The following is a 125,000-nucleotide window of genomic DNA, read 5'->3' on the forward strand; positions in this document are numbered from 1 at the left end:
CTACCCCTAGTTGACTACCCCTAGTTGACTACCCCTAGTTGACTACCCCTAGTTGACTACCCCTAGTTGACTACCCCTAGTTGACTACCCCTAGTTGACTACCCCTAGTTGACTACCCCTAGTTGACTACCCCTAGTTGACTACCCCTAGTTGACTACCCCTAGTTGACTACCCCTAGTTGACTACCCCTAGTTGACTACCCCTAGTTGACTACCCCTAGTTGACTACCCCTAGTTGACTACCCCTAGTTGACTACCCCTAGTTGACTACCCCTAGTTGACTACCCCTAGTTGACTACCCCTAGTTGACTACCCCTAGTTGACTACCCCTAGTTGACTACCCCTAGTTGACTACCCCTAGTTGACTACCCCTAGTTGACTACCCCTAGTTGACTACCCCTAGTTGACTACCCCTAGTTGACTACCCCTAGTTGACTACCCCTAGTTGACTACCCCTAGTTGACTACCCCTAGTTGACTACCCCTAGTTGACTACCCCTAGTTGACTACCCCTAGTTGACTACCCCTAGTTGACTACCCCTAGTTGACTACCCCTAGTTGACTACCCCTAGTTGACTACCCCTAGTTGACTACCCCTAGTTGACTACCCCTAGTTGACTACCCCTAGTTGACTACCCCTAGTTGACTACCCCTAGTTGACTACCCCTAGTTGACTACCCCTAGTTGACTACCCCTAGTTGACTACCCCTAGTTGACTACCCCTAGTTGACTACCCCTAGTTGACTACCCCTAGTTGACTACCCCTAGTTGACTACCCCTAGTTGACTACCCCTAGTTGACTACCCCTAGTTGACTACCCCTAGTTGACTACCCCTAGTTGACTACCCCTAGTTGACTACCCCTAGTTGACTACCCCTAGTTGACTACCCCTAGTTGACTACCCCTAGTTGACTACCCCTAGTTGACTACCCCTAGTTGACTACCCCTAGTTGACTACCCCTAGTTGACTACCCCTAGTTGACTACCCCTAGTTGACTACCCCTAGTTGACTACCCCTAGTTGACTACCCCTAGTTGACTACCCCTAGTTGACTACCCCTAGTTGACTACCCCTAGTTGACTACCCCTAGTTGACTACCCCTAGTTGACTACCCCTAGTTGACTACCCCTAGTTGACTACCCCTAGTTGACTACCCCTAGTTGACTACCCCTAGTTGACTACCCCTAGTTGACTACCCCTAGTTGACTACCCCTAGTTGACTACCCCTAGTTGACTACCCCTAGTTGACTACCCCTAGTTGACTACCCCTAGTTGACTACCCCTAGTTGACTACCCCTAGTTGACTACCCCTAGTTGACTACCCCTAGTTGACTACCCCTAGTTGACTACCCCTAGTTGACTACCCCTAGTTGACTACCCCTAGTTGACTACCCCTAGTTGACTACCCCTAGTTGACTACCCCTAGTTGACTACCCCTAGTTGACTACCCCTAGTTGACTACCCCTAGTTGACTACCCCTAGTTGACTACCCCTAGTTGACTACCCCTAGTTGACTACCCCTAGTTGACTACCCCTAGTTGACTACCCCTAGTTGACTACCCCTAGTTGACTACCCCTAGTTGACTACCCCTAGTTGACTACCCCTAGTTGACTACCCCTAGTTGACTACCCCTAGTTGACTACCCCTAGTTGACTACCCCTAGTTGACTACCCCTAGTTGACTACCCCTAGTTGACTACCCCTAGTTGACTACCCCTAGTTGACTACCCCTAGTTGACTACCCCTAGTTGACTACCCCTAGTTGACTACCCCTAGTTGACTACCCCTAGTTGACTACCCCTAGTTGACTACCCCTAGTTGACTACCCCTAGTTGACTACCCCTAGTTGACTACCCCTAGTTGACTACCCCTAGTTGACTACCCCTAGTTGACTACCCCTAGTTGACTACCCCTAGTTGACTACCCCTAGTTGACTACCCCTAGTTGACTACCCCTAGTTGACTACCCCTAGTTGACTACCCCTAGTTGACTACCCCTAGTTGACTACCCCTAGTTGACTACCCCTAGTTGACTACCCCTAGTTGACTACCCCTAGTTGACTACCCCTAGTTGACTACCAGAATATATTTTTATATTAATAAATAACTACTAATTCAGTAAATTAGGGGTACAGTTCAGTAGGGGTTATATTCTCAACTTAAGAACTGACCAGATTTTGTTTAGGGTTGTGTGTTAAAATTGTTTATGTTCTTCAGTTACAAATTATCTGGTTTTAAGGTTAAGTTTGAGGGAAGGTTGTTGTTTACAATTATGTTTGACTTAAGGGTAGACACGGTTTAGTCAATTTTGCTTCAATGCTTTAAGAAATGATTTGTTGCTCTGAGAAGTTAGTTTAGGATTGGTTAAGAAACCCCTTGTGGTTAGTGTTAGGTGTAAGAACGTGGTATATTCTGGTCTACAAAAAAAAGTAGATGAAGATTCAAAATGCTGGTTAAGACCATGCAAGAAAGAACTGAACATTGAACAATCTTGGTTAAAGATCCATGATTGGTGTGTGGATGGGAATAAATGATGATTCAAGTGACATAGTATCCAAGTAGATGATGTCGATCCAAGATAAAGGCTAGTGTTCGAAGAGAAAAAAAAAAGGATTGTTCAACTGATTAGTTTTCAAAGATTGCACTAAAAAATCCAGATGACCAAGATGTAGATTTAAAAAAAGAAACCATGATGCATATGAAAGATCCAATAGATGATCTGACATTAAAATGATCCGAATAAGCAAACTCTTTGGTTGGGTTAGCAGATTCTATTTATAAAAAGTATGAACATGATCCAAATGCATGCCAAGCTTCTTTCTGTTGTTTAGGGGCGGGGGTTGGTTGGGGCTGTTTCATTCGCATTAAATTTAGTTACTGCTGATGTTAGGCCATATTTGCTGCTATATATTTTTCTACTTGACAGTTCAGAAAGAGGAACCCAAGGATGTTAGACCTTTTTAGGCCATGCACTCCAGCCTTTCTGGGCTTCATGTTCCCACACACCAGTCTTTAGTTCATCCCCAGTCCATATGGGACAGGACACAGAGGTGAGCAAAGAGTTAGTTAATTTTAGGTTAAGATTAAATTGCCATTTCATTCTCCCCTTTCTATAGATCCAAGCTTTATCTAAACTCATTTAAAAGCAAAGCAAAAAAAAAAAAAACTTGTGGTTGCGTGTAGGGGTCAGGGCAATATTCCAGTCCAGAAAAAGTAGATACAGTATTCAAAATGCTGGGTAATAGATGATCAAAGTTTAGTTTGATTGTTTAATTCATCCTTACTTTTAGAATTAGTTCCTAAAATTTACAATAGCAGTCACCAAGCCTCTTTAAAAAATAATAAAAACTGCTTACTGCTAAATTAGAAAAAGCAGGTTTAGTCTAATTTTCTATCAAATATACTATAAAAATGTCATCTGCTCAACTTTAACAAAGAAATGACCACTTTCCCACTATCGTGCCAAACTTTAAGAACCCTTCGGTACAGTTAGTTGTTTCTCCACTGAGCCTGGAACCATGTAGCACGATTATAAACTGTTCTCAGCCAGGAATTCCAAGCACAGTTAAGAGTGCTGAACTGAACTGTGCAGATAGATTGTGTTTTGATGTCAGGGCTGTTACCAAGCTACCACAGCTGGCTCAGAAGCATGCTAGCCAGACATCCACAAGTAAACCTCATTGAATAAAAGAAAATTATACAGGTCAAACAATAGTTTAAGGGTTTAAACCATAGAGCAGTCTCTTGAAGAAAACTGAATAACTAATTTCATTGACTTATTTTATAAATTCTTCATTTTCTAACCAGTCATCTAAAATAATGAAATAAACTAATATTTTATTAATGGCTAGTTTAATAATTTGATTGACATCCTAAGCAATTGAGACCATTAATTCGCCTGACTGATGCAAGATTTGCACACAGCACTGTATTTGGTAGCACAAATCTTGCTCTGATCCAGGAGAGAATTAAACCAATGACTACATGCAGACTTTCCTGCTTTGCATCGAATAAAGCAAATAAATGCTCAAAGCCTATGGTAGAAAGTCAACTTTCAATTATTTTTGGACTTTGCTCTAAAGTTTTACAGAGTGGCACTGCTGTCCAAGGTACTGTTGTATGATTTCTTAGTCTAAATAGCCTATTTTATTAATGGCTAGAGCTTAATTTGATTGACATCCTAAGCAATTGAGACCTTTAATTCACCTGACTGACGCAAGTTTATTGAACGCAGCACTGTATTTGGTAGCACAAATGTCACTCTGATCCAGGAGAGAATTAAACCAATGATTACATGCAGACTTTTTCTGCTGCGCATCAAATAAAGCAAATAAGAAATGCTCAAAGCCTATGGTAGAAAGTCAACTTTCAATAATTTTTTGGACTTTGCTCTAAAGCTTTAGAGTGGCACTGCTGTCCAAGGTACTGTTGTATGACTTCTTAGTCTATATATGTTCTAATAATTTAGTCACATGAACTAATTTAATAAACTAATTGGTATTGCTCTCAAAATAATCACAAGGTTTTGACATGTTAGAGCAATTTTCAGCATTTCAGCTCTAGGCTATTATGTGATTCAGTTATACTCGAGTTTGACATTTATGGGGCTGTGTAACACTTGTGTTGTTTTGTTCCCTGATCTTTAATATACTGGGAAGCTATGCAAATATTTTCTAAAAAAAAAAATGTCAAGCTGATAAATAGTGCTTCATATTCTGATGCATTTGCTGCGTTCATTTAATGTTTAATACTTAACAGCCATTGTTTAAAATGGGTGTCAAACTAAGTTCCAAAAGGGCTGCAGCTCTGCAGTTTAATTCCAACCCTATTTAAACACACCTGATAAAACCAATGGAGTCCTTCAGGCTTGTTTGAAACCTACAGGTAAGTGCGTTGGAGCAGGGTTGAAACTAAACTGTGCAGGGCTTCAGCCCTCCAGGAAGGTGCTGTAACATGTACCTATATGCAGCACCCCAATATGATAGAGCAGCATAGCAGTGTTCAGTCACTTGGTTGCTTTTGTTTTTATTAACTTGAAAGTTTCAGCTATTGAGTTTAATTGAACAAAGGGAGCAGTTTACATTGCATTAAAGGCAACTACTAATGGGTTGTGTAATGTTTCAAAGAACTGTTGCAGCATGAGTGGAAAATAAAAGCGTATTAGTGCTGCCTGGCCCAGTTTGGCACAAAATGGAGCAGTTCCATTTAGAGAACGATTCAGCATGAGTGGAAAGCAGCTAAAAAGTTTATGAAAATTAACCTGAATGTAGAGAATATCACAGCACAGAAACAGCACTCCTAAATGGGTATTTATACTTCTGCATCAAGCACACAAGTATGCTTCAGCACAGCCTGTGCATGGTCACATTTACATTAAGTCATTTAGCAGACGCTTTTATCCAAAGCGACTTACAAATGAGGACAAGGAAGCTGCCCTTGCTGTGGCAGTCACAAACTGACGCACACCTAAACAGTGCAGGCTTTGATTGGTCCGCTTTCTAGAACTGACATGTGCCCCAACCTAGTCCTGATCTTCAGTCTGTAATTTGGGGGTTGTTTCTGATAGCAACCCGTTTAAGCAACTGTAAAACTCCAGTTCGTCATCTTAATGTTGCCAAACTTCAACATGTCATCAATAACAGATGCAGAAAAGCTTATTCATGAACTTTGGGTTAGACTATTGTAATACGTTACTAAGCGGTTGCCCTGCTGGCCTATTTAAACATTGGCTGGTTCAAAATGCAGCTGCTAGTGCTTTCTAGAACAAAGAAATCATATTCAGTTCTTTCCATCAGTGCATTGGCTCCCTATAAAATATAGTATAAATTAACAATTTGACTACCTACAAAGGCCTGAACTGCATAGCTCCCCAGTATTTGAGAGAGCCCCTAGTGTATTAGAGAACTACTGACTTCCTGCAAGACCCTAGTGACGAGTCTTGGCATTGATCCTAAAGGGCCAGCCGGTGACCTGTCCCATCTGTAGTTTCTCCACAATGGATGACCACTATTCACCAGCCTCCAGTGCCTAAACTGCAGCTCTGTACAGGAGAGCTGGTCATGCCCAACTGAGCCTGGTTTCTTGGTCATTTTTCCTCTTCACTTTGGCCAGTTGGTAAACTGGCTCACTTGGTTTGGTGCTTGTGGAGGTGCACATGGATGGATTTGCTCTGAGTTTGGAATTCCAGCAGTGAAAAATTAAACCACTCAACTGAACTAAAACTTAATCTCTGAAAACTGGACTGATTTAAACCTCTCATAACTGATCTGAAAACATTACTCCTGTTCTTTCAGTGCATTGACTCCCTATTAAATATTTAATTTAAAAATGTTAGTTTATCTACAAAGCCCTCAATGCCTTAGCTGCCCAGTATTTGAGGGAGCTCCTGGTGTATTAGAGCATGAGATTGATTCCTTTAAGACCCTATAGTGACCCACGAGTCTACGTATTGATCCCGAAGGGTCAGTCTGTACACCAGCCAGTGACCTCTCCCATCTGCAGCTTCTCCACAATGGATGTCTCCGGTGCCTGGACTGTAGCTCTGTACAGCAAGTTTGGCCAGAGAAAACATGGTCATGCCCAACTGAGCCTGGTTTGAGGTTATTTTTCCCCTTTACTTTGGTCAGTTGGTAAACTGGCTAGCTTGGTTTGGGGCTTGTGTAGTTGAGCATGGATGGATATTTGCTTCATTGTTTGGACTTTCAGCAGTGAAAATTAAACACTGAAATTAATCTCTGAAAAGTGAGCGTATTTAAACCTCATACCTGATGTGAAAAGCTTGCACATCCTCAAAGATCCTTAGCACAAACAGTTATAATAGATAGTTTATATGAATGTTCAAGAAACTGAGGCAGATAAGGGAGATTCCACAGAAGGATGAATTCATTTATGCAATGAGTGAATAGATAAGTTGAGAGATTTCCAAGGTAACCCATATGCCCGGAGCACTGAGCTGCCCAAAGAGCCGATTTAAATGTGAATAAACCACAAAGCAGCAGCAGTTTAAGGTTCTTAAACCAGTCATCAGAAATATCTCCCAAAGGGTTAACTTTATCATGAGACCACTGCAAATGTCATGGAGTACTGTCTGACAATTTTTGGAAATAGGTGTACTGTCTATGCCATTGTGTAGTTGTGAACGTCTACAATCACACTATAAAGAGAAAAAAAAAAATTCACAATAGAACCAAACTGCGATTTTCATTGTTTAAGTGAGAGCCTTAAAGTGCAGGCTTCTGTTTTTGAAAGGATTCACTACCAAAAGGAATTCTTGATACTTGAGATGTTTTCATTTAAATTTGAGATTTTTAAAAGGAAACTGGAACCGGATAAGTTGAAATTTATAGGTGAAGAGGTTCCAATATTCCCATGAAATTGAGATATTGCAAGAGTGAAGTGTGGTTACTTTCACTGAGAAGTTCTGGGGTTAGATGTTCTAGGAGTTACAGAAGATCTTATTTTTGAAACCAGCCATGCACACTACAGATGTTCTGGAGAAGGTATGTAGGTTTTTTTCTGAAAAGTTCTGGATTACTAGTTATAGAAGAATAGATATTTTAAGTCTTCCCATGGAAATTATGGATCCTAAAAAAAGGGAAAATCTGGTCATTCTGAAAAGTTGTAAGGTTTTAATTTGAGATTTGGTGTTTTAAAGTGTCCTTATGGAAGTACTAATCTTACTCCTCAACCTTAATCCTAGTAAACTCTGGGGTTACAAATCTTCAATAGATCTGTTTGAATTGATGATTTTTTAAAAGGTCTGGAATGACTGGTGTAGGTGGTGTTGATGCACAATGTGCTGTTGTGTGGAGGTGCTAATCACCAGTAGAAGACTGGGCTTCAATTAAGGCCTGTTTGCCCCCGGCCACCTTCCCTGCGTGCTGTCCAAGTGGACCCAGGGAGGCTGAATACTTACCACTCCCCCAAGTGACCTTTTGTTAACACCGCAAGGTTGCCCAGGCCACCCGAGAAGAGTCTGAAGATGTTTCTCTATGGGACCTACTCTGGCTAATCCAGAGACCAGGCTCCCCAGGACCCCAGATATCTCCAGGGAAGAGGAGAGCCCTGGCCCAAATCAGCTGAATCCAACAGGTAGATTCAGGAGGAAAAGTTGGCCATGAACTGGTCATTGCCTTCCCCTCACTCCCTGCTGATTTTCTCCAGAACACCTCCAGTCAACATCCAAGGAGTTCCATAAATCCAATATGATCAAAATCTCACCCAAATGTGACTGGAAGTATTCAAAGAGATAATCCTGACCTCCCACTAATTAATAGAAGTGAAAAATTTAAGAGGTCAGGTCGAGGTTCAGTCTGGCGGATATATCTCTGTAGATATATCATTCTTCTACCAAACGTCTCCCCTAAGGCAATGCAAGAACCAAGCAGACATCATCCTTATCAGGGATAACCGTTGGGAGCATTACCCTGAAGAACAGGAGACCCTGGCCTATTGACCAGGTGTTGAGACGCAGCATTTCGGCAATGGTGATGACCATTTGTTTGTTTGTGTTTTTCTTTGTTCTTGTTTGTATATTTTTATTCAGAATTTGATTATCTGATGTCTAAGTTGTTTTTCCATACTTTGATTATCATATTTAAGCTTATGAAGCCCTTTAAAATCGTGTTTTATTAGAGAATAGACCATATGCAAATGACTCATTAGTATTCGTGTTTTTAGACCAATCCTGTGTGTCCTCAGCTGAGTGTGCTTTCGGTCAGGTTTAATCCTTTATATCTCGGCCGTTTTTTAATGTTTTGGTTTAATTTTTTCTGCATTTTAGTCAGTTTGTTGTGTAGAATAAGTGTTGAGCAAATAAACTGTCATTACTGATCAAAAATATTTCTTTGGGGTTACCGTTTATGAGAAGTACAGCTGATTTAGTGTGGTACTTTACAATCTGTGTATACAGACTGTCTCCATTCAAGCAATCTGTTACATGCAGATTATTGGAGATGATAGTGATGAAGTGGTCATGTCAATGATATTAATAACACACATACACATCTCAGTTGTGTGTTTTGATTAGCATGATTCAACAATGAACAAACAGTGCACTTAATAAAATAGGGAAGCAGTAAAATACGGAAACTAACTAGCAGCAAAAACTGAAGATCAGCTTGGCAAGGTGTGAACACAATGGTTGGGAGTAAAGAAGATAGAGGGGAAATGAAATCATCTTAAATGGTGTTAGTTCTGTGAGAGAGTTTGCTGAGGAATTAAATACATTTTACTTGAGGTTTGATGAGGGGGATTTTAAGTCAGAAAAAGACATTTTAAAACACCTGTCATGTAGTAAATCCGTAAACATTATTAGGACTCAGATCAAAGAACTCTTTCAGAGAATTAATAATAAAAAAAGCCCGGGCCCAGATAATATTGGTGGTAGGGTGCTACATACATGTGCTGAACAACTTTCTGAAATATTTCATTGCATTTCTTCAGTCTCTTACATTGCAAAGAGTTCCTGAAATCTGGAAGAAATTTGCTTCTAAAACCAAAACTAAGTTTTTGCAGGAGTTACATGATTTTAGACCTGTTGCCCTTACTTCATTAGTTATGAAGTGTTTCGAGAGAATTATTAAAGGTAAGATCTTATTGTATTCAAAGGATAAATTTGATCGTTTGCAGTTTGCATTTAGACAGAGCAGGGGAGTTGAAGATGCTAATGTTCCACTGTTAAATTACCTGTTTAATCACCTGCAAAAGCCCAAGACCCATGCCAGATTGTTGTTTTCCTAAACTGGAAAATAAAGTTGAGTCTGAGTCATCTTGTCAACATTCTGACCACTGCACGTACACACACACAAGCACACAAACACACACACAGCAGATCATCAGCTCTACATTCATTATATCAGGAGTGATTTTACTCCTGCCAGTCATTGTGCTTGAACATGCTGAGTTGCTGTACACAAGGCTACATTAATCATAAATAATCATAAATAAATGAACTACATTCAATATAACACTGACATCATATAGAGAAGATCAGCAGCTCCTCGTGAACATCAGCAGAGTCAGAACACAGAATACAGCACGGCGTGAAGAACAGAAGAACACTACAGAAGAACACATGAGGAGAACGCAGCGACCGGGCCATCCTGCTGCTGCTGCGTGTGTGCGTGCAGGCGTGAGTGAGTGTGTGTGTGTCTTTGTGTCTGTGTGTGTCGTGCCTGCATGCATGTGTGTGTTACAGACACAGACAGAGAGTAAAGCAGAACATCAGAGGCAGAACAGGGGAAGGTCTGAGATTTTTTTTATTAGTGGGGGTGTCTTGAGGGCAGAGCCAGTCGTTGGGGCGGGGTCTCCCATGTGGGCGGAGTGGCTTATCCACAGGAATATTTCTGGGTGGAGAGAATGAAGTGTATCCTGGCCAATCATCACTGAACCGCTTGCTAGCTCCACCCCCTGAGCCACTGCTGGGCTCCAGCTCACCTGCGTGCACACACAGACACACACACACACACACACACACACAAAGGTGATGGTTGGGTATTGCTCATTTCTTTGAATCTCTTTCATTTTCTTAACCATCCCCCAGATCTCCTCTATCGGTAGGGATGGCTGTTGTGAAACTGATGTTTTGACATGGTGTTGAGATCCCAAAGCACTTTTCAAAACACTGCACTGAAGCATGATCCAAAACACCCATATGATATGACTAAAGCGATTCAAAGCATCAGTCATTTCAGAGGTGTTTGGAGTCCTGGCGAATCTGTGTCTCACCGACAGGGCCAGGAAGCCCCTCTCTGTCATGTAGCCCAGTGGACTGTGCGTGTGCACAGAGAAATGTGCTGCGATTGACATGAGTTCAAAACCCCACTTGTACAAATACACTGAAAATGTGATTTGATGTATTTTATTAAGGTTAAATTGTTATGACAAAAACAAAACTAAATATTCACAAATGTTCATTGGGATGTCAGACCAATGTTAAAACAAAGCACTTTACAAAAACAGAGTAGAATAGCTGCATCACCCTGGATTTAAACCCATTATCTCTGCATGAGGAAATCTCACCACTCCACTAAATCCCTCTATACCTTTACAGCGTGCTGCTTAATACTTCAATTTGCTTAATTATTTCCTTGCTAAAGCTGTTCTAGAGCAATACATAAAACTGACCACCAGAAGTCACTGTAGAGACCTGCATTTTGATTTAAGACACAGCCAGATGCATTTATTGCATGTGCTTTAAGACATATGGAGCACCGGCTGCTGCTGGTTTATGATGAAACAACACACCACGCTCAATAACACTTGCAGATTTAGTACATTTTCCACAAACTTACAAATAGATGAACACACTTTACCAAACATGCCTTGAATAAGAAGCATTTACTTCAATTCACAATTGTTTATACTCTTGTGAAGCAGAAAACAAGCAGTTTCAGTATAACCATGGCTGAACTCTGACTGTTGCAGTAGAGAGATTTTAAATATAAAGAATAACCTTTACAGCATTTGTGTAAAACCATAGTGTTTACAAGGATTTCAAAACACAAACACTCATGGTTGCTGCAGTTTTACTAGAGTAAAAACACAAATAACTTGTGTGTGTACATTTCACAATGCTTATTTATCTAATAGTTTTAAAGGAAATTCCTGTTGTCCGCGATTACTCTCTTAAAATGTCTTTTAATTGGCAATCACAGACGACTAGCACAGGATTAATCTTGTTTTTGGCTTTAAGATTATTTTTCTCACCCCATTGCAGAATTTTTTAAAACTCACTTTATTTCTGAAAACAAATCAATATTTTTTATTTGTCTAGAAAATGTTCCTCGATTAAAGAATGTTTAGATATTTGGTCTAGAAAGTGTGAGTATAAGAAACTCATCTTTTGGCAGAATAAACACCGGTGTTAACCTTGACTACAGACTGCTGCAACTTTAATGAAGGAATCAGCTCTGTATAGCCTCAGTCCTACAGGGGCTAATTCAGAAATAAATACAGTGTTTCCTTCATAATCTACTAAAAAACCATTTCAGAGCACATCAGAATACATTCAAACACCACAATGTATTAACCAAATAAAACAAATGTTTGTATTTTCAATTCATCAAACTCTCATAAAATGTGTCAAATTGAGTTCACCTTTTCTAATTTATTTTAATTATGTTCTTGATTTTTGTTTCTTGCTAAATTAACATATTTTGATGTCACGTTTTTTTTTACTTGCATGTATATTTTCATTGTCTCGTGTGGTTAAAAATAGTACGCGGCTCCTTTAAGAGCGGCTTTCACTTCCGGTTGCGTTCCTCCTTCAGTTCGCGGCAAACTTCAATGTAGAGAGGTGAGTTACACTGAAGCTGCGTCTAAAAAGTGTCATGAAACTAGTGTTTACTGCGATAACACATCATTTTAGTTCTGAAATTCACTCTGCTCCAGTTTAAACATGTTAGAACTGTGCGTTTACCTGCCTGCTCTGCCTATTGGTTGACCATATTATGACTGTCTTCAATAAGGACTGTTAAAGTCATGTAAAGAACGACAGCTTGTACACACACACACACACACACACAGCATTGTTGGTTTACAAAAACATCCCACAGACATAATGCTGTTGCACTAGCCAGGTTATAATAGTTTATAGGTTTTAAGATTATTTTAGGATTTTGATTAGTTTTAGTTTTTATTTGGTTTTGACTTTTTGTTTTCAGATTAAGTCAATTTTAATCGGTTTCAGAGGCAGATTTACTTGTGTTTATTAGTTTTAGTTAAAGTTTTATTGCTGTCAGTATTAGGGTTGGGTTTTTTCTTTAAGGATTTTTTAGGATTATTTTAGATGAAAGTTTAATACATATTTTTGTACTCAACATAACATAACCTTGTTTAATTTACATAAGAACTTCTTCCCTTCTTGTTTGGCCGGGAAACCCCCTGCATTTGAAAGAAGAATATGAAGACTCAAGGTAAGACTCTTGTATTAAAGCTAGTTATAGATTCATAAACATTTGTTTTAAAACAGTTTTGACATTGTACAGAAACAAAGACTGCTGTAAACTGTAAGAAGAGCTGTGCTTTATATGGATTTACTAACATAAACGGTTATATGTGAACAGTAGCCTGTCCCTGTGACGTCAGATCCAGAAAGGTCTTTTTTCAGCCCTCCTCTATAATGTTTATTTTGTGACCATTGATGAGGTTTGACTGAGGGGGCATGATGCAGTCTCAATATTATTAGCATTTTAAAGTATAAACGTAAACAATTGTATATTTAGCGTGACAGAATCAATATTTACCGGTGGCAGGATGTAAAGGGGCAGGATATAAAACAAGATGGTTATACATCCATGAAGAGAGCGATTGCTCCGTTATATTTTACATTTCTGTACAGAACGGTTATCTTTGATCTGCTGTTGGTCTCGCGCAATCATCTATTGTGATTTTTAGCAGGTCTGAGTTTACCAAGCTTGAACCTTATTGATGCAGTGACTAACAAAACTCCAAATGAAAGGGAGTCTACAGAGCAAACAGGAGTGCAGTGTGACCGCAAATTTAGACAAATGTGTGAACAATATTAGAGAGAAACAGGATACCTATCTGAAAAATTGTGTCTTACTCTTTAGAAATTGTTTGCTAAATGAATAAAACTCCACCAAAACAGTCTTTCATGTATTTCAGGGCTGATGGAGGGATCCGTTTGCGTTGTTTGTGGAGAGAGGTTGACAAGAAAGGCTAGTCTAGATATTCACATGAGTGTGGGAACAGTTATAGACAGCCATCACACCTTAAAGCACACATGACTGAATGAATTCACACCATACCAGATCCCAGAAACATCACGAGAGGAGCTGCAGATAGTTCAATCAAAAATCTCAATCAGCGAATTATGAGGATTGTTTACTGTTTATTATTATTATTAAACCAATTCAGCCTTTTTGAGTATAAGAAACTTTAAACACATGAACAAATATTGCAGTGCCTTTTGAATGGTGAACATCAGAGGTTTTATTTATGATCTTTATTTTTAATTCATGCATTTAGCCATATGTAATATCCCAAATTAAAATCTGTCACTAGTCACTAATAATCTATTCTAAACTGAATAATCATGAGCTGATTCTGGATGCTGTTCTGGGTGTTAAAGGCAGAATTCTGCCATCTGCTGGTCGGAGGAAAAGTAATAAGGCTTTGAGTTGTAGGAAGTGATTTGAGCGTACATATATGTTTATCCAGTAGAGGGCGACAGATCCACTCATGCAGCCCCCTGCAAAGAATTTACACATCACTAAACAAATGAACTTTTTAATTCAGGATAGAAGGTTCCAGTTGTTTTGTTCTTATTTGAGGGGTTTTGTATGTAAACACTTGACATGTTACTAACACTGTTTTATATTAGAGAAAGCACTTCCTATTGTGTCGATTGTTTTCATAAAACTGATGTGCAGAAGCAAAATGTACAATAATTAATAACGTCATTTATTTCTTGATTAGGCAGAGACCGTGCACATTGATTAGCACCAGCAGTGCAAAAAGTCCACAATGAAGCAAGCATATCTAAGAAGCACTAAACTGGCATAGTTCAACCCTAATAACAATGTCAAGTGAACTAATACACCCACAATATGTCAAGGAGTCAAGAGCAGTTAAAACCTATTTAGACAACACACACTTAGGATGGCAGGCACAAGTGCTAACATGATTAGGGCTAGCTAGATGCTATTAAGAGTGACGACAGTGTCTGATGTGCTATAAGCCAGTCCTTTAGATGTTGTTTGAACAGGTTCTCAGACATTGCGGCGCAGCTGTACCTGTAATATTCAGCCAGACCCAATGCACTTTTCCAGAGTGAAGCTCAGTCGTGTTGCTCTGTGTGTGCTGTTCCTCATGTTTGTGAACTGTCAGAGAGGTGGAGATAACAGACCATCAACCATTTTATCATTCATTCCTTTTCCTTTGGCTTAGTCCCTTATTCATCAAGGGTAGCCACAGCAGAATGAACCGCCAACTAATCCAGCATATGTTTTACACAGCAGATGTCCTTCCAGCTGCAACCCATCACTGGGAAACACCCAAACACACTCATTCTCACACACTCATACACTAGTGCCAGTGTAGTTGATCAGTTCCCCTATAGCGCATGTGTTTGGACTGTGGGGGAAACCGGAGCACCCGGAGGAAACCCACACCAAAACCGGGAGAACATGCAAACTCCACACAGAAATACCAGGTGACCTAGCAGAGACTCAAACCAGAGATCTTCTTGCTGTGAGGCCACAGTGCTAACCAATGAACCACAATGCCATGACAGAATGATTTTATATGTCAGACAAATGTTTGATTTTGCAGCTGAACAGTTAATGTTTTGGGAAAGTGGTACAGTGATGGTCTCTTAATGGATCTTTTTATCTAGAATTTAAATTTGGACCGGATACTAGGCATATACATTTTGAGAGTTTTTTGATGGTACTTCTGAGTCAATTAGGAGCCCAGGATATTTACATTCTGGTTCAGCTGGTACTGATTTTGTCTGCTGCTGCATTAACATCTGCCTGATTGTTTGGCAATGTTTGCAACGGTTTTGCTTACGTGGAGATTTAAACAGGACAGGGTTTACCATACTGTCACATGAGCCTTGTGTTGTGTAAGTTCATCTGCATCTTGTGTTTTTACCATGTGTTTAAATCATCTGCATTCATCTGAACAAGGATACTTGAACAGACTGTAGGTGATTTATGCAGAGAGGAAATAACAACGGCATCAAAATGAAACCTTGAGGTACACCGTAGACACAGAGGGTGATGATCACTGATTCTGACGGACTGTGATTATTTGATAGATATGATTTAATCCAATGAGTCTCAATAAATGTTACGTTTAATTAGTTTGTTCGATGATATTTTATGTTTTACAGCTCGAAACGCAACACCATTATCCAGTAATAGTGTATGAAAAAACAGTTAGTGGTCTCTGTGGAGTGTTGAGCTCTGAAACTGAATGGCATTGGATGAAGAGAAAAGGAAGCAGCATTCAGATCTGTAATTAATTGTTTGGCCGTGAGTTTCTCTGCAACTGTAGGAATGACACTGATTGGACTGTGATTGGACCGTGACAGAGGATCTCCGTTTGTATAGATTGGAACGACAGCTGATGACTTCCACACAGCTGTAGAGATTCCCTCAGGAACAGAGAGGTTATTGGAGATGAATGTGGAACTGAATTCTTTCGACAGGAGAGCATCTCGGCCAGATATGTCTTTAGTTCTAGAGGCTTTAAGAGTTCTTTTTGCATGTCAGGCTTCAGATTCTGTGACGTTCTCAATTGTTTAAAGCTCCACGGTGCAGTCCATCAGTAGCCAGCAGTATCTGATGTCAGTCCATCTGCTGTACAGCATTTTTAATCCTCCTTTTCAGCATGTTGGGATGCTGATATATTGATGTTCTCTGGCAGACAGACGATAGATGCATACATGTATTTCAGCACATTAAATCAGAATATATTCTGTTATTTTCCATCATATTGATTAGACAAACACAGATTGAAAACTGTAAATGGTCTGTTTTCATTTTTATATATTCATAATTACAACAAAGCATCTTGTTTGTGTGAGACAGGAAGTGCTTTCTCTTTCTGACTCTTCTGTCGACATGGCTGGCAGACACATCAGAAAAAAACTGCGGAATCTCCCCAAATATTTTCCTCATGTACATGAGATGAGTTGGGTTGCTCATGCTGCATAAAGCCTGAAATGTGAACCTCCAAATGAGACAAATCCTCTAGAAAACAAATGTTGCTTTGCTTAGAATTCAGCCGGCAGAGGTAATTACCATCATTACCCGCTAAACCGCTCCGCCTCCACCGTTCAAACACAAATCCTGACGACATCTGCCTAAACTCATGAACGGCCACACACAAACAGCGGCGCCGGATCTTTTGACTTATTTTGGGTTTCAAAGTTTAAGAAATCCTTCAGTACAGTTTTTGAGATTGTAACAGGTGTGTGTGTGTGTGTGTGTGTGTGTGTGTGTGTGTGTGTGTGTGTGTGTGTGTGTGTGTTGAGCATCAGTTAAGACAGAGTTAGCACCCGAAAGCTTTAATTGTAGGGAAAACTGGATAATTCTGAGCTTTTGTCGTCTAACTCTTGGTTTAAAATCGTTATTGGGGCAAGATTAAAATCGGTGACGTATTGCTTATCTGCTAGGGGAATGATGATGCGTCAGTTTCTCATTATTATTCATAGACTGAGTTTTCTTATCGTATGGAAAGACCCTACTAATTAATTATTCATAAGAGCATGTGCTTTCTGATTTTGTTGAATGTTTTTCCCTGTGATGCTGTCAGGGACGATACAGCACGGCTGTTTGTGTGCAGCAAGCATTTTTGTCAGGAAAGCTGTACGAGAATTAAAGAACTTTCTTTCATCAGTTAAGTTCATTTCCATTCAGACACATCACCTTCATCCGTGCTGTTCATCACGTCTTTAAAATCTCCAGCTAACCCTCAGGGCTAAGGGTTAGAATAGACAGGGAAAGAGACCTGCTGCTCTGCACTGTGTCTGCATTCAGCCTGGGATTGAAGAGAGAAGTCCTCCTCTGATTTTGTAAGCCCACTGATAGCTGTTCTCTCTCTCCTCTTTCTCTCCTGCTCTGCCGGCCTGACCCACTCCTCCATCTGCTCCAGAGCTCCACGCCCATCATGGAGCGTTTCTTGAAAACATTCTGAGGTAGACTTGAACTGAAGGAGGGGGTTTGCTTTGTTTGCTTTCCCAGGAATAAGTTAGTTTATGGGTGACGCAGTGGAGCAGCAGGTAGTGCTGTCGCCTCACAGCAAGAAAGTCGCTGGTTCGAGTCTCTGCAGGGTCAGCTGGTATTTCTGTGTGGAGTTTGCATGTTCTCCCCGTGTTGTAGTGGGATTCCTCCAGGTGCTCTGGTTTCCCCCACAGTCCAAAGACACGTGGTACAGGTGAATTGAGTAGGCTAAATTGTCCGTGGTGTCTGAGTGAGAATGAAAGTGTATGGATGTTCCCCAGAGATAGGTTGGAGTTGAAAGGGCATCTGCTGCGTAAAACATGTGCTGGATGAGTTGGTGGTTCCTTCCGCTGTGGCGACCCCGGATTAATAAAGGACCTAAGCTGAAAAGAAAATGAATGAAGTTAGTAAATGACCCATTTGGCCTCACGAGACCAGTGATCAGATACTGTCTTAACCTGAAAATCAGGCCGGTTGTTTATTTATTTTAGCGTTGTCATCCAGAAATGATTATTAAATGCTGGATTCATGCACAAGATACAGTTTCTATTCCGACAGTATTGCAAACACGTTTATACCATCTAAAGTATATAATTTTATCCAAGAAAGAAACTTTAAACCGATAATAATAAGCTAATTGAAGTAACAAAAATGTATGTTATTTCTATTTTATCCAAGTCTTTATCATAGTAATATATTTATTTCTGTTTAACAATAAGCACTTTAACTGCACTCGTAAGTTAATCCTAAGTTATTTTGTGTGATCGCTGTACTCTCAGTAAACTCAAAACAGAACAGTTTTAAACTTATGTTGTCCCCCGCATTCACATGCTCCATTATACAGCTCAGGTCTTCTCAGTTATGAATCACTGCATTAGTAATGATAGTTCACACCTCCTCACATAGGAGTCTTTTATACAGCTTTTCAGTGTCTTAGAACATTTAAATCAATATATTGTTTTCTTTAAGCAAGTAAACAAGAAATGTCATTCTGAAGCGGAAGCTCTGGACTACAAGATCCAGTTCTCAAAAGTCTTGATCAAATATTCTGTACTTTTTATTCTCAATAACACTATCTTGTGCATCAATGTTGCTGATGTATTATTGTGGCCCGGTTTGTGCTGTTCACAGTGGTATACTTTAGCCGTGTATGTTTATAAGCATCTGAAAACGCAGAAATGTCAGAGCACATCAGAACTCCTCCAGGCCTCCAGAACACCCTCAGACCCCAGAGGTTAAATATGAGTGCAGACAATAAGATGGTCTACAAATAGATTATTGTTACATTGCAGGAGGATTTTTTTCAATCTATGCTGTTCTCTCTCTCTCTCTCTCTCTCTCTCTCTCTCTCTCTCTCTCTCCAGGTCAATAGTTGCTTTATTGACATGACAAATGTTACAAATATATTGCCAAAGCATTTATAAAGTTTACATTAAGAATAAAAGAACATGCATAAATAGTAAAAAATAAAATAGTAAACACGGTAAATAGTATTCGCATTAATCTATATATAATAATCGATCAGAATAAGCTGTACATTTAACAATCAACATTTTAAAATAAATTAGTAATAAAAACAATAATAATCAGTATATTCACAATAATTCATTTATAATCATCTAAATGTTTGTGTGTGTGTGTGTGTGTGTGTGTGTGTGTGTGTGTGTGTGTGTGTGCGTGTGTGTGTGTGTGTGTGTGTGTGTGTGTGTGTGTGTGTCTGTCTTTCTCTCACCTGTCGCTATACCAGGTGTGGAGGAGAGGAGGTTGATTGAGTGCACCTGCTGTCTTGCTTCCAGAGCTTTGCATCTCTCCTGCTTTGTGCCAGTGTGATGTTGCTGGTAACTCGTTGATGTTTCAATCTTTTGTAAAGCCACGTGAAACCACTTCCCTTCTCTGTGTGTTTGAGGGCCGTAGGGAGGTAGGTGTCATTCTATTTGTAATGGCTTATTCACTTGTTTACGTTTGGTTGGAGCGTTGGTGTACACTCCTATTGTTAACTTCCTTTTAAAAAGAGGAGTGTTTGTAATAGGCCCTACGCTGAAACTGGCTGCTCCATATCTGACTACCTTTGGGCTGAAACAACCCAGATTTATTTAGGAGTGCAGGCATTAAATGTACTTTTCCATTTTACACATTACATTCAAATTATTTGTAAATTATTTCAGAATAGTGGCTGCAGATTCTCCTCTAACAGAAGCCTTTTCCTTTACATATAAATCACGGCAGAGGAGAAAACACACGCTGACCTCTGCTGTCTTCCTTCTGACTGAAAAGCACTACAATATGCTCTTCTGATGGAGAATATTCCAGAGTCCAGTGCTCATAAAGCCTACGGTCCTCATCTTGGAGATATTTTATTTATATTTATTAGGGATGCTCTGATCAGGATTTTTGCAGTCGACTCGTTGTCATGGTGATTACAGAGTGATACAGAGGACTGACTATGAAGCTTCAAGCTTTATAATGCATTAAGCACTTTCTCCCGCTAAGTATGATGCATGGAGATCTCCCCTTACCCAAGAGAATAAATGAAAGATGTTGCATATTACCCCTTAAATACATCTCTTTTTGTATTTAACATTTACAAGTGTGTGGCAGCAGCTGAACACTGAAGTTCTAGTGAACTGAAGCTGTGTCAGTCCAGTGTTCAGAGCTGAAGATCAGTTCAGTGTGGTTTAATCTTCACTGCCAAGCATCCAAACACTGAAGAGCAAATCCATCCATGAACAGAAACACAAGACCCAAACCAAGCAGGACAGTGGAGGAACAGACTTCACCAATTGACCTTGAGAAACCTATCATGGCCAGAAGCATCTTTACAGAAAATAATATAACACATAATATTTGATAGGAAATATTACAATCAATCGCTCCGCTCGCACCACAGCAGATCAAAACCCTGGAAATACAATGGCTGCACTTGCAAGAAAGAGACCATCACTCACGCGAGTCTACTGTTGCCACGATTCTGGAATTTATACCAGTATACCGGAAAGGCTCCAGTGTCCCTGTATCTGTGGTTACATGCAGTAAACAGTGGTGAGTTCGGTAAACTGATGACCTTAATGGCCAATCGCAGTCATTTCTGTTGAGCACCTGAACACAATGGCCAATCAGTGCTGTCTAAGAATACGCTCAACAGCGCTCGAATGGATGCTTTTAAAATTTCTGTACCGACTTTTCCAAATTTCAGTATCGTGACAACCCTACGTGAGTCACACCAATAGTCTATATAAACAGAGGTCGTGCCGCATCTGTATATTTTTTAGCTGCCATGACGCGAGCGCATCGATCGTTCTCGCCTCCACACACCTTCACCTTCTCCTGTGTTGTGGCTGCTGTAGGCTATGCCCAATATACAGGAGCACAAGTGACTTCCTCTGCTTGTAAACTCCTAAACAAACACCTGTGATCAGTTCATGAGATCAGCCTTATGAAGAGTCATTAACTGTGATTATAGGCTGATCAATCGGAGTATCCCTAAATATTATTATTCAGATTTCTGTTTTCAACCAAATAACCGTTCAATGTCTATTGAAGATTCTTTGTACAGCACCTTTCACAACCAATACTGTTCCACAGCAGCGGCACTAAAGGCCCACATCATTACATGACAGTCAGGGTAGTGTAGAAGCATCATTAGCCTGCAGTTACACCGTGTGTATACTGTCCTTTCCTAAGGAATAATATGATGTCAGTTTACTGGCTCTGTATGTATCAGTTCAGGCCCCATTTAGGCATCGACACACGTCTATACTTCTACAGCTCTTTATCAGTGTAGATTGTGTCAAAGCAGCTCAACATACATGCAGAGCAGAAACTATAGGCCATATCAATATTTCAGACTGCAGCCCATATTCAGTATATCAGGCAGTTTAACACGAATGAAGAGGCAGTGTGAAAAGTACCAAAAATACCCCCGCCCCGTATTATCTCCATGATGCAGTAAAGACCTCTGGTGGACAGGAGGCGCTCCTGTGGTCCGCACTGTATTTCTGTGCAGACGGACCTCTCAGGAATTTCCCTGGACGTGAGCTGAGAAAACAATCTCTCAGCCATCGCCATCAAACACAAACGACCACAACCTTCATCTATTTTTATAAGTCTCCTAGCCTCGAGCCTGCAGACAGCTGTCAAGGATGATGCTGCGAGTGAGACATTTTCCAGAGCTTATAAGGTCTGCTGGGATCTTCAGGAAGATTCTGTCCTGCCGAAAACAGACCCGGTGACCTGTAGGAATACAAACAGATGAAACGTTACTGCCATTATCAAGGCCATGATCGTTTAACCCATAGCTGAAGGACAAAGCCCGTCACATTCTTCTGTCACAGAGCTGCTGTGGCCTTTCAGACTGCGCACACCTTTCAGGTGTCAGAGACGGGCTCTAGTTAAATGAAGAGAGTATTTGCCAACTCAATGAATTAACATGTTGAATATTCTCTTAGTGTTTGTGTGTGGGTGTTTGTGTATGCATGTTCATTTATACTTTATTTTTATACCCTGCCTGCTGCAACAGAAATATCTCCACTGTGTGATGAAAGAAGAGATCAATCAATCAATCAATCAATCAATATTGATTTACAGCCACCAGTGTTCCCACAACCAAATAGCAAATTCCATGACTAAAACACTTACATTACACTACTTACATCACATTACATGTATGAATGGGGAAAGCATGTCATTGTTGAGTATCTTCTATAATAGTAAAAATATTACATTATTAAGTTTTGTTGTTGTTGTTGTTGTTGTTTTAATCATGTGTCAGGATTTTATTTGGCCTCTGAGTGTTGCAGCTTGTGAAGGCTTTCCTCTCAGACCTGTGACCTTCTCTATGTGAGGTGAAACTGCTGATGATTTTTTGTGTTTGTTTCTGTCCCCCAGGAGTACAATAAAAACATTTGACTTTATTTATTATTTTATACATTACTCAATGACATAGTGTTAAGGACAGTATTATGTCTATGGGTTGCTGCTGGACACACACACAGTAGATGGAAGCATTTACGGACAATAAAATGATTGAAAAACTGAGATGAACATGTGCTATGAAGAGAGAGAAAATCTCATCAGACCTGTGCGTTTACCAGTTAAAGCTGCTGGTTCTGTCAACAGACTCTTGTGATGAAAGAAGAACAGCAATGCCTTCTTTGATGAGGCGTATTAATAAAAATGCTTGAGCAGCAGAAGTGCTGCAACCGTACACCAGAAGCTCGCAGACGCTCCCCCACAGCTGAGCCGTGGCCAACACACAAGCTGCTCATCCATACACAGCCATATAGGGAACGCCTGCTCATTTACAACTCTGTGTGTAGCTTTTCATCCACTGAGCTTGCACTAATGTCTCGATGTTCCTGAGGGCTTCACTGTAAACAAAAATCATCTGAAACCCACTCGGCCTCTTACATTATCAGCTATTTCAGCTAAAAACCAGTGATGAGAACATTAATGGTCAAGGCTGTATATTTAGATTGCATTCCTCCCCACACCACAAACCCTCTTCATTAATATGACTTGAGCCTATTTATAAACATGCTTGACTTAGAGATGCACTGAAATTGTATACCAGAGCCACCTGACAGCTCCTCCACGGCCGTGCCCACATTGGTGAAGTGCCAGGGAGATTATCTGAGGCCGCAAAGGCACACTGAAGTCATGAGCATCTAAATGCCATTTCCATAGAGCCAAATGTCTGGGGTGTTCAGTCCTGCCAATACAAATCTGATAATAAAGACTTGACTAGAAGTATTAATTGGGGTAGCAGAACTATCTTCATCTTAAATGCTTCATCTAGTGCCTTTGGGCCAGACAAAATCAACAAGGTTGTTTGCCCATTCACCACTACAGGACATTTGCCTGTTTTTAACCTCTTCTTTTCTGGCTTACTCTCTATGGTTTAACCAGTGAAAACATGATGTCCTTTGCATGTCTTCTTCTGTTCAAGTAAAAATCCGATATTGAGCACACAAAAATACTTTCATCTTTTGTGAAAACTCAGTAGAGTATCTGCTGCAGACAATGTGAAGTCACGTGCACATACAACTATCACAATAGAAAGAATTGATCCTTTTAGACCACTATGTGTATCAAGTGATCAATATACAAATACAGAGAATTAAATTAATCCTAAATTCAGAGCCACTTCACTGACATCTTATCAATCAGTCCATAGGGTGTGTAACTGTATCCTAGGATAAAAATAACAGAACAGTTCAACACAATCATATATATAGACATTAAAACCCAACCCATTACAACCAAAAACAGTGCGCCTCGACTGCCGAGACAATGTCTTGAGAGTATAAAAGGAAACATCTTACATCTGAAGGACTGTCAGCCACTGGGGAGGTAAGAGAACAAAACATGACATTATTAATAACTGCATTTGATTGCTGTTTGTATACTTCAGAAAATTGTTTAATATTGGAAAATATATCAGAACAAACAAAACATGCTAAACATTACTTTATTATTATTATTAGTAGTAGTAGTATTAAATACTATCCTCATATGCATTTCACAGAACCCAGCAGAAACCCTTCAACTCTTGAAAACAAGAAGGTGAGCAGCTTGGATGTACATGTCGTCATATCCTGCATCGTTCTGAATAGTACTGTGAAATGCAAGATACTGGAAAACATTTCTTCAGATCTAAGCAAAGATAGACAATTAACCTCTTAACCTCTTAACATTTTATAAGAAAAGTACAACCATGGGGGATGGAGAAATGGAGTGTTTTGGCCCGGCGGCCATTTACCTCCGGAAGCCAGAGAGAGAGAGAATAGAGGCCCAGAACACTCCCTTTGATGCCAAATCGGCGTACTTTGTGATCGATGCAGACGAGATGTACCTGAAGGGTACTCTTACAAGTAGAGAGGGTGGCAAAGCTACTGTCAAAACTCACAGTGGGAAAGTAAGCATCACACAGAAAATATAAGCCTTTAAGTTACTGTGTTTGATTCTGTGTAAGTTCAGATATTGTCCAACAGTGAAAACAGAAAGTCTCAATGTTCATTTCAGACCGTCACGGTAAAAGAAGATGAGGTTTTCCCCATGAATCCTCCCAAGTTTGACAAAATTGAGGACATGGCCATGATGACCCACCTCAACGAGCCATCTGTGCTGTATAACCTCAAAGAGCGTTACGCAGCATGGATGATCTATGTGAGTCTCTGTGAATCTTATTTTACTCCTGCACTGTAAAAAAATGACTCAACTTAAAATTTTAGGGCAACAAACTTCAGGACATTTTTGAGTTGACTCAACTTTCAACCCAATTACTGCATGTGACTCAATTTAGTTGAGAAAACCTTAAAAACCTCCTGAAGTTTGTTGCCTTAATTTTAAGTTGTCAACTTTTTTTATTTGCTAAGTGGTGGACGGGGTAGCAGCACTGTAAAACTGGACTGTCAATCTCTGTTTCAGACCTACTCTGGCTTGTTCTGCGTCACTGTCAATCCATACAAATGGCTCCCAGTGTACGACGCAGTTGTTGTGGCTGGATACAGAGGCAAGAAGAGGATTGAAGCCCCACCTCACATCTTCTCCATCTCTGACAACGCCTACCAGTTCATGCTCACTGGTAAGTGCTTACCAACTATGTAGAAAACCACACATAGCTGCAATTTTTCTGCTAAACAGAAGATTGAAAATAAATAAATTTTGTAAGTTAATAAACATTACCTCACAGTACTGCTTATTCTCATCTAAACCGTTTGCATAAGCAGATATCATATTCATTACTAACAATACATGAACAAAAAAGCAAAGAATCCCTGAGTGCACTCTATGCTTGATTTTTAGATCGTGAAAATCAGTCTGTTCTGATTACGTGAGTAAACACAAATTAAATTAAGCATTTTCAATGGAAAAGGGTGCTCTTAGGAGTGTCTTTAAGTCCTTATGTAACACCTAACTATACTAATAATCAGTGTTATCACTTACTCAATCCGCAATTTGTACAGTAGATAGCCACAACCTAGCACTGAACCTAATAAACCTCCAGTGCTGGGAAACACCAATACAATCTCTCATTCAACAGTACAGCCTATTGAGTTATTTAGGTGTCACCTGTTTTGAAAACATTGCTAAGATTCCATTAACAACAATTCTACCTTTAATTTTAAAATAATTTTCAGATCGTGAAAACCAGTCTGTCCTGATCACGTGAGTAAATATTTTCCAACAACAAAAAAAATTAATATGATAATGTGAACCATATATTTTCTAAACAAATGATAATCTTGTGTAAATCTCTATAGTGGAGAATCTGGTGCAGGAAAGACTGTGAACACGAAACGTGTCATTCAGTACTTTGCAACTGTTGGTGCCATGTCTGGAGCAAAGAAACAAGAGCCTGTTGCTGGAAAAATGCAGGTCAGTGAACACCTATTCATGTGGTGAATTACAGAATTTAAACTTCACCTAATACCTGTCCACTGTACTAAAATACCATCCAGGGGTCACTGGAGGACCAGATCATTGCTGCAAACCCTCTGCTGGAGGCTTATGGTAATGCCAAGACTGTGAGGAATGACAACTCCTCTCGTTTTGTAAGTTAAATATATAACTTTACATTTAAAAAAAAAATGACACATTTTAAACCTTCTAAATGGTTAAGCTTAAGTAAATAAATCTGTAGGGAAAATTCATCAGGATTCATTTTGGGTCCACTGGAAAACTGGCCTCAGCTGACATTGAAACCTGTGAGTTGAAAATATTTTAAAGCAAAGATTAACAAGCATGCAAAATGTACATAAATCAGCTTTTTTGTTGTTTTTGTTGTTCCAAAGATCTGCTGGAAAAGTCAAGAGTAACATTCCAGCTGTCTGCTGAGAGGAGTTACCACATCTTCTACCAGCTCATGACTGGACACAAGCCAGAGCTGCTGGGTGAGAAACCTACAGGACTGTCTGTTTCAGGTCTTCTTAAAAACCCTGTTAACATATACTGTATATCAATTCTTCACAGAGGCCCTGCTCATCACCACCAACCCTTATGACTATCCAATGATCAGCCAGGGTGAAATCACTGTCAAGAGCATCAATGATGTGGAGGAGTTCATTGCCACAGATGTATGTGGACAAAAAATAATATCAGTGTTGTCTTCATGAAATATATAGACATAGATAGAAAATAACCCTCAATACTGCATTACATGTGTTATAAGATACCATCTCTTTTTGGCTTTCGAGTTATATGTTTAATTGGTTTGTGTAAAACAGACTGCCATTGACATTCTGGGCTTCACTGCTGATGAGAAAATCGCCATCTACAAGCTGACCGGTGCTGTGATGCATCATGGGAGCATGAAGTTCAAACAGAAGCAGAGAGAGGAGCAGGCTGAACCTGATGGCACTGAGGGTAAGACATGGCAGAAGCACATATTAGCATGCCAACATTGGCTTCATCAGTGACAATAATGTGTAAATCTGTTCTTCCTCAGTGGCTGATAAAATCGCCTACCTCATGGGCCTCAACTCTGCTGACATGCTGAAAGCTCTGTGTTACCCCAGAGTGAAGGTCGGAAACGAGATGGTGACCAAAGGCCAGACAGTCCCGCAGGTGATCACTTACCTGCTTGATAGATGAATGCATCTAGAAATTTCTAAAAGACCTGAACAGCAGAAAATAAAGCCTAATATCAACTAAACCGACTCTTGAATTTCTCAGGTGAACAACGCAGTGTCAGCTCTCTGCAAGTCTGTCTATGAGAAAATGTTCTTGTGGATGGTCATCCGTATCAATGAGATGTTGGACACAAAGCAGCCCAGACAGTTCTTCATTGGTGTGCTGGACATTGCTGGATTTGAGATCTTTGATGTAAGCATCAGCCTTTTATATCCATAGTAAAACATAGAACATAGTAAGAACTTGCCTCTGCTCTATTACCAGTTCAACAGCTTGGAGCAGCTTTGCATCAACTTCACAAATGAGAAACTGCAACAGTTCTTCAACCACCACATGTTTGTTCTGGAGCAAGAGGAGTACAAGAAAGAAGGCATCGAATGGGAGTTCATTGACTTCGGTATGGACTTGGCTGCCTGCATTGAGCTCATTGAGAAGGTAAGAAGACATTCAGCAACTTAAATGCCTATTCACATCATGCCTGTACTTAATAATGAGTGTGAATATTTCTTCGACAGCCAATGGGCATCTTCTCCATCCTTGAAGAGGAGTGCATGTTCCCCAAGGCCACAGACACAAGCTTTAAAAACAAACTACATGACCAGCATCTGGGCAAATGTTCAGCTTTCCAGAAGCCCAAGCCTGCCAAAGGTAAGGCAGAGGCTCACTTCTCTCTAGTGCACTACGCCGGCACTGTGGACTACAACATTGTTGGCTGGCTGGATAAGAACAAGGATCCACTGAACGACTCTGTTGTGCAACTCTACCAAAAGTCTTCGCTCAAAGTGCTGGCCTTCCTGTATGCCTCTCATGCCGCTGCTGAAGGTACAACTATCTGCATTTACTGAATTCTGATTTTACGAGTATCTGAAACATCTGTCATTATAAAAAAAATATTGAATGAATAATGTAAATAACAAAACATTGACATTTTTTTTGTCATTAAACAGCTGAGGGTGGTGGAGGAAAGAAAGGAGGCAAGAAGAAGGGTGGTTCCTTCCAGACTGTGTCTGCACTGTTTAGGGTAACCAGATTCTCTCTTCTGATGAAGGATGTGAAATTCATTGTGCATTAAAGATTAGACTAATGCAAACACTTCCACAGGAGAACTTGGGTAAGCTGATGACTAACCTGAGGAGCACTCACCCTCACTTTGTGCGCTGCTTGATTCCTAATGAGTCCAAGACTCCAGGTATACATGATCTCTAATAGCTTCAATGCGTCACAGTTCTGAAAATATTTCTGGAACCAATAAAATATCTTTCATTCAGGTCTGATGGAGAACTTCCTGGTTATCCACCAGCTCAGGTGTAACGGTGTGCTGGAGGGTATCAGAATCTGCAGGAAGGGTTTCCCCAGCAGAATCCTCTACGGTGACTTCAAGCAGCGGTAATGATACTCTCACTACCTCTAACTTAAACATGATGCACTAAATATACTTCAACATCTGATAATTCTGATTTTGAAGTTTTACAACATGACTCTCACTGAATATTCTCCAGGTACAAAGTATTGAATGCTAGTGTCATTCCTGAGGGACAGTTCATCGACAACAAAAAGGCTTCAGAGAAACTCTTGGGCTCTATTGATGTTGATCACACCCAATACAAGTTTGGACACACCAAGGTGAGCTACTCTGTAAAACGTGCAGAACAGTTTAACACAAAATATAGTTGAATTCTGTCATGCATCATTAAACTTGAAACATATTTTATAACTCTGGGACAAGATCAAAAACAGAGAAAGATAAAAAATAATCCATCTTAACCTTAAAATACGACAATATTTTGGGTAAAACAATAAGTGTATGGCAAATATGGTAACCTATACTTAAATTGTTGGCTGCATTTATTCAGAGTTAGTGCACACAAACTAGAAACATTTACGTTTCGGGATAGCTGCTATGTTTAAGAATCCAACCGGCAATATTTTTCTATAAAAGACACATTTTTCTATTAAACTTTTGACTCCAAAAACAGTAATATATTAAAAACGTCATACTGTGTGCTTCAGGCCACACACATTTGAAGTGGACTGCTTGACTTCAACATGACACCACTAATGCCTGCCAAATGTTCATTTAGGTGTTCTTCAAAGCTGGTCTGCTGGGTACTCTTGAGGAGATGAGAGACGAAAAACTTGCAACGTTGGTTACCATGACTCAAGCTTTGTGCCGTGGATTCGTCATGAGAAAGGAGTTTGTCAAAATGATGGAGAGGAGGTACAATTGACTTATACCAGTAAAACTGTTTGAGGGAAAAAAGCAATTTGTTACCAACAACTGGTTAAGGCTTATTTACTTATTACATTTTTTACAGAGAAGCAATTTATTCCATCCAATACAACATCCGCTCATTCATGAATGTCAAACATTGGCCATGGATGAAGCTCTACTTCAAGATCAAGCCTCTTCTGAAGAGTGCAGAGACTGAGAAAGAAATGGCAGCCATGAAGGAGAACTTTGAGAAAATGAAAGAAGATCTAACGAAGGCATTGGCTAAAAAGAAGGAGCTGGAGGAGAAAATGGTGTCACTTCTTCAGGAGAAAAATGACCTTCAACTACAAGTAGCATCTGTGAGTATTTAATTTATTTTATTTTATTTTATATGGAAGCAACAACTATGAACATAAGTCAATAACTGTATCCATCTGAATGATCAGGAAAGTGAAAACCTCTCAGATGCTGAGGAGAGATGTGAAGGTCTCATCAAAAGCAAGATCCAGCTCGAGGCTAAACTCAAAGAGACAACCGAGAGGCTGGAAGATGAGGAGGAAATCAATGCTGAACTGACGGCCAAGAAGAGGAAGCTGGAGGACGAATGCTCCGAGCTGAAGAAAGACATTGATGACCTGGAGCTCACTTTAGCCAAAGTGGAGAAGGAGAAACATGCAACAGAAAATAAGGTTTACATTATCTTCACATCTTTACACTGTGCTGTTCAGTTTCTTGAGAATACAATCAAAGAGCAATGTTTCCGTTTAGGTGAAAAACCTGACAGAGGAGATGGCCTCTCAGGATGAGAGCATTGCCAAGCTGACCAAAGAGAAGAAAGCCCTCCAAGAGGCGCATCAGCAGACCCTTGATGACCTTCAGGCAGAGGAAGACAAAGTCAACACTCTGACTAAATCTAAGAGCAAGCTTGAGCAGCAAGTGGATGATGTAAGATGTTTAACGTAACTTTAATTACTTCTGTAAACAACACCAAATTTTAATGTTCTGGTTTCTGTAACAACAGCTTGAGGGCTCCCTGGAGCAAGAGAAGAAGCTCCGTATGGATCTTGAGAGAGCCAAGAGGAAGCTTGAGGGTGACCTGAAACTGGCCCAAGAGTCCATAATGGACCTGGAGAACGACAAGCAGCAATCCGAGGAGAAGATCAAGAAGTGAGTGGACTGCAGCCTGCACACAATTATACTATTTAATATATATATATATATTAAAATTTATTTAAAAATATTTTAACAACAGGAAAGACTTTGAGATAAGCCAGCTCCTCAGCAAGATTGAGGATGAACAGTCTTTGGGAGCACAGCTTCAGAAGAAGATCAAAGAACTTCAGGTAACACTATTTGACACTAAATATTTTTTATAAATGAAATATATATATATTTTTTGTGTGGAGTTTCCATGTTTTCCCCCACAGTCCAAAGACATGCACTATATCTAAATTGGGTAAACAAAATTGGACATAGTGTATATGCGTTCTGTGAATGAACGTCGCCTCGTGGTTCCATCCCAAAGAGGGAAGAAATCACTTTCGCGAACGCTCACGCTCAATCTGCCCAGTTGGTGGAATGAACTCCCTAACTGCATCAGAACAGCAGAGTCACTCGCTACTTTCAAGAAACGACTAAAAACTCAACTATTTAGTCTCCACTTCACTTCCTAATCTGCAATTGCCTCTCTAAATATCACACTAACTGTACCCCCAAAAAAAAAAATACTAATACTACTAATACTTTCCTTCTTAGACTTTACAGACCTGAAACTTGCCTATATCACTTATTCATTGTTGTTCTTCTAGTTGTGTAAATTGCTTCCTTGTCCTCATTTGTAAGTCGCTTTGGATAAAAGCGTCTGCTAAATGACTAAAAATGTATAAGTGCATGTGTGAAGTCTGTAGGTGTGTGCAGTACTATGTTGCAGCTGGAAGGGCATCCACTGCGTAAAACATGGTGGTTCATTCCACTGTGGCAACCTCTGAAAAAACAAGGGACTAAGCTAAAGAAAAATTAAAAAATGAATAAATCTTTATTACAAATGGCACAAAATTATCACTTTTTTTTGTTTAGGCCCGTATTGAGGAGCTGGAGGAGGAAATCGAGGCTGAACGAGCTGCTCGTGCTAAAGTGGAGAAGCAGAGAGCCGATCTCTCCAGGGAACTTGAAGAGATCAGTGAGAGGCTTGAGGAAGCTGGAGGTGCCACTGCTGCCCAGATTGAGATGAACAAGAAGCGTGAAGCAGAATTCCAGAAGCTGCGTCGTGATCTGGAAGAGTCCACCTTGCAGCATGAAGCTACGGCTGCAGCTCTCCGAAAGAAGCAGGCAGACAGTGTGGCTGAGCTCGGAGAACAGATCGACAACCTCCAGCGGGTCAAGCAGAAGCTGGAGAAGGAAAAGAGTGAATACAAGATGGAGATTGATGACTTGTCAAGCAACATGGAGGCTGTGGCTAAAGCAAAGGTAATGTCGTAATTAAATCATAACAAATATATAAAACCCTATTTGCAGACACCTGTACATAACTCTAAATGTCTTTAGGCTAATTTAGAGAAGATGTGCCGCACTCTTGAAGATCAGCTGAGTGAAATCAAGACCAAAAGTGATGAAAATATTCGCCAGTTGAATGACATGAATGCACAACGGGCAAGACTTCAGACTGAAAATGGTAAGACATGGCAGGTAAAAAAACTAAAAGAATTTATTAAAAGTTCAGGTAAAAAAAGCTCTATTCATGATAATACCCATTATCTTGTGTAAAGGTGAATTTAGCCGACAACTGGAAGAGAAAGAAGCACTTGTTTCACAGTTAACTAGAGGAAAACAGGCCTATACACAGCAAATTGAGGAGCTCAAGAGACATGTTGAGGAAGAAGTCAAAGTAAGTCTATACAAAATACAATTTCTGTTTTCTGATAACTTAAACAATTGGAAAGATAAGTAGACTCTTTAAAATACTGTTTCCTTTAAGGCCAAGAACGCTTTGGCCCATGCAGTTCAGTCTGCCCGCCATGACTGTGATCTGCTCAGAGAGCAGTTTGAGGAAGAGCAAGAGGCCAAAGCTGAACTCCAGCGTGGAATGTCTAAGGCCAACAGTGAGGTGGCACAATGGAGAACCAAATATGAGACTGACGCCATCCAGCGTACAGAGGAGCTTGAGGAATCCAAGTAAACAACGCAAAGAAAAGTCTTCACTGTTTCCAATTTATTTATGACATATTAGGGTTCAATGTATTTTATGTTTTAAAGGAAAAAGCTGGCTCAGCGTCTGCAGGATGCTGAAGAATCCATTGAGGCAGTGAACTCCAAGTGTGCATCGCTGGAGAAGACAAAACAGAGACTGCAGGGTGAAGTAGAGGACCTCATGATTGATGTGGAGAGAGCAAATGCATTGGCTGCTAACCTTGACAAGAAGCAGAGAAACTTTGACAAGGTAAGAAAGAAGTGGAACATCTAGATTCCTAAACCCTGAACTGCAGACCATGCTAATAAACAATGCCCACATTATCAGGTCCTCGCAGAGTGGAAGCAGAAGTATGAGGAAGGCCAGGCTGAACTAGAAGGGGCTCAGAAAGAAGCTCGCTCTCTCAGCACTGAGATTTTCAAAATGAAGAACTCTTATGAAGAAGCCCTGGACCAGCTTGAGACCCTGAAGAGGGAGAACAAGAATCTGCAACGTAAACGCCACTTTTATTTACAGAAAGAATTTAATAAGCAACAGTTTTAGAAGAACTAATAAATACAGTTTTTTAAACCCATTTAGAGGAGATTTCTGACCTCACTGAGCAGCTTGGAGAGACTGGAAAGAGCATTCATGAGTTAGAGAAAGCCAAGAAGACTGTGGAGTCTGAGAAAGTAGAGATCCAGACTGCACTTGAAGAAGCCGAGGTACTATTTCTTTATCACTTAAAATTATAGAACTGTTTTGAACAACAATAACAGGAGTTTAACACTGTCATATAATCCATCTTAATAGTGCTTCAATACAAATCAGGAAAATGAAATTAGATTGTGTCTGTTTCTCCTGTAGGGCACCCTAGAGCATGAGGAGTCCAAGATTCTGCGTGTGCAGCTGGAGCTGAACCAGGTGAAGAGTGAGATTGACAGGAAGCTTGCTGAGAAGGATGAAGAGATAGAACAGATCAAGAGGAACAGCCAAAGAGTGATGGATTCCATGCAGAGCACTCTGGACTCTGAGATCAGGAGCAGAAATGATGCCCTGAGAGTCAAAAAGAAGATGGAGGGAGATCTGAATGAGATGGAGATCCAGCTGAGTCATGCCAATCGCCAGGCTGCTGAGGCCCAGAAACAGCTCAGGAACGTCCAAGGCCAACTCAAGGTATCTTTGCAAAGAATAAGAAACATTTGACATTTTAAATGAATGTAAGATAATTAACAACGAAAAAACATTATCACAGGATGCCCAACTGCACCTTGATGAAGCCATCAGAGGACAAGAGGACATGAAGGAGCAGGTGGCCATGGTGGAGCGGAGGAATAACCTGATGCAAGCAGAGATTGAGGAGCTGAGAGCCGCACTGGAGCAAACAGAGAGAGGCCGCAAAGTGGCAGAGCAGGAGCTGGTGGATGCCAGTGAGCGTGTGGGACTGCTGCACTCACAAGTACAGAAACTCATCACGAATGCATTTAAAAACACATGCAAGGCTGCTTGAAAACAGGCAGACACTAAAACTATCTATAACTTGCAGAATACAAGTCTTATTAACACCAAGAAGAAGCTTGAGGCTGATCTGGTTCAAATTCAAGGTGAGGTGGATGATGCAGTTCAGGAGGCCAGAAACGCAGAGGAGAAGGCCAAGAAGGCCATCACTGATGTGAGTGTTTACATTCTGTTGCTCTATTCTCTCGTAAACTCTTTTACTGAGCTGCCTGTGGTTACAAAGGAAAGCTTCATGGAAGGTTCTTCTACAAACTCTGATCATTCAAACTTTATTGGCTGATATTTCAGGCTGCCATGATGGCTGAGGAGCTGAAGAAGGAGCAGGACACCAGTGCTCACCTGGAGAGGATGAAGAAGAACCTGGAGGTGACTGTCAAAGACCTGCAGCACCGTCTGGATGAGGCAGAGAATCTGGCCATGAAGGGTGGAAAGAAACAGCTCCAGAAACTGGAGTCCAGGGTAAGGTTGTGCGGCTACATACAATTAACACTTAGATTTAAAGGCTAGAGCTGATTTTCTTACTAACTTTACTGAAGGTTCGTGAGTTGGAGAGTGAAGTTGAAGCTGAACAGAGACGCGGTGCAGATGCTGTTAAAGGAGTGCGTAAATATGAAAGGAGGGTGAAGGAGCTCACCTACCAGGTAAAGCAGCACAGGAATTTGAAATGTTACACTGCAGTTTGTAATATACATAGTTTAAGGCTACTAACAATATTTACACCGACAGACCGAGGAAGACAAGAAGAACGTGACTCGCCTGCAGGATCTGGTGGACAAGCTGCAGCTGAAAGTGAAGGCCTACAAGCGCCAGGCTGAAGAAGCTGTAAGTCTAATATCCAATGCCTCCTGCAGTGTGACGCTTTGATAAAATGACAGATAAAAGTGGATGGATATCTTGTGTAATCCCAACAGGAGGAGCAGGCCAACACTCACCTGTCCAGGTACAGGAAGGTGCAGCATGAGATGGAGGAGGCTCAGGAGCGTGCTGACATCGCCGAGTCCCAGGTCAACAAGCTGAGAGCCAAGAGCCGCGATGTAGGAAAGGTACCAATAAATGATGATAAAGTAAAGAAAATGTATACTTCACATGCAACAGAATCGTAATGTTTGTTATTTTGCTTTTTTAAGAGCAAAGATGAAGAATGAAGATGAGACACTTCTCCTAAAAGCAGACATTTAATATGACACAGCAAGCATAAAATATGATTTGTTCGTGCTGAGTTTTACTACGTCCATTAAAATTGTGAATTATGATTCTGTTCTTTATCACTTTTTCCAGTTTCACACTTCATCACATACTCCTGTTTTTTAACAGGAGACATCGATTCATGGATTCAGTACTCCTCACCTTGATGACTAGAATTCTCTTTTCTACAGTTCACTCCCAAATACAACAATACATCAGCTAAAATATGTACATAAATGAGAAACACTGAACTCACAAAAAAATGTAAACCTATCTTGATAGGACAAAAGTGTAGTCAAGTCACCTTTACCTGTATAAAGCTTAATGCAATACAGATGGTGTGAAAGCAGTTTTGCAGAGATTACCACGAGCACAGCCGAGTACATTTCTCAACAAGTTTAGATTAGTAAAGTGTCTATTTAGCTGTGAGATCATACTGATAAAATTCAATTCAATGCCAGTGTGAATGTCGTAGTATTAAGTTCAGCTCAACAAAAGATGATGCTGTAAAGGTATTTGGTAAATGCATGAAGGTAAAGGGGCATTTTTAGTTTAATGCATAAAGTTCAATGCCAAGTCAGAGCAGAACATTCTGCAGAGAAGACAAACCCCTATTTTCACACTGTACAAGAATAGCACTAGATAATAAGATGATGAAATATTAAAATAGAAAATAAGGAAAATAAAAAAACTTTAACACAACAAAACTACTCGATAAAAGCACAAATCATTTTAGCTTCTTTAAAAATTTTAAATAACATAAAACTTAGATTAACTTTTATTTTGCTCAACCTCAGGATATCCAAAATGGTGATGTTTGGTAATTCATAAAAATGCAAGCTAATGGCAAAAACACAAACGGGCAACTCGAATGTAATATCCATGGCTCCTCTAGAAATGTAATATCCAAGGCTCCTCTAGACGTCCCATAAAGCCAAACAATAAGTCTGGGATTCATTTCACATGACATGACAGGATATTTATATGTGTATTTACTTCAACAACATATAAGTGTATTATTAAACAATTTAAATAATAATGAGCCTTTAATTGCCTACACAGCCTAATAAATGCTCAAGTGCGAATGGCCAAATGGTTCTGTTTGCTTTACTGTTTTGGGCCAGTCAGGATACGGAACGGTTTAATTTCCCACTCTGGGGCTGATAACAGAACTTTTGGAATGTGATACAAATGCATCAGTTGTTGCCTTGGTAACGTGAGTGTAATGTAAACGGAGATATTTCTGTCTTTGGGACTCTTTTTTTTTCTGATGTTTACTTCGTTGAATAACAAAATCTAAATAAATAAATAAATAAATAATATGCTTCTGACTAGCCAGCTATGGAGAAACTAGCAGCCAAGCAACAGAGTGGCGACATCATGTGTGCAAGCATTCTACCACTCCAACATGGTTCAACAGAGTTGTCCAACCATGCATACAGTTATGGAAAGAGAGCGGCTTGTATTCGTGCAGCGTTGTTCCAGGCTCATATGGAAACACGACAGGACTGTACCTGAGTGCACCTGGTGGAAAAGCAGCTTATATCTGGGAAGATTTGTTTTCTATTTGAATGTAGACATTGTGCTCTCTATAAATATATGCATAGATGTTATGCTTGTAAAGCAAGATATAGCTTCACTATCGTTTTATAGCTACAGGGTTAATTCATAATGTGATGCATTGATTCATTACACCATATCCTGTGAGTTTAAAAACTCTGAGTAATACAATTTTAGTTGATCAAGCCTCTTATCATCAACTAACTGTTACAATATCAAAACCCATAAATTCTACAAGGACAATAGTCTCCAGCCTCCGTCGCCTGGACTGCAGCTCTGCTCAAGACGTTTGGCCAGAAGAGAAATGGTCGTGTCTGGTTTCTCAGACACATGTATCTGCAGACACATATTTAACTAGACTAGACATTTAAATTTTACTACCTTCAAGTGTTAGATAAAACTTTGACTTTGTTCTTCAACAGCTGTAGCTCAGACATCTCAGACAGCCCGGGAAAAAAAACTAAATTTGAAGCATCAATCAATCAGAACTGATGCAGAATACTTACTGTTGGTTGCCCTGTTGTCTTCACATCCGCTTGTATGGATAAGTGACCTAATCCTCGTAATACAAACAGCAGCCCATGCTGTGCTATATTTATGATTTCCCTATATAAGCACAAGAGACACAAAATTACCACGAGACCCTTTCATTTTATGCCATAACAACTGATATTTCACTGGTAAATAAATAAAAGCCAGACATATTAGTTTTCATTAGTGGGATAAACTGCTACAGCCCATCTCTGGAAATAAATATTTGAGGTTTTTTTAAGATTTTAGTTGCATCTCCTGCTGGCAAAGGATGCAGACTTTTCAGAAAAGCAGCTAAGCTGTCCTCTCTGCTCCCCACATGTGATCTCTAACGTTTATATCAAAACCTTACCAGCATTGAAATGAACAACAGGAACCAACAAACCTGCTTAAGTTTCACACCTGAATGCCAAATGTCAACTCAAACTTCAACTAAGGCTTCAAGGCATTTTAGAAAACTCAGTGCACTGTGGTGTGCTATCTATCTATCTATCTATCTATCTATCTATCTATCTATCTATCTATCTATCTATCTATCTATCTATCTATCTATCTATCTATCTATCTCTATGTGTGTGTGTGTATGTGTGTGTGTGTGTGTGTGTGTGTATTTACTTATTTTTATTATTATTATTATTTTATTTATTTTTTCCTGAGTTTGGGTGCTCTTACAGATCAAAGATTACTTTTTGTAATCGACAAATTCTGAGTTCAATGTTTTGAACTGTCCTTGAAACAGTATACCAGTGACATTTGACTGCTTTTTTAGATCTTGAAGTTTGTGTGTGCCAAGTTCCAATAATTTTAAAGACGTTAAACTGAAAAAGGACCTCATCAGCATCAAATTAAACTTATAAAACTGGTAAGGCATTTGTCTAAAATAAACAATATATGCAAAAATAAATACCCACAAAATCATATTCTGTGAATACAGACATGCCATATTCACAAACTCAACCTTATCTGCAGAACAATATTTGTCATATTAGATGAATGACAACATCTGCCTATTTCTCTCGGGCACAGAGAAACATCACACCGAGTAAAATAACATGACCAAATGCGGATGGCCTGTTTTGCTGAGTGCTCAGTAATGACTCTATATAAAAGGCAGCTCCTGACCCCTGCAGACTCATAGTGACCAGCCACAGGTGAGGGAACTGCCCATTTTAACACAAGAATTCATGTAAAAAGGCTGAGTGTGTGAAATTAAATTATGAGTACTAATCCAAACTCCTGTTTTTTCAGAATCCATAACTCGACATCTGCTACTTTCATCTCTGAGCATCAAAAAAGGTAAACCATACCACTGACAAATAAATATTGTGATGTTAGTGAAAGAATAACACATTCTTAATGTGGATACTTGAGCAAAGTCAAGAGATAGACACCAAGCTGTAATAAGATGTATATATAACTCCACAGTAAACCGCAACCATGGGGGATGGAGAAATGGAGTGTTTCGGCCCGGCGGCCATTTACCTCCGGAAAACAGAAAGAGAGAGAATAGAGGCCCAGAACACTCCCTTTGATGCCAAAACAGCGTACTTTGTGGTGGATGCAGACGAGATGTACCTGAAGGGTACTCTTCAGAGTAAAGAGGGTGGCAAAGCTACTGTCAAAACTCACAGTGGGAAAGTAAGTATGACAGAGAAAATACCAAGTTCTGAAAAGTACTTTGCAGCGGTGTGTACAGAAAGTCTCAATGTTCATTTCAGACCGTCACGGTAAAAGAAGATGAAATCTTCCCCATGAATCCTCCCAAGTTTGACAAAATTGAGGACATGGCCATGATGACCCACCTCAATGAGCCTTGTGTGCTGTATAACCTCAAAGAGCGTTACGCAGCATGGATGATCTATGTGAGTCTCTGTGAATCTTATTTTACTCCTGGGATGGAGTAGCAGCACTGTAAAACTGGACTGTCAATCTCTGTTTCAGACCTACTCTGGCTTGTTCTGCGTCACTGTCAATCCATACAAATGGCTCCCAGTGTACGACGCAATCGTTGTGGCTGGATACAGAGGCAAGAAGAGGATTGAAGCCCCACCTCACATCTTCTCCATCTCTGACAACGCCTACCAGTTCATGCTCACTGGTGAGTGGATTATTTGATGTGAATTGTGTGTATTTCAGTAAGCTACTGATTAAATATTAAAGTAAATTAAGTTTCCAAAAACTGAGGTCTTGCTTACTGGACCAAAAAGCCTCTTGTGCAGAAACAGAAAAATTTAAATTTAACTCCATATTTGTTTTTAGCCTACCATGATCACTACAATACATTTATAATTATTGTTTATAAAGTTTTAGCCATAGTGCAATCACACACACGTGACTGCTTACTTTCATTATTTATTAGAATAAAAAGTACTAATATTATACTAGTAAATGTTCTGTAGTGTTGTGCTTCAGCTGCAAAAGATGCTAAACTTCCATAGCATAGCATTTATCTACTGTTTACTTTCAGATCGTGAGAACCAGTCTGTCTTGATCACGTGAGTAACTTTTATTATTACTAAATAAATAAAAATGTTTTCCAATAATAGCACAAGTTCATATCATTTATTGGACTAAATGATAATCTTGTGTAAATCTCTTTAGTGGAGAATCTGGTGCAGGAAAGACTGTGAACACGAAACGTGTCATTCAGTACTTTGCAACTGTTGGTGCCATGTCTGGAGCAAAGAAACAAGAGCCTGTTGCTGGAAAAATGCAGGTCAGAGAACACCTATTTTAGACACCTATTTTTGTTATTAATTACAGCATTTGTAGTTATAACTATGCTCTGTCTTGCAACTACATTTAGGGGTCACTGGAGGACCAGATTGTGGCAGCAAACCCTCTGCTGGAGGCTTATGGTAATGCCAAGACTGTGAGGAATGACAACTCCTCTCGTTTTGTAAGTTGCAAGTGAGAATTATTATAAAATGTAATAATTTAAAAATGTTTTCAAAGCTTCCATACAGTTTTACTTTAAGAACAAAAATTATTTAAATCTTTATAGGGTAAATTCATCAGGATTCATTTTGGGACCACTGGAAAACTGGCCTCAGCTGACATTGAAACCTGTGAGCGAACATTGTTTTAATTATTAATGAATTCATGTTATGATTAAAAGTTTATTCCACAGTCTACATCAGAAGGGTATAATTGTGAGCCATATTTGCAGACATGTTAATCAAGACTAGTCCATGTCTTACTATGTTTTTTTCTTTGAAAGACCTGCTGGAAAAGTCAAGAGTAACATTCCAGCTGTCTGCTGAGAGGAGTTACCACATCTTCTACCAGCTCATGACTGGACACAAGCCAGAGCTGCTGGGTGAGAAACCTACAGGATCATATTTAAATATGGATTTTATGATTCACGATGTGATGCGATTCATTATACTAATCTCATGAGTCATGATTTAGTCACATTTTTTCTAAAAATATTTTAGATTAATTTAAGGTGAACAAGAGTCCTTTCATTTTCCTCAAATGCTGCACAATTTCTTCATTCATTCATTTTCTTTTCGGCTTAAGCCTGGTTTATACTTCTGCGTCAAGTGACTGGCGTAACCCACAGCGCATGCAACGCGCATAGGTGTGCATTTATACTTCTGCGCGCTGTCTCTGATGGTCTGCATTTACACTTTCGAAACGCTAGTTGGCAGTGAGGTGTTAATGTTCCTCTGTTTTGCTTTTCCTGAACACTTCCGGGATGTACAAGTGGCTCAAACTCGCTCATTTTGAGGCAGGAACCGGCGGACGTGCAACAACTTTAACTATGAGGTAAACACAAAACAAAACTTTCCATCCGGAGCTCCTTCATGGGACTCCACACTTGTAAACAATCGCTCCATCAGGCTCGCGCCATTCGCGCAGCTCTCGGTCCCGCCCAGACTAGTCAGCGCTACCAAGCTGACCAATCACAGAGCTTGCGCTACGCGTCGTTGCGACGTGTAGTTACATTTTTTGAGAGGTGAACGTCAGCGACGCCAACGGCCACGGCGAAGGGCTATGCGTCAGTGCATTAGCAGCGCCGTCAGCGCCGGCGTTTGACGCAGAAGTATAAATCAGCCTTTAGTCCCTTTATTAATCAGCGGTGAGCCAAAGCGGAATCAACTGCCAACTTATTCAGCCTATATTTTACACAGCAGATGCCCTTCCAGCTGCAGCCCAAAACTAGGAAACACCCTTTTGCATCCACACTCATACACTACAGCCAGTGTAGTTGATCAGTTCCCCTATAGCGCATGTGTTTGGACTGTGGGGGAACCGGAGCACCCGGAGGAAACCCACGCCAACACCAGGAGAACATGCAAACTCCACACAGAAACACCAACTGACTCAGCTTGGGCTCAAACCAGGGACCTCCTTGCTGTGAGGGGATTGTGCTACCCACTGTGCCACTGTGTTGCCCATATTTTTTTAACAAATACTTCAAACTAAAGAAGACTTTGACTGTGCAGCTAAATTACAAATTTACAACAACTTCCAAATCAAAACTGAACAGTACAAACTGAAGAAAGCTCTTTAAAGGTGCTGTCTGTCTGTTTTGACGCTTCTAAAGCATAAAAATGCCATAATATGTTTGCAGTTATTTAAGAAACATGCTCAGTGAACATTCCTAATTATCTGAGAAACAATGCTTAAGTCAGATATTCTGCTGTGAATGTGTGTTACATGCTGAAACGTCTGTCTTTGTTTTGGTCATTTAACTCGCCCAATGCCAGTTTAGCCAATCATATTGCAGCACCCTGTGTTGCCTTGGTGGAATCCAGCTTATTTTGTTGTCCAGATCTGAGCTGAACTCTCTGCTGCTGCTTTCAGTAAAATGGCAATAAATGTCATGTCAAACAGCATTCAGACTCACATTATCAGCATTTAACACTGAATAAAGCACATTAGCTGTACCTGAGCTGATCATTGTCAAAGTTTTCTGTTGTTCAGCAGCAAAAAATAGAAGCTGTTTCTATTACATATCAGTATCCGAGGTGTTGGTTAGGACAAAAACTCCTCTTAATATGGAGAATATTCCTTCTATCATGTGTCGTTGCTTTTATTTTGAACACTACGCACATCAGCCTTTAGGCTCGCTCTTGTTGGTCCTCAATCTGGCAACCTGAGCTTACATTGGTTTTGATCCAGGAATGCAACAGTTTAACCACTGGGTGTCAAATTTACATACTGCAGCTTTAATACAAATCAACTAAACCTGTGACTGTGCTGGGATTTAGCATTTTATAAAGAAATATCACAATATCTATCTTTTGTGGTAAGCTGAAATCTTTGCACATTTACAATGTTATGAAAAAACTCTGTCTTGTGTGGAGAAAAAACCCTTTCCTGAACCAGAGAACAGAGCATATACTGTCATTTTAGCATAGCATTTTAGTCTGCTGCTCCACCTCTTGCTCGCCGCTGATTTGCAGGTTAAAAAAGTTTGTGCCTGTAAACAGCGCCACCTCTGTTAAAAACATGTATCATGATTCATTCAACATTCGGTTTGAATTGTCACATGTTTGAATCGAATTTAACTAGCTCATAATTAATCGTTACATCCCTATATTTAACCTATTTTTTTAGAAAAAACTGGTTACATATACTGTACATCAATTCTTCACAGAGGCCCTGCTCATCACCACCAACCCTTATGACTATCCAATGATCAGCCAGGGTGAAATCACTGTCAAGAGCATCAATGATGTGGAGGAGTTCATTGCCACAGATGTATGTACACAAATGATTTATTAGCAGTGTTATATGAATTTATGCAACACATCTAAGCAAACAGGACAAACACAAAGATCACCTAAATACTGCATTGAATCTGTTTAAGATACCTGTCTCTTTTTGGCTTAATAATGAAAACTGTTTTAATTGGTTTGTGTAAAACAGACTGCCATTGACATTCTGGGCTTCACTGCTGATGAGAAAATCGCCATCTACAAGCTGACCGGTGCTGTGATGCATCATGGGAGCATGAAGTTCAAACAGAAGCAGAGAGAGGAGCAGGCTGAACCTGATGGCACTGAGGGTAAGACATGGCAGAAGCACATATTAGCATGCCAACATTGGCTTCATCAGTGACAATAATGTGTAAATCTGTTCTTCCTCAGTGGCTGATAAAATCGCCTACCTCATGGGCCTCAACTCTGCTGACATGCTGAAAGCTCTGTGTTACCCCAGAGTGAAGGTCGGAAACGAGATGGTGACTAAAGGCCAGACAGTCCCGCAGGTGATCACTTACCTGCTTGATAGATGAATGCATCTAGAAATTTCTAAAAGACCTAAACAGTAGAAAATAAAGCCTAATATCAACTAAACCGACTCTTGAATTTCTCAGGTGAACAACGCAGTGTCAGCTCTCTGCAAGTCTGTCTATGAGAAAATGTTCTTGTGGATGGTCATCCGTATCAATGAGATGTTGGACACAAAGCAGCCCAGACAGTTCTTCATTGGTGTGCTGGACATTGCTGGATTTGAGATCTTTGATGTAAGAATCAGCCTTTTATATCCATAGTAAAACATAGAACATAGTAAGAACTTGCCTCTGCTCTATTACCAGTTCAACAGCTTGGAGCAGCTTTGCATCAACTTCACAAATGAGAAACTGCAACAGTTCTTCAACCACCACATGTTTGTTCTGGAGCAAGAGGAGTACAAGAAAGAAGGCATCGAATGGGAGTTCATTGACTTCGGTATGGACTTGGCTGCCTGCATTGAGCTCATTGAGAAGGTAAGAGGACATTCAGCAGCTTAAATGCCTATTTACATCATGCCTGTACTTAATAATGAGTGTGAATATTTCTTCGACAGCCAATGGGCATCTTCTCCATCCTTGAAGAGGAGTGCATGTTCCCCAAGGCCACAGACACAAGCTTTAAAAACAAACTACATGACCAGCATCTGGGCAAATGTTCAGCTTTCCAGAAGCCCAAGCCTGCCAAAGGTAAGGCAGAGGCTCACTTCTCTCTAGTGCACTACGCCGGCACTGTGGACTACAACATTGTTGGCTGGCTGGATAAGAACAAGGATCCACTGAATGACTCTGTTGTGCAACTCTACCAAAAGTCTTCGCTCAAAGTGCTGGCCTTCCTGTATGCCTCTCATGGAGGTGAAGGTACGACCATCTGCATTTACAGACTTCTTATGTTTTAAGTTTGTGCAATTCAAACTAAGAGAGACCTGGTGGCATGCTGGATAATTAGTCAGCACAGTTGCCTCACAGCAAGGTCACTGGTTTGTGTCCCAGGTGGACCATGAGGCCTTTCTGTGTGGACATTGCATGTTCTCCCCATGTCTGCATTGGTTTCCTCCTAATACCCCATTCTCAAAGATATGTGGTAAATATGAACTGGATAAACTAAACTGGCTATAGTGTGCGAATGTGAAAGTATGTGGGTCTTCATTCCACTGAGTGAATGTAATATGTCATCACATGACACTCCAGTTTCATAAGATTAACTTTATACAAGAAAATGACACAGCAGTTAATAATGTGATCACCAATCAACAATTCATTGAATGAGTTAATGAAAAGCAACAAAAAGTAAACAACAACTTTTTGTCACAAAACAGCTGAGGGTGGCGGCGGCAAGAAAGGAGGCAAGAAGAAGGGTGGTTCCTTCCAGACTGTGTCTGCACTGTTTAGGGTAACCAGATTCTCTCTTCTGATGAAGGATGTGAAATTCATTGTGCATTAAAGATTAGACTAATGCAAACACTTCCACAGGAGAACTTGGGTAAGCTGATGACTAACCTGAGGAGCACTCACCCTCACTTTGTGCGCTGCTTGATTCCTAATGAGTCCAAGACTCCAGGTATACATGATCTCTAATAGCTTCAATGCGTCACAGTTCTGAAGATATTTCTGGAACCAATAGAATATCTTTCATTCAGGTCTGATGGAGAACTTCCTGGTTATCCACCAGCTCAGGTGTAACGGTGTGCTGGAGGGTATCAGAATCTGCAGGAAGGGTTTCCCCAGCAGAATCCTCTACGGTGACTTCAAGCAGCGGTAATGATACTCTCACTACCTCTAACTTAAACATGATGCACTAAATATACTTCAACATCTGATAATTCTGATTTTGAAGTTTTACAACATGACTCTCACTGAATATTCTCCAGGTACAAAGTATTGAATGCTAGTGTCATTCCTGAGGGACAGTTCATCGACAACAAAAAGGCTTCAGAGAAGCTCTTGGGCTCTATTGATGTTGATCACACCCAATACAAGTTTGGACACACCAAGGTGAGCTACTCTGCATCCATACCACACGGCATGGCAAAAAAGCATGTGGACAGCCACATTGGAAACTAATTGTAGCATGTCATCCTATTATTTTAAAATAGACCTGTTTTCTCATCCATATTAAATTATGCTATTTGCGTTCTTCAACATGACACCACTAATACCTGCCAAATGTTCATTTAGGTGTTCTTCAAAGCTGGTCTGCTGGGTACTCTTGAGGAGATGAGAGACGAAAAACTTGCCTCACTGGTTACCATGACTCAAGCTTTGTGCCGTGGATATGTCATGAGAAAGGAGTTTGTCAAAATGATGGAGAGGAGGTACAATAAACTTACTAAACTGTTTGATATGACAGAGTAATATAAACTGATGCAATGATAATGTTTCACACAGAGAAGCAATTTATTCCATCCAATACAACATCCGCTCATTCATGAATGTCAAACATTGGCCATGGATGAAGCTCTACTTCAAGATCAAGCCTCTTCTGAAGAGTGCAGAGACTGAGAAAGAAATGGCAGCCATGAAGGAGAATTATGAGAAAATGAAAGAAGATCTTACGAAGGCATTGGCTAAAAAGAAGGAGCTGGAGGAGAAAATGGTGTCACTTCTTCAGGAGAAAAATGACCTTCAACTACAAGTAGCATCTGTGAGTATTTCTTTTTTTTACTGAGTCTATACAGGACCAACAACTATGAACATGAATTAATAACTGCATCAATCTCAATGAACAGGAAGGTGAAAACCTCTCAGATGCTGAGGAGAGATGTGAAGGTCTCATCAAAAGCAAGATCCAGCTTGAGGCTAAACTCAAAGAGACAACCGAGAGGCTGGAAGATGAGGAGGAAATCAATGCTGAACTGACGGCCAAGAAGAGGAAGCTGGAGGACGAATGCTCTGAGCTGAAGAAAGACATTGATGACCTGGAGCTCACTTTAGCCAAAGTGGAGAAGGAGAAACATGCAACAGAAAATAAGGTTCACATTATTTTCACATCTTTACACTGTGCTGTTCAGTTTCTTGAGAATACAATCAAAGAGCAATGTTTCCATTTTAGGTGAAAAACCTGACAGAGGAGATGGCCTCTCAGGATGAGAGCATTGCCAAGCTGACCAAAGAGAAGAAAGCCCTCCAAGAGGCGCATCAGCAGACCCTTGATGACCTTCAGGCAGAGGAAGACAAAGTCAACACTCTGACTAAATCTAAGAGCAAGCTTGAGCAGCAAGTGGATGATGTAAGATGTTTAACGTAACTTTAATTACTTCTGTAAACAACACCAAATTTTAATGTTCTGGTTTCTGTAACAACAGCTTGAGGGCTCCCTGGAGCAAGAGAAGAAGCTCCGTATGGATCTTGAGAGAGCCAAGAGGAAGCTTGAGGGTGACCTGAAACTGGCCCAAGAGTCCATAATGGACCTGGAGAACGACAAGCAGCAATCCGAGGAGAAGATCAAGAAGTGAGTGGACTGCAAGACACAAATTGTTCAGAGTAGAAAAAGTAAATATTTAACAAATTCTTATAGAAAAAATACTTTAACAGGAAAGACTTTGAGATAAGCCAGTTCCTCAGCAAGATTGAGGATGAACAGTCTTTGGGAGCACAGCTTCAGAAGAAGATCAAAGAACTTCAGGTAATACTAACTCTATTGCTGTGAAACTTTGTAATAGATATATATGGTGGAAAAAACCTGTATCACAAATAGCACATGATAATTCCTTTATTCTATTTTTAGGCCCGTATTGAGGAGCTGGAGGAGGAAATCGAGGCTGAACGAGCTGCTCGTGCTAAAGTGGAGAAGCAGAGAGCCGATCTCTCCAGGGAACTTGAAGAGATCAGTGAGAGGCTTGAGGAAGCTGGAGGTGCCACTGCTGCCCAGATTGAGATGAACAAGAAGCGTGAAGCAGAATTCCAGAAGCTGCGTCGTGATCTGGAAGAGTCCACCTTGCAGCATGAAGCTACGGCTGCAGCTCTCCGAAAGAAGCAGGCAGACAGTGTGGCTGAGCTCGGAGAACAGATCGACAACCTCCAGCGGGTCAAGCAGAAGCTGGAGAAGGAAAAGAGTGAATACAAGATGGAGATTGATGACTTGTCAAGCAACATGGAGGCTGTGGCTAAAGCAAAGGTAATGTCGTAATTAAATCATAACAAATATATAAAACACTATTTGCAGACACCTGTACATAACTCTAAATGTCTTTAGGCTAATTTAGAGAAGATGTGCCGCACTCTTGAAGATCAGCTGAGTGAAATCAAGACCAAAAGTGATGAAAATATTCGCCAGTTGAATGACATGAATGCACAACGGGCAAGACTTCAGACTGAAAATGGTAAGACATGGCAGGTAAAAAAACTAAAAGAATTTATTAAAAGTTCAGGTAAAAAAAGCTCTATTCATGATAATACCCATTATCTTGTGTAAAGGTGAATTTAGCCGACAACTGGAAGAGAAAGAAGCACTTGTTTCACAGTTAACTAGAGGAAAACAGGCCTATACACAGCAAATTGAGGAGCTCAAGAGACATGTTGAGGAAGAAGTCAAAGTAAGTTTATACAAAATACAACTTCTGTTTTCTGATAACTTAAACAATTGGAAAGATAAGTAGACTCTTTAAAATACTGTTTCCTTTAAGGCCAAGAACGCTTTGGCCCATGCGGTTCAGTCTGCCCGCCATGACTGTGATCTGCTCAGAGAGCAGTTTGAGGAAGAGCAAGAGGCCAAAGCTGAACTCCAGCGTGGAATGTCTAAGGCCAACAGTGAGGTGGCACAATGGAGAACCAAATATGAGACTGACGCCATCCAGCGTACAGAGGAGCTTGAGGAATCCAAGTAAACAACGCAAAGAAAAGTCTTCACTGTTTCCAATTTAATATGACATATTAGGGTTCAATGTATTTTATGTTTTAAAGGAAAAAGCTGGCTCAGCGTCTGCAGGATGCTGAAGAATCCATTGAGGCAGTGAACTCCAAGTGTGCATCGCTGGAGAAAACAAAACAGAGACTGCAGGGTGAAGTAGAGGACCTCATGATTGATGTGGAGAGAGCAAATGCATTGGCTGCTAACCTTGACAAGAAGCAGAGAAACTTTGACAAGGTAAGAAAGAAGTGGAACATCTAGATTCCTAAACCCTGAACTGCAGACCATGCTAATAAACAATGCCCACATTATCAGGTCCTCGCAGAGTGGAAGCAGAAGTATGAGGAAGGCCAGGCTGAACTAGAAGGGGCTCAGAAAGAAGCTCGCTCTCTCAGCACTGAAATTTTCAAAATGAAGAACTCTTATGAAGAAGCCCTGGACCAGCTTGAGACCCTGAAGAGGGAGAACAAGAATCTGCAACGTAAACGCCACTTTTATTTACAGAAAGAATTTAATAAGCAACAGTTTTAGAAGAACTAATAAATACAGTTTTTTAAACCCATTTAGAGGAGATTTCTGACCTCACTGAGCAGCTTGGAGAGACTGGAAAGAGCATTCATGAGTTAGAGAAAGCCAAGAAGACTGTGGAGTCTGAGAAAGTAGAGATCCAGACTGCACTTGAAGAAGCCGAGGTACTATTTCTTTACTACTTCGTAAAAGTATGATTTGAAACATTGTTTTGGATATAATTCAAAACTTTGATAAATTACAAATATTTCATACTCGTATAAATGTACAGATTTGAGATAGCATTAACAAAAACTTAAAAATTCATTTTGCTTTATTTTCTCCTGTAGGGCACCCTGGAGCATGAGGAGTCCAAGATTCTGCGTGTGCAGCTGGAGCTGAACCAGGTGAAGAGTGAGATTGACAGGAAGCTTGCTGAGAAGGATGAAGAGATAGAACAGATCAAGAGGAACAGCCAAAGAGTGCTTGATGCCATGCAGAGCACTCTGGACTCTGAGGTCAGGAGCAGAAATGATGCCCTGAGAGTCAAAAAGAAGATGGAGGGAGATCTGAATGAGATGGAGATCCAGCTGAGTCATGCCAACCGACAGGCCGCTGAAGCCCAGAAACAGCTCAGGAACGTTCAAGGCCAACTCAAGGTGTTTATTATTATTATTATTATTATTATTATTATTATTATTATTGTTGTTGTTATTGTCTTTATTTTACCAGAAAAACGCACATTGAAATTAAAAATCTTTTTTACAAGAGTATCCTGGCCAAAATGAAGCTGTATACAGTTGCATGTAGGTTTAACAAAAAACAGACGAAATCATTCATCCATCAAAACATGCATACAAGACAATTAAATCTACAGGTCAATGTTTCACAATCCAAATCATTTAAAATCTTTTCAAAAGTAGTGAAACCAACTCTTTAAACTGCAACTCTGTTTGCATGTAATTCTATGCAAAAGGTGCTGCGTATTTAAAAGCCACTTTCCCATTTCAGTCCGCACCACTGGTACAAACAATAAATACAATTCCTGAGAGCAAAGGCTATAGCTAGAGACAGGTCTTTTTTACAGATTTGAAGGAAGTAAATCCAGAATAGATTTATACACAATGACATACCACTGCTTTAACCTACAATTGGACAGAGCATACCATCCTACCCAACACCCAGAGAGGGGTTTAAGATTTGTTATAAACCTCTGTGCACCATGGTAAACAGTGTCTAAAGCATGCATGTTCTGAGAAGATATAAATACCATATCCTTTTTCCAATACAGACATAAAAGTTGCAGCAACAAACATATTTTAATAGCAAAAGCGAAACACGATTGAATTATAAAACCCAAGCCTAAAATCACCTTTAATTTTTTAGCCGAACCAATTGCTGAACATGAGAGCCAGACAAAAGGGTGTCATCAATTAAGATTCCATGGTACCAAAAATCCCTGAACCTTCAAGTAGTAATAAGACAGAGACATTGATGCATTTGTTTTGACTTAGAAAATAACTCAAGTTTAGTTTTGTAAGCATTTAAAGCTAAGAAGTTATGTTGAACTACATTAAAAGCAATCTGTAATGGAGAAAGAGCCAGATTGGGTGTAGATGCAGAGGTGTATATAACTGTATCATCCATATAGTACTGTTTTTATAACATTCTGATCAATGTCATTTAAATATAGTTAAAAGAGGAGGACTCTTTTACTCGCTACATTCACTGATCTCAAAAGTTTTTGCTTTTAACAAAGGGGGAATTTAACCAGGTTACAATATTAAAAGTAAAGACAAATTCAATGAGTGGTTTATGTAAAAAAAAGTCAAAATGTCCTTCTCAATATCATGACATCTGTTTTTTCAACAAACCTAGTCTTTTTTGAACATTCTCTCATTGTTCTCAAAAGAAATTTGAAAGTCAATTTCTTTAGTCTTACTGATATTAGGCTGCAAGGAACTCTCTGATAAAATGTAAATAATTATCCAATAACTGAGTATCCTTTACTTATCCCATCAATGCCATATCATCAGCATATTTGATGTGTCGGATTTCGATCTGAAAGATTTAAAATAGTTAAATTAAGCAACAGCGTGTTCAGATAATAACAGGGTTTGCTCAACAGTATGTATGTTTTTGAGTGTAAACAGATTCATCGTAGTTATTCAGTATTGTAGTAAAGCTGTAGTAATTGTGCTGTGTTGCTTTCTAATGCCTAATTGATTTAGATATAATAATGTTAACTCCAGGTAACTTTGATTGATTGTTGACAAACGTTTCAAGGACTGGCTAGACATCTCGTTGTCTGACTGAACAACTGAAGCATTTACCTGGGTACTATTTATTGAATCAAACAAAAATCCAGAAGCTACAGATGTTCATTTAAACAATTAAGCATTTGTACTTTATCAATGATTACATGACCACATTTCACAATGCAAGATGGAAGTTCTGTATGATTAGACTTTTCAATTAAGGATTTAACAAAATGTTGATAAAATCTTTAGATTATTTTACATTATATAAAGTAGGTGAAAACAGATGTGAAATAAAAATCCACTGAGCTTGACATCCAGTCCAGTTTTTTTCCAGCTTGATCCGATGGTAAAGAATAAGAAACGTTTGACATTTTAAATGAATGTAAGATAATTAACAAAGAAAGAACATTATCACAGGATGCCCAACTGCACCTTGATGAAGCCGTCAGAGGACAAGAGGACATGAAGGAGCAGGTGGCCATGGTGGAGCGGAGGAATAACCTGATGCAAGCAGAGATTGAGGAGCTGAGAGCCGCACTGGAGCAAACAGAGAGAGGCCGCAAAGTAGCAGAGCAGGAGCTGGTGGATGCCAGTGAGCGTGTGGGACTGCTGCACTCACAAGTACAGAAACTCATCACGAATGCATTTAAAAACACATGCAAGGCTGCTTGAAAACAGGCAGACACTAAAACTATCTATAACTTGCAGAATACAAGTCTTATTAACACCAAGAAGAAGCTTGAGGCTGATCTGGTCCAAATTCAAGGTGAGGTGGATGATGCAGTTCAGGAGGCCAGAAACGCAGAGGAGAAGGCCAAGAAGGCCATCACTGATGTGAGTGTTTACATTCTGTTGCTCTATTCTCTCGTAAACTCTTTTACTGAGCTGCCTGTGGTTACAAAGGAAAGCTTCATGGATGGTTCTTCTACAAACTCTGATCATTCAAACTTTATTGGCTGATATTTCAGGCTGCCATGATGGCTGAGGAGCTGAAGAAGGAGCAGGACACCAGTGCTCACCTGGAGAGGATGAAGAAGAACCTGGAGGTGACTGTCAAAGACCTGCAGCACCGTCTGGATGAGGCAGAGAATCTGGCCATGAAGGGTGGAAAGAAACAGCTCCAGAAACTGGAGTCCAGGGTAAGGTTGTGCGGCTAAGAACAATTAACACTTAGATTTAAAGGCTAGAGCTGATTTTCTTACTAACTTTACTGAAGGTTCGTGAGTTGGAGAGTGAAGTTGAAGCTGAACAGAGACGCGGTGCAGATGCTGTTAAAGGAGTGCGTAAATATGAAAGGAGGGTGAAGGAGCTCACCTACCAGGTAAAGCAGCACAGGAATTTGAAATGTTACACTGCAGTTTGTAATATACATAGTTTAAGGCTACTAACAATATTTACACCGACAGACCGAGGAAGACAAGAAGAACGTGACTCGCCTGCAGGATCTGGTGGACAAGCTGCAGCTGAAAGTGAAGGCCTACAAGCGCCAGGCTGAAGAAGCTGTAAGTCTAATATCCAATGCCTCCTGCAGTGTGACGCTTTGATAAAATGACAGATAAAAGTGGATGGATATCTTGTGTAATCCCAACAGGAGGAGCAGGCCAACACTCACCTGTCCAGGTACAGGAAGGTGCAGCATGAGATGGAGGAGGCTCAGGAGCGTGCTGACATCGCCGAGTCCCAGGTCAACAAGCTGAGAGCCAAGAGCCGCGATGCAGGAAAGGTACCAATAAATGATGTACAGAAAAGTGAATATATATGGTATTTATGTAAAAATTTTGAGAAAAACTAATTATTTTATTTTGCATTTTCAAGAGTAAAGATGAAGAATGAAGACAATAAAACATCCTTAAGCAAGCATATAATATGACCTTTGCTCAGTTTTCCTACACCCAATAAAAAATGGCAAATTGTGACTTTGATTTTCATATTTTCTTTACCCTTCACACACGTTCACATAATCCTCTATTTAAAGACAATTTAGGGGAGGCGAGGCAGTGGCACTGTAGGTAGTGCTGTCGCCTCACAGCAAGAAGGTCGCTGGTTCGAACCTCGGCTCAGTTGGTGTTTCTGTGTGGAGTTTGCATGTTCTCCTTGTCTTCGCATTGGTTTCCTCCGGGTGCTCCGGTTTCCCCCACAGTCCAAACACCTGCGGTACAGGTGAACTGGGTAGGCTAAATTTTCCGTAGTGTATGAGTGTGTGTGTGAATGTGTGTGGATGTTTCCAGAGATGGGTTGCGGCTGGAAGGGAATCCGTTGTGTAAAAAACTTGCTGGATAAGTTAGCGGTTCATTCCGCTGTGGCGACCCCGGATTAATAAAGGAACTAAGCCGACAAGAAAATGAATGAATGAATAATAAAGACAATTTACACAACATGAGGAAGAATTAAAAATCAAAACAACACAAAGACATAAAGCATGAGGAAAAAAGGAGGACAGTAAACAGACTTAACTGCATAAAACAAAAAAAGCCGGTTTATTGTTTATAAAATTTTGGACAAAAATGTGATGTCCACTTATTAAACGATTGTCATACAAGACATATATAACCAAAGCAGCTTCACATAGATTAACAGAAACAACGCAGAATCTGTTTGCCAACAACAGTGTGACAGCCATTTCCTCTATAGCACTGAGTGGGGTTGGGACCTTAATGGGAGACCTGGGAAAACTAGGATTCTGCTGGAAGAGGGTAGTGGGAACAGCAGGGGGAGCTATCCGTCCAATCTGAGTGGAACTTAAGGACCATTCCAACAGCCCCACACAGCTGGGTGTGGAGTTTAAGTCAATATAAATATGTGTAGCAATGCTTGAAAACTTGTGAGTAACAGCATGTGGCCCTCACAAAAAAGTATACGACTTGAATACCTTTTGGGACTAAATTGGGCCAATGTTTGTATATAAACTTATTCTTTTAAGTGTTACAGTAGTTTTAAGTGCACGTTTAGTCTACAATGACATTTTTCATTCGTACTGCAAGTGAACTTGTGGTTATATTAAAAGTATACTTTTACACTATATGTGGTAAATAGTGTGTGAACTTTGCCACATGCTCAGTATTTGAAAATTGCATTTAATCCACACTGCAACAATTCCTGGTGGTGTCAGGGCTCAAACCTCCAACCTTTGGATTCTAAGTCTGACCCTTTATTAGGCCACAAGTGAGTTTACCATCACTAAACCCTTAGCAGTTTTATCCTGCAATCATCCTTCATGACAACATTACATACCCTTAGTGAAGTGGTTTTCCCGTGTTATACTGGACTGTTATTGAAGACAGTAGACTATTTTGAATACATTTTTAAACAGAAGGTGTATATTTATGAGATATAAATGCACTAAAATAAGAGTAGTGAGCATAGTTAACTAATCATTAACACATCAGAAGTAGGCCTATACTGACTAATATAGGTCTGTTAGTCTGGCATATTGTTTTTTATTGGGTATGACTTAATTAACAGATGAACAAATTACTGCTGTGCATCTTCAGACAAAACAACAGGGATGTATTTTTAGATCAGTCACTGCAAATTGTTTTCAATTTAGAACACTCAAGCGTGCCGTACAAACATGACTAGGCCACTCAATCAAGGGAGTAAAACTACTACAAACCAAGTATACTTGGAATATATAACTATACTTTAAAGTAAGTCAATAAACAAATTCAAATATACTACAACTTTTCAGTTTAAGTATACTTAAATATACTTAATTTTGTACTTAAACTGAAATTAGACTATCCACAAACAAACCTGTTTTCATAAATATTGCCAGCTGAGAGAGGAGTGGAACTGTTCATTGCATGTGCACGCATTATTTACTCACACTTGTGTCCCACTTCCCTTGCTATAGTATGCCACTGTAACATTGGGCATATGTGGAAAATGATGTCAGAAAAATCTGCATCTGCATTGTGATGCATTGAAGAAAGAATTCATGTTTTAAACCCCTTCAAAGCAAGGGGTTTGGCAGAGGAATCGCACTGATCCAAACACAATCGAACACCTTTGGGACAAATTAGAGTGAAGACTATGAGCCAGGCCTTCTCACATGTACATTTAGTCATTTAGCAGACGCTTTTGCCAAGGCAATACACACAAGGCGAGACACACAAGACATGCTAATTATACAAAGGAACTGTTAGTGCTCAGAGAATTAAGAGCTAGAGTAAGAAGAGAAGGAGTGTTCTCGTCTAACATCTAAACTTAACCCGGGCTAATAAGGCCCCATCTGCTGAATATCTCGCTCATTATTTCATCTACACCTGGCTTGTGTTGAGTGCACTGCTGTGAATGCAGCACACTGGTGGTGATTAAGGAGAGATCCCCTGAGGTGACTGTAAAGTGCTCTATGGTGGATAGCAGTGAAGCGCAGCAGGGTTCTACATAAATGCCTCGTTTATCCTTTCGATATTTATAAAACTGGCATTAGATTAAAAAATGAAAACAGACAAGAAACTAAATTAAAAAGTGTGAACAAACTAAAAAAACAAGACTACAACAAATGTTTACACAGAGCACAAATAATGCATCACAAATATGTGAGTACTAGTCTCTAACCTGCTTTGGATGAGGGATTTCTTAATTTATATAAAAAGTATTGAAAGGCAAATAAAGTGTTCTTACATACAGAAGCTTTACATGCAACTCTTTTCATCATTTTATGATGTAACAAGCCTTTAATGTTTGCCTAAATAATCCTAAAAATTAAAATATGCTTTAAGTAAACTCCCCCTAAAGCCATTTCTATCTTGAGTAGAGCTAAAATAGATTTTTAGCTTCAAATGTGTCCATAAAATGTGAGTTAGAAGCTCCCCTTATTCTGAAAGTTAAAAACTTGAGTATATCTGTGGCTCCTGGTGATGAAATGAAGTCAGTTAAAAATGATTGTTTGGTGTGTTGTATTGCTTTGCTTTTCAATATCAAAGTCCAGCTTGTCCTGAATTCTGCAAGCTATAAATTACTCTATAAGAATTGCAACAGCTTCACTTTACATATATGAAAGCAACGACCAATATTAAAACTATTTGGGAGAATGTGCCATGGTTACACAAATTTTGGATTTAGGAAAATCATTGCCCTTTCAAATCAGCAGAGAGTATTTGCTACACAGGTAATGCTTTCTAGGAAACATGGGTAAATATTTCACCTTGGGTAAATGTAGAACCATTACAGTATTAAAACAAACAAGACAAACTTTTATAAAAGACTCTTTGTTGGGTCTATTGCTGGTTATAGCCCTTTGCATTGATATAACCACAGCTCTGCAGGTTCATCTTTTCCTGTAATTTCTGGTCTAACTTATTACAGCAGTCCACAATCATTTTAATGTAAGCTGCAGGCAAGCACGTGGCAAGGCAAAGCAAAAGAATAATATTTATCTAAAAACACATACTTTCAAAATACTACAACAAATGCTGGTTAAAACATTTACAGTATGCTCATTTTAAACAAAAGCTAGAGTCTCTTTCTTGTCAGAATGCCTCTCAAAATGAATAATTGCCAAGTGAAATGTCAAACACACTAAAATAATACACTTGAAGCATGAAATGAAAATATAAAACATTCAACTAAGCTCAGTTTCTTTAAAGTGAATCAAAACTGATGCAGAATACTTACTGTCAGTTGCCATCGAGTCTTCACATCCGCTTGTATGGATAAGTGACCTAAACCTCGTAATACAAACAGCAGCCCATGCTGTGCTATATTTAAGATTTCTCCATATAAGCACAAGCTGCTTATAACTTTGAGTCACAAAATTACTATGAGACCCTTTCATTTTATGCCATGACAACTGATATTTAACTGCCCAATAAATAAATTAAAAAAAGCCAGAGATATTATTTTTCACAGGGAGGATGAACTGCTACAGCCCATCTCTGGTAATAAATCTTTGAGGTTTTTAAGATTTGAATTTTATCTCCTGCTGGCAATAGATGGAAGAATTTTTGGAAAATCAGCCAAGATGTCCTCTCTGCTCTCTGCTAGAGTGATCTTTAACATTTATATCAAACCTGCATGAAAATGAAAAACAGGAACCGACAATCCTGGTGTACAGTTCACATAAACCCCATAACACACCTTCATCCCCTAGACAGCTGAATGCCAAATGTCAACTCAAACTTCAACAGAGGTTTAAAGACATTTTAGAAAACTCTCCAATACTACAGTTAGTATTGTGAAAGAGGTTGCTGAGCTCTTCAAGATCCAAGAAAGATTTTAGCTTACATATATTTCAGGTTCCATGTCTTGCTGTCACTTGGAACAGAATCCTAGTGACATGTGACTGCTTTTTCTTCTTAGAGCATTTCTTCCATTGATTTAAAATGTTAAACTAAAATAGGAACACAGTGGCATCAAATGAAACTCATAAACATGCTGTGTTTTCCTAAAAAATAATATTGATTTGAAAACTGCAACCTACAAAATAACATTCTGTGACATTGCTGCATCTGTTCACCTAAAATTACTACATGCATACACCAATATGACAGTAGTGTTCATATTAGATGAATGACAACATCTGCCTATTTCTCTCGGGCACAGAGAAACATCACACCGAGTAAAATAACATGACCAAATGCGGATGGCCTGTTTTGCTGAGTGCTCAGTAATGACTCTATATAAAAGGCAGCTCCTGACCCCTGCAGACTCACAGTGACCAGCCACAGGTGAGGGAACTGCCCATTTTACCACAAGAATTCATGTAGAAGGGCTGAGTGTCTGAAATTAAATTATGAGTACTAATCCAAACTCCTGTTTTTTCAGAATCCATAACTCGACATCTGCTACTTTCATCTCTGAGCATCAAAAAAGGTAAACCATACCACTAGCAAATAAATATTGTGATGTTAGTGAAAGAATAACACATTCTTAATGTGGAGCAAAGTCAAGAGATAGACACTAAGCTGTAATAAGATGTATATATAACTCCACAGTAAACCGCAACCATGGGGGATGGAGAAATGGAGTGTTTCGGCCCGGCGGCCATTTACCTCCGGAAAACAGAAAGAGAGAGAATAGAGGCCCAGAACACTCCCTTTGATGCCAAAACAGCGTACTTTGTGGTGGATGCAGACGAGATGTACCTGAAGGGTACTCTTCAGAGTAAAGAGGGTGGCAAAGCTACTGTCAAAACTCACAGTGGGAAAGTAAGTATGACAGAGAAAATACCAAGTTCTGAAAAGTACTTTGCAGCGGTGTGTACAGAAAGTCTCAATGTTCATTTCAGACCGTCACGGTAAAAGAAGATGAAATCTTCCCCATGAATCCTCCCAAGTTTGACAAAATTGAGGACATGGCCATGATGACCCACCTCAATGAGCCTTGTGTGCTGTATAACCTCAAAGAGCGTTACGCAGCATGGATGATCTATGTGAGTCTCTGTGAATCTTATTTTACTCCTGGGATGGAGTAGCAGCACTGTAAAACTGGACTGTCAATCTCTGTTTCAGACCTACTCTGGCTTGTTCTGCGTCACTGTCAATCCATACAAATGGCTCCCAGTGTACGACGCAGTTGTTGTGGCTGGATACAGAGGCAAGAAGAGGATTGAAGCCCCACCTCACATCTTCTCCATCTCTGACAATGCCTACCAGTTCATGCTTACTGGTGAGTGGATTCAAGTGAGAGTTAACTCAAACTTTTACACAAAGAAAAAGAAAAACGACATTTCTAAACTGAAATGAACAGTGAACTGAACACCAAACTTAGCTTTTGGCAGAACTGCAGCTAAACTGCATTACTGATGAGATGAACAAACACTGAGTAATATGATAACTTAATTAAAATAATGACTTTATTGTTATTCAGAGATTTAGATGAAAAACCTAAATCATCTACTGACTTTGCAGTTTAACAATCTTTACTGAATAAAGTGCACCAGAATTAATGGTAACATTACTTGACCTGATGTTTAAACTAAATTATGTAACTTTTACTTGCTCAAAAAAAGCAAAATGTAATAAGTAGTTAAAATAAATTCAAATTTAACTCATTAGACAGGTTTAGCGGAAGACACTATATTTTGTTATTTGTATAATGCAAATAAATGCAAATCTTAAAAAGGGGAATGAAGATCAGCTTCTAGTAAATTGTGCTTAACAAGCTAGAGAGTCACTTACATTGTGACAAACTTAATTTAGCTAACGAGATATAGTATCAATTTGATTTAAATTAAGCATTTTCAATGGAAAAGGGTGCTCTTAAGAGTGTCTTTAAGTCGTTATGTAACACCCAGAGGTGGGACCAAGTCATTGTTTGGCAAGTCACAAGTAAGTCTCAATTCATTGCCCTCAAGTCCCGAGTCAAGTCCCGAGTCAAGACAGGCAAGTCCCGAGTCAAGTCCCGAGTCAAAGGCAACAAGTCTCAAGTCAAGTCCAAAGTCCTGCAGTTTGATTTTCGAGTCTTTTCGAGTCTTTTTAACAGAAAAATAAAATATATACAGATTAGGTATGGTTGTAAGATCTGTATTAATTAAACAAACCTTTTTTATGAAAGAACATCGCTCAGATATATAAAAATACAAATGCAATTTTCTGAAAAAGTACTGAACAGTGCTGCGTCTCGTCTCCACAGCATAACGCACAAGAACGAGTTCCACCAAAAAAAGACTCCATTTTGCCTCACATCACACAGAAATTGCAGGTCTGCTGGTGTCTAATTCATTAAGTTTAGTTGTGCTATGTTATGTCTTCGGTGATCAACTTGTGATTAACCAAAATTACATAACCTCAATGTGGTAGCAGTAGACCAACTCCTGAATATGCTGCAAAGTTAAATTGAGTGAAATTGGAATTTTGTCAATTGAATCTCGTGTGTGCTAAAGAGATGGAGTTGCAAATCCGTCTAGCAGCAATGTAAAATGGTAGCACATATTGTTAATGAAGTAGGCTACTTCATACAAACAATAACGTTGTTTTCTTCACATAACGTTGAAGAGTTTTGCTCTCTACCTTGTGTGATGCTCGTGCACGGATTTCCTCTGTTTGTGGACAAAACTGATTGCGAGTTCTCAAATATACGCTGCTCACGCGCAAATTTTCTCTCGCTCTCAAATATGCACTGCTCACACACAAATTTTCTTGAGCGCTCTCAGAGATTATATGCAGACTCACAATTTGTGTCGTGTTCCCTCTTCCTTTCATGCTATTTGATATGATTCATATTGCTGCACTGTTTAATAACAATAACCAAAATACTAAAATAGACTTACATATTAAATGTTTAATCTAATAAACCATAACATTTTTGGTTGTTTTATATGATGAGATATTTTCAGTTTCAAACACTTAAAGACAGAGAATAGACCAGTGGTGCCCCCCTGAAAATTTGCTTAGGGGTGGCCAGAAGAGGCCAGCTACGTCAGTGGCACCAATCAATCCACAATAATTTAGTGGCTGCTATTTATTTATTGAAATATTGCATTGTATTGCATTTATGTAAGTAGATTTAAATAAATAATGTCAACAGCAAAATCATATCGGGGTGGCTAGAGTTTACACAGGGGTAACACCCCTTGTAAAGGGGTTTACACCACTATAAGGCACCCCTGGAATAGATGTTGGATGTAAAGAATACATTTTATTTTAAAAGAATTTAAACAAAAACTAATGCAAGCGGAAATGTAACTGTGATAAAATAAGGAAACACTTGATAAGGTATTATAGCCTACTGTACTATTCACTCTTCAAATAAATCTCACTATCAATCTCATTTTATCATGGCAGATAAAATAAAGTAAACTAGTGTCTGCTGGCTTCCACTTTGCTGATGAGATTGTGGAGGACATTTTCCATGTCATCCTCTTCATTTTGAGGAAAGCTGTGCCACAGGGCCCCTGAACACGTATATTGGCATGTACTGTGTTTTGAACAGTAGCCTACTACAGTAAAGAACTTCAATTGATCAGTTGTGGTAATACTATAGTTGCTATGGTAACACAAGTGTAATATAAACAAATTACCCAGTGCTGTAGTATTTTACAATATAGGGTATTTTATACTACAAATCACTACACTTTACTGTAGTAAAACTAAAGTATTTTATCTGTTCACTATTGTTAATACTACTATAATAAGTATAATACAAGTATACAACAAGTATAATACTCAAAAACACTAGAATTTATTAAAGAATTTACCTTAACCTTTTAGTTTTTTGTGTATTGTAAATAAATAGTAAAGCAAGAAAGAAACCATATCAACATTCTTGGAATAACCCTTCGCTAAGCCTCGCCCTCCTTGGTTACTGTTGCTACGCCTGTCAAGCGTTCATGCCTGGCACATCTATTACAGTGTGTATGCGCTGGTGTCAGACATTCCCAAGGATTTAATTAGTCATTTTTGACAAACAGGTGAGATATCTGAGAAAGCCAGACAAAAGAGGACTGCAGTATACATTACAGGGGTATATTCACAACATAATAGCAACTGATTAGAGAATAATTTTATCAAAATTGAAGCAAGGTTAGCCTAGCAACCTCATACGCTGAACATTCAACAGCATAGTTCATGCACAGCAGGAGAGGTGAAATTATAAAATAATCTAATAACCTAAGAAACTGATAGATTTGTGCCGAATATTACCCATAACAGTGTACAGTACCTATTACTGTCAGCATGTTTGTGTGCTCTTTATCCAGTTTTTATTCAAATTTGCAGTTAAGTGGAAGAAAAAAAAATTGAAATGCAAATCAAAGTATAAATAACAGAAGTGAACAAATAGATATTTCCTACCAGCAAATATTAGTGTATGTATTTATATGCGTTACAATGGCGAGGGTTTAAACTAAGCAGTGCTCATAATATCGAGTGGAAAAAAAGAAAAAGACCGCTGGTAAACATAACCTGCTTTTTTTTATAAGAACACAGTTTAGATCTGTTAAGGATAAGAGGAGTGTGAGTTATTGCCACCTATCACTGAATGTGAATATCGAAAACAAAATCAACTTAGCTGTTAACTCCTTTACCGCCCCTCACACAGCTTGATCCACGCTGGCATTTCTCCTCTTGGGCTTTAGGTTTTGAAAAGGGAAAAATCCCACCACCCAGTCCAAACTTTTAGGATAGCGGGTGTCAGATTTGCACAATCCAATAATTGCGCAACGATTTGGCTTGTTTCCCTCGCTCGAAAGCTTGACAGAGCCCCTGTCCGTAGCCACGATTGGTAAGCCGCGATTGATGGGTGGCGGTTTTTGGGCATGGCTTAGCGAAGGGTCAGTTTAAAAGGAGGATCCCGTGAGAGCAAAAGCACTAAAGGTATGAGACGCAATCGTAAACAAAAGTCAAGCGAACGCAAAGAGACTGAATGCACGAGCGAGCGAGAGAGAGAGAGAGAGAGAGAGAGAGAGAGAGAGGTGTATGTTGTATGTGAGAGAGAGAGAGAGACAGAGTATTGGCACGCGAGTATTGGCTCGATCTCAAATTCAAATTCTCTCTGCGTTCGCTTGACTTTTGTCCACTCCGGCGCCTCATAGTAGTCACGTTGGATACTGACGAATCAAAACAATCTACCGTGCTTTGATTGGATGTCATGCCGAAAGCGCGCATGCTCACACACACACGCGCGCATGCTGTCACACACACACGCACGCATGCTGTCACACACACACACACATAAACAGGGAGAGAGAGAGAGCGGTCCATGTCAACATACTTTTTTATCTTTGGGCTTTTCATGGGAAGCAGCAAGTCTTTACAAGTCAATGGGGGCAAGTCCTAGTCAAAGTCCGAGTCATTTATGTTCAAGTCCAAGTCGAGTTGCAAGTCTTTTTATATTTTGTCAAGTCGAGTCTAAAGTCATCAAATTCATGACTCGAGTCTGACTCGAGTCCAAGTCACATGACTCGAGTCCACACCTCTGGTAACACCTAACTATACTAATAATCAGTGTTATCACTTACTCAATCCGCAATTTGTACAGTAGATAGCCACAACCTAGCACTGAACCTAATGAACCTCCAGTGCTGGGAAACACCAATACAATCTCTCATTCAACAGTACAGCCTATTGAGTTATTTAGGTGTCACCTGTTTTGAAAACATTGCTAAGATTCCATTAACAACAATTCTACCTTTAATTTTAAAATAATTTTCAGATCGTGAAAACCAGTCTGTCCTGATCACGTGAGTAAATATTTTCCTACAACAAAAAAAATTAATATGATAATGTGAACCATATATTTTCTAAACAAATGATAATCTTGTGTAAATCTCTATAGTGGAGAATCTGGTGCAGGAAAGACTGTGAACACGAAACGTGTCATTCAGTACTTTGCAACTGTTGGTGCCATGTCTGGAGCAAAGAAACAAGAGCCTGTTGCTGGAAAAATGCAGGTCAGTGAACACCTATTCATGTGGTGAATTACAGAATTTAAACTTCACCTAATACCTGTCCACTGTACTAAAATACCATCCAGGGGTCACTGGAGGACCAGATCATTGCTGCAAACCCTCTGCTGGAGGCTTATGGTAATGCCAAGACTGTGAGGAACGACAACTCCTCTCGTTTTGTAAGTTACAAATGTACACAATTAAACAATTGCACATTTGAATAGATTTTAAACTGGTAAACCATTGTAAATTATTTTAATCTTTATAGGGCAAATTCATCAGGATTCATTTTGGGACCACTGGAAAACTGGCCTCAGCTGACATTGAAACATGTTAGTCAAGTATTCAAATTTAAAGGCATGTCAATTATTCAAGACTAGTCCATGTCTTACTATGTTTTTTTCTTTGAAAGACCTGCTGGAAAAGTCAAGAGTAACATTCCAGCTGTCTGCTGAGAGGAGTTACCACATCTTCTACCAGCTCATGACTGGACACAAGCCAGAGCTGCTGGGTGAGAAACCTACAGGACTGTCTGTTTCAGGTCTTCTTGAAAACCCTGTTAACATATACTGTATATCAATTCTTCACAGAGGCCCTGCTCATCACCACCAACCCTTATGACTATCCAATGATCAGCCAGGGTGAAATCACTGTCAAGAGCATCAATGATGTGGAGGAGTTCATTGCCACAGATGTATGTGGACAAAAAATAATATCAGTGTTGTCTTAATGAAATATATAGACATAGATAGAAAATAACCCTCAATACTGCATTACATGTGTTATAAGATATCTGTCTCTTTTTGGCTTTCGAGTTATATGTTTAATTGGTTTGTGTAAAACAGACTGCCATTGACATTCTGGGCTTCACTGCTGATGAGAAAATCGCCATCTACAAGCTGACCGGTGCTGTGATGCATCATGGGAGCATGAAGTTCAAACAGAAGCAGAGAGAGGAGCAGGCTGAACCTGATGGCACTGAGGGTAAGACATGGCAGAAGCACATATTAGCATGCCAACATTGGCTTCATCAGTGACAATAATGTGTAAATCTGTTCTTCCTCAGTGGCTGATAAAATCGCCTACCTCATGGGCCTCAACTCTGCTGACATGCTGAAAGCTCTGTGTTACCCCAGAGTGAAGGTCGGAAACGAGATGGTGACCAAAGGCCAGACAGTTCCGCAGGTGATCACTTACCTGCTTGATAGATGAATGCATCTAGAAATTTCTAATAGACCTGAACAGTAGAAGGTAAAGCCTAATATCAACTAAACCGACTCTTGAATTTCTCAGGTGAACAACGCAGTGTCAGCTCTCTGCAAGTCTGTCTATGAGAAAATGTTCTTGTGGATGGTCATCCGTATCAATGAGATGTTGGACACAAAGCAGCCCAGACAGTTCTTCATTGGTGTGCTGGACATTGCTGGATTTGAGATCTTTGATGTAAGCATCAGCCTTTTATATCCATAGTAAAACATAGAACATAGTAAGAACTTGCCTCTGCTCTATTACCAGTTCAACAGCTTGGAGCAGCTTTGCATCAACTTCACAAATGAGAAACTGCAACAGTTCTTCAACCACCACATGTTTGTTCTGGAGCAAGAGGAGTACAAGAAAGAAGGCATCGAATGGGAGTTTATTGACTTCGGTATGGACTTGGCTGCCTGCATTGAGCTCATTGAGAAGGTAAGAAGACATTCAGCAGCTTAAATGCCTATTCACATCATGCCTGTACTGATAATGAGTGTGAATATTTCTTTAACAGCCAATGGGCATCTTCTCCATCCTTGAAGAGGAGTGCATGTTCCCCAAGGCCACAGACACAAGCTTTAAAAACAAACTACATGACCAGCATCTGGGCAAAACTGCAGCCTTCCAGAAGCCCAAGCCTGCCAAAGGTAAGGCAGAGGCTCACTTCTCTCTAGTGCACTACGCCGGCACTGTGGACTACAACATTGTTGGCTGGCTGGATAAGAACAAGGATCCACTGAACGACTCTGTTGTGCAACTCTACCAAAAGTCTTCACTCAAAGTGCTGGCCTTCCTGTATGCCTCTCATGGAGGTGAAGGTACGACCATCTGCATTTACAGACTTCTTATGTTTTAAGTTTGTGCAATTCAAACTAAGAGAGACCTGGTGGCATGCTGGATAATTAGTCAGCACAGTTGCCTCACAGCAAGATCACTGGTTCGAGTCCCAGGTGGACCATGAGGCCTATCTTTAATGTAATATCTTATGTCATCACATATTCCAAAGTTTCATAAGATTAACTTTATACAAGAAAATGACACAGCAGTTAATAATGTGATCACCAATCAACAATTCATTGAATGAGTTAATGAAAAGCAGCAAAAAGTAAACAACAACTTTTTGTCACAAAACAGCTGAGGGTGGCGGCGGCAAGAAAGGAGGCAAGAAGAAGGGTGGTTCCTTCCAGACTGTGTCTGCACTGTTTAGGGTAACCAGATTCTCTCTTCTGATGAAGGATGTGAAATTCATTGTGCATTAAAGATTAGACTAATGCAAACACTTCCACAGGAGAACTTGGGTAAGCTGATGACTAACCTGAGGAGCACTCACCCTCACTTTGTGCGCTGCTTGATTCCTAATGAGTCCAAGACTCCAGGTATACAAGATCTCTAATAGCTTCAATGCGTCACAGTTCTGAAAATATTTCTGGAACCAATACAATATCTTTCATTCAGGTCTGATGGAGAACTTCCTGGTTATCCACCAGCTCAGGTGTAACGGTGTGCTGGAGGGTATCAGAATCTGCAGGAAGGGTTTCCCCAGCAGAATCCTCTACGGTGACTTCAAGCAGCGGTAATGATACTCTCACTACCTCTAACTTAAACATGATGCACTAAATATACTTCAACATCTGATAATTCTGATTTTGAAGTTTTACAACATGACTCTCACTGAATATTCTCCAGGTACAAAGTATTGAATGCTAGTGTCATTCCTGAGGGACAGTTCATCGACAACAAAAAGGCTTCAGAGAAACTCTTGGGCTCTATTGATGTTGATCACACCCAATACAAGTTTGGACACACCAAGGTGAGCTACTCTGCATCCATACCACACGGCATGGCAAAAAAGCATGTGGACAGCCACATTGGAAATTAATTGTAGCATGTCATCCTATTATTTTAAAATAGACCTGTTTTCTCATCCATATTAAATTATGCTATTTGCCTTCTTCAACATGACACCACTAATACCTGCCAAATGTTCATTTAGGTGTTCTTCAAAGCTGGTCTGCTGGGTACTCTTGAGGAGATGAGAGACGAAAAACTTGCCTCACTGGTTACCATGACTCAAGCTTTGTGCCGTGGATATGTCATGAGAAAAGTGTTTGTTAAAATGATGGAAAGGAGGTATAATTATAATTCAAGACATTTTAAACAAGTGTTTGTTACTAAGAAAAGGTAAATACTGACTTATTGGTTACATTTTAAACAGAGAATCAATTTATTCCATCCAATACAACATCCGCTCATTCATGAATGTCAAACATTGGCCATGGATGAAGCTCTACTTCAAGATCAAGCCTCTTCTGAAGAGTGCAGAGACTGAGAAAGAAATGGCAGCCATGAAGGAGAACTTTGAGAAAATGAAAGAAGATCTTACGAAGGCATTGGCTAAAAAGAAGGAGCTGGAGGAGAAAATGGTGTCACTTCTTCAGGAGAAAAATGACCTTCAACTACAAGTAGCATCTGTGAGTATTTCTTTTTTTTAGTGAGTCTATACAGGACCAACAACTATGAACATGAATTAATAACTGCATCAATCTCAATGAACAGGAAGGTGAAAACCTCTCAGATGCTGAGGAGAGATGTGAAGGTCTCATCAAAAGCAAGATCCAGCTCGAGGCTAAACTCAAAGAGACAACCGAGAGGCTGGAAGATGAGGAGGAAATCAATGCTGAACTGACGGCCAAGAAGAGGAAGCTGGAGGACGAATGCTCCGAGCTGAAGAAAGACATTGATGACCTGGAGCTCACTTTAGCCAAAGTGGAGAAGGAGAAACATGCAACAGAAAATAAGGTTCACATTATTTTCACATCTTCACACTGTGCTGTTCAGTTTCTTGAGAATACAATCAAAGAGCAATGTTTCCATTTTAGGTGAAAAACCTGACAGAGGAGATGGCCTCTCAGGATGAGAGCATTGCCAAGCTGACCAAAGAGAAGAAAGCCCTCCAAGAGGCGCATCAGCAGACCCTTGATGACCTTCAGGCAGAGGAAGACAAAGTCAACACTCTGACTAAATCTAAGAGCAAGCTTGAGCAGCAAGTGGATGATGTAAGATGTTTAACGTAACTTTAATTACTTCTGTAAACAACACCAAATTTTAATGTTCTGGTTTCTGTAACAACAGCTTGAGGGCTCCCTGGAGCAAGAGAAGAAGCTCCGTATGGATCTTGAGAGAGCCAAGAGGAAGCTTGAGGGTGACCTGAAACTGGCCCAAGAGTCCATAATGGACCTGGAGAACGACAAGCAGCAATCCGAGGAGAAGATCAAGAAGTGAGTGGACTGCAAGACACAAATTATACACAGTAGAAAAAGTAAATATTTTACAAATTCTTACAGAAAAAATACTTTAACAGGAAAGACTTTGAGATAAGCCAGTTCCTCAGCAAGATTGAGGATGAACAGTCTTTGGGAGCACAGCTTCAGAAGAAGATCAAAGAACTTCAGGTAATACTAACTCTATTGCTGTGAAACTTTGTAATAGATATATATGGTGGAAAAAACCTGTATCACAAATAGCACATGATAATTCCTTTATTCTATTTTTAGGCCCGTATTGAGGAGCTGGAGGAGGAAATCGAGGCTGAACGAGCTGCTCGTGCTAAAGTGGAGAAGCAGAGAGCCGATCTCTCCAGGGAACTTGAAGAGATCAGTGAGAGGCTTGAGGAAGCTGGAGGTGCCACTGCTGCCCAGATTGAGATGAACAAGAAGCGTGAAGCAGAATTCCAGAAGCTGCGTCGTGATCTGGAAGAGTCCACCTTGCAGCATGAAGCTACGGCTGCAGCTCTCCGAAAGAAGCAGGCAGACAGTGTGGCTGAGCTCGGAGAACAGATCGACAACCTCCAGCGGGTCAAGCAGAAGCTGGAGAAGGAAAAGAGTGAATACAAGATGGAGATTGATGACTTGTCAAGCAACATGGAGGCTGTGGCTAAAGCAAAGGTAATGTCGTAATTAAATCATAACAAATATATAAAACCCTATTTGCAGACACCTGTACATAACTCTAAATGTCTTTAGGCTAATTTAGAGAAGATGTGCCGCACTCTTGAAGATCAGCTGAGTGAAATCAAGACCAAAAGTGATGAAAATATTCGCCAGTTGAATGACATGAATGCACAACGGGCAAGACTTCAGACTGAAAATGGTAAGACATGGCAGGTGAAACTAAAAGAATTTATTAAAAGTTCAGGTAAAAAAAGCTCTATTCATGATAATACCCATTATCTTGTGTAAAGGTGAATTTAGCCGACAACTGGAAGAGAAAGAAGCACTTGTTTCACAGTTAACTAGAGGAAAACAGGCCTATACACAGCAAATTGAGGAGCTCAAGAGACATGTTGAGGAAGAAGTCAAAGTAAGTTTATACAAAATACAACTTCTGTTTTCTGATAACTTAAACAATTGGAAAGATAAGTAGACTCTTTAAAATACTGTTTCCTTTAAGGCCAAGAATGCTTTGGCCCATGCGGTTCAGTCTGCCCGCCATGACTGTGATCTGCTCAGAGAGCAGTTTGAGGAAGAGCAAGAGGCCAAAGCTGAACTCCAGCGTGGAATGTCTAAGGCCAACAGTGAGGTGGCACAATGGAGAACCAAATATGAGACTGACGCCATCCAGCGTACAGAGGAGCTTGAGGAATCCAAGTAAACAAGCAAAGAAAAGTCTTCACTGTTTCCAATTTATTTATGACATATTAGGGTTCAATGTATTTTATGTTTTAAAGGAAAAAGCTGGCTCAGCGTCTGCAGGATGCTGAAGAATCCATTGAGGCAGTGAACTCCAAGTGTGCATCGCTGGAGAAAACAAAACAGAGACTGCAGGGTGAAGTAGAGGACCTCATGATTGATGTGGAGAGAGCAAATGCATTGGCTGCTAACCTTGACAAGAAGCAGAGAAACTTTGACAAGGTAAGAAAGAAGTGGAACATCTAGATTCCTAAACCCTGAACTGCAGACCATGCTAATAAACAATGCCCACATTATCAGGTCCTCGCAGAGTGGAAGCAGAAGTATGAGGAAGGCCAGGCTGAACTAGAAGGGGCTCAGAAAGAAGCTCGCTCTCTCAGCACTGAGATTTTCAAAATGAAGAACTCTTATGAAGAAGCCCTGGACCAGCTTGAGACCCTGAAGAGGGAGAACAAGAATCTGCAACGTAAACGCCACTTTTATTTACAGAAAGATTTTAATAAGAAACAACAACAAATAAATACAGTTTTTTTTAAACCCATTTAGAGGAGATTTCTGACCTCACTGAGCAGCTTGGAGAGACTGGAAAGAGCATTCATGAGTTAGAGAAAGCCAAGAAGACTGTGGAGTCTGAGAAAGTAGAGATCCAGACTGCACTTGAAGAAGCTGAGGTACTATTTCTTTATCACTTAAAATTATAGAACTGTTTTGAACAACAATAACAGGAGTTTAACACTGTCATATAATCCATCTTAATAGTGCTTCAATACAAATCAGGAAAATGAAATTAGATTGTGTCTGTTTCTCCTGTAGGGCACCCTAGAGCATGAGGAGTCCAAGATTCTGCGTGTGCAGCTGGAGCTGAACCAGGTGAAGAGTGAGATTGACAGGAAGCTTGCTGAGAAGGATGAAGAGATAGAACAGATCAAGAGGAACAGCCAAAGAGTGATGGATTCCATGCAGAGCACTCTGGACTCTGAGATCAGGAGCAGAAATGATGCCCTGAGAGTCAAAAAGAAGATGGAGGGAGATCTGAATGAGATGGAGATCCAGCTGAGTCATGCCAATCGCCAGGCTGCTGAGGCCCAGAAACAGCTCAGGAATGTCCAAGGCCAACTCAAGGTATCTTTGTGAATGAAAAGAAACGTTTGACATTTTAAATGAATGTAAGATAATTAACAAAGAAAGAACATTATCACAGGATGCCCAACTGCACCTTGATGAAGCCATCAGAGGACAAGAAGACATGAAGGAGCAGGTGGCCATGGTGGAGCGCAGGAATAACCTGATGCAAGCAGAGATTGAGGAGCTGAGAGCCGCACTGGAGCAAACAGAGAGAGGCCGCAAAGTGGCAGAGCAGGAGCTGGTGGATGCCAGTGAGCGTGTGGGACTGCTGCACTCACAAGTACAGAAACTCATCACGAATGCATTTAAAAACACATGCAAGGCTATTTGAAAACAGGCAGACACTAAAACTATCTATAACTTGCAGAATACAAGTCTTATTAATACCAAGAAGAAGCTTGAGGCTGATCTGGTCCAAATTCAAGGTGAGGTGGAAGATTCAGTTCAGGAGGCCAGAAACGCAGAGGAGAAGGCCAAGAAGGCCATCACTGATGTGAGTGTTTACATTCTGTTGCTCTATTCTCTCGTAAACTCTTTTACTGAGCAGCCTGTGGTTACAAAGGAAAGCTTCATGGAAGGTTCTTCTACAAACTCTGATCGTTTAAACTTTATTGGCTGATATTTCAGGCTGCCATGATGGCTGAGGAGCTGAAGAAGGAGCAGGACACCAGTGCTCACCTGGAGAGGATGAAGAAGAACCTGGAGGTGACTGTCAAAGACCTGCAGCACCGTCTGGATGAGGCAGAGAATCTGGCCATGAAGGGTGGAAAGAAACAGCTCCAGAAACTGGAGTCCAGGGTAAGGTTGTGCGGCTAAAAACAATTGGTTCTTAGATTTAAAGGCTAGACCAGTTTTGTCAATTACTCTCTACTTTCTCAAAGGTTCGTGAGTTGGAGAGTGAAGTTGAAGCTGAACAGAGACGCGGTGCAGATGCTGTTAAAGGAGTGCGTAAATATGAAAGGAGGGTGAAGGAGCTCACCTACCAGGTAAAGCAGCACAGGAATTTGAAATGTTACACTGCAGTTTGTAATATACATAGTTTAAGGCTACTAACAATATTTACACCGACAGACCGAGGAAGACAAGAAGAACGTGACTCGCCTCCAGGATCTGGTGGACAAGCTGCAGCTGAAAGTGAAGGCCTACAAGCGCCAGGCTGAAGAAGCTGTAAGGCTAATATCCAATGCCTCCTGCAGTGTGACGCTTTGATAAAATGACAGATAAAAGTGGATGGATATCTTGTGTAATCCCAACAGGAGGAGCAGGCCAACACTCACCTGTCCAGGTACAGGAAGGTGCAGCATGAGATGGAGGAGGCTCAGGAGCGCGCTGACATCGCCGAGTCCCAGGTCAACAAGCTGAGAGCCAAGAGCCGCGATGTAGGAAAGGTATTGCAATGTTCTTTATAAATGGTGTTCAGGGGTTGGTTATTTTACAGCATAATAAACACAAATTTTGTCAAGAGGTATTATATTAAAAAAACATTTACCTAATACATATACATCTTTTCTGTCTACTAAAGAGCAAGGATGAAGAATGAAGACAAGACATCTTACCACATCTACAAGAAATATAATATAATATTATATAATGTACTGTGTGTGGTTGTGTAATGTCTCACATGTGCATTAAATGCTCTGTCAAAGCACTGCTTGTTTGTTTTTGTAGCTCTGCTGGTAGTGTATTGAATCTACAATGAGTCAAATGTCATAATAATCAATTCCATATTAACTGAAGTTTTATCTTCAGAGTCAGGTTTATGCCGATGGGCTATATGCAATGCAAGTCCTTTCAGTTGCCAATTAACTTTCGTTGAAAGGTAACTGACTATTTTCAATTTCAATATATTAATTATTCAATATATAAATAATTGAAATGAACATGACTGAATTAAATATACTGCTCAAAAATAAAGGGAACACTAAAATAACAATATAGATCTGAATTATTGAAATATTCTTATTACACAATTTGCATGGCTGAATGTGCTGACAACAAATTCACACAAAAATTATCAATGGAAATCAAATGTATTGTTCCGTTGAGGTCTGGATTTGGAGTCACGTTCAAAATTGAAGTGGAAAAACACTACAGGCTGATTCAACTTTTTTGTAATGTTGTTAAAACAGTCAGAAGTCTAGTAGCATCAATGCCTTCGTCTTGCATGAACTGCTGACACACTCCAGCCACATGAGGTCTAGTACTCTCTTGCAGTGAGAGGAACCCCACTGGCAAAGTTGGGGGGGGTTGTAGACTCTGCCTCGTGCTACCACTAAAGTGAATGCATTCAAAAGTGACCAAAACATCAGCCAGAAAGCACAGGATCTGAGGAGTGGTCTGTGCTCATCACCTCCAGAACCGCTCCTTTATTGGGGTATCTTGCCAATTTCCTGTAATCCCCACCTGTTGCAACAGCACTTGAAATTGATCGTCGATCAGTGTTGTTTCCTACGTGGGCAGTTTGCTTTCTCAGAAGTGTGACTGAAATGGAGTTATGTTTTGTTGTTGAAGTGTTCCCTTTATTTTCTCAGACATACGCACTTGGCAGCTGGTGCATGTGTGTCCATTTAACCCTCTGGGTCTCCTTGGTCACTTCTCACCAAATAATTTTTGCTTTTAAAGCTTCATCGGAATTGTATGAAACTTGACAACTTTTTCTGATTTTGCAATGTATACATAAACAATTGGGGTCAAGATTCGAGCATAAAAAGTTTGGCAGCTAACCTATGTATCTATGATAAATATTACTTCATCAACATGTATTAATAAAACTAAAGTCTGGCTGTGCCCAAATTAGACAACATGTGATTAAAATAGCCAGGCTTTATTAGCCAACTCCATTCGTACTTCAAAATGAGCGTCACATGCTGTTATCCCAGAACACAAACCATATGAGTGCTGTTAGAATGCAGAGAACAGAGTTGCATTCTTGTGGACAGCACTCCTGACAAATCATTGTGAAAATAGAGATGGCCATGACATGCATTGTTCAAAGGGGAGTCTGCAAATTCGTGCAAGTCTGTCAGATAAAAAATGCTTTAAACTTTTCCATATTTTAGAAAAAGTAAGTTTGTTAATGTTTGAATAATTAATGATTTGCTTTATCCACCATTGACCCAACTGCAATTAAACAAAGTTTTCCATAACCTGACCCACCCGTATATTAAACCTCAGCTCCCTGGATATAACTGACATCTCCACATCCCTGCACAATGGGCTTTGTCAAGAGAGTGACATGATAAGGAAACATAAATCACACAGACTTGATTATCTAAACTTGTGTATGTCATGTTCACCAGCGAACAACCACCAGATGTTGCTGGTAAACATTCACACATAAACATTCACACTCCTTGAACTACATATCTGCCATGTTATAGACTACAACCCAGTCATGCCACACACACACAACCGGTTCCAGATCCACACTGATTGCTCTCTCACAGCTGAAGCCACTCACACAATGATTCTTTGGACTATTTAAACCCCTCTTTTCCACACACATGTTGCCGAGTCTTGTTTACTGTTAGTGACATTACAACGCGTTTCCCTTGTCTACCTTTGCCGTGTTTTGATCCTTGACTTGTTTATTTATTTAATTCTGTTTGCTGCCTGCCTCTGACCATCAGCCTGTTGTTTTGACTTCGACTCTGGATTGCCCTCATACATCTGTTTGCCGGTATTGACCACTGCTTGCCTGACAATTCTAATAAACCTGCACGTGGATCCAAACTTCTGTTGTTAGTGTCACTCCCCGTCGTTACAGTGTAAACCATATAGTACATTCTTATCCTTTAATGGTGTGCTTAATCTGCCATCAATAAGGTGTAACGATTTAAAGTGTTATTGATGATTAATCAAGTTGACAATAATACATAATGCACCAGATTTAAACTTTCATACAAACTACAACAGATTTATAGAGTTCTACACTGTAAATGAGAATAGTATTCCTTACTATCAAAATTCTAGTGTGTTTACTTAATTTTAAGCTAATTGTTGAGTTTACTAGAAATGCATTAGTGTTGCTGACATAGTAAGGTATAAAGTTCCCATAACTAATGTAATATGAGTAAAATTGCTTATAAGGGCTAAGCCATGCTGTTACGCATGCGTACTGGGTGGTGATTTCCCATCCCCCATCCCGAGTCACAACCAACCGCCACCCAGCACCGCCATTGTAGGACAGGATTTCCTATTGAGAAGATGTACTGCTGTAAATCAAGGTAAACTTTTCGTTTTAATTACTACTTTGATTTTATTTGTATAGTATCAGTAATCTGTTTATTTCCTGCACTTTGTGAAATTGTTTGCTGTTTTGTGAACTAATTAATAGCCCATGATGTTGTGACTAAACGTTTTGACCACTGCACGTTATTTGCAATACTGTCTACTTTACTAGATAAGCTATTTTTAGCTGCTTAGTCCTTTTTAATAACTATTAATAATTTGTAAAGTTAGTAGTAATTTGTAAAGTGGGCGTTATGCTCTAAAAGAGCGGGCCGCGCCATTTTAAATGATGCACTGAGAGAGCAAGAGCGCGTGCAATGATCCGTTCAAATAGATGTAAAGTTAACATATAACGTTAGCTGTAGGTCTACATTTTTAAAAAAGAAAACGAAACCTATTTATCCGCATTACAAATACAGTAACGTTAGTTATCGCTGAACTTTAGTGGCGCTTTTTGTGACGAAAATATGCGTGTTTTTTTTTTTAAGATTTACTTTTATGAGATCACCTGCAGGAAGCAGGTGAGGAGATCAGCTGTGATTCGGTCCGGCGTCAGCGAGCGGCTCATGACCAGACCAGTCGTTTTTTTCTCCATGATCGCCGGGGCAGCAGCAGTTTTAACCCGCCGAGGCTTTTAGAACATTATAAAGCAGTTTCAGCTCAAAATGGACCCGTGAGTGTCGTAGGTAATTTAGGATTTCGATGCGATTACGATTCGTGTCACTGTATGAGGCAGATACATATTTACACATGATGCTAAAGTGTGCTTATGCTAACAATCCCTATGAAACTTAAAGTTAAACTTATGAAAATGCGAGAGATATTTAATTAACTCATTTATTTGTTTTATATGCTATTTGTCTTTTCTTTATGCCGTTTTGAAGGTTTATTCCAGTGTTGCCGTTACGTTATTGAGTGTTTTGTATTGCTGTAATGACAAATAAATCTGACCAGACGCGACTGAATATGTGTGATGGATAACGTTAATGATGAAGTAATATAACTCGTACAACCAAGCACAGAAACATCCCATGTTTGCTCAATATCACACAAAGGCATCAACAAGCCTTTGTTATAAGCAAACTTTCTGTAAAGAAACAGGCTTTGCCAAACCTGTTAGTTTGCATTTTTAAAGAAGGTTTCACTAATTTTTAACAATTTAGGGCAAATAAATTTGAACAATTACAAGGTTGTTTAAAATGTAGCACACCATTAGAGTATTGTGAGTGGCATATTTGGTTTGTAATATCATTATACCCTTTATTTATTTTTTATTTCAGACTACCAGTTTGTGAGCTGATATGCAGTGGAAATGTAAGTTTTGCACTTACACATCAAAGAAAACTTTTTGAACAATACCGCACAAGCCATAGAACATATTCATGAATTGTTCTATTAACGTTACCTTGTCTCCATACTGAGTGTCAGGGTAATTTTAAATTGTTTAATGCATTAAAAGTACATTTAACAAAATTCTCAGCAAAGAACTGCATGATCAAGAATAGTCCGAATATTTTGTCCATTTGAATAATCATCTGAGGACTAGTTAGAAATAGGGTTGTTGTGTTGTGATACCATTAATTTATGTTACAATACTATACCAGCTGAAGTATGGTGATACCAAGTAGTATTGCAATACTGTAATTCATAACTTAAATCCATGAAATAAAGAAAAATGTCAGAAATAATATATTGTATATGTTATTACAGGCCTACTTGAATTTAAATAATTCCCTTATTGTTGAAAAAAGTATTTGCACATCTCTTCACCTAAAATGTATTCATTCCAGCAAAAAAAAATACATTAAAATAAAGATACATAAAGAAAAGAGCATTTTTCGAACAAACCTAGGCTATATGAAGTGGTCAAAAATTGTTTCCTGTTGCTATTTTGGGTTTTTCATCTATCATACTTTTTTCACACTAATTATCGGATAAGAATCCAAAGTAATTCAAAATTTCACTTTATGAGTCATTCTTTTTAATAGATTGTCACGGTTGTTGTAGCTATTATATCATATTGACAGGAACAGAAATAAACGAATTCCGATTCAAAATGAACCATCACAAAATATGCAATAGGCTACTATAAAAGGCGCAAATTCTACAGTTTTACAACCTTAGAAGGCTCCATAGACTATTAAAATACAATGATCTGTTGTTGCTGAATCGTGTAAGTATTTTAGTGACTTTTTCACATGCAGCATTATGTATTGTAGGCAGACTGTTAATGACAATACTACCGTTTACAAACTATAGTGGCACCGCCAGTATCTTGGAGCCATAGTATCACGATACTACCATAGTACCAGTAAACCGTGCAACCCTAGTCAGAAAGTTCAGTGTCCTTTTAAAGACATCAATTGAGACAAATATTTATTCCACTTTTAATGCGCATAAAAGTAAGGCACACCAGCAACAATGCCATGATTATATTTAATCGGGGGTTGTGTTTATTACTGTTTGGTGACAAGTATAGCTCATGCTTTTGATGACAGGCGCCGGGAGTATTTGGCAGCTTTTATTATTCAAGAACATTTAACTATGTCATGTTAAAGTGTAACATCTGCTGCTAAATGGCATTGCATTGTATCATTGCATGTGTTTCTGATTTCTGTTTTTTGTTTTAGAATTTCGCTTAGCCATGTCAATAACACTTCACGTTTTTGTGCACAACAGTGACATCCAGAAGGAAGTCATAGAGGAAACACCAGCTGATGCAAGTGCTGCAGAAGGTTTGTTTTCTTTTCATAACTTTGTGTGATTTTGTGAATTTGTGTTTTTGAATGTTATTAATGACTAATAATGTTTTGATTGGATCTTTGCAGAATTCAATCGAATATCAGGAAGAAATGTGAGATCCAAGTTCTACGCTGCATTGGACACACACTGCTCGTTTGATTGAAATAAAAAAAAAACAGGAGAAAATTGCAGAAGAAAACTAGAAGAAATTTTCAACATGTTAATTCAAAGGTATTTTTGTGACATCATCTTTGAATCATAATTTGCATTTGATTGCAATAAATTGCATTTGATGTTTTCATTGGGCTATAATGCATGTATACCTGTCTTTACTTTTTCAAGGTCATCTGGCAGCAGTTCTCCGGGGTCTTTCAGTACTTTAGAGGGATGAGTCTAAAGAAATTTTCAGGATGTGTTTTGTAAGTAGTATTATTGTTTCTGCTTTCTTAGACTGGAAATGAAGCAGTCATTCCAGTTTACTTCACTTATTAATAAAAATTTTCAATTTTATAAAAATAAAACAAATGCATTTAATGTAAGTATTTGAAAGTAAGAAGGATGTTATATAATGGCCTTTGGAGCAAGAGCATTGCTATGTTGCAAATACAGCAGCTTGTGCCGTCACAGGGTCAGTTAGCTTCATAGGCCAGTGAAGTAATGAATGCATTTCTTTAATTTTTAAACACACTTGTTTTGAAAAGGAGGAAGATTAGCTTGAAAAAAAAATCTTAATAAGTGTAATACCTATGTAATATGTTGAGAGAAATATAATTTCAGTTGAAAGAACCTGCTGGACTAAGATGTAAAAAGATAGTGTTTAAAGCCACAAAGTCAAAGTCAAAGACGCTCCGTATTATAACCAACCCTGTGAAGTCACCTGCTGTGGGATTGTAGATGGCTACACCCTTGTTCTAAAAGCCATACTAAAACATCAATTTTCTTATTAAAAAATAGTTATTAATACATTTTTAAAAAGTGTGCTAAATAATGCAAACTTGACTCACTGCTTTAATCTAGCAAAACCAAATGCATTCATGAATCGGTTCCCAATTTATTAAGTTTTCCCTACAAAATATTTATATTGATTATGTAGCACCAATTGGTCTCTCACACATTTGCATTTAATTTCTTGAAAATGTTTTAAAAGTACTTTTACTGCAGTTTGTTTTATTACATTACAGTGTTTCTTTAATTAAAAAAATTATTGTTCCTTTAGAATAGTATCATGTTCAAGATACTGGAATTTAGTACCAATCTCTGCTGCAATTTTAAGCAGCAAATTTCCTGCTAACATTTTAAGCACTTTTGAGCACATTTTTAAACAGCACTGTTTTGCCATTCTGTTCACATGCTTAACAGAAATGACACTCAACAATGCTCAAATGTTAGCAGGAAATGGATGTTTTTAAAATTACTATATGGATTGGTAATAAATTCCACTATCATGACAAGCCTAGTAGAAGCAGTACAGGCAAATCCATCGTGTTGGTCTACATTGAAGAAGGAGCACCATAGCAAGGCCTTCTTATAAGAAGCATTTGAATGTAAAATGTACTATAAACACAAATAGTCATGCTAATAAGCAACTAGTTAATAGGATAATTGGTTCCTACTAAAGTGTTACTAAATTAAGCACAAGGAATTGTATTTTTTTCACCTCTGCTTTTGGTCTCCTGGCCACTACAGGCTTTATTAGTGCCATTTAGAATATCAAACTTTACTTATTTTTCTTTCTCTATTCATAGGATGTAATTGTAGAGTCGGACTTCAGTGCAGAAGATGTTGGCCTGCTGACTGTCGTGTGTGAAGATGTCTAAAGAACCTCATTATGGATGCAATGTGGGCCTTTATACTGGAAGGAAAAGTGGTTATGGACTTTGCCACATGCAGTATGTCTCTTTTTTTGCTTTGATTTACACACTGAATTCGGACTACCCAAAGACTTTGAGCAATGCATTTGAATTTGTTCAACGTGTGTTGCTATTGCTGGGAGGGAAGCGTAATGTGTTTTATTCGGCGAGTGCCTATATACTGCTGTGCTTTATGTTTAAAGGTTCAGGTATAATGGCATGTTTAATTACAAAGTGTTGCTTTTTAACATGTTGCTGTTTGCAGTGTTACATTTAGGACTGCAGCATTTTGGTGTTTAAAACACTTTTTTTTTTTTTTTTTTACCAAAAAAGTGTATTGTGATTTATAGGGTTGTCAAAAGTATTGAGTTTGGTACCAATCGGTACTGAAATAAATAAAAAAAAAGTCCATCCATTTCCCACTAACATTGCAAGAACTGATTGGCCATTGTGTTCACATGCTCAGTAGATATGACTGATTGGCTTTGAAGGTCATTATTTTTACCACACTTCACTACTGTTCACCAGGTGCAAAGATACAAAGACACTGGATAACTTCAAAGCACTGTCGATCAGTCGATTCATCACCAGATAGCTTATATGTTAGCTTCTAAACAAATCAGCTATCGACATGGCTTTGAAACACTTCAGTGTCTGTGTAACTTTGTTTGGACTCAGTGAAAAATGGTAAACCTATGACAGTCACAGCCAATCACAGTCATTTCTGTTGAGCATGTGAACACAGTGGCCAATCAATGGTGTTTAAGAACGAGCTCAGTAGCACTCAAATGCTGGTGGAAAATGGATATTTTTAATATTTCAGTATTGATTGATACCAAACTCAATACTTTTGACCACACTAATGTGATATTTTCTGTAGGAAAATCTAAACTACACAGTCTAACAAATTAGCTTTAAAGCTTAATATCTGTTCCTCTGTGAGTGTCTATATGCTGCCATGTTTAAGGTGCTGGTGCAATGGCATGTTTAATTACACTAATTCAAGTATCTTTTTTCCAAGTGTCAAGTATTTAAAGTTTTTTTGATAGATTTTCAAACCTTTTCGAAAACTTGTGTTTTAGGGTTGAACATGTTTATTATATTTTTTGTCTGTATTGCTGTTTACAGTATATTACAGCACTTTACAACAGGTTTTTACAAAACTGTATTGTGTACAAGTGTATTGTGATACTAAAATATCACAAGTGTATTGTGAAATTCTGCTAATTTTGTCAAATAAAATGTTTAAATTTAAGACCTGTATAATGTCATTACTTGTAGGTTGAACTACATATTTTATGTTCAGTTTAATTGAAGAAAATGTGGAAAACGATTGCACATAGTTTCTTTAGTTGACATTACTTAAAATGGTGGATTAAAACAATGTTGAGACTACTAGCATTCAAGATGTTAACTGAACATGGTAGAACAGTATTAGTTAAATAGAGTTATTAAAGTAATCTTACTATAAAACCCTAAGTAAGATTACTAAATAATGACAAGTATGTTAACTAGAATTTTCTATTAAACTTACTTAATTTTTAACAGTTAGTTTACTTTATAAGTTTTAGTTTTCTTACTTCAAGGCAATAATTAAACTTAACTTAAGATTTCCTTGTAAGTTTATATTGCAAAAATAAGGCAATCGGTTTCCAAACTTTTTTAAGTAAACTGAACATGTTAGAATTTACAGTGTAGCTTCACGGTTTAAATTGTCAAATTACACTGACCTCAACTAACAATGTGTGTGTGAATTCAAAACTGTCAGATTGGAGTCACTTACAGTAGATGTGCACAGCAGGTAATCACAGAACTGCAAAACTCAGCAACACAGGGCTCTATCATACAATATATGGCATGTAGGACGTGGTTTGTTGCTATTTTCTTATGGCCACAGATTTCATTTGTTTACAGTTGCTATTTTGAAGAACCTAAATAGACCCGTCATTGACCAACTAAAGCTGCTCTAAAGTAAATTGCGCAGAGTTTTAATATTTAAAGAGCACAAAGAAATGCACCTATGCAGGTCAAAAACGTAAAAACACATTGCTCAGTACACACCGGATGTACAGCAATACACAAATATCTTTACAGATAAAAACATTTGAAACAAACTTTTATCTTTTGATTGGCTCCTATCATGCATTCTTCACCTGGTGTGGCTTTGAAATCCAGCTCTGTTGTAGTCAGTTTATTCATGACAATTTCCATGTGTATAATGTTATTAGTAGTAGTATTTATTATATGCAATTTTATCTTTGCTTTAATAAAAACAAGCTTTGTATTTGTCTACCTGCATCACCATATTAGGCAAGTGGACATGTGTTTGGATATAACTCTTCATTTTTACTGCTCACTTATTTATTTGCTGGAGATTACAACTGAATTTAGAAATAGTTTTGAAAGCAATCTTTGCGATTAACAAAAGAAAATTAAATATGTGGGCTAATGGATGTGTTCAGTGGAGTAAGTTTAAACCATTTCCACTTAATTCACTTAAGGAGTAAAGAGTAAAAGTAAAGAGGCTGAATGAAGGAGACTCGTTCTTTATCCTCGCGCTGCAGATGCTCTGTTTAATGTTCAGCTTTTCCACTTACAAAGTCTGCCATGTAAATAGCAAATGTGCCATTGTTAAAGGTGTCACAATCCTCCAAATCCTCGATTCGATTACATTTTCGATTCTAAAGTCACGATTCGATTCGATTTAAAAAAGAAAAATGAAAGCACAAGCTATGCCATTTTAAGACTTTTATGCAATAAATATCTGACCTTTGTGCGCTGTGACAGTCATACTAAATATTTAGGCTACTAAATGTGCACTGCTAAGACCATTAATTACTTTTTCCTTCACAATATTGTACATGCATCACCATAGCTGTGAGATGCGTTCTACTTGGGATTTCGTAGCGCGGTTCTAGCATGCTAATTAAATGCCCAAAACTGGAGTATTCTACCACTGAATAAGGTCGCATGTCCACGGCTATAAGTACTCCTACCCCGCTTGTAATTGCCTTTGCACATGTTGAGTTACCTGAAAGTTTTATTCCAAATGAAGATGGGAGAGTAGTTTGTGTTACACTTGTCGGTGTAACAGATGAATCTTTGTTTTTGTGCTGCCTGCGGAGATGCCCTGCCATGTTAGTCATGCTGCCGGTGGAATAATGATGTCAACGTTTTAGGGTTGGGCGATGTCGACCAATTTGGCATCATACAATGTCTAATATGAAACATCGCGATGGGCGATGGCACCATCGTCATAGGCGGTGGTGAATTAATTATCAATAATTAATTAAGTCATAACAAATTAATTATTTGTAGCCTACTGTTTAAACTACCTGACCTGCATGGTCTTTGTTTTACCCATAAACAAATAATACTGTAAATGAATAAAGATAAGTTACACACATAATTACCACCTGTCAATCACTTTTTCGCGGGACTCATGAATAGATGTGGCATCGGTAAAAAGGTGCTGATCAGAAATGCAAAACGGCAGTGTGGATGTGGATCGTCATCATTCTAAAATGCCATTTAAAAACTAAGACCTATTAGTGTAAACGGGGCCTGAGCGTGTATTTTTCGCGAGGGCAAGGCGGAGGATCTCGATGCCGGCATTGTCTATCGCCCCAAACCTAATACATACATAGCAGAGCTTGCAAACAGGCTTTTTTGTCAACAACAAAAACATAATCCACATAACTCACTGGAAATCCAAAATACTTTCACACCGGCGACTTCATTGAAAGAGGAGAGGGTTTGAGTTCTGTCGACAAGTCTCCTGTGTCTGCAGTTCAACAAGCACTTCAACAAGATTGTTTTTTTTTCTCAAAGCCAAGCCAAGCTGACGTGACATTGGGGCGTGGCAGCATCAACAATTATTTTTTAAATTTGATTATCGAAATTGAGCATAAATTTCGATCGATTTTGATTTAAAATCGAAATCGTGACACCCTTAGCCATTGTGCGACGCAACTGACTCTTCAAGGGAATGAGAGCTAAGACTGTGATCGGGTTAATGCACGCTAGGCTCAAAACACACCCAGAACTCATCAAGAGAATAAGCACAACACTTTTAGACTATTTGCCAGGCACAGACTATATTTTTCATCCTTAAAATAGTAGATTCTAACATGCCCTGAATGCTTTTGTGCCATGCGCTTTAGACTTTGAGCTTAGATCATTAAAATAGAGCCCCTTGTGTTACTTATGTTCATATGTTAGCTAAAATTAATCAGAAATACAGTTTAACAGTGTTCATTTGTCTTGTGTCAAAACAGTTTTACAGAGAAAATCAGAAATTAAGTTTCATCAGGGAGAAACAAGCTCTGTTCACAGAGCACATTCAGTTCCACAACATGCTGACTTTGTTCTGGTTAGTTCAATGATGGTTCAGTTCAGTTTAGTATATCATTGTCAGAGGACAGAATTCACTGAAGAGCAGCTCTGTCACTAATATACTGATAATTTTGTAATAATAAATGTCGAAAATAACTAGAATTTCTTAGGTGAAATATTTAAAATTTACACTTTTACTTGATTTAATAAATGAAATGAGTGAAACGAGTTAATATTAAAACTAATTTATTTGTGATATTCAAATATTAAGTACATTTTAATAATGAATAAATTGTAACTGATGTGTAGTTCCCAGCATGCTTTGCACAGGAAGTTTAGGTGTTTAAAAATTGAGAAAAAAACAATAAAATGGGTTTTGAGTAAGTTTTTTTTGTTTGATTTAAGGTTACCACCTTCCAGAAGAGTAGCACTAGCTCAGGCTTTGGGTCTTGGCATTTTTAATGATCAGCATTATTGTCAGATGCTTCACTCAGAGAGCCAATTCAGCCAATTTGAGGGTAAATTTGCTCTTCGGTTCAATTGTTGAACACATTTCAAAAAACTCAAAATTAAAGACAATCAATTAACTTTTACTTGATTTATTTAGGAGTGTTAGGTTAAACATTAAGTAAATTTGACAAGATATTGACAAGTTAATTGTAAGTAACATAAAATATAATATTAGTTCTAATATAGTAATATTAATATAGTTATTATAGTTTTTATTTAGTTACTTAATAAACTCAATAGAAATGTTTAAGAGCTCTTGACTGGGTCGTGTTAATTACTGTATTTAATTTATTTAAAAAAGAAACCAGCAGTAAAAGTATCTACAACAAAAGAAATCTAAACGATTAGATATTTTGTTATTCAACTAATCTTCAAAAGTCATTTACAATATACAGATTACTAGCCAATATATAACCTGGCACCAACAAGATGCATGATCTTTTTTTCTTGACATCATAACAACGTTAAATAATCTTTGTGTAAAAATATTTTTTTAAATCTTAGTTTTTGGAAATGCTAAAGTTAGAGTTAGGGTTTATGAGGATGATTCCTGGTTGCAGCTAAAAAAGTCTTTGGGTGGAAATTTATGAAGTGAAATAAAACTGCACTCTGGCAATCATCAATTTTAAAATAGATATGTAATATAGTTCAATGTTGTTAAATCCAATGTAATTATGCAAGAACACATTACATTGTCTATTACCCTGCTGTTTTTGTATCATTATTATTATTATTACTATTTAATTTAATTTAATTTAATTTAACAATGACTGTTTTTGTAATGTACTGTCTGTTCATTTTCTTGGTATCGTATAGTATGCAGTTTTGTACAGCTACAGCTACAAAAGTGTATTCTTATGATAAATTTTACATTATTGTAATTGTTGTCTCCTATAAAAATATTAGATACATTTTGATTACATGAATTAGAGACCAACCTGGACTTGATCTCCAGAAATTCTCTCTAATGATTTAACTCTCACTTGCGTCCAAGGCATCCAAAGGGCCTGAAAATGTTCAGACTATCAAATGCAAATGCAAATAATTGTACATTTTTCAAAGAAACTTTACCTGGACGGTTCAGATGTGTCCTAATGTTGAATCTCAACAACAGCCAAGACAAAACCATCAATGCAAGAACAGCCCACCTGCACACCCATTGCTGAATGAAAGAGCCTGCTAAATGATAGAGTCGTCTGTTGCATCAACCAAGCAAATAAACACACAACAGTTGAAGAACAAAAGAATCAACACTTTCCTGCAGTATTCTTGTAGATATGGGTGTCTGAGACGGTCATGATTAAAGCAAATGACTGTCTGATATCAAAGCTTTCAACTTGACACCACAATAACACACATGACCTTTCCTGACAAATAGCAAAGCCCTGATGGCATAGCTGACCGACCAGCTATATTTGTGTAAAGTCCTAATATGCCCATCCTTAGGGCAAAGATGCCTCAGAATTTTATTGACCACATGTTTCCATCTTATAGGTGCCAAGGCCCTAGCATTCCACAGCCTTCTGCCATCAGTGCAAATGTATTAGTAAAGCCTGTTGGACTCGCTGCATTGTCCTTGCAAGACTAAGCAAATAGACAGGGGCACGGTCCAAGGTCAGTCACATGGCTGAAATCAGAGGGACCGTTCGCCCAGCCTTCGTGCATTTGTGCTTTCATTACTGCTCAGAACAATCGCAGGGATTTAATTAAATCACTTGCATTTAATCATTCAATAATCACACACTGATCCCTCTCCGACTGAGAACAAAATGACTTGCATTCAAATCTGTTAATAAGAAAAAACAAGTTTAAATTCCAGATGCCTTCAAACCCTCGGACGTAGAGACTGAAGCATGGCCACAAAACACTACACATATCAGGTAGATCTAAAGAGCATCACCTGTGACAGTGATGCACACCAACCAGCACGATGGTAAAGACCTGAGGCATTATAGATATAAAGTATAAAGATGCATTAACACCATGTAAACGTTGAAGAGCACTAAACAAATAAAAAAAATTCTGCCTATAGTATGACTATGACTGACTGAGACTGACAACATCACAGATTAACAGACACCTAAAGCCCAGTAGACAAGCACAGCCATTAGTAGTGAGTAAATCTGAAACACATATGTGTTAATATATATATATATAAAACACAGCTGGCATTTACTCTAAAGTACTCAATCACATTATTGAGCTTAATTCAAAATGATGCCATAACACTGAATTCATCTGACCAGGATGTCTAAAAGGACTACTACAGATATTAATTGACGTAAAAGGTACTTAAGAGCTGAGATAAACCTTGACTTGAACCGTTTTTGATCCAACTTTGAATTACTGGTCCTGACAATAGTGTTCTGATGATTTTTTGAAAGTGCTTGAAAAGCAAACCTGAGTCATTTCATCCAACACAAACTAACTCACAGCTTTCCACAGGTTTGTCTACAGCACAGCTACACGGCTTTATTCTGCCAGCCTTTTAGCTGAAGTGTCACTATAAACTAAAGTTCACAGAATGACAACTGTTGTGCCCAGATTTGCTGCTGTATCACACGAAAAGCTTCTAAGGCCTCTGGGAACAGTATCCCAGTGACATTTGAGAGCTTCTCCACAGCTAAACTGGGCTTTACTGTTGTGCCAAAGCACTTGAAGAAGATTATGCTCAGCATAAGACACAAACAATGTCTGAACTTCAGTAACTGATACCCTTAACATGGCAGCTTTATTTCAAGGTTAAGACGCTTGATCACGAGTGACACCCATAAATACATTAAGAGCAATTGTTAATCGCAGTTTTGTAAGCTTATTCACAAATATTTATTTGAAAATCACCTATCAGCTCATCTCAGTGAATGGTTCATTGTCATTGTCTCAGCTCATTACCTGCACTACGTGTTCTCTGAAACAGTATTTCCAGTTTACAAAACTAAATAGTTACACTTGAGCTATTACTTAAAGTAATAAAATAGCATATCTATATCATGAGTTGGAAAATTGGTAAATATAGCAAAGTTGCAAAAATTCCTGTCGAAATGAAGCTAAGAATACATGACCAAATACAGCGGGAGCTTTTTGCTGAGTGAACATTATTCTGCCTATATAAGAAGCTGCTTCAGGCACCTCTAAGGACTGACTGGAACTCAAAGGTGGGTGAGTTGTTCATCAGGTTCTCCTACTATTAACCACATATCATATTCTAATGTTTTTCTTTTAAGTTGCTAACCCTGACACATGATAATTACTGTAGTATCATACCTAAAAATCTATATTGTCACTATGCACTGTATATTAAACTCGCTGATGCTTTTCTCTTCAGATCTTCTACCTCTGACACGATCTTCCTGGAAACAACAGCAGGTATTGCACGAATGATTATATATTGATGATACATATTTTAAAGCAGTGGTTTTAATTTTTAGCAAAAGACAACACTTAATTCTGACTGGCATTTTTAGTTGAATAGAGTAACACATTTATGAGTCTGTGTGTATATTATTGTAGATAAATCAATACACTTCTTACACACCCTCAGTATTAAAATGTATATTTAAAGGGAAAGAAAAATCTCATGAGGCAAGTAGCAGGTTTACAGCTTATTATAATAACACATCGCTCTATTGCCATGAACAAATTGTCTAGACTTACCAATCAGTCTCAAACTTTTTCCAGTCATGTCACAGCTCTAACCAAAACAGTAGAAATTATGTTGCTAAAACAAATAAATCAAATCTGCATTAAATGTGTTCACTCGAGGGAACGCTATCAGATAGAATGACCCTCAACACATTCTATCTTGTCACAGTAAACCGCAACCATGGGGGATGGAGAAATGGAGTGTTTCGGCCCGGCGGCCATTTACCTCCGGAAGCCAGAAAGAGAGAGAATAGAGGCCCAGAACACTCCCTTTGATGCCAAAACAGCGTACTTTGTGGTGGATGCAGACGAGATGTACCTGAAGGGTACTCTTCAGAGTAAAGAGGGTGGCAAAGCTACTGTCAAAACTCACAGTGGGAAAGTAAGCATCACACAGAAAATATCAAGTTCTGAAAAGTACTTTGCAGCGGTGTGTACAGAAAGTCTCAATGTTCATTTCAGACCGTCACGGTAAAAGAAGATGAAATCTTCCCCATGAATCCTCCCAAGTTTGACAAAATTGAGGACATGGCCATGATGACCCACCTCAATGAGCCTGCTGTGTTGTATAACCTCAAAGAGCGTTACGCAGCATGGATGATCTATGTGAGTCTCTGTGAATCTTATTTTACTCCTGGGATGGAGTAGCAGCACTGTAAAACTGGACTGTCAATCTCTGTTTCAGACCTACTCTGGCTTGTTCTGCGTCACTGTCAATCCATACAAATGGCTCCCAGTGTACGACTCAGTCGTTGTGACTGGATACAGAGGCAAGAAGAGGATTGAAGCCCCACCTCACATCTTCTCCATCTCTGACAACGCCTACCAGTTCATGCTCACTGGTAAGTGAGGATATATATTCCTAATTAAATTTGCAATGTATTTTTTTAAATGTCTTTGAGTTAGTGCTAATTTTGTACCTTCATGTTGTTCTTTTTGTCGGTATAAAAGTTTATCAATTTATTAAAATGTACTTCTTTAAAGGTTCCACTTATTATTACACTTTAAAATTGTTTCAGACAGGGAGAATCAGTCTATCCTGATTACGTAAGTTGGCATGTTTTTGGTAACCACTAACACTTTCGCCTGTTAAGAGTAACATGTTTTCCACCAGGATTTTTACTGCTGAATGCACATCATGTGAACATGCAAATCTAAAAGCATTGTTTTAGCACATATACTATTACATATATCACATAGACAGTTGTTCACTGACAATCCTGTAGCCTAGAGCACACTGCTTATATGATGCATCTACATATAATTTGCCAGCTATTGATGCAGTGATGGCCTAATGGTTAGAGTCTGGCTTGTGATCTACTTATTGCTGTGTGTGTGTGCACTTGAATTAGTAAAATGCAGAGCATGAATTTCAAGTATGTGCAAGACAATACTGACACTTGCACTACACTGATCTGAATAAACTGAAGTGAACTTTAAATTTATACTACACTGAAATGAATTTTTTTAATGAATGTTTTAATTTAACTCGAACTACATCAGCATTCAACTCTCCTGCCTGCCGGACTTGCTGGAATGTTCCACAATCTGAATAATTAGGGCTTTTTATTATCTACTTTAAGCTGCACTGATATTTACATAGCTCTAAATTCCTTGTAGCCATGTAAATGCAATGCCAGAAGATTATAGCTTTTTAAAGTGAAACCTAAAGGATCAAATCGTCATTATTTTATTTTCTATTTTTGAAACATCCTCACAGTGGAGAATCTGGTGCAGGAAAGACTGTCAACACCAAACGTGTCATTCAGTACTTTGCAACAATTGCTGTGTCTGGAGGAGCAAAGAAGCAAGAACCTGTCCCAGGCAAAATGCAGGTGAAAACACTAAACAGTAAAACATAATCTAAAGCAAAAGAGACAAAGTTATTCTATATGATTTTAACCTAACTCACCAGGGGTCACTGGAGGATCAAATCATTGCTGCAAACCCTCTGCTGGAGGCTTATGGTAATGCCAAGACTGTGAGGAATGACAACTCCTCTCGTTTTGTAAGTTGCTGCAATCAGATGATAGGCGCTACACAAGTTTACCTCTTTGAAATTCCTTTATGATCTAAAAATTTCAATCTATAGGGTAAATTCATCAGGATTCACTTTGCAACAACTGGAAAGCTGGCTTCAGCTGATATTGAAACTTGTGAGTCAACAATGTATTAAGCCAAATATGCTTATTTGCAAGCACAACTGTTAATCAAGACTAATGTCTTACCATAACTATCTTTAAAAGATTTGCTGGAAAAGTCAAGAGTAACATTCCAGCTGTCTGCTGAGAGGAGTTACCACATCTTCTACCAGCTCATGACTGGACACAAGCCAGAGCTGCTGGGTGAGAAACCTACAGGATTGTGTGTTTCAGGTCTTTGTTTTCGTGAGAACACTGTTAACAAATACCGCACATCAATTCTTCACAGAGGCCCTGCTCATCACCACCAACCCTTTTGACTATCCAATGATCAGCCAGGGTGAAGTCACTGTCAAGAGCATCAATGATGTGGAGGAGTTCATTGCCACAGATGTATGTGGACAAAAGCTCTAGTAGTAGTAGTAGACGTGTGCATGAATGGTACAATATTTAGTAGATTCATGATAAATACTGAGAGTGAACTAAAATCTGCAATTACAATCGTATACACTATGTGACATGGTAGAGCACGCAGTTGAAACAGTGCAGTAATGATGAAAATTATAAACTTATTAGTTATTAATCCTTGAGAGATGAATGAAAACAGATAATCGTGACTACTTTCATGACAGCAGGAAAAATGTACCCTAGTACTGTTGAGTGAAAAAAGGAGACACTCATCTGTAAGAAAAATCAATGTCAGAGTGAAAGAGTTCAGGTTTTATGATGAAGGAGGTTTAGGGAGTTATTGAGCTCTATTTTTATGGTGCCTTTAACACATTTTGTTATTTTAAGTTCGGTTGTAACTACATGCCACATGCTCACAAAATTTAATAGCAGTAAGAAAAAACATTCAACATGAATGCATGTTTCCAAACCAAGCATGTCACTATTTTACATTTTATTGACGATGAGTTATTTTGCAACTACATGTCAACTATTCTCATTAGAGTATTAGTAGACTGTTTATAATCTGCTGACACTGCTCCACCAACAGACAGTCTCCTGACTCTAAGAAACTTTTCTAGTACATGTCAACTTACACTGACCCTAACTCTTATCCTCAACCTTTCAGTCCACTGACACTCTACTGAGTATTGGTTGGCATGTAGTTAAATACCTACTTATTTAGATATCATAATGGATTTTGGAAATGTATTCTGATTAAACTCATGTAAACACAAGAGTGAGCCTACACTTAACATCTCTTGTCCACGCTCAGAAACTACTTTGATATCACCTTTATAAATTACTCAATAAGAAGCTCAAGTTTTAGCAATATTATTTTCAGATTATGTACAATTTACTTTCACATCAGAAATAAATTAGCATACACTAAATACTACATGACGTGATTTAAACACACATCTCTTTGGGCTCTTTTTTATGTAAAACAGACTGCCATTGACATTCTGGGCTTCACTGCTGAAGAGAAAATCGCCATCTACAAGCTGACCGGTGCTGTGATGCATCATGGGGGCATGAAGTTCAAACAGAAGCAGAGAGAGGAGCAGGCTGAACCTGATGGCACTGAGGGTAAGACATGGCAAAAGCACATATTAGCATGCCAACATTGGCTTCATCAGTGACAATAATGTGTAAATCTGTTCTTCCTCAGTGGCTGATAAAATCGCCTACCTCATGGGCCTCAACTCTGCTGACATGCTGAAAGCTCTGTGTTACCCCAGAGTGAAGGTCGGAAACGAGATGGTGACCAAAGGCCAGACAGTCCCGCAGGTGATCACTTACCTGCTTGATAGATGAATGCATCTAGAAATTTCTAAAAGACCTGAACAGCAGAAAATAAAGCCTAATATCAACTAAATCAACTCTTGAATTTCTCAGGTGAACAACGCAGTGTCAGCTCTCTGCAAGTCTGTCTATGAGAAAATGTTCTTGTGGATGGTTGTTCGTATCAATGAGATGTTGGACACAAAGCAGCCCAGACAGTTCTTCATTGGTGTGCTGGACATTGCTGGATTTGAGATCTTTGATGTAAGCATCAGCTTTTTAGGAGCATCATATCATTTAGGAGTCTAAGACTAACAGTCATTAGTAAGAACTTGCCTCTGCTCTATTACCAGTACAACAGCTTGGAGCAGCTTTGCATCAACTTCACAAATGAGAAACTGCAACAGTTCTTCAACCACCACATGTTTGTTCTGGAGCAAGAGGAGTACAAGAAAGAAGGCATCGAATGGGAGTTCATTGACTTCGGTATGGACTTGGCTGCCTGCATTGAGCTCATTGAGAAGGTAAGAGAACATTCAGCAGCTTAAATGCCTATTTACATCATGCCTGTACTGATAATGAGTGTGAATATTTCTTCGACAGCCAATGGGCATCTTCTCCATCCTTGAAGAGGAGTGCATGTTCCCCAAGGCCACAGACACAAGTTTTAAAAACAAACTACATGACCAGCATCTGGGCAAAAGTTCAGCTTTCCAGAAGCCCAAGCCTGCCAAAGGTAAGGCAGAGGCTCACTTCTCTCTAGTGCACTACGCCGGCACTGTGGACTACAACATTGTTGGCTGGCTGGATAAGAACAAGGATCCACTGAACGACTCTGTTGTGCAACTCTACCAAAAGTCATCGGTCAAACTGTTATCCTTTCTTTATGCTGCTCATGCAGGAGCTGAAGGTGCGACCATCTGAATTTTTTTTATTTCTTGGCATTTTATTTCCAAGACATTACAAAAGTACATTTATTGAAAACATTCTAAAACTAAACAAGGTTAAAAATGAAAACTTTATCTTAAAACAGCTGAGGGTGGTGGAGGAAAGAAAGGAGGCAAGAAGAAGGGTGGTTCCTTCCAGACTGTGTCTGCACTGTTTAGGGTAACCAGATTCTCTCTTCTGATGAAGGATGTGAAATTCATTGTGCATTAAAGATTAGACTAATGCAAACACTTCCACAGGAGAACTTGGGTAAGCTGATGACTAACCTGAGGAGCACTCACCCTCACTTTGTGCGCTGCTTGATTCCTAATGAGTCCAAGACTCCAGGTATACATGATCTCTAATAGCTTCAATGCGTCACAGTTCTGAAAATATTTCTGGAACCAATAAAATATCTTTCATTCAGGTCTGATGGAGAACTTCCTGGTTATCCACCAGCTCAGGTGTAACGGTGTGCTGGAGGGTATCAGAATCTGCAGGAAGGGTTTCCCCAGCAGAATCCTCTACGGTGACTTCAAGCAGCGGTAATGATACTCTCACTACCTCTAACTTAAACATGATGCACTAAATATACTTCAACATCTGATAATTCTGATTTTGTAGTTTTACAACATGACTCTCACTGAATATTCTCCAGGTACAAAGTATTGAATGCTAGTGTCATTCCTGAGGGACAGTTCATCGACAACAAAAAGGCTTCAGAGAAACTCTTGGGCTCTATTGATGTTGACCACACCCAATACAAGTTTGGACACACCAAGGTGAGCTACTCTGCATCCATACCACACGGCATGGCAAAAAAGCATGTGGACAGCCACATTGGAAATTAATTGTAGCATGTCATCCTATTATTTTAAAATAGACCTGTTTTCTCATCCATATTAAATTATGCTATTTGCCTTCTTCAACATCACACCACTAATACCTGCCAAATGTTCATTTAGGTGTTCTTCAAAGCTGGTCTGCTGGGTACTCTTGAGGAGATGAGAGACGAAAAACTTGCCTCACTGGTTACCATGACTCAAGCTTTGTGCCGTGGATATGTCATGAGAAAGGAGTTTGTCAAAATGATGGAGAGGAGGTACAATAAACTTACTAAACTGTTTGATATGACAGAGTAATATAAACTGATGCAATGATAATGTTTCACACAGAGAAGCAATTTATTCCATCCAATACAACATCCGCTCATTCATGAATGTCAAACATTGGCCATGGATGAAGCTCTACTTCAAGATCAAGCCTCTTCTGAAGAGTGCAGAGACTGAGAAAGAAATGGCAGCCATGAAGGAGAATTATGAGAAAATGAAAGAAGATCTTACGAAGGCATTGGCTAAAAAGAAGGAGCTGGAGGAGAAAATGGTGTCACTTCTTCAGGAGAAAAATGACCTTCAACTACAAGTAGCATCTGTGAGTATTTAATTTATTTTATTTTATTTTATATGGAAGCAACAACTATGAACATAAGTCAATAACTGTATCCATCTGAATGATCAGGAAAGTGAAAACCTCTCAGATGCTGAGGAGAGATGTGAAGGTCTCATCAAAAGCAAGATCCAGCTCGAGGCTAAACTCAAAGAGACAACCGAGAGGCTGGAAGATGAGGAGGAAATCAATGCTGAACTGACGGCCAAGAAGAGGAAGCTGGAGGACGAATGCTCTGAGCTGAAGAAAGACATTGATGACCTGGAGCTCACTTTAGCCAAAGTGGAGAAGGAGAAACATGCAACAGAAAATAAGGTTCACATTATTTTCACATCTTCACACTGTGCTGTTCAGTTTCTTGAGAATACAATCAAAGAGCAATGTTTCCGTTTTAGGTGAAAAACCTGACAGAGGAGATGGCCTCTCAGGATGAGAGCATTGCCAAGCTGACCAAAGAGAAGAAAGCCCTCCAAGAGGCGCATCAGCAGACCCTTGATGACCTTCAGGCAGAGGAAGACAAAGTCAACACTCTGACTAAATCTAAGAGCAAGCTTGAGCAGCAAGTGGATGATGTAAGATGTTTAACATAACTTTAATTACTTCTGTAAACAACACCAAATTTTAATGTTCTGGTTTCTGTAACAACAGCTTGAGGGCTCCCTGGAGCAAGAGAAGAAGCTCCGTATGGATCTTGAGAGAGCCAAGAGGAAGCTTGAGGGTGACCTGAAACTGGCCCAAGAGTCCATAATGGACCTGGAGAACGACAAGCAGCAATCCGAGGAGAAGATCAAGAAGTGAGTGGACTGCAAGACACAAATTGTTCAGAGTAGAAAAAGTAAATATTTAACAAATTCTTATAGAAAAAATACTTTAACAGGAAAGACTTTGAGATAAGCCAGTTCCTCAGCAAGATTGAGGATGAACAGTCTTTGGGAGCACAGCTTCAGAAGAAGATCAAAGAACTTCAGGTAACATTAACATTAAATGGTAACAATAACATTTATTCTATGTAAAACTATGAAGTAGTATAATCACTCACTTTCTTTCGGCCTAAAACCGATTTGTCAGGGGTCACCTTTCCAGATGCAACTCAGCACTGAGAGTACACAAACTCATGAACAGCAGTGCTGGAAAACATGTACACTCTCATTCACACACACACTCATACACTATGTTCAAGTTAGTTTATCCAGTTCACCTATACCTCTTTGGACAGTGGGACAAACCAGAGCACCCAGAGAAAGCCTACACAGACACGAAGAAAACATGCAAACTCAGCCAGCAACAGTACTAACCACTAAGCCACTGTGCTGTCATAAATCCATATGACAAATATATAAAACTAGATTTCCTTATTTAGGCCCGTATTGAGGAGCTGGAAGAGGAAATCGAGGCTGAACGAGCTGCTCGTGCTAAAGTGGAGAAGCAGAGAGCCGATCTCTCCAGGGAACTTGAAGAGATCAGTGAGAGGCTTGAGGAAGCTGGAGGTGCCACTGCTGCCCAGATTGAGATGAACAAGAAGCGTGAAGCAGAATTCCAGAAGCTGCGTCGTGATCTGGAAGAGTCCACATTGCAGCATGAAGCTACGGCTGCAGCTCTCCGAAAGAAGCAGGCAGACAGTGTGGCTGAGCTCGGAGAACAGATCGACAACCTCCAGCGGGTCAAGCAGAAGCTGGAGAAGGAAAAGAGTGAATACAAGATGGAGATTGATGACTTGTCAAGCAACATGGAGGCTGTGGCTAAAGCAAAGGTATACTCTTGGCAAAAAGATTAAATTAAAGCTATTTAATTATTTACAGTTAGTTTACATTTTTATTTTTATCCTTACTACCCTAAAATATTAAAGGTGCAAAATGCAACACCGATTTGTAAAGAGTCAACACATGTAGACTGCTAAATATACGTGTTTGCACATTTATGCATTGTGTCATCACTCAGCACTTACTGGTTGATGGGCTGAAGTCTTTTGAATGTACTTTGAACATTTCTTCATTCATAGACAAACCTTGAGAAGATATGTCGTACATTAGAAGACCAAGCAAGTGAGCTAAAAACCAAGAATGATGAGCTTGTACGCCAGCTTAATGATATAAGTGCACAGAAAGCAAGGCTGCAAACTGAAAATGGTATGTAAATTAAGTGAATATATCATGTACACAATGGTAAATGATAACGTATAACTCAACAATGTAAAAAGGAATAATGTTATCACACAAGTCCTTTGTGACACAAAGTTATACATTCTAATGCTAGGGGAATTTGGACGTCAGATGGAGGAGAAAGAAGCTCTTGTTTCTCAACTGACAAGAGGCAAACAAGCTTACACTCAGCAAATTGAGGAACTCAAAAGACATATTGAAGAAGAAGTTAAGGTTTGTAACTACAAAGCAACTTGTAAACAAATTTTAACATGGCTGTGCATAATAAAAAGACATCTTTTATTTTTTGACCTCAAGGCTAAGAACGCTTTGGCCCATGCGGTTCAGTCTGCCCGCCATGACTGTGATTTGCTCAGAGAGCAGTTTGAGGAAGAGCAAGAGGCCAAAGCTGAACTCCAGCGTGGAATGTCTAAGGCCAACAGTGAGGTGGCACAATGGAGAACCAAATATGAGACTGACGCCATCCAGCGTACAGAGGAGCTTGAGGAATCCAAGTAAACAACGCAAAGAAAAGTCTTCACTGTTTCCAATTTAATATGACATATTAGGGTTCAATGTATTTTATGTTTTAAAGGAAAAAGCTGGCTCAGCGTCTGCAGGATGCTGAAGAATCCATTGAGGCAGTGAACTCCAAGTGTGCATCGCTGGAGAAAACAAAACAGAGACTGCAGGGTGAAGTAGAGGACCTCATGATTGATGTGGAGAGAGCAAATGCATTGGCTGCTAACCTTGACAAGAAGCAGAGAAACTTTGACAAGGTAAGAAAGAAGTGGAACATCTAGATTCCTAAACCCTGAACTGCAGACCATGCTAATAAACAATGCCCACATTATCAGGTCCTCGCAGAGTGGAAGCAGAAGTATGAGGAAGGCCAGGCTGAACTAGAAGGGGCTCAGAAAGAAGCTCGCTCTCTCAGCACTGAGATTTTCAAAATGAAGAACTCTTATGAAGAAGCCCTGGACCAGCTTGAGACCCTGAAGAGGGAGAACAAGAATCTGCAACGTAAACGCCACTTTTATTTACAGAAAGAATTTAATAAGCAACAGTTTTAGAACAACAAATAAATACAGTTTTTTAAACCCATTTAGAGGAGATTTCTGACCTCACTGAGCAGCTTGGAGAGACTGGAAAGAGCATTCATGAGTTAGAGAAAGCCAAGAAGACTGTGGAGTCTGAGAAAGCAGAGATCCAGACTGCACTTGAAGAAGCAGAGGTATTGTTGCTAAACACTATCACATCAATATAAAATGAAATATCACTATTTTATCATGGTTAACGTAACTCATAATTATTACCAGGTCTTAATTGAATAAATACTAATACTACTATCCATCAGGGCACCCTGGAGCATGAAGAGTCCAAGATTCTGCGTGTGCAGCTGGAGCTGAACCAGGTGAAGAGTGAGATTGACAGGAAGCTTGCTGAGAAGGATGAAGAGATAGAACAGATCAAGCGGAACAGCCAAAGAGTGATGGATTCCATGCAGAGCACTCTGGACTCTGAGATCAGGAGCAGAAATGATGCCCTGAGAGTCAAAAAGAAGATGGAGGGAGATCTGAATGAGATGGAGATCCAGCTGAGTCATGCCAACCGACAGGCCGCTGAAGCCCAGAAACAGCTCAGGAATGTCCAAGGCCAACTCAAGGTATCTTTGCAAAGAAGAAATTTACAGTTAGTAATTTAGCAGACACTTTCATCTAAAGCAACCCACAGATGAGGATGATAGAAACACTTTAGGTAATCAGAGAGCAACACAAAAAATATAAAATGCCATGAAAAGTCTAAGTTGGATTAGCTAAAAAAAAAAGAAAAAATAGGAAAAAGAGTAAATGAATAACTAGTGCATGCTATTACTTAATAACTGATGAACAGTCTTTAGATGTTTCTTAAAGATGGCCAGAGACTCAGCTGTCCAAGTGGATTTAAGCAAGTTATTCTACCTGGATGGGAAGTTTAAGGTGAAAGTCCTTTCATTCAGTTTGTGCTCCTGTGGGATGGAACCACAAAGCGATGTTTGGTAGCAGAGCACGAAGCTCTGTTGAGCACATAAGCCTGATTGAGGATTCAGGAAAAGGGTTGCAGAACCAGTGGTTGTTTTATAGGCAAATGACAGTGCCTTGAATTTGATCCAATCAGCGAAACACAACCAGTGTACTTAAATAAAGGTGTGACATGCACTTATTTAGGTTGATTAAAAATCCCCCTAGATCAGCTAGTTTGATGTTGTTGATTGGGAGGCCAAGAGAGCATTGCTATAATCTGGCCTAGACAGAACAAGAGCCTATTCATTTAGCACAGGTACAACAAAAGGGGGGGTAGCTTGAAGAAGATGAGATGGGATGGGGTCTAGTTGACAGGTATTAGGGTGACCTGTTACAACGTGTTTTAGATTATAAAAAAAGAAATAAAAAAAGGTCACATGATAAATGCAGGAAAACAATTAAAAAAGAAAGCCAAAACAAATCAAAAGATTTACATGCAGCTGTCCTCTTTAAATGCTTCAATGCTTCTTCTGATCATGACTTGCCTACATTAATTATATACTAGTAGCTGGCTAGCGGACACCCTTTGCTATTTACATTTACATACAACAGAAATACCCCCACATGGCACAAAAACAAATGAGAACTCAACACAAGGATGTTTAAATTTACGCTTTAAATCATTATGACACAACTAACAAAGATAGAACATTATCACAGGATGCCCAACTGCACCTTGATGAAGCCGTCAGAGGACAAGAGGACATGAAGGAGCAGGTGGCCATGGTGGAGCGCAGGAATAACCTGATGCAAGCAGAGATTGAGGAGCTGAGAGCCGCACTGGAGCAAACAGAGAGAGGCCGCAAAGTGGCAGAGCAGGAGCTGGTGGATGCCAGTGAGCGTGTGGGACTGCTGCACTCACAAGTACAGAAACTCATCACGAATGCATTTAAAAACACATGCAAGGCTACTTGAAAACAGGCAGACACTAAAACTATCTATAACTTGCAGAATACAAGTCTTATTAACACCAAGAAGAAGCTTGAGGCTGATCTGGTCCAAATTCAAGGTGAGGTGGAAGATTCAGTTCAGGAGGCCAGAAACGCAGAGGAGAAGGCCAAGAAGGCCATCACTGATGTGAGTGTTTACATTCTGTTGCTATGTTTTCATTTTAATATTTGTTTAGCAGCATGTTCAGGAATCAATATAAATCATTGCTTGATTGACCCGGTGTCAAAGCTATTAACTGTCCCAAATCTTTATTAGGCTGGTTCTAAAGCACTGCTCAATATTTCGATAAAGGAAAGCTTCATGGAAGGTTTTTCTACAAACTCTGATCGTTTAAACTTTATTGGCTGATATTTCAGGCTGCCATGATGGCTGAGGAGCTGAAGAAGGAGCAGGACACCAGTGCTCACCTGGAGAGGATGAAGAAGAACCTGGAGGTGACTGTCAAAGACCTGCAGCACCGTCTGGATGAGGCAGAGAATCTGGCCATGAAGGGTGGAAAGAAACAGCTCCAGAAACTGGAGTCCAGGGTAAGGTTGTGCGGCTAAAAACAATTGGTTCTTAGATTTAAAGGTTAGACCAGTTTTGTCAATTACTCTCTACTTTCTCAAAGGTTCGTGAGTTGGAGAGTGAAGTTGAAGCTGAACAGAGACGCGGTGCAGATGCTGTTAAAGGAGTGCGTAAATATGAAAGGAGGGTGAAGGAGCTCACCTACCAGGTAAAGCAGCACAGGAATTTGAAATGTTACACTGCAGTTTGTAATATACATAGTTTAAGGCTACTAACAATATTTACACCGACAGACCGAGGAAGACAAGAAGAACGTGACTCGCCTCCAGGATCTGGTGGACAAGCTGCAGCTGAAAGTGAAGGCCTACAAGCGCCAGGCTGAAGAAGCTGTAAGGCTAATATCCAATGCCTCCTGCAGTGTGACGCTTTGATAAAATGACAGATAAAAGTGGATGGATATCTTGTGTAATCCCAACAGGAGGAGCAGGCCAACACTCACCTGTCCAGGTACAGGAAGGTGCAGCATGAGATGGAGGAGGCTCAGGAGCGCGCTGACATCGCCGAGTCCCAGGTCAACAAGCTGAGAGCCAAGAGCCGCGATGCAGGAAAGGTACCAGTCCAACCTGTGCTACCACAATACCAATGTTAATCACTGCAACAGCAACACAATACAAAGTCAATTTAGACTAGTTACTCACTCTCACAAGTCGACTGTGTTTGAAGGTGTGTTTTCTGACTGTTTTGGTAAAATCTCGTCTTCTGTTGAAGGTTTGGGAAACACATTACTAAAACTTGAAACAGGCTTAACAGAATTCATGACAAAAGAGGACATTTCTAGCTGATGTACACGAAGCTCTGAATTAGGGCTGCATTAAGACTGAAAAGAATTGACATTTTGTTCAGAAAGTGAAAATGTAGTTTATAATAATTAAAAAAAATTCACAAACAGACAAAAGAAAACCACAAACACACTGTAAAATATGCTTCACCACAATATATACACTGTGCGTTGGTCAACTGTGATCAGCTAATCACTCTTACCTGCATCCAGATTGGGTTCAGGTTTAATCCAGCCGTTGACCACTGAGTGATCACTGTCCACTCATCTTCTTGTTCTAAAGTAGTTTTCGGGTTTAAGTCAGGCTTCAGTGAATGGGTTTGTTCATACGCAGATGATGTAGGATGTGGATTGTGCTGCTGAGAAACTAGGTGTGTACAAGTGTACGAAGATGAGAGTCACAGACCTGCGTACTTGAACAGAGAGTAAATAATGATGGCATTTCAATTCAAAATCAGTGTAATGAGTATTTAAAAAATTATAAATGAACACGCGTGCATGGATCTTTCCCATTAAGGTCAATAACATCCATTTAGAAAATGGATTATGAACTTCCATCAAAGCTACTGTGCTCCTGACCTTCTGAAATGCAGCCCAGATTTAGTCATCTAGCAGACGCTTTTGTCCAAAGCAACTTACACATTTGAAGGCATTCAGCGACTCAACAGCAGACACAAGTGCTAATTATACAAAAAGGAACTGTTTGTGCTCAGAGCATTAAGATCTAGAGTAAAGAGGCAAAGTGGTGTTTTTTACGTGCTTAGGTATTCGTGGAAGAGTTGGGTTTTTAGAGTTCATTTAAAAGGCAAAGGGAAGATCATTCCACCAGTGAGGAACAGTAAATAAAAGGGTTTTGGAAAGGTTTTGCTTCTGTCTTCATCCATTTTTTAACGTGGTTCTGAATGATTAATATGGATAGCAGCCATTACTGCTGCTGCTTGCTAGGGTTTCTGATTCAGTATGCGTTAAGTGTGCATTAATCAGTACGCATCTACAGTTAATAATATGATGAAGAACGGATATCAAGGAAAAGCATTAAATGAATACAATAATAAGCTAAATACATAATGAATGTACAAAAACAATATTGGAGTCCACTCTGCAAAGTGCAATAAGGCTAATGGACATTACACAGATTAGGCTAGATTGCTAATCTGCTGTACAAAGTTGAGACGTGTTCAAATGCTGCACATATAATGCTCATAAAACCACATTCAGTCCATTTTCCTTAAAGAAAGTCAGGCTACCTTTCTATCCTGATGCTCCAGCTTCATCCATATTCTTTGAGCAAAGTGTGTGTGAAAGCGTCTGTCTATGCAGCTTTAGTCAGAAAAACATCAAGATTTAGTCCTTAAATTTCAGTCTTGCGCATGTGAAATCTTTCAGTTATGCTGTGAGAGATCAGCCTTGTGTTAAAGACAGACCCAAACTCTGCACTAGAACTGTGCATGAAACACACAGCTTCCCTCAGTGACTTTAACGTCTTCTTGTTTTTAGGGTAAAGAAGTTGCTGAATGAGAGTCAGAATCCAGACACGCCGCACGCCATCATATAATATGAAGCGCATGTGAAATGTCAGTATGCAGTTGGTGACAATAAATGCACATCTGTAAACTTCCTTCTGTTGTGTTCTTGTGATTAATAAAGAGCTCCATCATACAGCACAACACACGTCTGCAAACCATGCAGTGTTGAAGATTAATAACAGCAAATCGACACTCATTCATTTTCATTTCCACTTATCCCTTGTCCCTTTATTAATCAAGGGTCGCCACAGCGGAATGAACCGCCGACTTATTCAGCATATGTTTTACAGTTTTACAGCTGCAACTCAGCACTGGGAAACATCCATACGCTCTCATTCACACAAATAGAGTATGGACAGATTAGCTTACCTAATTCCCCTATAGCGCATGTGTCTGGACTTTTGGGGAATCCAGAGCACCCGGAGGAAACCCACGTCAACACGGGGAGAACATGCAAACTCCACACAGAAACACCAACTGACCCAGCCGAGACTCAAACCAGCAACCTTCTTGCTGTGAGGCGATCGTGTTACCCACTGAAAACAAATGCATTGTCATCACCTTTGTTCAATTAATAAAGCAGCATCAGCACAGGCTACTTGTAGGGCTAAATAAATGTAGTCAACACATTCATCACTGATGCTCTTCTAAGAATGTGACAATAACAGATATTTTAGAGCAAAGTCATGCACACAGAACACTAGTGATGAGATTTATTACTCACCCTTCCAGAGGAAAGGCTTCGCCATCTTGAAGGATCCATGTGTCCAGCTAGGCAAGTCTTCTCCTCCATTTTCAGATCAATTAAACTAGGACTACATGTTTTCTGAACAGCACTTATTATGGGATGGTTCATTCCTCCGTCTGTGTATCTGCATTACACTCGTGGATGACAGGATACTGCACTTCACTGAAGAGATTAGTGGGACAAGTATGTATGGATGTGTTTATGTGTGAGTGTGCAGCTATGTTTTCTAATGTTTGTTGCTAATGTTGATGAGCTCCCCAAGCAAGATTTCACTTAACTGTTGATGTTACTTATGGCAATAACCGTATACTTACACTTAAACTTACTTATGTTTATGATCCCAACAGGAGAGTAAGTATTTTGTCAAGTGCACTAAAAGAGCAGCACAGCGTACTCACCGTAGCAGAGTGCCCTGTACAACTGCTGTCCTGTGCTGGAAAAGGGGATTTTAGGCAATGTTTCTCTTTTGTAAACTATAGGTGTTGATTTTGTTGAATTAATTTATTCTATTGTTATTATTTAGTTTACACTATAGAGTGAAATATTGATGTCTGAAGACATCTATGCTTACATTAGTGAAGCATGTGGTGTAATTCCCGGCTGCACCACTATACATTTTGAATTCATGTATTGAATAGGATGGCCAATACAGGTTTCGAGGTGGTGCCTAACATGTGTCGCTGATGCACATGATTGTGTTGAAAGTTTTTTTTAAGTTTTGAGATTGTATGGCTTGATGATATCAGATCAGATACCTATTTTAATAGCATAAAATGTTCAGAATTAATCCGTTTTGAGAAGCACGTGGGCCTAGTGGAGAATGTGTTTGGCTAAAACTTAGAGCAAAAGAGCTTTGGCAATATGAACTCAATTAGATTCAACTATATTGTCCTCACACATATACAAGTACGCAGCAACCAAATGCAGTTTAGGTGTAACCAGGAGTGCAGTAGCAGCAAGTGCAGGATACAGGATATAAGATATATAGTGTAAGTGCAATTATAGAAAAGCTATGGTGATATTTACAGATGCATGTACTATCAACAATATATCAGACCCCCTAGTTTTTTGCAAATCCAAATGCTGAATCCAATATAAAATCAACAAAAAGTCTAATTATTTCGTGATCCTGCAAAATTCTTCATTTAAATGCTAAATAATTGCAAAACATGTAAACGATCCGATTCCAAACCATTTAATCACATTATATTTATTTCAGTTTGCAATACATTGTTTTACATGACTTAATGAACGTCGCATACGCAGCGCATGATGTATTTCAGTGTGTCTCGAAAAATGTCTCACCTGCGCCCTCACAATCATTGCATTACATGGAGAGGGGGGGCAGGGGAGTTTTCAGCCAGTGCAGTGAGCAGATGCTGATGAAGCACGAGTGATTTACATGTGAAGTCAATGTGAAGATGTGATTAGACATTCTGTGGTGCTTTGTGTATTTGCCGTGCTTCAGACTGCAAAAGAAAGTGTGAACAATCATCAAACAAACAAACTAAGCGGTGGAGCACACAGATAAAGATTCGTTCAAAGATGACGGCGCTGGACGTGACAGACTTGAAGGACATTATTATCAAATCGCTAAATGATTGTGTTTAACCTTTTCCCTGCAGTTAACGAGAGAAAACACTTCACTGCCATTGACGAGTTTCACGGTAATCTGCGTTTTAGGTGTATTACGGTAGGGGAAGCCCTAACGTATGTCCTGAGTGAGGTACCTGATGTCAATGAAGATCGTGAATAAAAATAAGAGTTAAACAACCTCCCATTGGCTTAATCCCGACTGTTTTAGATTTGTTTTAGATCTTGTCTTGACAAAAGACCAAAATAAAGAAACTTTATTTTTATGATATATTGCTTTGTGTCATTGCACACCTAAAATAGTAGACCAATATGGTAAATTATACACACACACACACACACATATTTATTTATGTTTATATATATATATTTTTAATCACAAAATTGTCCGCAAATTTCTGGAAATTACTGACACAAAATTGGTCATTTTTATCGCAAAAAATTGGGATAAACTAGAGGGTCTGTAATTTACAAGCTGCGTAACTATGATTAGAGGTTTACAATAGATTAGATACAGATGAGTTTCAGTATTAAAGGTGTGGCGGATGATGCTGTAATGATGTTGTAAGAATCCTACTCATCCTGATTATGTGTCTGAAATGCGTCTGGAGGCAGGAGTAGTGTATAGAAATGAGGCATTATCAGGTAAGCCCAGGTCTGGTCCAGAATATGACAGAAATAGAGTTAGATTTATATATGCTGCGTGTTTGTTTATTTAACACAGCTTTTAAGTAGTCTTCAATTGTTAACTGAGATCTCACTTTTAATATGAGATCAAACTCAACAGCCAACAAATTCAGCATGACAATGTGTGTGTTTTGGAAAGAAGTGAAGGTGCTTAATAATAGTGAAGTGCTGTTTTGATGCAGTGACTGGTGCCGGGAATAAGGTTAAACTGGAGAAAATATTAGGGGATATGTTTAACTGTGTTAAAGCACAGAAATATGAAGCTACCCATGATCCGCATGATGATGGTGTGATGATGATGAGGATGAGGATGATGACCTTTTGAGGTCAGGCTTGATTAGAATAATACAAACATACAAGGCTGGAAGCCTTTAACCATTGACACATTATTTGTTTTTCTTACTGCTAAAGTCAATGGTTACCGGTTTACAGCATTCTTTAAAATATCTTCTTTTGTGTTTAAATAGGAGAGAAACTCATAATGTTTGGAATCACTTCAGGAAGAGTAAATGATAAGTCATTTTTCAGTTTTGGATGACACCAACTACTTTACGACAAAAAAATAATAATATAATAGAATACAATAGAACTTTAACTAATTTACGACAAATACAGGATAATGTACACATAAATAATATAGTAATGATGATCTAATGAACACTTCTACTCTGTTCGTTTGTTATATGAGTTAAATTTCACATTTCCCTCGTTACGCAGCTCTAAAGTTCACTAAACTGACGAGCAGTCGGCATAATTCAGATAACCAGACAGAAATCACACTATAATACAGATCTTTTCAGAGATTTCTGACCTGGTTCAGTGGTGTGATGGAGGTCCTCATACCCGGGCTGCAGATGCTCGAACCCCGCAGCAGACAGACTCCAGCAGCAGGTCATTCTAGCAGAATAAATGAACACATCATTCTTTATTTTTAGATCTTAAGAACTTTAATCGTGAAATCGGCCTGTGGACGGACACTGGGCCTCAGCTGCACTGTCTGAATGTTCGCCAAATGAACCTCCGTGATGAACTTTGATTTCATATTTCACAGTATTCGACATGTTTATTCTCTAGAAGTCTCCGAGCTCACTTTAAATAATAACACGGTGTAAAGCTGTGAAGATAGCGTCCAATTGACGGCATTTTGACTGATTTTTGACGGCATTTTGACTAGTAATAACACAAAAACTTACCTGATGTTTCAAATATCTGGATTTCTGTCGTGTGGACGCTCTCTCGGCTCTCTCTACAGTCTGCCCGTCACGGTAATCCGAGCATAACTCATATTTTCTGCACTATATTCCCATTTCGGTCGCGATAGTCCAGAGGCTGCCGGTGATCTCGTAAAATCGCCTCAGGTGGAAAGGGCGCGAAGACCCGCGCGGCGCGCTCCCGCGAGAGGAGCTGGTCGCCTTTTTATTTTATTTTATTTTATTTTTTCGCTAAAACATGTTTTAAATATATGCTAAAACATTTTCTAACTGTGTGAATTAATAAAACATATTTTAAAATTTTAAAATATATTTATTATCAACCGTCATGTATTCTACAATAAAATGTAAATACCCATTATTTAACATAAACAAACTGTAAAGTATTAAAGTAATTTAAAAAGTAGTTTGAAGATTTTTTTCTAATGTTGCATGTTTAACAGGCTGTAGCCAGCCTGGTGTAAGGGTTGGTTCTTTTATCTCAAAATGTGGACTTTTTCTGCAGTTATTCACCTCATTTTCTATTTAATTATGATCTTTGAATACTCCAGTAAGTGGCATTTAAAGCTCTATTTTTCGCTGGATTAGCTTGATGTATCCTCCATTTTTGATGTATTAAAATATTTCCTAAAGATTTATAAAAACTAATGTAAAAAAGAGCTTCACCCCTAACCCCAACCGTCATTGGGGGATAAGCAAATCGTACTAAATTGTACGAATTAGATCGTACGAATTCATACTTATTAGCCACTAAATTAAAAAGTTGCGAATTGCCGTGAGATTGTGTTGTATGTAGCCGCAGTTTAAAGGAACAGCCATGCCAATAAAGGCTTTATATAGTTTTTTCCACATTTATGAGTGCCTTGGACTGATTTTGATGTGTATTCTACACAAAGAGCACCGACACACTATATGTAATATCATAGGCTGCTTTTGGGGCTTCTGACCTTTTCATTGGTCAATTTTTTCTCTCAAGAATAAGGTTCAAGATTTAGAAAAGTTAGGCTACTTGTACAATGTTTTTTTTTCAACAACTGTCCTTTAGTAGTGAAAGTTGACTTCACTTATGTCATATTGTGGTTATTTCCACAAAGATTTAGCAGTCAATGTAGATCAAATCAGAACCAATGACAAATTCTGGACCTTTGTCAGTGAACCACCCGAAGCCCCCCTGGCTATGGGCCTGTTTAATGTATATTTTATTATATAATCATATATGTTTATAAATACACAAGTTTAGAAAATGTATTTATGAAATATTTGTCTGTACATTTTGCATATTTAAAAATGTATTACAATTTTTTATTATTATTGTTATGTTTATTAATGTGTTAATGCAGTTATCTGGTTTTTAGTAGATTTACGTTTAACTACATTAAAATGTCTTTATTGTTGAGCTTGCTCATGTTTAGGTCAAATTGTTTATTGTGATCAAAAAGACAGTCTGCACAGTCAGACCCAGCGAACCCTTTAGGAAGTGTTTATTTGAACGGCGTCTCCAGTTCTGCGTGGCTGAAGCTCAAACTCTCCTCCTCTCGCTCACAGCTGTTTTAATCATGGCCTTCGCCACTTCATCACTTCATCACTGACCTGGGTTCAGTTTCAGCCGCCGAGCCCTAAGAGGGTCTGAGTGAAACCCAAACCCTGTTGAAAATGAATAATGGCCTTCAGAGACGTCTGAATTAATGACGCGTGTATAAAGCACATGAGCACAGTAACATTTAGCAGTAGTTATAGGCTCAGAAATGAGACATCCCAGTTTGGTATCTGTGTTAGATTACAGCAACAGCATGCGCTCATACACACACTGACTTTAAACATCAGTGGAGATACGAGAACGGCGGAGCAATGCTCACTGTCAGTCATGATGATGCCCAAATGAAGCCCTTTTCTCTGAGCTCTACTCACTAACACTAGCACAGTAAAGCTCCATACAAGGAAGCCGAGTGTGAACGTCTGAAGTAGATTTACAAATTACAGGACTGAAGGAGTTTAAGAAGTGTGAAGCAGTCAGCACAGCACAGATCACTATATGGGTTAGCAGGTTTCTAGCATGGATTGGCATGTTTTTTGCTAGGTGGTTGCTATGGTGCTCTGAGTTGTTGCTATGGTGTTGTTGGGCAGTTGCTTGTATGTTCTAAGTGGTTGGTAGGGCAACGCTAGTGTGTTTTGATCGTTTGTTAAGGCATTGCTAGGTGGTTGCTAAGGTGTTCCGAGTGGTTGCTCGGTCATTGAAAGTTGGTGCTAGGTGGTTGCAAAGATGTTGCTTGGTGTTTGCTAAGATGTTCTGAGTGGTTGCTAAGGCGTTTTGATTGGTTACTAGGTGGTTGCTATGGTGCTGCTAGGCAGTTGCTAAAGCATTGCTAGGGTGTTCTGAGTGGTTGCTAAGGTTTTGCTAGGTTTTTGCAAAGGTGTTCTGGGGTGCATTTCCCAAAACCATCGTTAGCCAAACAAGGTCGCAAGTTTCGTTGTTACAAGCATAGTTTGTTGATTTGCCGTTTCCCAAATCCGTCACTCTAACGAACATTCGCAAACTGCGTCCCAAACTTGAGCACTCACAACTACACCTCTGGAGCTGTATTAGAAACAGAGTTCCTGGCTGTGTTCTATTCGCAGTTATCCTCTCTATGCCCTGTTCATATACTACATTCTAGCATTCAAAGTTGGAAATATTAAAACTAAAATAAAGCCTGAAGCTTGTCTCTCTTAGCTGTAATTTGCTTTCAGAGTATTTCTACAGTTCAGTTTTAGCAATCTTCATGTTTACAATTGTGCCACCTTCGCAGTGCACTTTAAAAACATTGATGTCATTTTGAACACAGCCTCATGATGAAAGCTACAGGTGACCTATTATTTAAAAGCGGAGTTAATGTACGTCTCTAAAGCTTGTGGAAACAACACAGCATATGATAATGTTTTAATTTATAGTGGGTGATTTATTAAGTATCTGTACTGGTATGGGCCTGCTGGATAGAACATTTCTGCAGTGATTTACAAGTGTCAAACTGTAAAAGTAGACTTTACAAAACAAAAATAAATAAATAAATAAATAAATAAATAAACAATATCCTACTCAACAATCATCATCATCATCATCATCATCATCATTATCATTATTGAAGTAGGATGTTTTCATTTCTAATGCATAATAAATATTACATTTCATTTTATAATAAATAGCCTCATTATTTATTTATTTGTTTCTATGATTGTATGTTTTAGAATAGGACATGTCGTTCTCAGTTAATCAGTAAAGGGAACACAGCCCCTATATGTGCTGTTTACATATATTTCAGTGTAATATGGAGAGCGAGTGCAGGATTTTACCTAAACTAGTATTGGATTATTTTAAATGTGTGTGCGTGTAAAACAGTATAATCTGCACAAATAAATGACGAGGCTCTTCTCTACAGAAGTAGTTCCTCCACTCCGTTTAGAGCGTCATTATTGGCGTTTTGCATTATAACTAACGTGGTTCAAGCGATGGATTTGCCACAGAGAAGCTACGGGTTTTGAAAAACACTCGTCACTACATCATTCTTTTCCAAAGATCCTGCTATGATAGTTCAGATATGAGTTACGTCGCTGTTTGGAATGTGCACCTCTGAGTGGTTGCTAGGCAGTTGCTAACATAAATTACCATAGTTCTAGTAGCTTATTGTTAGCATGTTTTAGCATAAATTAGCATGTTGTTAGCATGGTTCTAGTATGAATTAGCATGTCACTAGTATGTTTCTAGTTTAAACTAGCATGTTGTTAGCATGATTATAGTATGAATTGTCATGTTGCTTGTATGATTATAGTATTAATTAGCATGTTGCTAGTATGGATTGGTGTGTTGTTAGTATGTCCAGTGTAAAGTCAAGGACAGTTTTTTACAATGGAAGTCTATGGGACAGTTGCTAAGGTGCCGTAATTGGTCGCTAGGGTGTAGCTAGTAAGTTGAAAGGTCATCAGTGATTGGGACATTGGTAGTCTGAGGTAAATGAGCCCAACATTAAGTCTGTTTGACAGTCTGGTGCAGAGTTATGAGGTCATGAAGTTTGGTCCAATGTTAAGTCAATGGCACAGAATCAACATTGGAGATGACATAAGCAGCAGTATTCTGGTCAACTCTACACTACCTTTGCTTTACTTGGTCAGCAGGGCTGGATCTACTCATTTGTTTGTTATAATATATTTACACTTCAGTCTATGACGAATGTGTTGATGAGTTCAACAAACCTGGACTGATATTAAAGCACACATGAAGAAAGCTGAGCATTCACAGTGATGAGGGAACATGTCCACAGTCGAGCGGCTGGTGTCGTGTTTCTCACAGCAAACACAGCAGAGTCCTCTGAACACGGGGAGAAGACAGGCCAGTGAACAGTGAACATCTTTGTAATAGTAAAGCCTTCACTAGTTACTTGAAAAGCTGGTGTGATGATTACACGTCTCCATCTCTGTGATGCGCTACCGCTGGTGAAGCTGGTTAGACACACTAATGGCTGAAGCTGAAGCTGCCGAGTGAAGGAAGCGTTTGCTGGATTCTGTGTCAGTGTTTAAAGCTGATCTCAACACCGTGTGCTGCTCCAGACGCGTTCCAGCCGTCACGAGTGTGTGTGTGTGTGTGTGTGTGTGTGTGTGTGTGTGTGTTTCTATGTGTCTTCATGCCTCTGTCTCTGTGTGAGTGGGTCGGGTTTCTCCTGACAGATGGAGGACACCCTACACTTCTGAGTGAAAATCTAATTTAAGTGCTAAACAATGCGTTATCCAGACTCCAGCGCCACCTGCAGTCAGGCCAGGGCGTTCTCAGGCCAGCATTCACACTTCATGAACACACACTGCACACAGAGAAGTGTGTTCACCATCAGACTCAGCTCTTCTGGTCCAGGCTGATCATTGAAATCTGTGTGCGTGTGTGTGTGCATGTGTGTGTGTGTGTGCGTGTGTGTGTGTGTGCGTGTGTGTGTGTGTGTGTGTGTGTGTGTGAGTGCGTGTGCGTGTGTGCTTGTGCGTGTGTGTGTGTGTGCGTGTGGCTGCAGCAGGGTCAGTGCATGGTCTCTGGCTGTTTCCCGCAGCGCAGCCGTGTGTTGGAGACGAGGATCAGGAGTGGGCTGACGGCAGTGTACAGTGAGGTGAAGAAGAGCCGGAGGTCAGTGATCAGCGCGGAGCTCAGCGTATGTGAAACAGTGAGCGTGTACACCCACAGCCCATTGTCCAACCCAAAGACCAGCAGGTATAGCGAGACCAGTGTGACCACCGTGACCGCAGCCCTCCGCTCTGCTGCCCCCCCTGCCGTACCCCGCAGACCCTGCACTCGCCGCCGCTGCCGGACCAGGTACACCAACAGCACCAGGCTGCCTGCCGCCATCAGCACCATCGGCACCACATCCCTGGCCACCTGCGCCGCCCCGTTAGCATCCCGCGCCAGCCTGGAGGGAAAGCTGAGGAAGCAGAATTCCACGTTGATGGCGTTCAGCAGGAGCCGGGAGTCATTGCGGGCCCCGATGGAGTACAGCAGTGAAGCCACACTCATGGAGGTGTTGATCAGCCACAGTGCCAGGAAGATGGCGGGCAGAGAGCGGGCCAGTAGGGCACGGGCAGCGGCACGGCGGGACCCTGGAGGAGCCACACTCAGGCACTGCAGGGCGGTCAGCAGGAAGGTCAGCCAGATGGACAGAGACCTGGCGGTGCGGTGGAGGAAGATGACCGCCCGGCAGCCGGCGTCGTCAAACACATTGTGGATCCGGAAGGTGGCCAGCACCTCCAGCAGGCAGCGCACCGACACCACCACAAGGTTGGCAGAGCACAGGTGCAGCACGATGGCATCAGCAGGCGAGAGGCGGCCCTCGCGGCGCACCAGCAAGATGAAGCCGCAGATGACAGCGGTGTTACCGGGAACCCCGACCAGCACCAGGGACAGAAACAGCAGTCCGCGAATCACAGCCTCCGCAATCATCTCTGAACCCTCTGCCTCCTCCAGCCTGAGTTTATAGCCTGCCAGGGCCACGGAGACACCACGTTTGGGACGGTCCACTGACTCCAGACCTGAGCGCAATTACCTGAATGATGTGCAGATGACTGATGCTGTCAGAGTCGCTCTCGTCAGGGCAGCAGTGGATCAGATCTGCACCTCACTGGTCTGAACTCACAGAACTGGAGCAGTACTGATTTAACAGCCTGACCTGCTGGAGTGTCCACTACTGGAAAATGACTGTCTTTATTCTCTTCATTTCATATGTTAAGCTGGTTAGACACAGTCTACTACTGTAGGAATAAAGATGCTATCACATGGCGCACACTGCATTTCCACTGTAGAGGTGTGTGTGTGTGTGTGTGTGTGTGTGTGTGTGTGTGTGTGTGTGTGTGTGTGTGTGTGTCATCATGCACTTTCATCTGCATAGTGTAACACATAAAACTGACATGCCTTCTCTGTATGGACGATCCTATAATAACATGTGTGATACAGTGTGGATGAGTATAATGCAGCTTGTCTCTGTGAGCACTGGACTCCTGCCTCCTCTCTGCTCTTCTTTCACTCTCGTTTGTGTTTTGTTCATCATTCTGGCTAAAGCCTCTGCTGAATAAATAAAGCGGCAGAGTTCTTCTGTGTGGAGGGAGATGTTCTGAGCTGTGGACAGCGGTCAGTTCCCTACAGACTGAAGCACAAACAGAAGAAGCTCATTACTGGAGAAAACAGACGAGCCCAGACCTGCCTCCACACATCCCAGACTGGCTCATTACGGAGAATTCATTACTGCTCTCTAATTACCTCACACACACACACACACACACGGGACATGTTCACAACCATAGCGTTTCAGAGTGGAAACAGATTAACCCCCATTAAGCACTTGTGGGAATTAAACATTAACACTGATGAGAAACAAACAAACCTGAACAGAAACCAGAAGACGGACACGACAAGACTCAGTGTTTTCATCATCAGTGCGGGACACCATGCTCCTCTTCAGTCACTTGCTTTTCCAGCACAAATATCTGAGCGTGCTGAAATCAAAGCACAAGTACTGGAGAAGCAGAACGAACATCAGTGCTGAATGCAGACCGCTGGGCAGAGTGAACATCTCTTCAGTGTTCTGACATCCAGTCCTGACTTTCCCGATCCCCTTTCCCTCGCTCTCCAACCTGACTTACTCTCATCATGCCTTGTGCGTCAAAATAAAAGCAAAAACAGCAATAAATGAATCTTTCAGTAACTATAGATATTGACTGACAAACTGACTAAAGTTAGGTTTTAGAGTTACAGTCTTTACTGACCTCCCTGACCTGATCCTACCACAACATCTCAGTCTTTCAGCTACTCCAGCCCCTCGCCTGCTCCTGCACTCAGACACTGTTTTCTTGAACATGTAAACTGCATGCAAGTAAAGCTTCACCTGTCATTCTCTCCGAAACTCCACCGTTACAGCAATAGTACAAATTATTAGTCAAAGCAGGTGAGATCAGAATCCTGATGACTCCACAACTACTGTAGCACGATGTCCACAGTCCCTCTCTACCCTGCAGACCCTTCCGAATATTCTCCGCAGTGAGGGAGATCAACTGTTACTGCCAGTTTTTTTCTAAATTTGCAATAAACCGCAGCATAGTTCAGTATTGTCCCTCATTCTTTAGCACGTTCAAGAGCAGGTGGACAGTGTACAATCCCTTCTGCAGCGCTCCTGCTGCTAGTGCTTGTTAGCGCAGCGTGTCGTGGGTGTCATGTGTGTGATCTGCATGAGGAATGCCGTCAGTGGTGTGGTGAAACCCTTATGTTGAGGTGTTTATGAGCTGTAGTGTTGCTCTTGGGGAGTTTTGCAGGTGAGCTGAGCTGTTCAGAGCTATGCTGGTAATAAACTCTGTGTGAACAGCGAGGAAGACGTGGCTTCAGCTCTGCACAGTGCTGGTCTAGAGTTGAGAAACCTATAGGCGTGAGCTGTGTAGATGAGCTGGGGGTGTTTCTATGGTTGTGTGTGTGTGAGTTCCTCCAGCACTGACAGGAGCAGCTCTGGTCTTCTGCAGTAATTAGGCTGCAGCTCAGGTGGACACCTCTGTCTCCTCGGGGAGCTTTCTGTGGGTTTTCAGGTTCGTGGCGGCTCCCACGGGGCAGTAGAGGCTTTATATTCCAGCGGTGTGGGAGATGGACTTCAGAAAGCCTTGAAGACTCTTCAGAAAGTTTGCACTGTTGTGTCGTCTGTACTGTCGTGTGGTCTGGACCTCTATGGACCTGTGTGTCACCATCAAAGGCGTCTCCTTCCTGCTGCAGGCTGGTCTGGGGATACTGGCCAACGCACTGGTTCTGCTGGCGTATGCCCACATCCGTCTGGCGGAGGCGCGACTGCAGCCTGTGGATGCCATCCTGTGCCACCTGGCGCTGGTGGACCTGCTGCTGCTGCTGACTCGCGGTGTCCCGCAGACTATGACTGTGTTTGGCATGAGGAACCTGCTGGACGACACGGGCTGTAAGGTGGTGATCTACACGTACCGTATCGCCCGAGCGCTGTCCGTCTGCATCACCTGCATGCTGAGCGTGTTCCAGGCAGTGACGGTGGCGCCCGCGGCAGGACCGCTGCTATCCGGGGTGAAGGCCCGGCTCCCACAGCTGCTCGCGCCTACATTTGCAGCACTGTGGTTCATCAATATGGCCGTCTGCATAGCTGCCCCATTCTTCTCAGTGGCCCCTCGCAACGGCACCGTCCCACCATTCACGCTCAACCTGGGCTTCTGCCATGTGGACTTCCATGATAACCTGTCGTACGTGCTGAACGGGGTGGCCGTGTCGGTGCGGGACTTTGCCTTTGTGGGGGCGATGCTGGCCTCCAGCGGCTTCATCCTGCTGCTGCTCCACCGGCATCGCAGGCAGGTGCGGGCTGTCCGCCGTTCTCAGGGGTCCACCATGGAGACACGGGCCGCCAGGACGGTGCTGATGCTGGTAATTCTGTACTCCGTGTTTTTCGGCATCGATAACGTGATCTGGATCTACATGCTGACAGTGGCTCAGGTGCCGCCGGTGGTGGCCGACATGAGGGTGTTTTTCTCCTCGTGCTACGCCTCTCTCAGCCCGTTCCTCATCATCTCCTCCAACAGGAAGCTGAAAGCGAGGATGGTGTGCGCGACCTCAGAGCAGGAGCGGCAAGCGGAGGACGGCAAGAACTCCAGCGGCAAGAACTGAGCGCAGAGCTGATGTTATTTGTGTAGTGATGCAGATGTGGACGGCACTGCTATAGTTGTGTCTGTGTGTGAATGTGTTTCATAAAGGCTGTTAATAAACGCACTGATGGACTCTTGTTTTGACGCGTCTATTGAGGACTCTTATTTTGACGGGTAGTTATTTGGTCGCCATCTTAGCCGGTTGTGTCTGGCTTCAGGCGCGCGCACCCCGACCCGACCCGGAAAACCGGAGCCCAGTGTAGCAGACGGTGAGATCCAGTTTAGCTCTGCATTCCCGCGTGATTGAGCTGTTAAACTGATGAAAGAGTGCCGGTTACTCCTGTAAAATTCGTTACACGGTCAGTCGGGCTCGTCGCGTTTGGCGGATTACTGTCTTCACTGAAGAGAGTCGCTCACTTCCGCTTGTGTCATTAGCCTGTTAGCTTCGGCTATAATAATAATAATTAGGATGATTATAAGGATGATAATAATGATAATGGCACTAAACTCCGCTGTTCAGAGCAGCAGATGCTGATGAGATCGCGGTGGTGTTGGTGTAGTTCACCCTCTGCTGCTGTAAACAGGAGAATCTGATATAAACACTCTCACTAGCACAGCACACGCTCATTCTGGACCATCATCATGATTAATACACTATAGTCAGGCTTTTTAATTGTGTGCATTATTGATGATGATGTTGAAGGTGATATTTTAGGTCATGAAGATGAATTCTGTTTAATTATTGAAGCTTTTCTGTGTCCAGTATTTCCATTTATTCGTCATCTGGAAGGTTCTTTATAGTATAATGTCATAAATTCATGTTAATTGTTGAAGACATGTTCCCTGTTTGATTCCAAGAAGCTCTGATAACATTTATCCCAAATTACAGATAATACACATCGTCACTCTGTGCCATCTCACATTAGTCAGGTTAACACACGCGTGTTCATGTGAGTAGAGTTTCCAGCAGCACACTCTGATGTCTGCGCTCTTCTGCAGTTCAGTCGCTGCTATTGAAAATGACCAAGACATGAGCAGGTCTGAGGTCATTTCCTGCTGTAAACGTCAACATTTCATTGTAAATAAGGCAGAAATGTCATCAGTAGTTCTCAGAATAAACACTCAGACACTGTTTAGACAGCGCAATATTCATGGTTAGACTTCTGTTTTTTTTATCTCATCTAATGAAATCTTTTGATCTTTTTATATTGTAATTTTCTGGTAAAAAGCTATTTATGACAGTGTGTTTATTAGAAGTAAATGTCACATGTTAATGTTTTTTTTTACTGAAAACTTGCGCACACACTCAGGAATAAAGGTGCGTGAGCTGTCCCTGCGCTGGTTCCTTTTCAAAAGATACACGTCTGTACTGAAAAGGTCCATATTAATACCTCAGGGGTACATATGAGCACCTACAATCTACAAAAGTGTTCCTCCTAAATTTTTATTTACTAGTCTATACTTCTGAGGTACCAAGATGGACCCTTTAAGTACAAACATGAACCTTTTGAAAAGGAACCAGCCTATTTTATTTCTGAGAGTGTCATATATGCAGAAAATAACTGCAGGTGGAGGCTTACTGTTTTCCTCTGGTATATTCACACACACACACACACACACACACTGTAATCAGACTGTGTCTTCACCTGGACAGTGTTGGCGCAGTAATGGCCGCCATCCGCAAGAAGCTGGTGATCGTGGGGGACGGTGCGTGCGGGAAGACGTGTCTGCTCATCGTCTTCAGTAAGGATCAGTTCCCGGAGGTGTACGTGCCCACCGTCTTCGAGAACTACGTGGCCGACATCGAAGTAGACAGCAAACAGGTGCGTGTGCAAACCAGCTGCGCAAGACAGCTTATAGTAGTGTGCGTGTGTGTGTGTGTGTGTCTCTCTCTCAGAGCTGTGTGTGTGTGTGTCAGTAACAGATGATCAGCTCTCTGTCAGCAGCATGTTCCTCAGGAAACACACATTAGCCAGGAGACATGACCACATGCCGCTGTGCTCATCACGCTCTCCTCATACAGCCGTATATGTGGCCATTACACACCCATAATGCACAGCGATGAAGCCTGGGTCATCAGTACGTTGGGTCGTTTTGCTTTCTCGCTATAATTGAGGTGAGACTAACTGATGGATTTGGTGCAGGATTCACAGATGCTAAACGCTAACGCTAAGACTGTGTTCACACACGACCGACAGTCAGCCAGAGGCAGATTACACTGTAGTGAGCAGGAGCACCGGCCCGATCAGACCACTGAACAAACATCCTGTCTACTGTCCTGAACATCTCACACACTGACCCGGCGCATCAGGCAGTGCTTATTGTTCAGCCCTGTGTGTGTGTGTGTGCAGGCCCGGATTGGCTAATCAGCAGCACCGGGAGAATTCCCGGTGGGCCGGTCCGTTTTTTGGCCGCGAGGGCCGGTGTCCCTAGCTCCAGAATCTGTTGCTCTCAGCAGTTACACTTTTTAAATGAATTTATTTACTTACTTGACCGCAGTCTTCTCCATTATTTTACCGCAGCTCTGCTCTTCTTATATGTAGCCAGCCTGCAGGTTAATGATGATGCAACTCAGATGAGTCACTTCTCAATGTACAGCTGTTGTGGTCCAGTGGTCAGCAGGTTAGATTACGACGCTGCCGACCCGGGTTTGATCCTCGTCTGAGTATGCTATTATTATTATTATTTACATTTTTATTGTTAAGACATGTAATACTGTAAGGGTTGTTGAACATTTAAAGCTCTAAAGCAGCTGTTTTCCCAAAATAAGACGTGATTAGACGTAATTAGAAACTGAATTGGAAATGACCTTATTTTAATATAGTCAGTCATGAACTGAGGTGGGCCGGTCTGAGGCTTGAAACTCCAGCGCTGAAAAAGAGTCCCACTCCGGCCGTGTGTGTGTGTGTGTGTGTGAGGCCATCAGTAGTGTGTTTGAGCATATGTGTGTGTGTGTGTGTGTGTGAGGCCATCAGTAGTGTGTTTGAGCATGTGTGTGTGTGTGTGTGTGTGTGAGTGAGGCCATCAGTAGTGTGTTTGAGCATGTGTGTGTGTGTGTGTGTGTGTGTGTGTGTGTGTGAGCCCATTAGTAGTGTGTTTGAGCATGTGTGTGTTTGTGTGTGTGTGTGTGTGTGTGTGTGTGTGTGTGTGTGTGTGTGTGTGTGTGTGAGCCCATTAGTAGTGTGTTTGAGCGTGTGTGTGTGTGTGTGTGTGTGTGTGTGTGTGTGTGTGAGCCCATTAGTAGTGTGTTTGAGCATGTGTGTGTGTGTGTGTGTGTCCTGCAGGTGGAGCTGGCGCTCTGGGATACGGCAGGGCAGGAGGATTATGACCGGCTGCGGCCGCTCTCGTACCCGGACACGGACGTGATCCTGATGTGTTTCTCCATTGACAGTCCTGACAGTCTGGGTGAGTGCTGGACAGCAGGGCTTGCTGCTTACTGTTTTCAGGAGGAGCTTATGCGCTCTTAAGCAGAGCCGGCGCATTCATAGAGGTGACCTAGGCGGCTGCCTATAACGGCGTCTGCAACACCTCCCTCACCACCCGCGTCCTCAGTTATATCCGCGACCCATGAAATGAATAGTGGCCTGTATTTTAATATCTGCAGTGTGTGGTCAGCCCTCTGTCTTGCTTGGCTGTGAGCCGCACTGTACTTTATGATTATTATTGTTTAAATTAGTATATGCTTGAACTCTAAACACAAACGCAGCTCACTCGCTGTGAACAGCGGCGCCTCATCTCACAGTTCTCGTTATCATTGTAGCACAGAACATTATCAATACTCTCGACCCTCAGGGATTTACCACAGTAATGTGCTCGAGCGGGTATCTGCATCATTTAAACTGAACTCAGATCAGTCTGATCAAACGATCTTCAACTTGCTGTTCTGGAAGCAGTTTAAGCGTGGACGTTTAGTTGGGCTCACTGCAGTCAGGGTTTTGACTTTAATCCCGCTTTATTAAACCAGGATTATAACCTGACCCCAGAGCAGATCATCTGTGTTCAAATCATCAGCAGATCATGGCTGAATCAATACTTCATCAAAACATTATTCAGTTTACTATAATATGCATTGTACACATTATCTTTAACACACTGTGGAGACAGATAGCTGCAGTAGCTGGATTAAACACCTTTTCTCCACAGCACACACAATAATCTGACTTTTAGGAATAACTTGAATGATCAGTATTGATGTATTTGGATAATATATAGCACAGATTCCAGCCCACTGCCCACATGCCAACAGTGATAAAAGAAAGAGAGAGAGAGAGAGAGAGAGAGAGAGAGAGAGAGAGAGAGAGAGAGAGAGAGAGAGAGAGAGAGAGCTCACACTGTTTATCCAGGCATGCTCTCTCTCTGCGCTTATAAAGAAGAGCTGAACATGGGGATCCCTCAATCAGTGACGGTTTCCCTCTGCCCCAGAGTAACACCCTCCTCTCTGTCCAACACTAACGGCCTTCAGCAACACACTGATGTCTTATCCTTATTTCAGTGTACAGACTGCATGAGGTGAAGTACATAACCTAGTGGAGATGAGCTGTTGCTGAGAGCGTCAGCGTGTGCTGCAGTCACAACAGATCTCCAGCACAATACACCATAACCTAGTGTGAACACTACTGAGTGCTGTACACTACTGAGTGCTGAACACTACTGAGTGCTGAACACTACTGAGTGCTGAACACTACTGAGTGCTGTACACTACTGAGTGCTGTACACTACTGAGTGCTAAACACTACTGAGTGCTAAACACTACTGAGTGCTGTACACTACTGAGTGCTGTACACTACTGAGTGCTGTACACTACTGAGTGCTGAACATCTTCTTGTGTCTCCTGCAGAGAATATTCCAGAGAAATGGACTCCTGAGGTTAAACATTTCTGCCCAAATGTTCCCATAATCCTGGTGGGCAACAAGAAGGACCTGCGGAATGACGAGCACACGCGACGCGAGCTCTTCAAGATGAAGCAGGTGTGTGTGTGTGTGTGTGTGTGTCTGACATGTTCTCGTGTGTTGTATCATGCTGTAGTTGTGTTGTGTAGGTTAAAACACTGTAAATACTCTGCAAGACGTCTACAGTACCGGATGATGTGAGGAGGCCTCTGATTGGTGCTGTCTCAGCTCTTGGCCTGAGGTCAGAACAGGAAGCTGATTTATGTGTACGGAGGTGGTCTGAGATTGGAGTGTGTGTGGGAATTGTGCTTAAAGACAGTACCAGACAACTAGTGAGGGTAAATCCAGGAGCAAGTGAAGCCCTGCTGAGCACTGCTAAGAGCAGATATAGATTAGCCCGTCACACAGGGGTAGCGGCACATTACTGGAGCAACTGCATCATAACTTCAGAAAAGCGCTGTTCACACAGGCGAGGACGTTCTGAAAAGACCGTTCACACACCCATTCCAGAATAGCGCTAGATTCTGACATCATCATCATCCGGGGATGAGCTCCACACGCCTGCGCTGGTGTGGTACATGTGATGGGGATTTGGCTTGATGGGTTCACTTTTATTTTAGGCTGCTTTCACACCTGCCTTGTTTAGTTGGATTGAATCGCACTAGAGTTCGTTCCCCCTTTTAAATTAAATACGTGTGTTTTCTCTCCCGCCTGCAGGAGCCGGTGAAGCCGGAGGAGGGCCGGGACATGGCCAACCGCATCTGTGCCTTCGGCTACATGGAGTGCTCTGCCAAATCCAAGGACGGCGTGCGGGAGGTGTTCGAGATGGCCACCAGGGCGGCGCTGCAGGCGCGCAAGGGCAAGAAGAGCAGCAAATGCCTGCTGGTGTGACGGAGATCGACTTCCTGTCAGTGTTTACCGCTTGTGTTCGTCTCAGACTGTCTGCAAATCAAATATGCAAAGAGCCCATCAGGACCAGACTCTGCAGCACCCTGAGGCGCTCCTCTGTCCCGCACAGGACACCCGTTTACTATCATTGCGTATTAAAACCTTGATAAGACACTCGCGTGTGTGTGTGTGTGTGTGTGTGTCACGGCTGAACGCTCCGTCATTACAGTATCTCCGTCTGTGTGAGCTCCATGATTAATAAATTCCTCATGTGACAGTGGCGTCCCCCCGTCTGAGCGCTCAGACACACACAGAGACACGGCGAGCTGCAGGACGAGCTTTATTGAAGATTCTCACTCAACACAGTGTGTGCTGCAGCCAATCACGCGCCTCGCTCAGCTGACGTCTGTGTGTGGTGTAACAGTGGTGTGTGTGTGTGTGTGTTTGTATGTGTGTGTGTGTTTGTATGGGTGTGTGTGTGTGTGTCGCTGTCATACATGAGGTCAACCCTTTGTTTCTGCAGTAGGTCACACACACATGTACTTGCGTGTCACTGGAGTGTGCGCCTGTGTGTGTGTGTGTGTGTGTCGGGTCACTGCCTCTTCTTGGCGGGCGCTCTAGCGTGTGCCAGGGCTAGCGGCAGCACTAGCGCAGCAGCCGCTACACACAGGGCCAGCAGGGGGCGATAGTAGATCCAGCCGGCGGCGATGGTGAGCAGAGACAGAGAGACGGAGGAGCAGAGACAGAAGAGCTGAAGACCCACCGACAGAAGACCACCCAGCAGAGGCACACGCTCCACTGCACACACACACAGAGAAGGACATCAGAGATATGCTAACAACATACTGTGTGTGTGTGTGTGTGTGTGTGTGTGTGTGTGTGTGTGTGTGTTACCCAGTGTGTGTATGACGCGTGTGCTCAGGCTGATGGACAGGAACATGAGTGTGCAGCCGGCGAGCCGCAGTGCCCAGGTCTTCATGGAGTTCAGCTGATGTTCTTTAGCAAACAGCTCCTGCAGAAACACACACACACACACACACACACTGATCAGCGGCGGCTCGTGACCCCTTCATGAGCTCTCGTTGGCAGTCGGGGCGGGTGCACATCTTCTGTCTGCGCGGTCACTCTGGCATGGCTGTTATTGAGAGAGTCGCTGTGCTGGTGTGTTTATAAGGCTGCTGGACGGCGTCGGTTTGTTCAGCGCCGTGTCTGAGTCCACTAGATCTTTCAGAGGTGCAGCCGCTCTGAGCTCATCGACTCCTCTCAGTTTGATCTACTGATGTCGGTGTCAGCAGGAGGATTTTCCCCGGGACACCAGCTGGTTACCGATCACCAATGTGCGCTGAAGTTCCCATATTTCAACTCCAACACACAAAATGCTCAACTCACACCTCCTCATCCACACCTCCTCATCCACACCTCCTCATCCACACCAATCACATCATCCACACCTCCTCATCCACACCTCCTCATCCACACCAATCACATCATCCACACCTCCTCATCCACACCTCCTCATCCACACCAATCACATCATCCACACCTCCTCATCCACACCTCCTTATCCACACCTCCTCATCCACACCTCCTCATCCACACCTCCTCATCCACACCTCCTCATCCACACCGCCTCATCCACACCTCCTCATCCACACCTCCTTATCCACACCTCCTCATCCACACCTCCTCATCCACACCGCCTCATCCACACCTCCTCATCCACACCTCCTCATCCACACCGCCTCATCCACACCTCCTCATCCACACCTCCTCATCCACACCGCCTCATCCACACCTCCTCATCAACACCTCCTTATCCACACCTCCTCATCCACACCTCCTCATCCACACCGCCTCATCCACACCGCCTCATCAACACCGCCTCATCCACACCGCCTCATCCACACCGCCTCATCCACACCTCCTCATCAACACCTCATCAACACCTCCTCATCCACACCTCCTCATCAACACCTCCTCATCCACACCTCCTCATCCACACCTCCTCATCAACACCTCCTCATCAACACCTCCTCATCAACACCTCCTCATCCACACCGCCTCATCCACACGTCCTCATCCACACGTCCTCATCCACACCTCCTCATCCACACCAATCACATCATCCACACCGCCTCATCCACACCGCCTCATCCACACCGCCTCATCCACACCTCCTCATCCACATGTCCTCATCAACACCTCCTCATCCACACCGCCTCATCCACATGTCCTCATCAACACCTCCTCATCCACACCGCCTCATTCACACCGCCTCATCCACACCTCCTCATCCACACCTCCTCATCCACACCGCCTCATCCACACCTCCTCATCCACACGTCCTCATCCACACCTCCTCATCCACACCTCCTCATCAACACCTCCTCATCCACACCTCCTCATCCACACCTCCTCATCCACACGTCCTCATCCACACCTCCTCATCCACACCTCCTCATCCACACCTCCTCATCCACACCGCCTCATCCACACCTCCTCATCCACACGTCCTCATCCACACCTCCTCATCCACACCTCCTCATCAACACCTCCTCATCCACACCTCCTCATCAACACCTCCTCATCCACACCTCCTCATCAACACCTCCTCATCAACACCTCCTCATCCACACCGCCTCATCCACACCTCCTCATCCACACCTCCTCATCCACACCAATCACATCATCCACACCGCCTCATTCACACCGCCTCATCCACACCGCCTCATCCACACGTCCTCATCAACACCTCCTCATCCACATGTCCTCATCAACACCTCCTCATCCACACCGCCTCATCCACATGTCCTCATCCACACCTCCTCATCCACACCGCCTCATCCACACCTCCTCATCCACACCTCCTCATCCACACCGCCTCATCAACACCGCCTCATCCACACCTCCTCATCCACACCTCCTCATCCACACGTCCTCATCCACACCTCCTCATCCACACGTCCTCATCCACACGTCCTCATCCACACCTCCTCATCCACACCTCCTCATCCACACCTCCTCATCAACACCGCCTCATCCACACCTCCTCATCCACACGTCCTCATCCACACCTCCTCATCCACACCTCCTCATCCACACCTCCTCATCCACACCTCCTCATCCACACCTCCTCATCAACACCTCCTCATCCACACCGCCTCATCCACATGTCCTCATCCACACCGCCTCATCCACACCTCCTCATCCACACGTCCTCATCCACACCTCCTCATCCACACCTCCTCATCCACACCTCCTCATCAACACCGCCTCATCCACACCTCCTCATCCACACCTCCTCATCCACACCTCCTCATCCACACCTCCTCATCCACACCGCCTCATCCACACCTCCTCATCCACACCTCCTCATCCACACCGCCTCATCCGCGCCAATCACACCGCATCATTCGCACCTCTCCTATCGTTCGCACTGTGACATTCGCACCGCCTGATACACGCGCACCGCATCATTTGCACAAATCACGGCGTCCGCTCGTCTCAGTGGGATGCATCG

At 40.6% G+C, this 125,000-nt stretch overlaps 8 protein-coding genes and 3 long non-coding RNA genes across 16 annotated transcripts in view; 7 read left to right on the forward strand and 4 right to left on the reverse strand.

The window, feature by feature from the left end:
* Positions 1–10,238: 10,238 nt before the first annotated feature.
* On the reverse strand, positions 10,239–57,248 carry LOC141380113 (uncharacterized). Of its 3 annotated transcripts, none has more exons than XR_015521397.1 (5): positions 56,976–57,248; positions 19,426–21,923; positions 17,760–18,076; positions 17,400–17,484; positions 10,239–10,434 (listed from the first exon to the last, which is right to left on the reverse strand). It is a non-coding gene; the product is annotated as an uncharacterized LOC141380113 (long non-coding RNA). The 3 variants fall into 3 exon arrangements; XR_015521396.1 differs by lacking the exon at positions 10,239–10,434 and adding an exon at positions 14,404–14,843; XR_015521395.1 differs by lacking the exons at positions 10,239–10,434; positions 17,400–17,484 and adding an exon at positions 10,843–15,096 and having other exon boundaries at positions 17,899–18,076.
* LOC100537594 (myosin heavy chain, fast skeletal muscle) lies at positions 12,268–35,472 on the forward strand. Its single transcript, XM_087303295.1, has 44 exons — positions 12,268–12,295; positions 12,849–12,914; positions 19,441–19,611; positions 22,578–24,041; positions 24,217–24,254; positions 24,394–24,606; positions 24,714–24,857; positions 25,119–25,275; positions 25,832–25,859; positions 25,955–26,069; positions 26,153–26,245; positions 26,335–26,398; positions 26,486–26,584; positions 26,664–26,767; positions 26,918–27,056; positions 27,139–27,257; positions 27,366–27,515; positions 27,588–27,758; positions 27,839–28,145; positions 28,271–28,344; positions 28,425–28,512; positions 28,592–28,709; positions 28,823–28,946; positions 29,405–29,541; positions 29,639–29,894; positions 29,982–30,224; positions 30,304–30,480; positions 30,557–30,702; positions 30,788–30,878; positions 31,612–32,001; positions 32,080–32,206; positions 32,301–32,419; positions 32,510–32,706; positions 32,788–32,971; positions 33,050–33,215; positions 33,302–33,426; positions 33,569–33,877; positions 33,957–34,160; positions 34,248–34,373; positions 34,508–34,678; positions 34,756–34,860; positions 34,946–35,041; positions 35,131–35,262; positions 35,347–35,472. Exons 6-44 carry the CDS (start codon positions 24,406–24,408, stop codon positions 35,362–35,364), a joined length of 5,814 nt encoding a protein of 1,937 aa, XP_087159421.1. The 5' UTR covers positions 12,268–12,295; positions 12,849–12,914; positions 19,441–19,611; positions 22,578–24,041; positions 24,217–24,254; positions 24,394–24,405; the 3' UTR covers positions 35,365–35,472.
* Positions 38,514–53,272, forward strand: myhz1.1l (myosin, heavy polypeptide 1.1, like). The gene is made up of 41 exons (XM_087303297.1): positions 38,514–38,646; positions 38,744–38,791; positions 38,921–39,133; positions 39,214–39,357; positions 39,437–39,593; positions 39,963–39,990; positions 40,097–40,211; positions 40,302–40,394; positions 40,500–40,563; positions 40,716–40,814; positions 43,104–43,207; positions 43,376–43,514; positions 43,597–43,715; positions 43,824–43,973; positions 44,046–44,216; positions 44,297–44,600; positions 45,059–45,132; positions 45,213–45,300; positions 45,380–45,497; positions 45,611–45,734; positions 45,918–46,054; positions 46,128–46,383; positions 46,469–46,711; positions 46,792–46,968; positions 47,045–47,190; positions 47,274–47,364; positions 47,467–47,856; positions 47,935–48,061; positions 48,156–48,274; positions 48,365–48,561; positions 48,642–48,825; positions 48,904–49,069; positions 49,156–49,280; positions 49,446–49,754; positions 51,774–51,977; positions 52,065–52,190; positions 52,325–52,495; positions 52,573–52,677; positions 52,763–52,858; positions 52,948–53,079; positions 53,172–53,272. Exons 3-41 carry the CDS (start codon positions 38,933–38,935, stop codon positions 53,187–53,189), a joined length of 5,811 nt encoding a protein of 1,936 aa, XP_087159423.1. The 5' UTR covers positions 38,514–38,646; positions 38,744–38,791; positions 38,921–38,932; the 3' UTR covers positions 53,190–53,272.
* A 619-nt stretch (positions 57,249–57,867) lies between the features above and the next one.
* LOC108181090 (myosin heavy chain, fast skeletal muscle) lies at positions 57,868–72,399 on the forward strand. The gene is made up of 41 exons (XM_087303296.1): positions 57,868–58,027; positions 58,125–58,172; positions 58,295–58,507; positions 58,588–58,731; positions 58,811–58,967; positions 63,453–63,480; positions 63,576–63,690; positions 63,774–63,866; positions 63,956–64,019; positions 64,100–64,198; positions 64,278–64,381; positions 64,533–64,671; positions 64,754–64,872; positions 64,981–65,130; positions 65,203–65,373; positions 65,453–65,756; positions 66,073–66,146; positions 66,227–66,314; positions 66,394–66,511; positions 66,625–66,748; positions 66,932–67,068; positions 67,154–67,409; positions 67,495–67,737; positions 67,818–67,994; positions 68,071–68,216; positions 68,300–68,390; positions 68,493–68,882; positions 68,961–69,087; positions 69,179–69,297; positions 69,388–69,584; positions 69,665–69,848; positions 69,927–70,092; positions 70,173–70,297; positions 70,440–70,748; positions 70,828–71,031; positions 71,119–71,244; positions 71,379–71,549; positions 71,633–71,737; positions 71,823–71,918; positions 72,008–72,139; positions 72,274–72,399. The coding sequence occupies exons 3-41, from the start codon at positions 58,307–58,309 to the stop codon at positions 72,289–72,291; spliced, it is 5,811 nt and encodes a 1,936-aa protein (XP_087159422.1). The 5' UTR covers positions 57,868–58,027; positions 58,125–58,172; positions 58,295–58,306; the 3' UTR covers positions 72,292–72,399.
* Positions 72,400–75,513: 3,114 nt separating this feature from the next.
* On the forward strand, positions 75,514–79,824 carry LOC137488988 (uncharacterized). Its single transcript, XR_015521398.2, has 6 exons — positions 75,514–75,667; positions 76,262–76,295; positions 77,661–77,716; positions 77,810–77,954; positions 78,066–78,142; positions 79,469–79,824. It is a non-coding gene; the product is annotated as an uncharacterized LOC137488988 (long non-coding RNA).
* A 7,247-nt stretch (positions 79,825–87,071) lies between these two features.
* Positions 87,072–102,420, forward strand: zgc:66156. Of its 2 annotated transcripts, none has more exons than XM_087303293.1 (41): positions 87,072–87,573; positions 87,744–87,784; positions 88,230–88,442; positions 88,523–88,666; positions 88,746–88,902; positions 89,080–89,107; positions 89,781–89,895; positions 89,976–90,068; positions 90,153–90,216; positions 90,307–90,405; positions 90,491–90,594; positions 91,599–91,737; positions 91,820–91,938; positions 92,047–92,196; positions 92,286–92,456; positions 92,536–92,842; positions 92,966–93,039; positions 93,120–93,207; positions 93,287–93,404; positions 93,518–93,641; positions 93,825–93,961; positions 94,035–94,290; positions 94,378–94,620; positions 94,701–94,877; positions 94,954–95,099; positions 95,183–95,273; positions 95,666–96,055; positions 96,305–96,431; positions 96,559–96,677; positions 96,762–96,958; positions 97,039–97,222; positions 97,301–97,466; positions 97,553–97,677; positions 97,801–98,109; positions 99,167–99,370; positions 99,458–99,583; positions 99,814–99,984; positions 100,068–100,172; positions 100,258–100,353; positions 100,443–100,574; positions 102,300–102,420. In XM_087303293.1, the coding sequence occupies exons 3-41, from the start codon at positions 88,242–88,244 to the stop codon at positions 102,318–102,320; spliced, it is 5,817 nt and encodes a 1,938-aa protein (XP_087159419.1). In that variant the 5' UTR covers positions 87,072–87,573; positions 87,744–87,784; positions 88,230–88,241; the 3' UTR covers positions 102,321–102,420. The 2 variants fall into 2 exon arrangements, with proteins under 2 accessions (XP_087159419.1, XP_087159420.1); XM_087303294.1 differs by having other exon boundaries at positions 87,213–87,577.
* On the reverse strand, positions 100,661–106,762 carry LOC147831401 (uncharacterized). The gene is made up of 6 exons (XR_015521399.1): positions 106,550–106,762; positions 106,168–106,253; positions 103,053–103,238; positions 102,698–102,864; positions 101,006–101,215; positions 100,661–100,723 (listed from the first exon to the last, which is right to left on the reverse strand). It is a non-coding gene; the product is annotated as an uncharacterized LOC147831401 (long non-coding RNA).
* Positions 106,763–111,599: 4,837 nt separating this feature from the next.
* ora2 (olfactory receptor class A related 2) lies at positions 111,600–112,511 on the reverse strand. Its single transcript, NM_001098395.1, is given in 1 exon segment — positions 111,600–112,511. A coding segment is annotated over 1 exon segment (912 nt).
* Positions 112,512–114,674: 2,163 nt separating this feature from the next.
* Positions 114,675–115,772, forward strand: ora1 (olfactory receptor class A related 1). Its single transcript, NM_001130668.1, is given in 1 exon segment — positions 114,675–115,772. A coding segment is annotated over 1 exon segment (951 nt). The 5' UTR covers positions 114,675–114,773; the 3' UTR covers positions 115,725–115,772.
* A 124-nt stretch (positions 115,773–115,896) lies between these two features.
* zgc:153713 lies at positions 115,897–121,654 on the forward strand. 2 transcript variants are annotated; one of them, NM_001045350.1, is given in 5 exon segments: positions 115,897–115,971; positions 117,357–117,525; positions 118,987–119,107; positions 120,540–120,670; positions 121,310–121,654. In NM_001045350.1, coding segments are annotated over 4 exon segments (582 nt in total). In that variant the 5' UTR covers positions 115,897–115,971; positions 117,357–117,369; the 3' UTR covers positions 121,484–121,654.
* Positions 121,655–121,803: 149 nt separating this feature from the next.
* The window catches only part of tmem43 (transmembrane protein 43), a gene marked incomplete at its 5' end in the record, with an annotated part of 6,075 nt that continues 2,878 nt past the window's right edge, over positions 121,804–125,000 (reverse strand). For both annotated transcript variants that reach the window (NM_001440855.1, NM_213238.1), the window contains 2 exon segments: positions 121,804–122,278; positions 122,375–122,492. In NM_001440855.1, coding sequence (NP_001427784.1) covers positions 122,073–122,278; positions 122,375–122,492 — 324 coding nt within the window. In that variant the 3' untranslated portion in view covers positions 121,804–122,072.

This window comes from Danio rerio, chromosome 22 (assembly GCF_052040795.2).
Source record: "Danio rerio strain M-AB ecotype USA chromosome 22, GRCz13ab, whole genome shotgun sequence".
In the NCBI taxonomy this organism is placed as follows: domain Eukaryota; kingdom Metazoa; phylum Chordata; class Actinopteri; order Cypriniformes; family Danionidae; genus Danio; species Danio rerio.

Bases quoted from the DNA above. Each gene is read 5' to 3' on its own strand.
- myhz1.1l (XM_087303297.1), top strand. From the start codon at position 38,933: ATGGGGGATGGAGAAATGGAGTGTTTCGGCCCGGCGGCCATTTACCTC. The intron at 39,594-39,962 runs GTGAGTGGATTA...GTTTACTTTCAG, and splicing joins CTACCAGTTCATGCTCACTG to ATCGTGAGAACCAGTCTGTC. The intron at 40,564-40,715 runs GTGAGCGAACAT...TTTCTTTGAAAG, and splicing joins CTCAGCTGACATTGAAACCT to ACCTGCTGGAAAAGTCAAGA.
- LOC108181090 (XM_087303296.1), top strand. From the start codon at position 58,307: ATGGGGGATGGAGAAATGGAGTGTTTCGGCCCGGCGGCCATTTACCTC. The intron at 63,691-63,773 runs GTCAGTGAACAC...AATACCATCCAG, and splicing joins CTGTTGCTGGAAAAATGCAG to GGGTCACTGGAGGACCAGAT. The intron at 69,585-69,664 runs GTAAACAAGCAA...TATGTTTTAAAG, and splicing joins GAGGAGCTTGAGGAATCCAA to GAAAAAGCTGGCTCAGCGTC.
- zgc:66156 (XM_087303293.1), top strand. From the start codon at position 88,242: ATGGGGGATGGAGAAATGGAGTGTTTCGGCCCGGCGGCCATTTACCTC. The intron at 92,843-92,965 runs GTGCGACCATCT...ATCTTAAAACAG, and splicing joins TGCTCATGCAGGAGCTGAAG to CTGAGGGTGGTGGAGGAAAG. The intron at 94,291-94,377 runs GTGAGTATTTAA...CTGAATGATCAG, and splicing joins TTCAACTACAAGTAGCATCT to GAAAGTGAAAACCTCTCAGA.
- zgc:153713 (XM_087303239.1), top strand. From the start codon at position 117,370: ATGGCCGCCATCCGCAAGAAGCTGGTGATCGTGGGGGACGGTGCGTGC. The intron at 117,526-118,986 runs GTGCGTGTGCAA...TGTGTCCTGCAG, and splicing joins TCGAAGTAGACAGCAAACAG to GTGGAGCTGGCGCTCTGGGA. The intron at 119,108-120,539 runs GTGAGTGCTGGA...TGTCTCCTGCAG, and splicing joins TGACAGTCCTGACAGTCTGG to AGAATATTCCAGAGAAATGG.
- LOC100537594 (XM_087303295.1), top strand. From the start codon at position 24,406: ATGGGGGATGGAGAAATGGAGTGTTTTGGCCCGGCGGCCATTTACCTC. The intron at 32,707-32,787 runs GTAAACAACGCA...TATGTTTTAAAG, and splicing joins GAGGAGCTTGAGGAATCCAA to GAAAAAGCTGGCTCAGCGTC. The intron at 33,878-33,956 runs GTATCTTTGCAA...ACATTATCACAG, and splicing joins ACGTCCAAGGCCAACTCAAG to GATGCCCAACTGCACCTTGA.